This window comes from Myotis myotis, unplaced genomic scaffold, assembly GCF_014108235.1.
Source record: "Myotis myotis isolate mMyoMyo1 unplaced genomic scaffold, mMyoMyo1.p scaffold_m19_p_14, whole genome shotgun sequence".
NCBI classification, from domain to species: domain Eukaryota; kingdom Metazoa; phylum Chordata; class Mammalia; order Chiroptera; family Vespertilionidae; genus Myotis; species Myotis myotis.
Window position 1 is genome coordinate 13,132,372 of NW_023416318.1, and position 144,179 is coordinate 13,276,550.

At 44.5% G+C, this 144,179-nt stretch overlaps 3 protein-coding genes across 5 annotated transcripts; all 3 read left to right on the forward strand.

Annotated features, from left to right (window-relative positions):
- Positions 1–1,093: 1,093 nt before the first annotated feature.
- TGFA (transforming growth factor alpha) lies at positions 1,094–98,535 on the forward strand. 3 transcript variants are annotated; one of them, XM_036334203.1, is made up of 7 exons: positions 1,094–1,413; positions 31,190–31,330; positions 34,016–34,069; positions 77,222–77,342; positions 89,960–90,109; positions 92,544–92,653; positions 94,800–98,535. In XM_036334203.1, exons 1-7 carry the CDS (start codon positions 1,374–1,376, stop codon positions 94,805–94,807), a joined length of 624 nt encoding a protein of 207 aa, XP_036190096.1. In that variant the 5' UTR covers positions 1,094–1,373; the 3' UTR covers positions 94,808–98,535. The 3 variants fall into 3 exon arrangements, with proteins under 3 accessions (XP_036190096.1, XP_036190098.1, XP_036190097.1); XM_036334205.1 differs by lacking the exon at positions 31,190–31,330 and adding an exon at positions 5,181–5,265 and having other exon boundaries at positions 1,105–1,413; XM_036334204.1 differs by lacking the exon at positions 31,190–31,330 and having other exon boundaries at positions 1,113–1,413.
- A 15,906-nt stretch (positions 98,536–114,441) lies between these two features.
- LOC118668884 (40S ribosomal protein S24-like) lies at positions 114,442–114,974 on the forward strand. Its single transcript, XM_036334206.1, has one exon. The coding sequence runs from the start codon at positions 114,482–114,484 to the stop codon at positions 114,872–114,874; it is 393 nt and encodes a 130-aa protein (XP_036190099.1). The 5' UTR covers positions 114,442–114,481; the 3' UTR covers positions 114,875–114,974.
- A 13,656-nt stretch (positions 114,975–128,630) lies between these two features.
- On the forward strand, positions 128,631–130,747 carry LOC118669356 (ATPase family protein 2 homolog). The gene is given in 3 exon segments (XM_036335497.1): positions 128,631–129,076; positions 129,078–130,027; positions 130,030–130,747. Coding segments are annotated over 3 exon segments (2,076 nt in total). The 3' UTR covers positions 130,710–130,747.
- The last annotated feature ends 13,432 nt before the right edge of the window (positions 130,748–144,179 follow it).

The window sequence follows — 144,179 nt, forward strand, 5'->3', positions numbered from 1 at the left end:
CAAAAGTCAACTCTGAGAGTCTGATCCTTGGGCCAAGGAAGCAGTAGATTTCCCCTTAGTCTCCACCCTCACCCCACCAAGGAGAATGGGTCTGCCCAGAGCAGCTAGGCTGGAGGGGTTAGGAGAAAAGAATTAGTCCCGGAGCTCGGGGCATCTCAAGAATACTACCGGTCATGGCCTGTCGGGGGCATACTGTCCCCTATGGACAGACCCCATGGTCGACCCCAAGGAACCTATGAACGGTCCCAAGGAACCTATGGTTCTTCCATTCTCTGCCCAGAATGTCTTCCTTTTGTCGCCTTCACTGTCCCAAATTCTAGCATCAAGGGCCAGCTCAAGGCCATACATGCCCAAAGGGCCACCCAGGTAGCTGCACCCATACACGCCTCTCTCAGGGCCCACTTGTCAGCATGCTACCTCACACCTGGCCTCAGCGCCTGTAGCGGGGTGGGCTGGGGGTAGTGGTAGCTAATCAGGTGCCCCATAAACAGAGGCCCATCGTCATTAGCCCCAGGCCAACATGTACGAAGACACACTGATCTTAACAACGCGCCTGCCTGTGAACGTGGGGTGACTGTTCCAGCGGCAAGCATCCGGAGAATCAAGTGTTCTTCCCTGGGATGGGGGCACAGGTGAGCAACCTGGATTCACAACTTCTTCGCTGGCTTCTAAGGGAGCACTTTCCTTAGGCCGAGTCTTAGCAGGCGACCTGCGAAGCTCACAGGTCAAGTCTCCTTCAGGGCCTCTTCCCTGGTCCCTGGCAGCTGCAGTGGGCACAGGTGACCCCCACCTGCGGCTCTGCTCCGCCGCCTAGAGCCTAGAAGCTGCCACTGCGCCTGGGGACACTCGGGCTCCGCAGCAGGCACCGACCCTGGCGCTGGGGCCGGACTGCACTGAGCTGCTACTACTCGTCTGAGGGTGGTGTCTGAAGTCGGGCGCTTCCTGCCTTTTGCTGGTCCTGGGTGCCAAGCTCCCGCGGTGGGGCTCCGAGTCCCAGATCGCCCCGCCCCACCGCCCGCGCCCTGCACGGTGCGTGCAACGTCCCCGCCCCCGGCCCCAAACCTCCACCTCCTATGCCCTTAGGGGGGCACCCCCATCGGGGCGGGAGAGTGGGCCGCTGTGCCCGGTCCGAGGGGCAGAGAGGTGACGGTAACCGCCTTCCCATTTCCGCCCAGGCGTGCAGGCGAGTGCGGGCCAGCCGAGGCACTCGGGTAGCCGAGGCGCTGGGTCCTCCCTCCGCCCGCCCGCGCGGGGGGCCGGCCTTGCCTCGCCGGCGCCTTTTTCCCCGGCCCCGCAGCGCCGCTCCGCCACTCGGGCACCGCAGGTAGGGCAGGAGGCTGGAGCGCCTGCTGCCCGCCGCTGCCGCCCGTAAAATGGTCACCTCGGCTGGACAGCTCGCCCTGCTCGCGCTGGGTACGTATGCCGCCGGCCGCGCGCCCCCTCCCTGCGTCCCTTCGGCGACACCCGCTCTCCCCTGTCCCCTGCATTTCTTTTTCCCGAGGGCTTTTCTCTGCCCGCCTAGAAGAGTGGAGCCAGGTTAGTGCTTTTCAAGGATTGGAAGGGGAGTCCATCGGGCTTCCTGGGGATGGGGGGGAGCCCGTTCCAAAGAGGGGGGCCGTCGAACACCCAGGCTTTCCCCGCGAAGTGGCCACCTGGACTGTGCGCGAGAACACCGGCCCGGGAAGGGAAGCGCAGTGTGCTCGGGCTGGGACTTCCATCCGCCGCTGCGTGTTCGTACACTTGCCCTCACCTCCCTGCTTGCCTGGCTGCCTCCAAGCCCTTCTTCACCCTGCGCGTCGGAGTGTGCAGACTCCCAGAGGGTGGCGAGCCCCGACCCTCCCGCCTACCTTGCCCGCTCCCTTTGGGACCCCTTCCCATCCCTGAGCCCGAGCAGATGTTCACGGTCCCGAGAGGTGCCTTCGCTCTTCTGACTTACAGAGCTCTTGAGCCTTGGAGTAGATTTTGGATTTTTGTGCGGATTAATTGTTTTTTTAATTAACTTCCCTGGGAGACGTGGTTTAAGAGTCAGCCAAGGCAGGAGTGAAACCCTGAGAGTTGTCTATTTCCTTTGAGTTTGTTCTCGGAAGGGAACAAGGGATGGGGGAAGGGAAGGAAAGTTAAACCCACAAACCCGGGTCAGGTCTGCGGAGCGGGTGCGTTCACAGGTCGGTCTGTAAGTGATGAGGGTGCTGCGCCGCGCACCGCCTGGCGGGCTCCGGGCTCCCGGGAGCCGGGTCTGTCCCGTGTGGAGATAGCAGATCAGCAGCCCAGGTGTCCTGGTTATTGCCGCAGCTTCTGTGAAATGAATTGTTCCGTGAATATCCCGAGTTTAACCCTGTAAAGCAAGTTGCTCGCTATATCTGAGTCTGAGAGAAGCTATGGAACTCCTCCCCTCAAATGCCCTGAGCTGCAGCCTTACCCAGTTCCGGGTACAGTTTCAGGGGGTTCGCGGACCCCTCTGTAATCCTGCCCATGCTGGTTAGGAACCCCATTATCCCGGGGAATTAAGCGCAGAGGGGAACGGATGTACCCAGCGAGGTCCTCACCTGAAACTCACCATTAGGTGGCATGTTTATGGATCACTCCCCCTACACACCCCTTTTCCTAAGACCTTTTTGTTTATTTTTTTGTATTGATTATTGTTCTGATTTTAGATGTTTTCAAAGCAATAAAACATTACCAATACACTAGAAGCCTCCTATATGCAGCTCCCTGTTGTAATTTTCTCCGCAAATTCTAGTAGTAGCAATAAGAGCTTGAGCGTTTACTCTGAGTCAGGCACTGTGCTAAGTGCTTGCCATGTATCAACTCATTTAATTTAACACCAACCTAATGAAGAAGGAATTACCACCCCCATGTATAGAGGAGGAAAGTGAAGCTCACAGGGCCCTCCGTGAGTAAGTCGTTGGTCCCCAATTATTAGAGTGTGGAAGGAGTGTGGTTATGAAGAGTCACCTAACTGTGGTCTCTGTGGGCCCATCTCCCAGGTTTGGGACTTGGCCTTGAGGAGAGATTATGGGAAATACTCTGGAACTTGCTGTGAAATGTTGTTGAATTCCTAGGATCTCAAGGTGGGCTTAAGTTCTTTAGTGACAATTAGGGGCAGGACATGATAAAGGGAAACAAATGTGAGGACCCTTTTTGAAAGTTGTCTCCCCCACTGCATCACAGTATAATTGCCCATGAAGACTGCATTCATTCATCTAATCTTTCTCTTTTGCACTGATGAGTATTTGGTAATCTAGTGGAAAGTGAGTTCAACTTGATCTTTGTTTCCTTCTTTCAGAAAAAGATGTATGACTAGAAGGGGTCAATGGGGGGGGGGAATTGGGACATTTGTAATACTTTCAACAATAAAAAATTTTTTAAAAAAGAAAACGATGTGCCCTAACCGGTTTGGCTCAGTGGATAGAGCATCAGCCTGCGGACTGAAAGGTCCCAGGTTCGATTCCGGTCAAGGGCATGTACCTTGGTTGGGGGCACATCCCCAGTGGGGAGTATGCAGGAAGCAGCTCATCAATGTTTCTTTCTCATTAATGTTTCTAACTCTCTATCCCTCTTCCCTTCCTCTCTGTAAAAAATCAATAAAATATATTTTAAAAAAGAAAAAGGAAATGATGTATAAACCTAAAAGATTGATTAATATGTAAAAGCTGACTCATACAATTCCAAAATGTGACAAGTTGGGGGGGGGGGAAGTCAAGGAAAAAGAAGGCAGGAGTAATTTATACCAGTGAGGATTCCTTTTTATTTCTATTTCTTAAACAAAACAAAACAAAACAAAAAAAATCCCACAGACCAAAGGGTCTCAGGTTCGATTCCTGTCAAGGGCACATACCTGGGTTGCAGGTCCAACCCTCGTATGTGGGAGGCAACCAATCGATTAAATAAATAAATAAATGAACGAATGAATAAAAGTATTTACTAGGACTTCTGCCTTCCATCTCACTTTCTAGATTACTAAATACAGTGGGGCCTTGACTTACGAGTCTCCGACTAAGGAGTTTTTTGAGATACCAGCTGTCTCTCGGCTGATTTTTTGCATTGAGTTGATAGAGTAATTTGACTTAAGGAGCTCCTTAACGAGCTCGTTAGGAGCTTACCGAATTAAACTCGTAAGTCAAGGCCCCACTGTACTCATCAGGGCCACATGCATCTTTCATTTGTCCGTTTCCTCCAGAGTTTCTTTTCTCTCTGATTTTCTTCATGTCGTTGAAGGCAGTCCCAGGCAAATCAGGCAGTGTGCCACTGCTCACCCAGATCTAGAAAACCAGTATCTCTCCTCTCCTCCCCATTTTCATGGGGACACTCTGAGAAAGAATCAGTTAATACTCCTGATTACTTAGAACCTGAGCACTGATTGATGTTCTGGCAGAGAGTGTGGAGACTGATGATTAATGGCAACCCTGGAAAAGTAATCCAGATTCCTGTGGTGGCTGCCCTCCCATGTCAGGTTTCCATCGCTGGCAGAGCAAACCTCACAGAGGCTTGGCATCTCCAGTCCCACATCCTCCTTTGCGTCCAGGGAGCAAGATGTGTAATCTTGGGCAAGTTACTTAGCTTCTCTGTGCCTTGCTTTTCCCATCTCTGAAATGGTGATATTAATAGGGTTGTTGGATGTATGTAATGAACATAGAATAGTGCCTGGCATGTATAAGATCTTAATTAATCTTAGCACCATCAAGTTATCCTTGCTATTAAGTGAACCCCATAGAATTTCATTGCAGGTTATGTGGATTCCATAACTGGGAGAGTGTCTGTCTTACTCATCTCATCTCCCTGCTCCCCATCCTTCTTAAGCCAGAAAAATACCACCCAACTTAAAAACCTGCCTAATGATTTTTGTGAATATCATTTGGCAGATGACAAATTCACGCAAGTTTGGGAGTTCTTTTGCACATTGTGAATTCTTTAATTTTTGATGCAAAATATTTGTATTTCCTCCATCACATTTCATGGTCAGGTGTTTACTGATTTCAGCACTAAGTTCCAGTTTTCTCAACTGTAAAGTGGAAATAAAACTGCCCACCTCACAGGTTATTATGAGAATCAAATGAGATGGAAACGTGGAAGCTCTTTATAAACTATACAAAGAAAGGGTTATACACAAATCAAAGTGATATTGTGATACAGAAGTAGGTTTTGTAATCTAGAAATAAACATTATTATTTTTCTGGCAGCTCCCAGAAGGAGGACTGGATGTAGACCTAAAGAAGGACATCCTAGGACGCCAAGTGTCACTAAGGATGTGTAGAGATGAAACAGGTCAGCTTCCCTGTGGGTTTGGGACTGAGGCCAGTAGGAGGCATGAAGTAAGATGTTTCTCCATTGCATGGAAATTTTGTCTTTCAGTGTAGACAGTGGGGGTTGGCCCAGAACACAGGTTTTCCTTCCTGGGCAGCCATAATTAGGGAAAGTTCACTGAGAACATGGCTGTAAAGGTGTACCTGGAGCCTTAGAAGCTGAGTTTCCCATATTTGCTTTTCCAAAATTTGGTTTCCTCAGAATTTTTCTGTAATACGCCACATCCCCTGCGAAGGGAACCTTTCTTGTACGAATAAATGATACTTCGTGCCGTTGTGTTGCTATGGTAACATACAAAAACTAGGTGACTTTTTCCATTAGCCCTATCTCTGAGAGCCTTTTGAACAGGGTCCTACTCTTTGGGCTGCCCACGAAAGGGATGGGCAATGGGAAGTGGAGGTTGGGTCAACCAAAAAAGGGAATAGCCTGACACGCTGAGTTGGGCATTGTGTGCTGGGTTTCACAAGCACAACCTCTGTAGCATCTTCCACAGCAGTGCCCTCAAATCACAACCACCTGGAGGGTTTGGGCAACCGGATTGCCAGGTAGGAAACAGGAGCATTTGCATGGCTAACAAGTTCCCTGGTGTGGCTTAGGCTGCTGCTGGGGAGACAGGGGAGGAACACAGGCTGGGGGGGGGGGGGCGGGCGGGGGGGGGGGGACCACTGCTCTTCAGTCAGTTGCTGTTAGGGAAGCTTCTGGCTTAACCAATTGCGTTTTATCTACAAGTACATTCTGACATTTATAAATGCCACTGTGGATTTATGAGCAACTATTAAAGGTGCTTGCCTCATTGACCAGGGCAGAGTGAGAACTCTTGCTGAAATCTCTTCGTTGTTCTAAGTGCTCTTGTACTTTACCCGGGGGAAATGTGAGGATCCAACGGTATTAGACTTAAGCTAGCCCATGCTAATCATGTCACTCCTTCTTTCTCTTTTTGGATTGCCAAAATTGACTGCTGTTCTGCTACCATTTCAAATATGTATATTTTTTACCCTCACCCGATGATATATTTTATTGATTTGAGAAAGAGAGGAAGGGAGAGAGAGAGAAACACTGATAGGTTGCCTCCCATACATACCCTAACCAGAGATCAAACCCTGTAGCCTTTTGGTGTACGGGACAATACTCCAATCAACTGAGCTACCCCACCAAGGCCATTTCAAATATTTTTAATGACCTCATTTTTACGTATAAACTTCAAGTATAAACTAAACGCTAATATGTTTAAAATTGCATCTAGAGATTTGGGTACTTTTGCTTTTGTTTTGCCTCCCTCCCCTCCCCCGACCATGAAATATCAAGTATAAAAAAGCCTGAAATAGGAAAGCCTGTAATCTGGGCTACCGGAACCATCTCTTAGGAACTCTTCATTTCCAATGCAAGGCACATTCCCTTTAGACCAGTGGTCCCCCACCTTTTCTTGGCGATGCCTCACCTAAGCATCTCTAAAATCCTCATGCCCCCCTGTGACATACAATTCTTATTATTCAAAGAGTGAACTCCTATTCACGTGGAGGAAGCCTAAAGGGCCATTAACTTGGTCTAAACAAGCTTCCAAAGAACATGGCATCCATGAAAGAGAAAAATAAAAGAACAAAAGGACAGTTGAAGTACTGAGGAAGAAATCACTAAGAAATTGTTTAAAAAAATAATAATATGAAGTGATATGAAAAAATAGCAAATAAAGTTTCAAAACATATAATAGAGAACTTAATGCATAAATATGTCCCAATATATATTTATGTACTATATATGAGGCCCCTAGAACCATAAGAAATGCAAAAAATTCACTGTTAGCAGCTCACTCTCTAATTGTCCCCTTTAAAAATCAAATTACCCCCTGTGGGGCGTGTGCCCTATGTTGGGAACCACTGCTTTATACCAAATCTAAAAATCTGGGTAAATTCTTTTGAAATATTATGGATTGGCTGTATTGAATATGATTTAAATAAATCATTACCTCGGCTTAAAGAACAAGTTGGAAGTTTATTGAAATGGAATATCATGTATTTGCTAGTGCTTTCTATTAAGTCGTAGGAAACCATTTTCTTTCATGTAGAGTCTCTCCCCTTGTCAAGTGAAATCTCAGTACCTTTGCTTTTAATTTTTCATTGTTCCCCTTACCTTGCAAAGCTTTCCATTTTCCCCACCTTCTCCTTCTTCTTTCTTGTACTTCTCAGGTACTCGTAGATGCTTAGGGCTTCCTCAAGAAGGCATGTACACATAACTGCGATGTGTAACAAGCTTGTACATACAACTTAGTGGAATTCCAGCCTGCTATTGCCTTGCTTTTTTGTTTTGTTTTAATCTTTGAATATGTTAACATTTCTGGTTAGGAACCTCATCAGCAGAGTTCGGCCCCTCCATGTCCTGCCTTGGATTAACTTTGGTTGGTACTTGCCCTCTCTTTTCTACTTGTTTGAGGGCAAAGACTCAGTCTTCATCTCTGCTCTTGGCCTCTGTGAGCACAGCTGGAGCCTCAGAAGTGACGACTAGATGCTACTATAGCATTTGAAGTCAGAGGACCCAGGCTTGTGTGGGAGGTTTGTGTTGTTGTTTGCTCATTTGCTCTTTGTCTTTTGTTTTGTTTTGAAGATCACTACTTTTAGGTCAAAATATTGGATTCTTACAAAGAGGCCATATCTCCAGCTTGAGTTTGAATGAGGTCAGTCAGTAAACAAGTCTCCTGGGCACTTAGAGGATAGATGTACCTTAACTGCTCCTCCAGCATCTCTTGCCAGGTCTGCGGCATTCTCTGTGTAATTAATGTACTTCCAAGAGGTACCGGAGATTAACTGGCTAAATGGTACACGTAATTTGGTGACACAAAAGCAGCCAACGCTGATAAATGAGAGGTTTGCAATTACACACTCTGCTCCCTCCCTCCGCAGGCCTTGGCAACCAACTGGGAAAACACAAACTTAGGATCCTTTTCTTAGTTGAAGGAAACAGAGGGGGTGGGGGAGAGGCAGAAGAGAGTATAGGGGGAATAAATGGTGATGGAAGGAGACTTGACTTGAAGTGGTGAACACACAATACAATATACATGTATTATAGAATTGTACACCTGAAGCCTGTATAATTTTATTAACCAATATTACCCCAATATTTTTTTTGATTTAATTAAAAAAAAAAATAAGACATGGACACGGACAATAGTGTAGTGAAGGCCTAGAGTGGGGTGGAAGGGGGCAAAGGGTGAGGGGTGATGGGGGACATACTGTTAACAATTAAAAAAAGAAGAAATAGCTCAAGGCCTCTAACTTTTGCCATGGCAGTGGCTCTGAGGAATTGGCATATGAACTATGAAGTGACATAAACTGTTCTCCTTGCTTAGCACCCAGCTCAGATGGAAACTCTGGGCTTGAGCACTTCTCACCTTGGATGGCTCCTGGGTTATTATTTTGCATTGGAGGAGCATGTCATTGGGCCAGTTCGCATGCTGTCCACACCCCCTGCCAACAAATTGAAACAATGACAGATGTTTTTTTGCACATAGCAGACCTTGGGTGTTATAATTAGGGTTTCAGGGATGAATCATAGGTCCCTGAACTAGAATGAAGAAAGCAAGCCTGGGGCCTGAGCATTTTTTTAGGGAGGTGAGGTCAACTCGGACACTACCCAGGTGGGGAATCCTCCTGGATCTGGACTCTTTCTGAACCTCATCAACCACAACACTGCCCCCTCCAAAAAACACACAAAACAAACACACTTATGCTGGCCACTTCGTGCTCACAGATGCACACCCTCTGGTTGCCACCTCTCCATGCAGGCATTTCAGAGCACACTCCTTCTCTGCCAGCCTCAGTTATATCCTACTTATTCTTTTCCCAACATGAAACGGATATCAGCATCTACAAACAAAAGAATCTAAAAAATATGCCCAGCCCTAGCCAGGTTGGCTCAGCAGATAGAGCCTTGGCCTGCAGACCAAAGGGAACTGGGTTCAGTTCCGGTCAAGGGCACATGCCTTGGTTGCAAACTCCTCCCCAGCCTGGTCAGGGCTCGTGCAGGAGGCAACCAATAGATTTGTTTCTCTCACATTGATGTTTCTCTCTCTCTTTCCCTCTCTCTTCCACTAAAAAAAATAAAAATAAAAATAAAAAAATAAAAAAATAAAAAAAAAGAAAGAAAGAAAGAAAAAAAGCCCAAATTTGACTCACCAGAGGCATCCTCTTACTAGGTTTAACCAGCAGGTAGGTATCCTACCAGATCTCATTATGGGTATGGATACAGATATTTGTATATTCACTTTTTTTCCTTCAAAATGCCATTGAGTAGATTATGTTTCTAAATCTGACTTTTATTTACAGTACATAGGGAAACTATTTCTGTGGCAAACAATATAAATATATCTTATCAACCTATGATTTTTTAATGACTATGACACATTCCATTATAGAATTATCATTGTTTCCCTTATTGATTGGGATGTAGGTTGTTTCAAACTTTTAAATACCCAAACCTGAAATGAAAATTCTTGCAGCTAAATTATTACTAGCGTCTTTCAATTATCTTCTATGGACTAATCCCCAGAGCTGGAATACTAAGGTCAAAAGTACACACTTTTCACCTTTTAACATGTTTTGACAATCTGCCCTCCAGAACAGCTGTACAAATTGATACTTGTACCACCTATGTGCCGGGAGCTGGTCCATGCTTGCTGTTTCAAGGGACCTGGCATATATGGCATACTGTTCTTAATATGTTTGCTCACCTTCTTGGCACTATGTGTTTTAACCAAGGTCTCTGAAAAAGGTTGTTTCCCCAGGTAGGGATTTTGCCCTGAAGTTAGGGAGGGAATAAAACCTCTTAGCTAAGTGCCAGGCGGGTAATTAATCACTTTAACTACGAACAATCATGCTTAAGCTACATAATCTTTACTCCCTGGAATGGAGATAAGAAACGCCCTAACCTTTGAAATAGAGATTGATAGGATTGGAATCAACTGGTATAAATACAGATGTAAGAAGACAGAACACACAGAACTAGAGACAGAAGAACTTCGCTGGAGAGAACATGGCAAAAGATCCTGGACTGAACCTGACTACAGAAATGGGCAAGAGAACCTGACTAGAACCTGGTGACTGAACCTGGCTGGAGAACCTGGACTGAACCTGGCTGGAGAACCTAGCAAGAGAACATGGACACAGAACCTGGCTGGAGATCTGAAGCAGAACCTCTCTGGAGATCCAGACCAGAACTTGGCTGGAGATCCTGGAGAACCTAGCAAGAGAACATGGACACAGAACCTGGCTGGAGATCCTAGCCAGAACTTCGCTGGAGATCCAGACCAGAACTTGGCTGGAGATCCTGGCTACAGATCCTGGCTAGGCTGCTGATCAACTGAACGCTGTCTCCACGTCATTCCTTCTTCGCCGACTCCGTCCACACCTTTGGGGACCCCTGGACCTGCTGGGGTTGGACCCCGGCACCTATGTGTCAATACCTGTTTATCAGCAACCTTGCCTATGGTGAATATTATAATTTTCTAGACTTTTCTAATTATGTTGGTAAATAGTATCTAATTATTTTAATTTGTATTTCTTTGGGTTAGACCAAAGTTTGGTAGAATTTAAAGATTCTTCATGTTTGAGTATTTGAATTTACTTGCTTGTGAATTCCCTAGTTCTGTCCTTAGACCATGTTTTGAGTAGGTTGTTTTCGTGTTGATTTGTAAGCAGTTTTTAAAAAATTAAATTGAAAATATTTTCTTCATTTGGCCTTTTAAACTTAGATGTATTGTGTTTGGGTTTACAGAAGTATGATTGTGTTTTTACTTTTAAGGACTTAAAATCTGTTCATTATTCCATTGTGATTTCTACTTTTGCATAATACTTAGTCTTGGGGTAGGGAGGCATTTCAGTGACTGATCTCTCATTTTCCCTTGTACTTTTAAGTTGTGACTTTTTGGGTTTAAATTTCAATTTCTTGGGAATGTATTTCGGTGTAAGATGTGAGATAAAAGTCTAACTTGCCTTTTGTTAAATAATGATCCAGTTACTCTAAACACCATTTGTTGAATAATTTATTATCTACTCACTGAATTCAAATCCCACATTTGTCACCTGATACAGTCTTAGGAGTACTGGGTCTGTTTGTGGAATTTCTGTTCTTTCCACTAATATGAGGCTCACCCTGTAATGAATAATTCTTTTGGGTTGAGAACATGTCATTGCCCAGAAAGTTGGGACAGAAAATATTGAGAACTGGGAAAGCAGACAACGCATTATAGTAAGCATCACTTCACTTCTCCCTCTCATGGCAAGACTTCTCCTTCCCTCCCACCCAGGGCATGTTGGAAGAAGAAACACTTGTGGTGGTGGAGGAAATGAACATTAATGTGGTGACAGAGAGAAGGATCACTTACCATGTTCAATCCCTGGGGAGAAAGGATGCCTTACCTCACTCATCCTCAGCTTGGCTGAGGACTGATGAGCATTGGGTCTCTACTGAAAGGCATGAGGAACCTGCCTATGCTCTCTTCTTCTTTCTGGAATTTGTGCTTTGCAGGATTTGGGGGTCACGAGGCAGGCCTACAATCCACCATGTGATATTCTGGTTAACAGAGACTGTATATTTTCATCCCCTTTCTCAAATGGGAGTACTATGGAGTATGCATTGGCATACCTGGATCCACAGACCAAAACCAGCACATCTCCCTGGAATAAGGAATAATTAAAGAATCTAAAAGGAACTTAGCTGGCAAGTTAGAACACTTTCTATATTAAAACATACTCAGATATATTAGTGAATAGAATGGAAATTGAAATATCAAAATTAACTTTTAGAATGTAAAACCTCAGATAAATTAGGGTGTTTTTTTCCTTTGTTGTAGACTGTGCCCCCAGACTCTAACGGAATGGGTATGAGTTCCTTCTTTTTGCCATTTCAGGGATTTTAATTAAAATGTTTGAGAAATACTGTCCCATGTGGGTGACTAATTTTCTGAAATTTAGAGTAGAACAAGATGATAACTAAAATAAATAACTTTATCATATTCTCCTTACTTTGAATTTAACTTGCTTTCCTTTTTCAAACTTTTCCTAAGGTAAAAACTTAAATTATTGATCTTAGTTCTTTCTTCTTTACTAATATATTTATTCAATGTTATAAATTTTCCTCTAAGTGCTGCTTTAGCTGTATCCCACACATTTGGATGAGTTGTATTTCCATTTTTATTTAATTCAAAGTACATTTTACTTCTGAGATTTCTTCTTTGATCTATGTATTATTTAGAAGTGTGTTGCCTAATCTTTAACTCCTTTGTAGTCTAAAAGCAAACATTGAATGATTTCTGGGCTTTTAAATTTATTAGTGTGTGTTTTATAGCCCAAAATGTGATCTGTTTTGATAAATGCTCATGTGAGCTTGAGAAAGAATGTGTATTTGGACAAAATAGTCAATTATATCCAGTTGGTTGATGGTGCTGTGGAGTTCAATTATGTCCTTACTGATTTTCTGCCTGCTGGATCTGCTTATTTCTGATAGAGGAGTGTTGAAGTCTCCAACTCTGATAATGGATTTATCTGTTTTTCCTTGCAATTCAATTAATTTTTGCCTCATGTATTTTGACATTCTGTTGTTAGGTGCACACACGTTAAAGATTGTTATGTAACTTCATCATTCTTTAATGATTCAGAAGCTATTTCAGGGTCTCTCAGTGCCTGAAGGTCATCACTAGTAAACCTTGATCCCCATATGCTACCTGTAATTATTGCAGAACTTCCATTACTACCTGTGAATTACAAGTTCCAGTGAGTAGTTTTCTCCCTGACTTAGTTAAGCAAAATTCTGCTCTATTTGAAATTTCCTTTGGGGAGGAAAAAAAGTACAAAAGGCATAACTCCAAGTTCCTATATTGGGATCAAATGCTATATCAAGAGAATGGGACCTCTGATGAAGGCCATCATTTCAAGTAAATTCTTATTTTGAACCTTCTGTAGGTTGTAAAAGGTTTTGGTGAATGAACTGGTTATGCCCCAGTGAATAACTTAAAAGTTAGAGATTTACGCTTAGGAAAACAACATCAACTCACTGTATAATGTGAGCTTATTTCTTGTGAAGCGCCTCTTTCCCTTACTGTGGAAGGGAGCGGAAAACAAACAAAAGTCCTTTCAACTAAATTGGATTTATCTTTTATTTCTGATAAAAGGCAGGACTTTTTTTTTCTTTTAACAGTAATAGCAGAGGCATTCGGAGTACCTCCACTGTCATCCCACGTAGACTATCTCCAAGTGAGCAAACAGTTGTGATTTTTGTAAGCTGGGGCTAATGTAATGTGGTTCTTAATTCCCCAATGGTAGCCACTTTATTCACTTGATGCTGTACTATAGAGCTAATGGGCTGAATAACAAAAATAGGATTCATCAGCTCAAAGTGAGGGATGCTGTTTATTTGTTTGTTGAAGTTACTTATTTTATGCATGGATTGTGCAGATTCTCTGCAAGGTTTGGTGATATTGATGCAGAGGGCCATGACCTCGCTCTTGTGCCCTGCCCCTGAATTTTTCATAGCTTGTAGCAGAAGCAGACACATAGTTTTTCACAATATGATGAAATATACAGCGGGCACCTAGGGCTCAAGAAGAGGGCCCTTGGTGTGACAGGGCAAGGTACTCTTTGAGGAGATAATGGCCATCACTTAGCACAGTGCCTATATATGGTAATTTCTTTAAGTGCTTTATGTATTCACAAACTCCTTTAACCCATCTAGAAATCCTGTGAGATATGATTATCCCTATTTTTGCAGATGAGCAAACTGAGGCACAAAATGTAAAGAAACTCACCCAAGCTCCCACAGTCGGCAAGTGGCAGGATTAGGATTTGAACCCAGAATCCTGCCCGCTGATCTAGCCATCTCACCAGTGTGCTTCTCTGTGTCGGTCATGGAAGACTGGATGCTGAGGTGTCTGGAGTCACTCACATGGGAGAGTGCCCTTTTGCAGCAGACATTAGGCTCAACGTAATCAGATTTTCAGACAGCCACTCCCCTAAGTATTTACCATATTGAGAGTACTTTCCATGCATGTAAGTGTCATGCTGGCTAAAAAGAAATCTTACTGCTTTCCAACACTGTGAAATGTCATAAAGAAATGAGTGTGGTAGAGTTTTGTTTTGTTTTTTCTCTCCTTTGGTCAAGACTTCAGATGTTCAGAAGACAGAAGCTCACAAGAGTTGTGCTACCTGACATTTTTTGTTGTCACCAGGGAACCTCTAATAAGAAATTCATTAATGGAGGCCTGTTGGCATTTCTGCCATAATTTTTTTAAAATATATTTTTATTGACTTCAGAGAGGAAGAGAGAGGGAGAGAGAGAGAGAAACATCAATGATGAGAGAGAATCATTGATTGGCTGCCCCCTGCATGCCCCACACCGGATTGAGCCGAAACCCAGGCATATGCCTTGACTGGGAATCGAACCATGACCTCCTGGTTCATAGGTCGATGCTCAACCCCTGAGCCATGTTGGCTGGTCTCTGCCATAAATTTTTTAAAGGGTGTTGTTTTAAAGGATGATCTCTTCCATTTATGCCTGAAAGTCACAGCACGCGAACTGTAGTCTCTAAAGCCCTCTACTAGGGTGCTGGCTCCACCTCCTCCTCACCCTGTTTCCACACCTCCCCAGGTGACATTCCCCCAAATACTAGCGGAACATGGCAGGGTCTTTAACACTTTTACTTTAACACATGTAGCTCCTCACAGTCCCACTAAAGATAGAATCTGGGTTAGCACATTTGCTAATAGCTGGCTTACTTTCAGACTCTTCACCCCCAACTTTAGCAATGACATGTACCCAACAAAAAAGCACAGGTATTTCCATTGACTTGATGGAGTAGCTGATCAGAACAAAATAGCATTTCTGGTTTCACCTGTCTATGGGGACTTTCTTCATGCAGTTGGCAGCATTTTTTGATGACCCTTGCACCTCTGAATAGATAGTTTAATATCTGGATCCTCAGGTGTTAGATTCTACCCATGTTTATTAAAGGTGCTTCTCCCCCTTAGGTAAAGGTGAAGGTGTTGTACGCATTGGCAAACTGTATCACTAATGAACACGTGAAACAGCCAGTAGGACGGACCTCCTTTGCAATGAGTGAGCGGCTGAAAAAAAAATGTAGGTTTTAAAAATCAGTGTCTTAATTAAAGGACCTTAATTTGATAATCCTTTTCTATAGTAACCTCCCCGTAATTGGTTTGCTTAAAGTGGATCGCCTCCACTGAGGTGCCCCTCAAACCCCTCCCCCCAGTATTGACTGCTCGGTAGTTATGTAAAAGCCCGTCCTGCTGGCCCATGGGGAGGAAATGCTGATGTTTTAGAGAGCCAGGAAACTAAATTATCTTCTGAGGTTTAAATACAAAGATAGTAGCTCCTTATAGAAATTCCATTGTTCTCAGAGCTGCGTGCCTGCCTGTGTTTTCCGCGGGGCTTCTGCACGCTGCCCCACAGACTTTCTTGATCCTCACTTGCGTCACCTAATATCTAGTGGCCCACTATCAAACATTTCTTTCTTGATTGATGCTCTTAGTTGTAACATTCAGCTGGAGAAAGAAAGGTTTAACCTTTTGGAACAGAACAGTCCCTATGGGTCAAAATTCCTTCATCTTTTCAGCTTGCAACTCAGAACCCAAGGAACCAGGATTGCAAGGAGCTGTTCAGTAATGACAAGGAAAAGTCTTTGGTGAAATGAGCCTGCTCTTTCCCAGAAGAAAAGAAAATAAATGTGCTTCATCCCCCCAGGATGGGCTTCACCTACTCATCAGGGAACAACGCTTTCCGGCTGTTTGCTCTTCTCTGGGAGGAGCTGCCTGAAGCAGGGACAGGGTTCTGCTCCAGGGGTGACTGTTCCCAGGCCGAGGGTGGAGACGGTCTGTCTGAGAGGCAGTTCCCTCTGCAGAGAGCCCCACAGGCTTGCCCTGCAGATGGACAGTTTATCTGAGTTCCCAGCCTTGAGAAGTGAACTAGAGAGGAGTGTGGGGATGTTTATTATGCCAGAAAATGGGATATGATACGTGCCTTCCGTGGAATATACCATTACGCAAGGCGGGTACCAGCTGGCCTGTGATTGGGAGAGTCAACCCCTTTCTCCTATGTGCGTGGCCGTCACCCCTGAGGACGGCACAGCCCAGAGCCGGGTTCTGGCTCAGCCAGGAAGGCCCTCTGGGGGCTGTGATGTCATCTGACTCCACTGCGTGCTGAGCCGAGCAAATGTGGGTGAGCGGCCTCACTGTTTGGCCTTGAAGATAACAGTCATTAACTTTTGTGAAAAGGCATGTTTAGGCTCCCAATCGAAAGCATTAAAGAAAACTGGGTTGTCCTGAACTACCCACCTACATCTGGTCCTTGGTTTTCTCCACTTGAGCCTCTTTCATACATGGTTCAGTCATTGTTTTCCCCTGGGCTGTGTAACACCTGATGAGCTAGCTTTTCCAGAGGCTTCACAGCAGACATTTCCTGAAAATCTGGGGCTTTGTTTATATAAAAACCTTTGGCTTTGAGGAGGCGGAGAAACTGGGTAGAAATAGTATTGATATTCTTAGGTTCTACCTCCTTTATGCTGGGGGAAGGGAATCCACTTTGATTTTGTCGTCATACCAGCGGTGCTCCTGGATGGCCTCTTGCTCCATTGACAGTAATTGTGTGTGAGAGCGTGTGCGTTTCATGTAGAGGTTTCATTTCCTACTTCGTGGGCCTTTTCTTTTTCTTGCTCCTATTCTCAACTTCTGCGGTGCCTTGCTAAAAACCTAACATTGAGTGGTTGACAAATACGTCTTTATTAATGGCAAATAATTTACCCCCAGTTTCTCTCTTCACTTCTCTCTTCCTCCTCCCACCCTCATTTCCAAAACTTCACTGACGTAGCAACAGATGTTACAGGAGCAGAAATGGGAAATGGTACCACTTTCTAGGTCAACTGCGATTACTTGGAAGTGGCTGTTCAGAAGGATTTAAGGCTGCACCTGTGGGAATAGTACTGTGAACAATTAGTAATGTCTGCTTCGGGCTGAGTGTGGATGGGGTGATACATGTGCATTGTATTTGATTCTTGCTGGAGATGGTAGGACACTTTAAGAATGAGAAAAAGATGTGTGTTTTCAAGGAACTGATTGAAAATGATACATACCACTTATGTCACTTACATTTCATGCCCTTTTTAACACACTACTCTGATTTTTAAAAGGTGTTCCATAAACCTAATACCATAACCATAGAAGTGTTACGGAGTCCTGTTAGGCAGGATTAGCATCCCAGCAAGGCAAGAAGCCTCTGAGGGTGTGGACTGGTATGGCCTGTCATCATTCAGGACACGGGTGTTTGCCTCCCTTCAAAGTAAGAAGCAGAAAACCACAGCTAATGCTGGGTGACGAAGCTCTGTGGTGACTCAGGTCAGCCGGTCTGGGGCCCTTGTTGAGTTATCAGCAAGAGTGTTCAGGCTGCCTCCTGATTCACACGGAACACTGACTTCTACCTGTCCTCGAGGGAAGGACTCCTTTTCCAAGAGGATAGTGGCGTGTTGAATGCTCAGCTGAGTGGCCAACTTAGGATCATTACACTTGCGTCAGTGAGGGCCGCTGTCTGTTCAGTTCTCTCCCACAGGCATCATGGGGTGGTGGGGGGTGTGAAGGTGGGTAGGAGGGGGTGGAGGGGTGCTCTGAGGAGAGTAGAGAGCTAGGCTGTGCCCGCAGGCGCATAAGGGGTTGCTGCAGAGGCAGGGCATTTGGTGCAGAGAAACCTGGAGCAGAGAATAGCCTCTGAGTCTGTACATTTGCAACGTGCGCATGTTCTGGTCCCAGGTCAGCACAGAGCCTGTTCGCTTGGCTCCTTGTGTGTCTCCCAGGTGTGTCCGGGGTTACCTTAGACTGAGATTCTTAGGACCTGCCTGGAGCTGACCCGGGGAAGGACCTTCATTTTAGCTTGTGGCATCCCAGAGGATCTCAAGGGTAGTGGGTAAACCCTGGGCGGGATTTTAGTAAGAGCTCTTTAGAGAAGTTTGAGATCATCAGGACCAAGATAAGACTGTGTGGATTTGACCCTTGTGGGCATTCAGCCTGCTAATGGATTTCTCCAGGCCTGTGTTCTGGTATGTTTATTCATTTGTTTACTTTTTAGTTTTTTGGAAGAGATGAGTGGTCAGGAAAGGTTTTTGAAGACATTGATGTTTGAACTGGCCTTGAAAGTTAAAGAAGGCCTGGGAAGGTGAAGAGACGGAGGGGAAAGGTAGAGATGAAGATGGGGTAAAGAGAGCAGGTCCCTGAAGGAACAGGACCAAAGCGCACCTCCCATGTTCAGTCCCCCCAAGTTCAGTGAGTCCTGTCAGCTCTGACTATGTTATATTCTACATCCGACCACTTCTCACATCCTTCCCCACTGCCCCTCATCTTTCACCCGGACTTCTGCAGTAGTCTCATCTTCACTCCTTCCACTTCCAGTTTTGCCTCTGGTAAGGCCTCATCTGTTCTCAGTACCCTGACTGAGCCCTTCAAACATATCGCTCCTCTGTTCAAAACCTTCCAGTAGCTGCTCAGCCTCAAATAAAATTCAGATTCCTAGTGCTCCCCGTGAGAGAAGTCTGCTTTGGCATCTCTCCAGCCTCATTTCCCACCACTGTCCTGCTCCAGCCACACCAGCCTCCTTGTTCTTCTTTGAACAGGCTGAGTTCACTCCTACCACAGGACCTTTGCACTTGCTGTTTCTTTACCTTTGGATGCTTTCCCCCAGATATTTGCAGGACTGGTTCCCCACATTTATCCAGGTCTCTGTTAGATGTCACCAGTTCAGAAAAAAACATCCACAATGACTCTATTGATCTACACACATACACACACACACACACACACACACACACACACACACGTTTCCAGTGTCTGCATTATTTCTTGGAGATCTGTCATCACACACAAGTGTTCATAGTGTCTTATTCCAGAATAAAGAACCTAGATTCCACAAAGTCCTTGTAAAGTTTTGCTGCTCAGATATTGCCTTCTTTGGTTCACATTCCCTAGACACCTCTAGGTAGGTTTGACTCAAAACGGAACTGAATTCATTTAACAAGTCCTGTTGAGAGCTGTCTTTGTGTCAGGCACTGTTTGGGCACCGAGAATACAGCAAACCAGAAAACACCACCTCTCGCTCACCCCCCACTTGATCCCCAAAGGACAGAAAATAAACAAACAAACATACAATAAAATGTCAGGTTGTGACAGAGCTGGGGATGGGGAGTGAGCCGCTTGCTTCATTCCCTTGCTCATAGGTTTTCATAGAAGGGGGATGTGGAACACTTAAACAGCCCCAGTGCTGTTCTGTTCCTTTCCTGCCTGAAGTGTAAGAAGACGGGAGAGGAGGATGGGCAAGTTCTCTAACTGCAGCTTCATTTTGTTATGATGAAGGCTGTGCTTGACACCTGCTGGGGAGCATACCCTCAGATGCAGCTGGAAGGTCAAGCAACTGGATGAACCCATCTTTCTAGCAACTCTTATATTCTGCTCCCTCAGTCTCCGAGCTAACAATGGCTGACAACAGACTGAAAAGTGTATTCATAACTTGTCCTTCTCTGAGAGACAGCACGTCTAGGAAACGTCATCTATATTATTTTATTTTATTTTGAAATATATTTTTATTGATTTCAGAGAGGAAGGGAGAAGGGGAGAGAGAGATAGAAACATCAACGATGAGAGAGAATCATTGATTGGCTGCCTCCTGCATGATCAAGCCCACAACCCGGGCATGTGCCCTGACCTGGAATCGAACCGTGACCTGCTGGTTTATAAGTCGATGCTCAACCACTGGGAAACATCATCTATTTTACATGAGGGGCCACAGAAGCAAGGCCAGTTGCCCTGAAACCGGGTCCTGGGTTTCCTTGGTTGTTTCGGAGGCTGCTTAGACTCTTGGCTGTGCCTGTCAACCTCTCTGTTGGAAGACTTTTTTTGAAGACCCCTCACCCACTATTCCTCACTTCCCTCCCCTCCAGTCCCGTACCCTGCCTTCTCCCCAGCCTGTTTCCACAGGGAACGTGATTCTCCCCTGCTTTCTCTCATCGGACATGCTCCCTGTTTGAGAGGGAGGCGCAGGGTACACGGCAGCCCAGCCCAGTCAGATCAGCCACTGACAAAGCTGGCCATTGCCCCTCCTGGGAGCCACTGTCAGCGTTTAGTGAGCACATCCCTGCAGCACATTTCACAGCAGAGGAGAAATCAGTGTGCTCCTTGTACTTCCTAGCAAGTTTTCAGCTGGCCAGGATTCACAGTGATGGCAGAGGCTGGTCAGGAATTTAGCTCTGTTGTCTGTCTTTATACTCTGCCAAGCTGATGGGGCAGCAATGATGCCCAGAGCCGTGGGCTCCATGGAAGGCTGCACAGTGTCTCCTCTGTCTTTCCAGAAAAGTCCAACCCAAGCTGCTTGTGCCAGCTTGGCCTTCCTAGGAGAAGGACGTTGTACTTGGACTTAGGGAAACAGTAAGACTAGACAATCAGAATGTGGAGAAAATAATATGGCCTCATAGGGTTGTAATTGTTATCAGCTGGGGTTTTTAATAGACATTTTTAGAGCAATTTCAGGTTTATAGAAAAATTTAGTGGAAAGTACAGAGTTCCTATATACTTCCTCATCCACCCCCACACAATTCCCCTTATTATTAACATCTTGTATTAGTGTGGCACATTGCAACAATTGATGGGTCATTATTGGTGCATTATTATTAACTAAAAGTAATGTTTTTTAACTAGAGTTAAATGTGAACTAAAGCCCCTAGTCTACATTAGGGTCTGTTCTTTGCATTGTGTATTCTATAAGTTTTGACGAATGCAAAATGGCCTGTATCCACCATTGTAGTGTCACACAGAATAGTTTCACTGCCCTTACAACCCCCGGTGTTTCCCCTAAAGCAGTGGTTCTCAACCTTCTGGCCCTTTAAATACAGTTCCTCATGTTGTGACCCAACCATGAAATTATTTTCACTGCTACTTCATAACTGTAATGTTGCTACTGTTATGAATCGTAATGTAAATATCTGATACGCAGGATGGTCTTAGGCGACCCCTGTGAAAGGGTCGTTCAACCGCCAAAGAGGTCGCTACCCACAGGTTGAGAACTGCTGCCCTAAAGGATAACCTTTCCTCCCCCCCACCCCCCACCTCGTTCCAAGCCCCTGGAAACCACGGATCTTTTTACTGTCTTTTCCAGAATGTCATATAATTGGAATCACAGAGTCTCGGTCCATAGCTTTTTTATGAGTAGCTTCTTTCACTTAGTAATATGCATTTAAGGTTTCTCCATGTCTTTTTATGGCTTCATAGCTCACTTCTTTTCATTGCTGCCTAGTACTCCATTGTCTGGATGTACCACAGTTTATCCACTCACCTACAGAAAGATGCCTTGGTTACTTCCAAGTTTGGGCAATTATGAATAAAGCTGCTACAGATATTTGAGCGCAGGTTTTCTGTGGACATAAGTTTTCAATCATTTGAATAAATACCAAGGAGCTCAGTTGCTGGGCCACATGGTAAGACTGTGGTTAGTGTTGTAAGAAACCACCATACTGGCCTCCAAGGAGGCTGCACCATTGTATCCACCATTGTATCCACCATTGTATCCATTGTATTTGGTTCCTACCTCACTCTGAGATGAGCCTGGTTCTCCTAAACAATGCTTCAATAATATCCTGAATGGTAATAATCTAAGACCCTTTTCTCACTGCACCCCTTAAACGTGCAGGACTGCCACCCACATTCTTCTTCCTGTCATCCCCCTCTTCTTGCTAGAGCTAAACCATGCTGGCAGAAACTTCCCCTTTTCCTGCTCCTTCTGCTCTTTTGTTTCTCATCTCTACCTGTCTTCAAAGAAGCGAGTAGGTACAGGAACAGGAGCGGGGGCGGGGGGGGGGGGGGATCCACTCCCATTTTCCCTGCAAGAGCTACTGTGTCTTCCCCGGATTTTTGTCTTCCTTTCAAATGCTTTAAGGTGACACCACTAAAAGGAATCTGATGCTCCCTGCACCAAAACGGTGGGGCCTGTCCCTCACTGGTTTGTGTCAGTCCACGAGACACTCCCCGTTCAACTAAGTGCTTTGGGGGCATGCATGAACAGTTTTGCTACCAGAAGAACTTGCATTGCTCTGAGGGAAATACATCAGGGGCCTAAAATCGGGCAGGTGGCCCAAGAGAGAGTCGAATGCATCACCTCTCTGGTCAGTTCCCTCCCTCTCGGGGCTCCTGGGGGTCTCTCTGGCACCTCATGACGTAAAAGACTAGGAGTGGGTTTGTTTGTGGCTTGTCGGTCTCGTTACTTTATAGGTGGGCTTTGTATTGTGCAACCCAAATACTTTGGGTTAATACAGAGACAGACAGATGAACATAAGAAAAGAGGGAATTACTGAATGGGGAAGGGAGCATCCCAGTTAACTGAGGGCAGGCTGATCACGGTGGTTACTCTACAACAGGGGTAGGGAACGTCTGGCCCGCAGGGCCTTATGGCCCCTGAAATCATTTGGTCTGACTCTGCCAAGGCATTAGGAGTGAGTTAATCAAATGTTTGACTAAGTACAGCAGGCTAGTTTTTAAGTTGATAATTTTGTAAGGCCTGCGAATGATGGTATAAATATCCAAATGGAAGAGATTGGCTGGGAAAAGATTTCCCACCCCTGCTCTACAAGCTTCCCCGAGACCATTTGCAAGGCTCTGATGAGTGGCCCTGTCTGTTGATGTGACTGCCAGCTTCTTCCCTTTCCTGTGAGTTTGGGGTGCTTCTGCCCATTCATTTAGAGGCTGAATGGCCTGCGGTTGAAGAGACCTTCCCTGTTGGGGTCCAGAATTTCTTAACAGAGTGCACTATTAGCATCTTAGTCAGGACAAAGTCCTGTGCATTACAGCAATTTAGCATTCCAGCTCTCACCCACTAAATACCAGGAGTGCCCCTGAGTCATTGTGACAACCAAAAACTACCCTCAAAAAAAACTACCCTCACCGGTTTCCAGATGTTCCCTAGGAGGCAGTGCCAGCAGTGCCTCTCCTGTCAGGGCTCAGGGTAGCAGGGTCTCCCAGTTGAAAGGAGGCCAGTCTGAGCACCTCCTGCCCACTCCTCATCCAGGCCCTTTTAGCAGCTGGTACCTGCACTTGTCACTCAGGCCCTTTCTCACCCACGCTCTCCTCCTCTTCCTCCTTCTCGCCCTCTTCTTCCTCTTTCTCTTCCTTCTCCTCTTCCTCCTGCCCCTCACTTCCAGGGCCCAAGAAAAAGAACATAGACACTGTCCCAGTTGGCAGCATGATGTGGGTTGAGAAATGTAGGGTTATCGGAACTTCACGGTGTTTTCCCCTTAACTCTTAAAAATCTGGAGTTCTGGAAACTTGTCTCCTCTGCTTGAGCCTTGCTTCTCAATCAGTGGCCCTTATCTAGTCAAATGAGTTCTCCACAGGGGTGTTCTGTGGCCACCCCTGAAGACACAGATCACAGGGGAAACCTGACAGTGGTGATCAGCATTCAGGCATCACTGTCCCCTCTGGCCCCACCCCCCCCACCCCCGCAGGCTGGTGCCGCATTGATCTGAAATTCTGCCAAGTCACACAGGTATTTATCTTAGCCCAAACCCCAAGTTTCACAGTGCCTTCTGCAGGGTGGCTCCGGAGCTGCCCAGAGTGGAACGGGGGAAGGGGTGAGTTTGTCATTACTAAGCTATTCACATGGAGGAAGTGGGGCAGAAGTCAAAGATTGCTTATTTTTTTACCTCCTCCCTGCTCGTAGCCTACTTCCAAGCCACTTGTAGTAAGTGATGTTTACATATGGCCTTGACGGGGCTGACGGATTTGCCTGGCTTGGTTGGTTCTGCTGAGAAGCTAACTCTGCTGGTCTCAGGTCTGCACAGACAAAGCCCTGCTGACCAGAGGATGGGGATTCTGGGGCCACCACAAGGCCAGGGGAAGCTGAGATGCGCCCAATGGGCCTCCCTGGACGGGGAGGGGCTTGCACCATGCAGTGGGCTCTTCCAGAGCTGGCATTGGGTTCCTGAATTTCCTGGCAGCCAGGTCTCGGCTCACTGGTTCACATGCTGAGGGGCCTGGGCCCTGCACATAGAGCCATTGTGTCTACCGCTTTATCCTGGCCTTATCTTCAGGGCACTTCCCACCCCTTCTTTCCTCTGGGACTCTGGGAGTGCCCAGCATAGTCCCTTCCACAGACACCTTAATGCCTCCACTCTGTCAGTCAGCTGGAACAGGGTTTCGGAGCGCCTCGGCTTGGCCCAGCTTCTTGCGACCTTGGAGCTCAGCCCTGGTACAGCCTGTTGGTGATTCAGTGGCCAGGGAACTCCAGCTAGCCCGAGATACTTGCCCTGCTGCTCTGCAACCTCTGGACGGGGGCCCCCAGCCCGTCAGCGCAGGAGCAGGCCTTGCGGAAGAGGAAGTTTGACTCAGGACCCAGCCCTTGGTCCAGGTCTTTGATAAGGCGTTAACTCTGCTAGAGATATGACTGCTGCCTCCAAACAAAAAAGGGTGTAGCGTAGATGTGGGGGAATGAGATCAGTCACCAGGCCTTCCTCACCCAGAGGAGATGCCCAGTGCATCCTGGTTAACTGTTTGATTGGAAGAGATCATTTGCCCCTGTATGCTATTTGCATTATTGGCAAGGGTCCTTTCAGACCACCAGATCAGTAGACCGAATTGTTCTGTAAGGCTTTCAGGTGGGTGGGGAGTTGGGGAGAATGGCGAGGAGAGGTGTATTGTATCACCTTCTGGTCCTTAGAAACAAAGATATCTCAGTAAGGCAGCACCCACCTCCTCCTGCGAGGGTCTCGAGGCTTTTTTATTTAGTCATTTATTTTTTGCACACTTTCCTGGAAGTCAAAAGAGCACATGTCATCTTCCTTTGCAGCTGCAACACTTCTCTGATGCATGTGGTGTCGGTCCTGGGCATTAATTAGGCCCTCGACTCTACAGAACTCCAAGCATTTTATAAATATTCTCATTTGCCCCTTGAAGTGGGGAGAGAAAGATAGCAATAGGTTCTCCTGAGTTGATGGTAGGAAATAAGGTCTGGGCTGAGAGGGACAGGCAAGACCCATGTGAGTGACTGGGGTGGGCTGTGCACCTGCCCTGCTGCTGACAGGGGTCAGTAGGTGAAAGGTGAGAATGCTACCTGCTGGAGTGGTCAGCAGGGCGTGGGCCTGGAAGACTGGTTAGAAGTGAGGTCAGGGCAGCAGGAGGGTTTGGTAGGCGTGAAAACACTAGCGAGTGTATTTAGGAGACCTGAGCCAGGTACTCACATTGGGTGGATATTCACAGAACACAAGTTAGTGTGTTTGCTTCCGTTGTGTCTCCTCATCTGGATCGTAAACCTGTGGCAAGTCCTGCCTTTGCCTGAGGAGCCCCTGAAGATGTAGTGCTCAGCAACCTGCAGCCCCAAGCCATTCAATGAGCCCTACACCCCTTATCACACCCTCTGTCTTCCCCTGCTTGGGGTCCGAGGTGCAGGTCTTCCTGTTTTCTCATAAAGTTTTCAGAAGCGCCTACAAAATGAGCTAAGGATCTGAAAAGAAAAAGCGTTTCAGGGGTCATCTTATCAGTGACGAAACAACTGAGGATCATCTTGGCACGCGGCCCAGCAGCTGCACTCCCAGCTCAGAAGGACGACACTTCTCCGCACTCCCAGGGCCCTCTCCATGCTAGCGAGACTAGTTAACATCATTGTTGAAGCAGAAGGCGCATTTTAACTCACCACCCATCTGAATGGTGGTGCAGCCCAGCATTTGTAATGGAGTACAACATAAATGGTTTCCAAGAATTGGGAGGATTCGTTTCCATGGGACAAGTGCACTGCAGACATGAGAGAAGGAACTGTTTGTCCTTTGCTATCTCAGCAGACCGAGAACTGTGTGCCATGTGGTGGGTGCTCAGTGAGCACCTGTTGAATGAATGCATGCCAGGGTTCAAGTGTTCTTCATTTCCACTGAAATCAGAATGAGAACCAAGACTTAGAGCTTAGAGCTGTGGGGGTCTAGGATAGATGTGAGGAGTGAATTACCAAGGATCAGCTGGGGTTTTTTTTATTCCCCATGTGCACACTCTCAATACTCACCCCCTCCAACTCTGTGACCTCTTAGGGAAATTCAGTTCCAAAAACCTAACTAAGGTGTAGGTGTTATGCCAGGTGTGAGGGTAGCTATGAGTAAGGCACCGTTCCTGACCACACTAGAGGTCAGATGTGAAAACTTTTGAACTACAAGGCAAATCAAATAAGGACTTCTCCAAAGAAATGATTATTTCTGATGTTTGAGTAAAGCTTTGAGAGGCAAATTCGATATCCATGGGCAGAGGGAGGGGCCTGCCAACTTGAGAGATCGGCACAGTACATGTTCACGGTAACTCTCTATTCTAGCAGCTACCATTGATGTGCCACCCAACATACTGCACATTTCTCATGTGTCCCCTCATTTCTTCTCTAACCCTGTGCAGGAGCTGGATAGCTTTCTCTCTTCTTACAGTGAAGGAAACCAAGGCTCAGGCAGTGAAGCAAATAGCGCACAGCTGCAAGGACTTGTCAGGTCCCCAGTGGTGTGAACCCAAGGCACCAAGCTCTGAGAGAGGGCAAGCCATGTGCAAGGAAGGGGGACAGTGCCTGATGGGAGTGGTGGGAAGAGCAGGTGGAAATGGGGGTTAGGACACAGACATGCACCTTAAATCTCTGCTCGGGACTTGGACTGGGTTCTGTGAGCAGGGAGCCTATGGTGGGGGAGCGGGGGGTGGAGGAAAGGAGTGCTATGGTCCAGCAAGTGCTTCAGGAAGGTCTCTCTGGCAGCAGGAGCAAAGTAAAAAGGCTGTTGGCAGGAAAATCAGTTAGACAACTATTGCGATAGCGCGGGAGAGATGATGAGGCCTGAACTGGGGCAGCGGCAGCAGATGCAGGGGATGGATGAGATGGACAGTGCGGAGGCAGGTTGTGTAGGAGGCCTTGACTTGGATACCAGGTAAAGGAGAGGGAGGGAGGGATGATGTCTGTTGGGCCTCCAGCCCCGCCCGGAAGTGAAGAGGAGGAGGTGGAACAGGTCAGGGGATGAGACCAAATGAAGTTATTTTTAAACACATGGTTTGAGGGCCAGGCCTCTAGAGAGTGGTCAGGGTTGGAGATGGTGCTTGGGGCAAGGGAGCAGAGGCAGTGCCTATGGGAACGGGGGATCTCTGTGCTGCCTTTGGTACCCCATATTCATCTGCCTTCACTGTGGTACGGAAGATTCCACTTCTCCCTGACTTTGTGTACTCCATTTCACTTCATAATCCTTGCAGTAGCTGTATGAGGAGGTGTCATCCTTATGTACGTATGAGGACACCGAGTGAGCAAGATTGGATAACATAGCCAAGGTCTCACAAGAAAAGAGTGGCAGAGTCAGGATTTGAACCCAGGTCTGATGTCAAGGCACCTTTCTGCTCTGCCATAACAAACCCTGAGTCAGGATTAGAAAATGGTAGAGGGTTGCAGTGTGGACACCCACCTGTTTATGTCTTCCACCTCCCTGATGCTAATGGTTCATGCTGAAAACTTTGATTTTTCCTGGCCACAGAGATACTGAAAGGGACATGGAAAATACCTATGAGCATGCAGGTGGCACTGGCTTATTTTCCATGATGTCCTAAGGCCTTAGCCTCATCAAGTTGGACTTTGCTGCCTATGGCCACGCCATTAGGAAGGGCAGCCTCGGCCCCGAGCTCACTGGCCCAAGTGCATTCCCTCATAGATGGTGAGCTTGCAATATATCATCAAGCCAAAATCAAGACTGCACTGTGCTCGCTTCAGCAGCACATATACTAAAATTGGAAGACGGCATGGGAAATGTAGAGATGGAACCTAGTTCACTTTTAGGTTCAGATTTAGGACCTCTTCCGTCTTCCGATATTTGATGTAAAGGTCATCGTGCTAAATTGAAAGACAAAGTTACCATCAACTGAGCACACCCATCGAGACAAACACACATGACCTTCTTATTGTCTGATCCTTTTTCTAGGCAAGGGGTCCACCTTACAAAGTGTTGGAAGGAGGCCAGGGGTGGTGCTCCTTGCTGGTGCTCTGTGTGCTAGATGGTTCTGCCCCTCTCTGCCTTTCTCTCTCTCTCTCTGAAAATATAAAGAACCTGTGAGTGAGAGAGGTGAGGTGACTTGCTAAAGGCGACACCATTCATGGATGACCCTCGTCTCTGGGCTCCCCTTTAGCTATGTTCCCCATGTCACAGGAATACATGGATTATGTCCAGGAGAGAAGAGGAGGAGGTGGTCTTTTCTAGCATTTCTGTGTTCTTTGCTGTACTTCACAGGACAAGCAGAAACAAAGTAAAGCCATCTGGGCCCTGTAATATGAGCCTGCAATGTCTGTCACTTACAAGCTGGGTGACCTTGGGCCAGTCACTTCATCTCCTGTACCTCCACTTTCTTACCTCTAAAATGGGAGCATAATAGTACCTACATCTTAGGACTTGCTTAAAGTATGGAATCAGACAATGCAGGGCACATAGTAAGTAGTCAAGCAAATGTTGCTGCTATTATTATTATTAATGCCATTAGCCACAATGGCAGTCCTATGACTGAACGATGTGAGGAGGGAGCTCAGAAGACCGGTCAGGCTCTGGTGGTCTTCCCTCCACTGCCCGCCACTGGCCTAGAACGGTCTCCCTGGTGAACTTGTCCCTTGCCACAGCTGTGTTTGGGCACAGGGGTCGGGACCTCGCTTGTGTGGTTTGGAACTGAAAGCTGCCCCTCCCTGCACAGTTGGTTTCTTTGCTCCATGCGAAAGGACCTGCCACCTGAAACACAACACTAATCTTTTCAAATAATGTCTCGATAAGACTCTCTCCTTGGGTAGCAGGGTCCAACCTGTGTTTTGAAAGCAGTGATCCAGATGCTGGGATGGTGAAAGAAAGAGCCCTCTGTCCAGAGCCCGTCTGCACAAGGTGACTCATTCCTGTGTCACATGTTTCTAAACTCTCCTCGCCATCCCCAGAGTTTTCCTAATCCCGTCCGGCCAGTTCCGCCACAAATTCCTCTGCAGCTTTGCCTGACATTGTCTGAACTGAGTGTCACTCGAGTCTGTGAGCTGGGGCAAATGTGAAGTGTCACCTCCTCCAAAAGCAACCATGGCCTGTCTGAGGGCTGGCCTCCCTGTGCTGGGGCGATGGCGGATGCCCTGGCTGCTTTCTGCATTTATGGATATTGACACGAGGGCGGGCTTGTGGTCTCCTGGCCTCCCCCCTGCTCCTACAACCTTTCTTCCTAATCAGTTCTTACCCTGCAACCAGCATCTTCACCAGGCTGTCAAAACCTCTTGCATTTGAAAAGCCTGTTAAAGCCATAAAACGTTGCAGTTTCTGCTATGCAGTTAAGATCCGGGCATGTTTGCAGATAAAATTTAATGTTGGGATGTAATTCCTGAGGAAAGAGGTCTTAAAACCTGTACCAGCAGGTCCTGGGTTCCATGTGACCCATTTACACACATGTTCATGCCTACGTGGCTGCTCCAGGGGTATCCCCTGTGGACCGCATGCTGAGCTGCGGGATTCTCGCCTTCTAGGGACTACCCACCACTACCTGAGCTCCTCGCTCTGTCCCTCACAACCCCAAAGCATGGTAGGAGAGGAAGGGGGATCCTAGCTGCCCCCCAAACACCCACACTCCTTTCTGCATCTCTCTTGCCTGACTCCTCCTTCTCCTGCCTGCATTTGTTCTTTACCCATAAGCCTTTCCTCACCACCACCCTCTCTAACTCGAGGGCATCCTTCATCCAAAGGACCTGCTGCAATCTCTCTCCATCCTCCCTACATCTCCCTGACACCAAAACCTCACCTTCACCCCCTATGTAGAAAACCTGGCTTAGGGGACCCAAAAATGGATGAGATGTGGAGCTCTTGATGTTCTCGAAGGACAGCGAGCTGATCGGCACAGTGGAGTGGGTAAGAAGAGCCTGGAAGCAAACACTGGCTGTGACAGAGGCCAGAGCCGGGCATGGTCCCCTCCGCCGTGTGACCCAGCACCAGAGCTGAGTGTCCACAAGGAGACAGCCACAGGCTGATGAGTGGGAAAGGATGGAGGGTGTCCCCTGCTGAAGGCACAGCCCAGGTCCCCATCCCGTGCATGAGTGAGTGGCTGCACAGAGGGGTGGGGGTGGGCTCCCTGCTTGTGGTCCAGGGGAGATGGGGGCCCAGCACCTCTCAACAGCATTTCCCGTTGGCGCCCCTGTGTGTGGGTTTCGCGATGGCTCCATTATGTGTACTCACGAGATTAAAAGCCTCGCCTCTCCCGACATTCTTTCTGCTGGAACTTCTTATTGCCTTTCTAACAGCTGAGTTGTAAGCATTGCAGCCCTTGTCTTTCCTGGAGGGCAGTCTGGTTCCCACTCTGCGTGGGGTGGGGGTGATCAGCCTTTCAAAAGGCTTTCCTTCCGTTGTGAGTGGTTTTCCCCTCACCAATCTCCCACCTTTTTTTTTTTAAGTCCATAATCCAGGGATTCCCCTCTTTGGAACTATTTAAACAGACATGGGATGCTGGCAGGAGCCACTTAAAAGGATTCCTGCCCCAGAAGGTGGCTGTCTGGGTGGTCTGTGGCAGGAGAGGTCCAGCTTTGAAACTCAAGCGAGAGGTGCCTGCGGCTTCGGGCCACAAGCCTCTGTCTGAACTGTGCCTTGTCTCCCTGCAGTCAGTGGGCGTGGCAGCTGTCCCAGGGCCGTGCTCTCCCCACACAGGTGCTCCAGGCAAGGATCTCCTGTTCTCTGATGAGCCTCAGTGGCCACATGTTTCTGGAAGGCCTTCACAGAGCCAGGCTTTCCAAGCACAACCAGGGGTGCCGGAGGTCTGGACACCTGGGCTTACGTAGATTGGCAGTCAGGGGTCTGGACGTTCACACCCTCGCCCCTCAGGAGACCTTGCTCGCAGAGGGAGAATTGGAGGCCATCGAAATTCCCAAGAGGCAACAGATGTGGCCTGTAGAACAGAGGTTCCAGCTTCGATGCCAGACCTGCTGAATCTGTCGTTTGGACTCATTTCGGAGGCTGTAACTGGTGAATACATACCTACCAATGTGTCGTGACAGGCTGTGGTCGGAAGGACTATTGTGTGTGTGGTAATTAAATGCTGTCTTGGGCAGAGGAGTCGGACAGACTTGAGTTTGAATTGGGCTGCAGGAGCTTGGGCACATTTCTTAACCTCTCTAAGCCTCCGTTTCCTCATCTGTAAAACCACATGTTTCCACAGGCTGGACCAGAAGGCCGGGGGCGGGGAGGTGCCTGTATTGTGGGTTATTCTGAGGACCCCATAAGACAACCCATGTAAAAGTGCTGGACAGGAACTGGCACCTGCCCACTAAGTTATACCCACCCATTTGAGAAGTGAAAGATGTGACCCTACTTTTTTTGGTCTGGGACCTTCTTAGGGAGCTCACCACATAGTGAAGGGAAAGCAGAGGCCTCACCTTTCATCACAGCCTTAGCTGGGTTGTGCCTCAATCAGGTTTACAGAGAGAGAAGCCCAGCGCACTAAGAAGCTGCTCTCCATGGAACTAGCCGTCTCACATTGCTCAAATTTTGAATCAAAACCCAGCGTCTTTCATCTGTGGGACAAGGTGGGTTTGCAGACTCTGATTAGTTCCCAAAACACCTATGTCACAGCTCTCAGAGGAGGAACAGAGAGGGCAAGTAACGTGCCCCAAGGCTGAGGGGCGGCCCTTCCCCAGCCCTGGAGAGTTAGCGATGCTTCTGCTCTGTCCTGGCTGCAGTTGGACGATATTTGCTTTCTTGTCTTGGTTTTGCTTACACAGAGGTTGACATGGAGCCCAGGAACTGGACTTTCGCTAACTTACGGAATATGGGCCCAGGGAAGGAAGTGGCAGGATAATTCATCTGGTCAGGGACAGTTTGTGACTGGCCAGTGGCACTGCTTGCAGAGAGGTATGCAAAGCATCCCCGGTTGTTATGCTACTACTATAGGTCACTGGCTGGCTTTGGCCCTGAGTGGTTGGTGGCGGTGCCAGCAAAGTCAGTGTGACAGGTCCCAGCTGACAGTGTGGAACCACTAAGACTTCTGGCTCTGGCAGGAAAGCCTCCCTTCAGTGCTTGGTGTGCGGATTACAAACTGAGCCTTTTACATATGTCCAGGGAGCCTAGGAGCTGTGCTCCCAAAAGTAGTGTCTATTGAGCAGCACAAAAGAATTGCATAGGGAAGACAGGATGATTTTACTCATCTTCTCTTCTTGTTCCAGCCCAAATAGCTGGTCCAGGCCTCCGTAGGAGCCTTCGGGAAAGGCCTGAAGGAGAGCTGTGAGCATGACTGCTCTTTCTGTTCCAAACGTGTTTCTCCACTGAGTGTCAAGGCTTCTTTGTCTATCCCCCGAGTGGAAGAAGATACAGACCTCACACGCATGGTGGGGTTTGCCGTGCCCTGTGCAGTGCGGGGGTGGGGGGTGGGGGGGTCACAGTGAAGAACTGGGCTTGTTTTCGGCATGACTCGATTCATCTACCTTCCAGGCTAACCCTCGGTGGCCCGGACTCTGCGCGGCCACCGTGGCATCTTTTGCATTTCAGTTTTAGGAAGTCATTGTAGTAACTCAGTTCATGCTGATTGCATAACTCGTACGAGGTTCCTTTTTCATTGGAAACTTGCTGCAGTGTTTCCAGAAACCTCTGCTACTGTAACATCTGGGCACCCAAGGTCATCCGTTGACAGGGGTGGCTTCATGGGCATGTGACTTGTGTAGCCGCAGTCTCACGCTCAGAGGGCCCTGAGCAAGGGGTTGGTGCTGCGGCTGCAGTCCTGAAATTCTTGATAGTTTTACCTTTAAATTTGTACCTCATAAGTGAAGTCCAGTGGGACAATGGAGTGTGCACAGGGGCATGTGATCCCACCTCCTGCTTCCCCTGGTGGGATAGGGACACAAAAATGGTTGAGGTTAGGTGCATGCAGCCACGGCATCTCAGGACAGGGCTTGGTGGCAGCTGTCCTCATGATGGTCAGTGGATGACTAGAGAGGCATGAGCCTGTCCCCTGTCCCTGATTCGGGTACCTAGTACATCCTGGAGCAGAGGTTGTAATACCCTTGGGGTCACCTGTCCACCTCTGGTTGGGGCTCCTGGCTTTTAGAAAGAAGAAACAACTGACTAGACTTTCGTGCCTCTACCTGGGTCACTGCATATCCACCTAGATACTGCTGGAAGGGATACTGCCAGTCGGTGGCCGCACGTGCCCTTGCACACTCCGTCGCTGGGGCCCCTGTGCCTGTGAGGGGCTCTGCTCACCTTGCAATTATCCCCATACTTCAAAGGCAGAAGTGACATATAGCAAATAAAAGATATCATGACATGCACAACAATGTACTTAATGCCCCTGAACTCTACCCTTTAAATGGTTAAAGTAATAAATTTTATATATATACATTACCACAATAAAAATATTTATATGGTATAAACAAAAATAAGAACCATCATGACAGGTGGAAAGAGAGAGACCATGGAAGAAAGAAAAAGGCTTTCTGTTTAGTACTTTTAATGGCACAGTGTTCCTGCTCTTAGAACAAGGGTCCTGCATTTTCATTTCTCACTGAGCCCCCCAAATGATGTAGCCAAGCCTGCCTATGGCCGCCTTGTAAAACTACCCAGTCTTTACCTTTCCAGAAAGAATCCTGCCCTCAAATCCTGCAAGGCACGTGCTGCTGAGCTGACTCTTATCTCTCTCTCTCTCTTCTTCCCCCACAGGTCTTGTGTTGGCTGTGTGTCAGGCGCTGGAGAACACTACATCTGCCTTGAGTGGTGAGTCCTGTCCCCTCAGCCCCTTGGTGTGGGATGGCACATGGGGGATGGGCAGGGAGCAGACCTTGGGCAGTTTGTGGAGCCTGAGGTCTAAGCTTCCCTCTGGGGCTCCTGCTGCTGTGCTCACGCCCAGCTGTGCCCTGAGCGCTCTCTGCTTGGCCTCCCATGGGCCAAGATTGTGCTGCTGGGAGATCTGAACTGCAGACCTGAGGGAGCTATTTCCCTGCTCGCTCAGGGCTCACCCCCTCCCATCTCTCTGTTCAGACAGTCATTGTGGGCAGGGGTGCTGGAAAACAGCCTGCAGGCCCTGAGAACTTGAAACTAGCTCATCTAATAGTCCACCTAAAGAAGAGCCCAGATTCCTGAGCCCTTGTGTCTGCCTCCGCCTGGTGATCTTTGGTTAGTTATGCTCTGGTTTGTCGTTTGTAGTAACATTTCCCTTGTTTCATTTTAAAGACCCTAGAGAAACCGATTGAAAAGTTTGGGAAATGGAGGAGGCTAACCGCTCATGGTCAGAGCGCTGCAGAAGCAGCCCCGTGACATTCGCACATCACTTTTGTCTATGTGCACTAATAGTGAGGCATAGTGAGGAGACTATTTTGATTCCTGCTTTTTGAACTCAAGGTTTGGAGTTGTGTGCTTTTCCATGTTTCGAGAAGCTTCTAAATTTTATCCTTTTAAAATATCACGATGTTCCATTAAAATGGGCACGTGTAATTGAATTAAGTATTCCCCATTACATAGTTATGTTGCCTTCAGTTCAAGTTATGATGCTACATTTTTATGCCTAGAAGCTTTTCCCTTATTTTGGATACTTTCCTTAGGATATATCTTCAGGAGCAAGAATAAAAATATTTATGATCCTTGGTACAAATGGCCAAGCCACTTTCCAAGTGAATTTGAGCTGATTTTTATACCAGTAATGCACGAGTCTGTCAGCTTCACAGTTCCCTCACTGGCATGGGGGATGCTCCCGTCTGTTACTGCAGTGACCCTCTGACCTGTCTGTGTCTCCCTAGTTATTTCAGGTCAATGTCGGTGTGTGTGTGTGTGTTTCACCCTTGGCTAATTCAATATGTAAAACCATTTTTAATGTTTACTAAGGAAACATTCATACTAGAAGAGAAATGGTAGTGAAATCAATCCCCAGATACCCATCACCCAGCTTCAACAATTAGCATCACTCTGCTATTTTTCTTTCATCTATTCTCTCATCTTTCTTATTTTTCCCTTTGCTGGGATATTTTAAAGCAAAACCCACTTATGAATATTACTTTTATCTAACGGATAAGGACTTTTCAGAGCAAAGCCACAGTCCATTACACCACAAAAGCAACAATGAGTCTTTTTTTGTTAGATTCTTAAATATGGAGGGTAGATGACGATGCTTTCAATTTTGTGACCCTTCATTTAATTTGCATTTTCTTTAATGGTTTCATATTTTGCTTTCTACTTATATTACCTTTCAGGTGAACACTGTTTTTTTGTAAAACGTGCTCATTTATATACTGCGTGACTGACTTTCATGTCTGAATTCCTCCTAAACTCTTATCCTCTGGATGTTGGCGGGCTCATTTACTGAATCCCAGACTGTCCACTCAGGTGTAAAGATGGGTCTCTGCACTCTGAGCATTGACAGGAATGAGAAACAATAGCGGATATAAGAAGGGTTTGGTACATTCCCGAATGAGTGCTGGAGCAGGACTGCCGGCATACTCGGGATCAAGCTCAAACACTTCGATGGAGCAGCATGGAGAGAAAATTGCAAACTCCATGTGCCAATCAAGGTGGTACCTGAGCTTAAAGGAATAGGGGAGGATCCCATGTGGCTTTCTCGTAATTCTCGTGGGGGAAAAATTCCATGTTCTTATTACTTGACAGTTAACCTTGGCTTGTCTCACTGAGGTTTCACTGATTTCTTCCAGTCTTCCTCTCTTTTAGATCCCCAAATGTGCAGGGCAGATTAAGCCAGAGGCATAGGAAACTGACATTATTGTCATCAATAAATGCTTCTCAGACATCTGCTTTGGGTGGGAGTTGGAGGGATGCGTGCCTTGGGCTGGAGGTCAGGAATCCTGGGAGTTGGGCCCAGCTGGTCTCAGTTTTACCAAGTCCTGGAGCAAGTTATTATTCTGGCACCTATTTGGATCTTAGTTTCCTCATTTGTTGGACTTGCGTCAGGGACGGCCTGTAAGATTTTACACATGACCATTCTAATGAATTGGTGGAGACTCCTTGGAAAGCTTTGTTGAGAAGGATTATTAGGCTACCTTGGGGCTGTTAGGAAATACAGGGGTGATCCATAGGCAATTCCTGCCTTGGACCCAAGGTAGGGAAGTGATAGTGTGACTGTCATGTATTTAATTCTCTTAGAACCAGACGCTATTTTACACTCGGGTTTCAAGACTCTCTTGCTGAAACTAGACAGTCCTTCTCTGTCCTTGTCCTCAGAGGGCCCACCATACAGGTGAAAAGACAGCATGGGAACCCATGAGAGCCTCATCATGACCTAAGGCTACACAGGAGTGAAATCAGTAGTCCGGGGGTTAGGACAAAAAATTTTATCTGGTTGGTTGTCAATTTGTAAAGTATGCAGAGAAACATTAGCTGGAGGCAGGGTGAGGGTGACAGCACCTACGGCTGAGAACATCTGTCACACCCTCCCGGGGAAGGAGTTATGACCTGTCTTCAAAAAGCACCCTTTAATGTCCCTTAAAAGGGACAGAATGCACCCGGCTAAGTTGTTGGGTGGCTCCTTGCTTAACCCTCCTAAATGTTGCACAGTGCTCAGGCTGCCCATCTGGTTCTCATGTTTTCATGAGACTCGCTCTAATGACCGAGGGGTGTGGTGAGGGCCTCGCTCAGGCACCTGGGAGCCAGGCTCCAGGCTTCCCTCTGCTATCTGTCTTGCATGATCACGGTACTCAGGGCGGTTCTTTAAACCTCTGAACTACTGCTCCTTCCTCTAGCCTGTGTCTAATCCACCCCCATGGAATCGGGGAGTGTTTGAAGGCTTGCTTAATTTAGTGTCAGTGCTGATGATGAAAGAACACGGAAAATTCACAGAGGTGTCACTCATGGGGAAGGTCACCATTAGCAGCTTGCTTGAGGAGGTGGTAGTCAGATTTTGATGGTGACATTAGGCTTAACTATGTTGAGAGGGCGAGTTAGGGCTGGAGGTGCATAGGGGGAGGGCAAAGCCGATGATAGGAAAAAGTCTTGGAAGGTGTTACTTGTTGGGGAAACAGGTAGAACATGGGTCAGACGGCAAGCCAGGGATCTGTTTATTGCTCATCTTGCCAAACAAAAGCCTCTCAGAATGCAAACTGCTTCCCCATTCCATTATCTGGAGTTTTCCCATGTAGAGCTGCAGTCATTCTAAAATTAGAAGGCTCACGTGTTCTACCCAGGTACATGGTGCACTGGTCCAATGTGTCTTTAGCACAAGAGACTTGGTGTGTCTTAGTTTGGGAATAAAAGCATATATATCTGTGTGTGCCAGGACTTGCTTCCATGCTTAGAGGAATGTAGAACCTCAGAGAAGGAGGGTCGCTCCCTTCTGCTCTAGGATTTATCCTTGTCATCCAATTCCTCATTTTAGCTTCCTTTTTTTCCCCAAATATGTTTTTATTGATTTCAGAAAGAGGACGGGAGAGGGAGAGAGGGATAAGAACATCAATGATGAGCTAGAGGCTACGCAGTGATCACTGATCGGCTGCCTCCTGCACGCCCCCTACTGGGGATTGAGCCCACAATTTAGGCATGTGCTCTGGTTGGGAATCGAACCATGACCTCCTGGTTCATGGGTCGATGCTCAACCACTGAGCCACACTGGCCGGGCTACCTTCCACTTTTTGCAAAGGAAACTGTGCTGGGTCAGAAGGAAGGTTGCTCAGGGTAGTAGACAGGCCAGAGGATATGGAATCAGGGACCATAGTTCTGACTCACTAGCTGGGTGACCTTAGTGGAGCCCTCTTAAATCGCCCTGCACCTCGGTTCTCCCATCAACAAGATTAAGGAGTGGCATTAAGGCATTGTCTTTTCAAGCTGTGAGTCACGAAGTCACTTTAGTGGGTCATGACCAACTGTTTTTATGCAATTGAATAGCTTAGAATAGAAAATTTTGGAGTGCATTATATGAAGAAAGGACCAGTATTGTTCCAGGAGGCTCTTGTTTTCATTATTGATGGATTCTTATATTGACATTCAGCATCATTTTATTTGTAGGAGCTGTACCCATATTACACCTTTATAATTTCCAGATTTTATTTCTTTAGTGAAGGAACTTACACACTTGCAGAGTAAGTGCCATAATCCTTCTAGACCTGTATATTTTCACACACACACACACACACACACACACACACACATACCCACACCTGGTCTCTAGTTCTTATTTATTCCTAATTTCACAGTTATTTTCATCTACTCACCTTTATCAAGAAAGACTTCCCAAGCATTCAACTTATCATAGAAACCACAGCTCTTTCCTTATGAAAAGGCATTTCATTAGTTTACGTAATAAGTAATTAAATTACGTAAATACAATAATGAGTGCAACTGACAAACAGACTTGGAAATAAACACAAATGTCCTTTGGTAAATAGACAGCTTACCTGGTAAAAACAGAAATGGGCTAGAAAACTAGAGTAGCCAACTAACTGAGCTAAGGGTCTAGACAAGGGGTGGGCAAACTTTTTGACTCGAGGGCCACAATGGGTTCTTAAACTGGACCGGAGGGCCGGAACAAAAGCATGGATGGAGTGTTTGTGTGAACTAATATAAATTCAAAGTAAACATCATTACATAAAAGGGTACGGTCTTTTTGTTTGTTTGTTTGTTTTTTAGTTTTATTCATTTCAAACGGGCCGGATCCGGCCCGCGGGCCATAGTTTGCCCACGGCTGGGCTAGATGGTTCAGCAAAGGAAAGGAGAGGGTGGAGTGGGTGGGTCAGGCTCAGGGAAGAGAGCATCCACCATCTTTGAAAGAAGCACAAAAGTGACACAACTCCATGATTTTTTTTAAAAAAAACAATAGCAGCCTAGGCCTATTGAAGCCTTACTGTTCTCCCACCTTTTAGTGATTTTTACATTTATTTAGTGCGCAGTAATTAAGTACTACCTCATGCCAGGCGTTGTGCTAGGCTCTGGAGATACACATGAGGATTACACAAGAGGCCCACCATCACAGGGCTTAGGGTCCAATTGCCAATGTTGGTGATTTTTATATACCAGCGTCAATCATAAACATAGACAAAGTCCTGATCTACCAAGATGGATTTCTTTGACGAAAACACCTGCTTCTACTATATTCAGACTTCCCATGTTTAATCCAAGTGCCAAACTGTCTAATTTTCATTCTCTCTGTTACGTTGCATCTTACTCTGTTTGGCCCGTGGTGCTGGGCTGTGTTTCCAACTGATCCATCACTCTTCTGGTTGCCGTGGTCCATTCGGGAAGCTGGCAAAGAGGGTATCCCTGCCAGGAACCTTGCGCTGCAAGAGCAGAACCCAACCACACATCAACCTAAAAGGGGGTTGGTTTTAAGGAGTCAGCCCTTAGAGAATCCACGGCTATGCTGAGCTGCCTGCCCACGGGGAGGGCAGGAGCCAGGGTGACTGCTCAGATCTCCACTGCGGCAGTTTGTGGCCATGTACTCCACACCTACCGTAAAGATAACAGCAACTCACCTCACTTTTGTGCCTCTTAGCTCAGAGTCTGGAGGGAGAATCAGATTGGTGTGTCTTCCTTGGTTAGTGGTCACCCAGCAACTGTGGCAGGGTTGGGGGGAGAAGGCTACAGGGTAACAAGGTGCCAAAGTGCAGTGTGGGACTTGAGCAGGGCAGAGTCCCTTATCAGACCCGGAGGAGGCAAAGGCCAGCCTCCCTAATCCAGGCTGATTCTTTGATTCACTCATTCAATCACATATTTATTGAGCACTTACTATATACCAGGCTCTGATCACAATAGAAAAAGGGCCTTTTCTCAAGGACCTTCCACTCCCCTAAGAAAGATAGACATATTATGTTTTAATATATCAAATCAGCATATTTTTGAGAATGTCAATATTGAATGGTAGTGCGTGTGAGGTACGGTGGCTGCGTATATCACTAATGGGTATAGGTAGTGTTTGCTGAGAAAACAGATAAGAATATAGCCCCGAAATCTGCACTTTCCGTCCTCAACCACATTGTGCTAAGCCTGATGGGAAGAAGCTGAGGGACACATCCTTATAGGCTGAGGTGCCTTCCCCTGAAGGCAGCAGCCCTTCCCCGTCCCCGGAGCTCTCGCTCCTCCTCAGCTGGACAGTGCTGGGTTCTGGGAGTCGGTGAAATGTCTGTGTCCAGGACTGACTTTCCAGCCTTCACCCGGAGCTTGGTAAAGAGAATCACAAACCTCGGAACGTGGCCCATCCCCTTAAAGCATCCTCTTTCCTGTCAGCCTTGCTGTGATGAAAGGGAGGCTTTGGGTACAGGCATCAGCTTTGTTAGCTGAGAGCCCGAGCCAAGTTTGAGGATCACCCTGGAGTGTCTGGTTATTTACTAATGAAGGGACCTGTGGCTGTTTTAATCCAGCCAGGCTCTGGTGTCCGCCTTAGCAGGCTCGGCACCTGTTTGATTTACAGATTCATTCTTAGCTTTCCTGTCTTGGAAGTTATGGCCCAACTCCCTTTCCTGTCTTGAAAGTTATGGTCCAACTCCCTTATCAGAATGTGTAATGGAACATGACTTCACACATCTGGCCATTTTATTACCAGGTTGCATTGACTAAAATATTTCCTAAAAACCAAAACACGCTAGTGTTAAACAAGGCGGGGGGGGGGGAGTGGGAGAGGGGGGATTGAAACAGACTGGAGGCCTGTTCCATTCACATATCGGTGCCATGAGGCCTGGGTTCAGAACACTTTTCTTCCCTGTTGTCACTTGGCGACCAGGCTAGCAATCTTTTTTTTTTTTTTTTCTGAGCTTATTTTCATCCTGACTTTTGGGAGCTTGGGATAGAGTGAAATCTCTCTCTGCCTTACACAGTAGGTCTAGAAAGGTACTTTGGGAATCTTGAAAATAGAAGGTGTTAGATCCTCTATGAAATCTGCTACAAGGGAATCTTTCTGGTGCTCCGTAGCATGACAAATGGAAAAATAATCATGAATCACGTAAAACAGTCCATGGAGCCCCTATAAAATTCTGGGTCTAGCAGGCTTTCCACTTGATGTGCTGTTAAATAAATGCAGCCCAGCACAGGGAAGGGCTCTAGAAAGCTAGATGCACATCTAACCAAATGATAGGCAGATTGTAGTTGTCAGTGGAGGCCATTTTCCAAGGATTGAACCCTAGGCCAGTACTTCCCAACCTTTTTCAGAGTAAAGACCAAATTTTTTTAAACATATTTTATTGATTTTTTACAGAGAAGAAAGGAGAGGGATCGAGAGTTAAAAACATCGATGAGAGAGAAACATCGATCAGCTGCCTCCTGCACACTCCCTACTGGGGATGTACCCACAACTAAGGTACATGCCCTTGACCGGAATTGAACCTGGGACCCTTCAGTCCACAGGCGCACTCTATCCTCTGAGGCAAACCAGTTAGGGCAAGACCAAATTTGAACATCAACAGTGTTTGAGGTTTCTCAGATAGTCATTGTGCCTTTCGCATTAAATTAAATAAGTAACGTGACATAACAAAGCTGCTATGAGAACTCAGTAACACTTCAAAAGAAATTTGTATTTTATTGATCACAGTAGAATCCACATAGTAATATCTGAGCTAGAACTTATAATACTCTCACTTTATACTGGGTACTGTTCTATATATCCTCATTTAATTCCTACAACTCTAAGAAGAAGGTAATATTATTAACCTCATTTTACAGTTGACAGAACAGCAGCAGAGAAGTTAAGTAACGTGTGGCAGAGCTGGGTTTGATCCCAGATAACTACAGAGGTCTAAGCACGTCACCTCTGTGCTTTTAAAAATGCACACATATATTTCATTCCCACCACAGATATTGTTTGAGGGGACATTTACAAACACCTTGCACTATTAAGTAACTGTGATTCTCTTCTTTCCCCTTCCACAAAACAGATTGGGAACTACACTTTCTTGGGTTTTTAATCCTCCTTGCCGCTAAAAATTAGACATATATCTTAAAGCAAAGTATGGGCATGTGTGTATATGTATGCATGTACATATGTGAGCATTCCTGTGTGTACATGTGTGTATATATAATCTCTAATCTTAGGTTCTTTTTTTAAAAAATATATATATATATATTTTTTTTAATATATTTTATTGATTTTTTACAGAGAGGAAGGGAGAGAGATAGAGAGTCAGGAACATCGATGAGAGAGAAACATCGACCAGCCGCCTCCTGCACATCCCCCACCGGGGATGTGCCCGCAACCCAGGTACACGCCCCCGACCGGAATCGAACCTGGGACCCTTCAGTCCGCAGGCTGACGCTCCATCCACTGAGCCAAACCGGTTTTGGCTAAAAAATATATTTTATTTATTTTTTACAGAGAGGAAGGGAGAGAGATAGAGAGTTAGAAACATCGATGAGAGAGAAACATCGATCAGCTGCCTCCTGCACATCTCCTACTGGGGATATGCCCGCAACCCAGGTACATGCCCCTGACTGGAATCGAACCTGGGACCCCTCAGTCCGCAGGCCGACGCTCTATCCACTGAGCCAAACCGGTTTCGGCTAATCTTAGGTTCTTAAGACGAAACTGTGGAATCTTCTTTATACATTTATTCTTCCATCCATCAAAGACTGACTCGGTTCCTACAACGTGCGGAGTACCAGGGGAGCGACTAAGACATCGTTCCTGCCCTTGAAAAGCTCACCATCTCACAGCAGAACTGTCTGGCTCACAAATAATCACACCCTTGTGTGGCTTTCCTGCTGTCAGGTGCGGTGGGAGGGGCAGAGGGAACCCAAATTAGTTCCTTGGAGCGCATCAGGGAAGGCTTCTCAGATGCGGTGACTTTTCAACTGAGTTTCGGAGGCTGAGGTGAAGTTCAGCAGGCCGGCTTTGGGGGAGGGGATGTACCTGCAGGGGAATAGAGGTGAGGCTGGAAGAAAGCAGCAGCCGGCTGAGGATGCCTGTGCATGGACGTTGTTCTGAAGTGTAATCACCATTATTATTGTAAATGTTTGCCTACATCTGGTCACAGGTAGGTGCTTCCTAAAAAAATCTTTTCATAGATTTCTGTGAAACAGCTGTGTTACTAGGCTTCTGAACCACAGAGGATTAAGCCGATAGGGCTCCAAGTCACAAAATCCGTGTAGATAATTACACGGCCCTCCCACTCTTTCGCTTGATTATGTGCAGTGTTCCCCGTTTGCCAGCTGCCTTGGGTGTATATCCAGTGGGGGGTGGTTTCTAGGTTAGAAATTCTCACATTATTCTCAGAACTTCTGCTTTACTTGATTTCAACTTCTCATTAGGAGGTGAGGGAATTGTGCCCTTTTTTATCTATTTAAATTTGGTTTGATGGACAGGTGCCTAAAAATAAAACCATTAGAATCGGATAGCACAGTAGTTACAGTAGAGTTTAGAGCCAGGTGGCCTGGGTTCAAGTCTTAACTGTGCCCTTTGGGGCCTGTGACCCTGGGTGAGTTACTTAACCACTCCGTGCCTCGGTTTCCCCATCTGTGAAGTGGAGTTAACAATAGAGCCTACCTCACAGGGTCATTGTTCAGATTAAACAATATGACCTATGTAAGGTGCTTGAATAGTGTCAGGTGCACAGTAGGATCTATTTGTAAGATTTACAAAGAGAGAGAGAAAGCAGGAACACGCATATAAGAAATAGTATCTGAAATACTAAGATGGTCTGAGCCAGTTGGTGGCAAGGATATGATTGATGTATAAAGACAGAAAGGGCTGTGACAGAGTAGGCCATATACTAGGTAACTCAGTGCTCAAGGGCCTGCATGTCCTTGAAACTTAAAGAGTGGCTCAGAGGACGTCCCACTCTGCTCGTCAGGAAGTGGAGTCATGAAACGTGCTACTCTAGCCGATGCAAAAAAGTGAAGCTTGTCTTTTAGGATTACTGTACCCAAAGCAGAGCAGACACAGCCTGCCCCTTCGGTGACATGGAATGGGAAATGTGGAATGTTGTGCTCTATTCTGAGCAGTGAGATTTAGGAGGAACAGAGAGCAACCACAGTGTGGAAAGGCTGAAAGCCGGTTGAGGCCCAGAGGGCAGAAAAGGAAGAGGAGAAGCATAGAGAACCCCAAAGAAGAAGAACCCCAACAGGCCCACACCCAGACACATAATTAAAATGCCAAAAATTAAGACAAAGAGAGAATCTTAAAGGCAACAAGAGAAAAGAAAACTGTTACCTACAAAGGAGTTCCCATAAGGCTGACACCTGATTTCTCATGAGGAACTCTACAGGCCAGAAGGGAATGGCATGAAGTACTCAAGGTCATCGAAAGCAAGGATCTGAGACCAAGATTATTATATCCAGCAAAGCTATCACTCAAAATAGACAGTCAAATAAAGAGCTTCCCAGACAAAAAAAAAAAAGGCTAAAGGAATTCATCACCACCAAGCCAGCATTATAAGAAATGCTAAAGGGATTGCTGTAGTGAGAAGAAACAGAGAGAGAAACCTAGCCATACAGAATTAAAATGGCAATAAATAAGTACCTATCAATAATAACCCTAAATGTAAATGGATTAAATACTCCAATCAAAAGGCATAGGGTAGCTGAATAGATACAAAAACATGACCCAACTATATGCTGTCTACAAGAGACCCACCTCAAAACAAAAGACACACACAGGATGAAAGTGAAGGACTGGAAAAAATTTTTCCATGCAAATGGAAAAGAAAAAAATGCTAGAGTAGCAATACTCATATATGATAAAATAGACTTTAAAATGAAGACCATCACAAGAGACAACAAAGGTCACTACATTATACTAAAAGGATCGATCCAACAAGGATATAACCCTGGTAAACATATATGCCCCCAATATAGGAGCACCTAAATATATAAAAAAACCTTCTAGAGGACTTTAACGGAGAGATGAAAAGGAAGAGTGAAGTCTCGGCTCCCTGTGCCCAGGGCCCAGCTCATGTCACAGGAGCACAGAGTGAAGACAGCACCCTCACTTGCTTGAGGAATTCACGTCCCCACTTGCTACTTGAAGCCCTTTGACGCTGTTGTTTAAAATAAGGTAGAGCTGGGTTGCTCCTCCCTCATGAGAGGGTTTAGGGCAGTGGTTCTCAACCTTCCTAATGCCACGACCCTTTAATATAGTTCCTCATGTTGTGGTGACCCCCAATTTCATTGTTCCAAATTGAACATAATTAAAGCATAGTGATTAATCACAAAAACAATATGTAATTATATGTGTTTTCCAATGGTCTTAGGCAACCCCTGTGAAAGGGTCGTTCGACCCCCAAAGGGGTCTCGACCCACAGGTTGAGAACCGCTGGTATAGGGAGAGGTTGATAATTACATGTGGGGACTATTTATAGCAATTTCTATGAGAAGAGTTCACTCCTGTTTCCCCTTTTGATTCTAATGAGTTAGAAATGTATAAAGATGGGGAAATAATTAGATAGTTAAACGAGGAATATTCCTAATTGAGAAACTGAAGCTGTTGAGATTAAATGGCTCTTAGGATTAACCATCAGATGACAACATGGAAGAAATTCCATTTTTTCTAAAAGAGAATGAAAGTTCTCTGGGACCCTGGAGAAAGAGGATGATATACTAAAGGGACCATTGGCCCAATTTGAGTTGACTTACTTTTCTGGTGTTTTTATTCTCATAATTCAGTGTGAAGGCTGATTGCAGAGGGCTGTGCTGGGCATCATAGATGGACAGGATCACTCCCTGCCCTCATGGTCCTTCAAGTGATGGGAGTGAGGAACAGAACTACAGACCTTTAGAAGAGAATGCAAACCATTCAAACCTTGAATGAAATGACTGCGCCCCAGAATTATAAGTCAGTCAGCGTCAGGAAGGGCCTGGCCGACTGTCCTCTGCCTGAGGACCCTGAAGGAGGCACCGTGGGGAGGGCATGTTTAACTGTGTTCCACCCTGGACGGCCTTCCTAGCTTGGGAATCAGCTTCAGCAACGACAGGACGCTTGAAAATGTGTGTTGGCATGATCTCACTCATTCATGGATAATAGAGACCATTATAAACTTTTGAACAATAATAGATACAGAGGCAGAGCTGCCTCAAACTGATTGTCAAACTGCAGCGGGAAGGCCGGGGAGGGTTGGGGGGCAGGAGGGAGGGAGGTAAGAGATCAACCAAAGGACTTGTATGCATGCATACTTGTATGTAAGCATAACCAATGGACATAAGACACTGGGGGATAGGGGAGGCTAGGGGACTGTCAAGGGTTGGGGGGGGGGGGGAAGGACACATATGTAATACCCTTTGTAATACTTTAAGCAATAAAAAAAAAAAAAGAAAGAAAGAAAATGTGTGTTGGGAGGATCCTAGGTGTTCAGGAACCAGGAGCTCTCGTCCGTGAACCAAGGTAAAGCAATAGGAGCCAAAGTAGGAGATATGTGACCTGGATCTTAAAGAGCAGGTTCCCTAAGCAGAACCTTTCACAGGTGCAGATGACATGTGAAACCACTGGGCCGCTGGGCTGCAGCAAAATAATGGGATGAGAGATGACCCCAAATCTTATTGCCTTAACAGCAAACGTGTAATTCTTACTCACTTGAAGTCCACCTTGGGCCCTGGGCGGCTCTCCAGGGAAGCTGATGGTGCTGGTTGAACCTCAGTATCAGCAAGTGGGATGCAAGGTCTAGTGACGGCAGCTAACCGCTCTCACCCACATATGTGTCACTTCTTAGTGCTCACATTTCATTGCCTGAAGCAACTCGTGTGACCATAGCCGAACTTCAAGGGGCTGGGGATGACCAAGCCTTCTGTGTGCCCATTAGAGGCGTGCATATACTGGTACACAGGCCACATACAGATCTCTGAGCAGGGCCTCAGAATCTAGTTTTAACGTTGGTGTTCCATATCCACACTAACATTTGAAGACCACAGGGTAAGACAGGAGTTCTGAACTTTGGCTGCACATTGGAATCACCTAGGAGTTTTTAAAATGGATGTACTAGACTTTTCCCCAGAGACCCCAATTCATGGGTGCTGCGCTGAGGTCTAGGCATCCACATTTTTTTTTTCAGTCTCCCAAGGGGAGTCTAATATGGGGCCAGGGTAGAGACCACAGGTGTGGGGAAAGCGCAAGCAAGGCCTGTGGAATCCCAACCCTAACGCTGCCCGAGATTCAGTTTGCATATCTGTCGATGGCAGTGGAGATCAAACCTGTGAAAGTACAAGACTGAACAAATACGGGCTATTATGAGCTGGCAGGTGTGGACTTCTTTATAAACTGGATCTGCGTACACTCTTATACACGTATGACATTTACCTCCCCCCCACAGAGCCCGGAGAGCAAGGAAGGTGCCCTCCACACCTTTGCATCTGTCTCCTTATATTATAGTCCGTAAGTGGGCAGTCCCTGCTCCCTCCTGTCTGCTTATCTTGGGGATAAAGGTGAAAAAAAGGACAGGGGGAAAAAACTCCTTCCCTGACTCTGTTTTCCTTTCCCTTTTCCAAAACCCTTAGCCTTTATTCTGCCATTGCCTTTCCCAGACCCCTTTCTCTTCACTCTCCATTCAACCTGAGACCTATAATCCCCTACAAACCTTTCTCCAACCTCTTCCTGTAGCTCATTCCCCACTGACACCCTGGTCCCGTGCCAGGACAGACAGCAAGCACCTGGCCTGGGCAAGGCCCCTTCCTACTTTCTGGTGGTTGAGCAGCATAGAAAATCCATATTTTCAGATAATTCTTACCCAAGGCATGTCCCATAGCGGTATTGTTAGGACTGGCAGGTTCGGCGGCACTCCAGGAGGTGAAGGATGCAACAAGTGAGGTCCGCTTTTGTGAGCTGGTCTGGCACTGTTACCTGCTTTTTATTTTGTGTCAGGTCACATCCTGAGATCTAGCCACTGATTTGCAAACAACCTCTTCAAACGCTACCATTCTATAACCTGGAAATTGCCTCAGAAGTCAGTTTTCTTTAGTTATAAAAATGCCGCATGGGCTTTCTTTCATTGACAGCGTTAAGAGTTAATGGTGGAATAAGCTGTTTTTAATTACTTTTCCTCTCGTGTCTAAAAATGTTCAAGGCAGAACAATGCAAGAGTACCTCATAAGAAATAAATGCAGCACTACTTATGAAAACACAGATTTGTGCATTTGATATGAATCGTTGACTTTATGAAAGGATCAAGAGACTCCCCACCCTAGACAGCTATGATATAGGTCCTTATTGGTAATGCTTATACGGCTGAGGTCCTTGGCAGTGGAGGTTTCATGTCACGCATCCTGTTATAAACCCAAAAGCTGGAGCCCACTAATTTCCTACCCATCAGCCTGACCCTCCCCTACACCGTCAGGCCTTAATCAGAAGTCGGCAGGGCTGGAATGCGGTGTTTCCAAAGGAAAAGAGGCTCAAGAAGCTGCCCCCCTCCTTGTCAGCAGGGGTCACTGGCGCAGCTTTTCCATATCTTCAGTGCCTCACACATAGTAGGTGCGTTTGGTGTTTAACATTGATATGTGCATGGTGTTGGGTCTAATCTAGACATTAGAGGTTTATTGAATTAAATAGAAATGCTTAGCAATCCTAAAACGAGCCTCCTTAGAGAAGATCTCTGTGGTACACGTTCTTGCAAATGAAATAGTTGAACATGTTTTTGAACTTCTGGTTTAAGTTGCACCCAATGCAACGTCTACCACTTAACCATCAATTATGAAAACCACAGTATCAACATGCTGTCAGAACCAGACCCAAGCACACTCCTGCCCTGCGAGGTCCTGCTGTATGCAGCCCCGCCTCCCTCTCCCGCTGTAGCTCACACTTCTTTCCTTTTTACTTTCTGCTGCAACTCTCTGGCCTCCTTTTTCTCAGATGTGTCAGACTTTTGTCTGTCTCTAGGCTTTTGCACTTGCTGTTCCTGGGATTCTCTTTCCCCAGTTTTCTTCATGACTCACTCATTTGTGTCCTTCAGATCTCAGATCTGCTTCCCCTTCTCAGAGCGACCTTCCTTGAATGGCGGCCTCCTACACCTGCTCTCCATCACACCTCTGTTCACTTCCTTCATAGCACTCACTGCTGTCTGTAATGATTTCATTTGGTTATTTACTCATCATGAGCCTGCCTCCCCCAGTAGACCTAAGAGTGGGATCTTGTCTGTCTAGTCCATTCACGTATCCCCAGGGCCCAGCGCAGTGCTTGACAATAGAAGGCACTTGATATTTTGGTGAGTGAGTGAATGAAGGAATGAAGGAATACTAAGTGCCATCCAAGTGCTTTACATCACCATTGCATCTTTACAACATTCACTATTGATACATGGGGAAACTGAGGCCCAGAATCAGTAACCAAGAGGCGAGATTTGATCTCAGTCTACCTGTCTGCAAAAGTCTGTGCCAGAATCAGTTATGAGGTTATGGTTCGATCTTAAGTTTTTGCCTTATTCTGACCTTCATCGATTTAGTAGTAGGAAGTATTGTGTTTATTCCCATAACTTTAAACTTTTTGTCCATGGCCTTGAAATAGGTCATTACCCACAGTGTTCTGCAAAAAAAGTAACAAGCAAGTGATCCGGTAGACGCCTATTTTGGGGGGAGTTGTAGATATCTGCTTGAGCATGAGGATTATAGATGATTCTTATTTGAGAAGTCATACACATATTAAAGTCTAGCTTTTGGAAAAGAAAACCAATAAAAATAAGGATGGCATCACATGGAAAGCAGGGCCAAGCTCCAGACAGCATTGATGATGCTCTGGTAACAACACCCTTCCCCCGAGGCAGGAGCTCAGAGGTTGAGCGAGTGGGTGTAGCGGCAGCTCTGCAGCGTTGCTGAGATCTGGGCAGCATCCAGACTTCTTAGGCTAGAACACTGTCACAGAGTGCTCAGTGAGCTAAACTCTGGCTGGAAAGGCGATTAAATCACTGTTTTTACAAAGTATATACTTATATACCTGGAAAACACACACAAACCACCTGTTAGAAATATTAAGAGTATCTAATAAGGTGCAAGTAAGGAAATAAATAATCAGTGGTTTTCCTATAAGCCATCAATAACCAATTATAAATATACGAGGCAGGATCACCTGCAAATAGTTATAAAACCAACTATAACCTAAATAGGAACTATAAAAACAACAAAAAAGATGTGTTTGAGATCTATTTGAAAAATACCATAAAACTTTCCTTTTGAGGTAATTTATTTGACTAAATAAAGAGGCCTGTGCCGCAATAGGAAAATATAATGTTATAGAATTGTTAGTTCCTCCCATTACTACTTCAGAAACTTAAGGCAGTTCTAGTTAGCCTTAGGATCAGAATGGGTAAGGGAGAATTTGAACAAATGATTGTAAAGTTTACCTTTAAGAATAAGACACAAGAAAATGTTGATTTAAAAGGTGGAGGGCTCTGTGCTATCCAATATTAATAAATAATATAAGCTGCACTAATTAAAACACTGTGAACTGGCACAAGAATTCGTGGAGCTCCAGTAGAGAGCCAGTTACACATAACAGGTTGACATGATAAAAAGTGGCATCTTGCATCCCTAAGGAAAAGGGGATGATGTCACAAATGACTCTGGGGTCCCAGGTTAGACATTGAATTAGAGATAATGTTAGACATGAAAACCTAATGACATATTAGCTGATTGGGATATTTTTTTAAATGGAAGCATAAATTTTCTCTAAGAAAATATATTTATATAACTTACCAAAAAAAAACAGGCCAGCTAATCAGAACATCAAAGACAGAAACCATAAATGGAAATAGATACATTAAAATCCTAATTTTCTGAACATCACAAAAAAAACCACTATAAGAAAACCCATACGCAATATTTGCCAATATTTGAATCTTAAAGTAGATTCATATCTTTAATACATAAATTGCTCATACAAATCAGTAACAAAAAAATTTAACACCCCAGTAAGAGAATAAGAAAATTATTTGAATAGATAAGTCATAAAACAACTACCTGTGACCAACAAGCATAGAAAAGATGTCCTACCTTGTTAGTCATCAAAAATATGCAAATTAATTTGAGATATTTTCATTGGTCAGATTAGCAAAGATAGAAATAAGTGTTGGAGTACAATGTAGATAAGGTTGGAGACTGGTATTTTTGGGTGTGCAAGTTGTTACAACTTTTGTGAGAGCCATTTGTTAACACTTATAAGGCTTTAGAATGTCCTGCTTACTCACTGACCCAGAAATACCACTTCTAAGAATTTATCCTAAGGAAATAAGCATGGGTAGATTTGTGTAAAGACAACTACAGTGATGTTCATTGCAGCAAGATATTGATCAGGACAACGCCAAGCATTGATATGGTAAGAAGTGCTGGGGAAGTTTACAATTGCTTTGAAACTACACGGAATGTTTAATGCTCAGGTCACACATGTAAATGGCAACGATGCATTTGACGATCTATTGTCTGGGGAATTTTTTCCCCCATTTTTATGGAAGTTTATCAGTTTTGTATCCTGCAAGTTACTGTGAATTTGGGGCCACATTTCTCATTTACACTTTTGCTATTGAACACCTGCTTAGGTTTGGATAGTACTAGTGGACATAGTCATTTCCTTGAATTTCTGATTTGTGTTGGCCCTTGGATTATAGGTGTACAATTAATGTGGATTTCCGCTTCCCTTTTCAGTTGGTGAGGTAGACTGAATAATAGTCTCCCAAAAGATGTGTACATCCTAAGCTCCAGAACTAGTGACTTGGTTACCTTACACAGCAAAAAGGAACTGTTAAATTAAAGACCTTGAAATGAGGTGATTATCCTGAATTGGAAGTTGAAGGATTAGAGTCAGAGTTGGAGAGGAGGTAAGAGAAGCAAAGATTGGATAGATGCTGCCATGAGTCAAAAAATTCTAGCAGATTCAGAAGCTGGAAAAGTCAAGGAAACAGAGTCTCCTCTAGAGTATGTCAAAGGAAGCTTCCCTGATGACACCTTGAATATAACTCTATAGATTCATTTCAGACCTCTGACCTCCAGAACAATAATTTGTGTTGCTTGGAGTCACTAAGTTTGTGGTAATTTGTTATAGCAGCAATAGAAAACTAATACATTTGAAAAAGGTGAAAAAAGCAAACTTATACTTGAGCTGTAGTTATATGTTAGCTGGTCCCAGATGAGACTTTCAGAGACTTGGATTCTGGTCACAGCCTGGAGAAGCCACCTCTCTAGATCTCAGTTTCTTCATCCCTAAGGTTCCCTTCTTACCCTACAGTTCTTTTCCTCCTTAAGCATGTGTTTACCATCATTAGCTACGTCATTTTTTTGACACTGATGTGTATGGGTGAGGCTGGTGAGTAGATTTGAGTTTGTTTTGGAAGCTGGCTACACTATTGTTAGCATTTTCCTTTTTGGGGTGTGTGCCTGGGTGTGTGCTGTGTTCTCGTGTGGAGGATCCTGGAGCAGTACAGTGAGCCCTATAGAGGCAAGTGAGGACATACACAGGTTAGAAGCTATTAGAACCATGACAAATGGATGGCAAGGTGCACCTGAGATTGGGCATGCAAACCTCAGAGAGTCTCTGTAGTGATCAGAGATCATTCTAGAAGGATGTTCTAGAAGATCCTTCCTACTCAGACCCCTACTCCAAATCAATGCAAAGTGTTACACATACAGAATGGGAAGTTTGAGGTTATACTGTCACATCAAGGCCCTGTAGTGGAGCAACCCAGGTGTCCACATTCATTTGCCCAGTAGACCCACAGGACCTGCCCAGAAGTGAAATCGGGCCTCACATGGGTCTGCTTTCTGACCCACAGAAGGGACACAGTAAATGTTGCTGAGAAAACTGTTTGAAACATTAATAGTGGCAATTTTCACTTAATACCGCAGTGTATGCATATTTAATAACTTGGTACGTGGGCGTTTTGGAGTTTTATCACGTACATTCTTCTACAAATAAGCACAAGAACCATAGTAAATAGCCATTACTGTTTGAGTTTGAATAGATAAAAAATAAATGTATACATGTAGTTTTCAAAATGGTGTTTGTGCCTATAAGGGATCAGAGCTAAGTTTTAAAATGAGAATGAATTAATCTTATCACCTTTAGAAACAAACTCCTGTGAAATTCAGCATTCACACCCAAAGGAAAGCTGTTTTTATCAGGGAATGGTATGAAAGACACCTTTGTTTTTCGGAGTACATTTGAAGCACAAGTGATGATTGAGACACATGTGAGGCGTTCATAGTTATAACTTGTTATCCCAACATGTGGAAAGGTTGTAAAATGGAACTGAGGTTTTGAAGTTAAATGTGGGAATATGGAAAACCCCTACTTTACCCAGATTCAGTTCAATAATCAAAAAGGATATCAAAGAGCAGCAGGTGAACAAAACCGCCTAGGACAGTGAAAAAGGAAAAAACAATCCCAGACACTCTTGGGTTCCTGCCATGTACTAATCAGCAGAGTGACCTTGGGCAAGTCACTTAACCTCATGAGTCTGTTTCCTTGCCTATTAAATGGGGAAAATAATATATACTTGTCTGGTGGTCCTGAAAAATAGGGGTCATGGCTGACACATTTAGCCACTCATCTTGTCCACACCTGGCCTCAAGGGATGCAAAATCCAGCTGAGAAGATGCCAGGGCCATGCTCAACTGACCATGATCAAAGACAGAGCTCATTAATTCGTGCTCTAGAATCTTCTCCCTTCAGCCCCACCTTGGCCAGGTGTGAAGAAGGAAGTACCACACAGGAGTACCTGTCCAGGCCCATGGTAGGCTGTGGAAGGCTCCCCTAAGTATTAGATAGGCTCTATCGCTCTTCTTCCCCATCTCAATCCCTTATTGCATTGAGGCCCAAGGTTTCATCTACAGTCTTGCCTTCTTTCCTCTCAGCCTTCTTGGTATCTTTGTTTTTCTCTCCTTTGTATCACCATAAAAGGGGTATTAACTTCACCCAGGTATGCGATCCTGGGAAGGTAGGGCATGACTTGCTCATGGTTTCTCTCTTCTACAGCAAGTTTTCTCTTCTATTGTAAGTTTCCCTACCTAGATAAAGAGCTCAGTTAAGATTTGGTGAAAATTTTTATAGAATTGAAGGGCTCACCTACAAAACACTGGAGATATACCTTTGTGCAATTTAATTCCTGAGCTTCATGAACTCTAAATCCATGCCATGTGGACTGGTGCTCTGGGCATGTCCAAGGGATGAGAGTAGGGAACCGACCAAGCTGTGGTATCTTTGACATGGCACGGAAGCTGTACGGGAGCCTTTTCTTAGGGGGTTGGAGGATAACAAAGAGGACCTTGCACTCACCAGAGTAGAGCCCTCCCAAGAAGGAACACTGTTATGCTACTGTCCCCAGGAAGGGGGCCTGGCTAGCTGGGGACAGGGTGAGAGGGAGACTTCTGTGTACACTTGTGTTCCTTTTGAAAATCAAGAAGGTAAAGTGAATGGATATTTTTTAAAACCAAGTTTCCTTTAGCCAGTTTACAATCCAAGGAAGATCACAGAAGCACAGGTGGGCATTGGTTGCTCCATCTTGAGTAGAGTAGGTCTCTTTGCACACACGTGGTGGGGTGACTTCTGGATCGTGCCAAGCTGGAAAGTTTGGTTTAGGTCTGGAGGATTGTTGGTCCCCGCACACCACAAAACTGAATGCCGCTTGCCCTAGCCAACCTCCTGACACTTCAGTGTTGCCTGCGTCAATGTGGGTATATCCAGAGGGGGTTCCATTCCAACCCCATTCCTGACCCGGTCTAGCTGGGGGCCAAATAGCTTGAGAAAAGCATCACCCAGCAGTTCCGCTCCTTGTCCTCAGCCCCACTGTCAGAGAACTCGCTGGTGGGACCATGGGAGCTGGCAGTGCTTTCTGTAGGAGTTAAATTAAAAGCGGGTGGGCGGGTGGATTTACTCACAGGTATTGAAAGTATCCACAACAGGTATGCAAACCTAGAGACCCTGGCAGTCTTTTCCTATGAATTAAAGAAGGAGAGTTGCTCTCTCCCCCCACAGTATTTGGGCCTGCATAAAATGAGCCGCACATTTCAGGGAGATTTGACACTGGATCCTGAAACAGCCCATGTCCATTATCTTAAGAGATAAGAAAAAGTGTGACATATAGGACCTAGCTGTCCTATGTTCTGAGGATTTGATTCTGGCAGGCATTTTTTGGAGGTAGAAATAGGAGGCACAGGTGCGTGTTCCTTAAGTGTGTGTAAGGAATCTTGCCCCAGAAATGCTCTATGTCACCATCTCCAAGAAACGGCTGCTGGCAGCTTCAGCTCTGGACTCATCCGTTTGCCACATGGGATTCGGTAAACGCGAACCGATTGGCATTTTTCTGCACTACGAGTTGGGGGAAGTTTCATTTTATAATTTGAAAAATAGATTACATTTGTATACTTTCAGTGAAAGTTTTGCAGAAAAACTTATGCCCTAGTTCTCCATCAGACCTTCTTCAAAATCACCATTTGTGTAGTCAAAGATGAATGATGAACCACCTTGCAATCTATTCCATGTGTTCTACTTTCTTCCTGTGTTAATAGAGAGTAACTGTAATAAAACACCCAAGTACATTAAAAAAAAAAAAAAAAAGTGGGTGGGTGAGTAAGTAAACTCCGTGCTGCCTCTGGGCTTGGAATACTGAATACTGGCCATTTTTTCCACTCTCAGTTCCCAATGAATATGATCATGTCATATGTAAAACCTGATATGACTGGGGAAACCTGAGCCAGGAGTCACTTTAATGAATGGCTTGAATTGAAAGGAAAGGCGCTAACTGCTACCCAGACATGTCCACGCATTGTGTTGGCATGCTCCAGGACCAGATAAACGCTCGAAAACCCAGGAAGCCCCGGAAGCTCAGACTTGGCTTTGGGCTGACATGCTGCCTAGGTGGCTGAAACGTTAGGGCAGATGTCTTTTCAGAGCTCACCTATGAGTTTAAAGGAAAATAAGGCAGGAAGTCAGAGAGAGACCCATTCATACCCCCTTGATTATTTACTCAACATGATGCAGAAAGACATTTGTGTTTTTTGGAAGTTCTATTCCCTGGCAGGGAAATAAAACCTCCTTTCTAGGCTAGAAAGATTGATGTCCAACTACATTAAAGGACTATGTGAGTAAAAGGAAACTCTGTATTCCCAAATGAACACAAGAACTTCCACTGTTCTCATGTAAGCGTAGTGCGAAGTGCATTATCAAACCCAAAATTCGCAATGCAAAAATAAAATTGTTCGGATAAGACTGAAGCACAAAAATATCCCCACTTGTGATGTTTTGAAAATTATTGTAAGAGGAGAGTGTTTTTATTTTAGTCACAAGACGGGAAGAAGATGGGAGAGGGGAAGTGTTATCTTCTAATTTCACTGAAGACTAGAATTCAACCTTGTTTTAATTTTTTTTCTTTCTAACTACATCATTTTTTGAGCTAGATGGTAAAAGTACATCAAACTAGTGATTATATGTTGAGCTTCTTCTCAATGAATTTTGTCTACTTGTTTGCAAAACTTTCTATGATTCCATTTATAGAAAGGAAGGAATTTCTTAATTTTGTTCTTTTAATCTATTTCTATGTATACTAGACCAGTGGTTCTCAAACTTTGCTGCATATCAGAATCACCTGGGGAGTCTTTAAAAATCCCATTGTCCCAGCTGCACACCAGACAATTAAATCAATCTCTGGGGGTGCACCAGGCATGGATGCTTTTCCAAGGTGGTCCCCATGTGTAGCCAAGGTTGAGAAGCAGGAAACCAGAGCAGCACTTGTCAAACTGTGATGTGGACACAACCCTGGGGGGCGGAGGCTGGTTAAAATGCAGATTCTAACTCAGCAGCTCTGGGGTGGGGTCGGATATTCTGCCTTCCCGATGAGGTTTGGGCAGTGCCACCGCTGCCGGTCTGTGGACCATACTTTAAGCAGCAAGATCTTAGACTAGAGAAGACAACTTAGAGCTGAACACTAGACTGTAGACACTGATTACAAAGTGCTGCACAGGTTCTCACTTGTCCCTTGACTGCTGTCCCCAGCTTTGTAAACAGCAAAGCTGCTGGAGTTCTTTATCTTCCTTTTCCTATAAGGTTTTATTATTGTTGTTGTTATTTGCAAACCCCAATGAAAAAGCCCCTCTTTCTCAGACACTGCCTGATGGTCTTCTTTACCTTGAGAACATCCATCCCCCCTGAGGTGGAGATTGGGGTCCTCCCCCCCTGAGTGGGTGGCACCCATGTTCTCTGGTCTGGCAGCTCGCCCGGTTGTGGGAACATTCCCCAGGAGTCCATGGAGCCCTGGTCTCCTGCTCCGTCTGATGGGGAAGAGAGATTTTAGTAAACACTGCGTGGGAAGAGGAATGAAATGGGCAGAGAATGAGGTTAAGGAATGGGTGTGTGAACCGCCAGGTTGAGGGAGGCCAGGGTGCCTGGGAGCAGCATTCCAACACCCACGTCTCTAACAGCTGGTGGGAGAAGGCGCTCACCTGCAGGGGAGGCAGGCTGTGCAGGGCACCAGGACACATGTGCCCGCGAGGGTAACAGGGCCCTGGCCACTCAGGCATAGCTCTGGGTGCACGGCCCGTCAGAGCCTCACTCTGGGCCTGGGTGTGGAAAGATCATCTTGCTCCCCACGCCCTCTCAGCTCCTGGAAAGGTCTGATTCAAGGCCAAGACCCTGAGTTAATTTACCTGGATTCTCTGACCATCTTTGGAGCAAGGAAATCTTGGGATTGGGCCGCACGTTCTGCACTAGGCTCTCTGTGTGCAGAGTGGGTGGATTCTATAGAACTGCCACTCAAGACAGAGCTAAAGGAAACATACATAAAAACTGGCTCAAACTCTGTTGTCCTGCATCGTTGCTCTCTAGTCAGGAGTCTACCATGGTTCCTGCTCTCCAGTTGAATCACATCTAATCTGCCTTCTCCCACCTCCACCCCCTGTACCTTTACACATACGTTCCACATTAAGGGCACTGATTTTACATATTTACTGTGCCTTTAAACATCCCATGTTGAAGCTCACCTTCTCCAACAAGTGTTCTCAGATTAAACCAGCCACATTTCAACAATCACTCCTTTATTCTGTACTCCTTCCGCATCTAAGCATACCAGTAATAATAGACGTTACATGTGGATCTCTGTGTGATTCCATCCCCCTCTAAGGGCTCTCCCATCTGCCATCTCACTTTTGATAGAATGAGAATTTTAATAGGAAAGGAACCTTGGCTGTATAGGGGGAACCCATTTTAGAGAGGAGCAAACTGAGACCCAAGGAAGGGAGTGACTTGGCCAGAGTCATCAGAGTGGATGTCCCAGCCACTACTAGGGCCCAGGCTGCCAAGTCAGAGTGTCTTGTGTTGCCATCCTTCCAGCCCTGGCACACCCTTGCAGCCTCCAGCGCATGCTAATGCAGCAGGCCAGTGTGGCTAGAGGCCTTTGCAGATCCAATCAGGGATGTTTAACACGAAGCCGAGGGCATTACAAGAAACAGTAAGTCCAGCAACTGTGTGCACAGGAGTTCCATGGAACTTGACTGCCCAATGCACAAAGGAGATTTCGATAAATGGGAAAGCATAGCATGTTTGTGACTAGGAAAACTTTATGTGCAAATGGGCCAGTTACCTGTAGGTTAATTTATAATGTCACACTCTTCAAAAGATTTGGATATTGGGAGGGAACTTATAAATGATTCTCAAGTTCATCTGGAAAAAATAAACAAATGAGAGTATTCTGTTTTTTAAAAACGAAGGGTGGGGCAAGGGTGAATGACAAATTTGTGCAACCAGACATTAAGTCAAATGACAAGGTTATAGTAAATAAAATGGTTTTGTACTGATCTAGAAATAGGAAGAACCTAAATGGAACTAAACAGAAAAACTACAAATTAAGTACTTAGTGTATGACAGAGATATCATTATTTCAAATAAATAGGGACATGATGAACTATTCAATAAATGATATTGGGATCATTGGTTGTCTGTTTAGAAAGTAATAAAGTAAAATATACACTAAATTTTAGTGTATACACTATACACTAAAATAAATTATAGATGGCTTAGGGTGAAATGTAAACAACAAAGCAGTAGAAGGGAACCTAGGTAAATATTTATATAATCTTAAGGAAGGGAAGGCCTCTAACCATAACGCTGAGGTGTGACTTCTGCATAAACAAAATGAAGACATAAACCACAGATTTTTTTTATATATAGTTATTATTTGTTATTATTTAGCTCTTATTGTTTTAAATATCTCTTACAAATAAACAAGAAAGAACATATCAATAGAAAAATGGGCAAAAGATATAAGCAGCTAATTAACCAAAGTTGCAATACCAGTGCTAATAATCAGGAGAAAACATTTGGCATCATAAGCATTCAAGAAAATACAAATTAATACCTCCATGAGATTGGCAAAGAGGGAAAGAAAAGATAATATCCAGTGTTGGGAAGGATATGAAGACACACTCATCTCCTCCTCACGGGAGTATAAATTGTTACGAATGTCCCAGCATGCAGCTTGACATTATGTCTCAGAAGCCTTAGCATGAGCATTCCTCTGTCACCCTAATTCTGCTCCCAGAAAAATAATCATAAGTGTGCATGAACAGAGATCTATGTAGAAAGATATTCCGTTCTATATCATTTACAAAAGTGAGATGTTGGGAAGCTATCACAATGTCCAACCAGAGAAAACCGGAGAAAGAAAATGTCTCAATAGCAATGCAGCCAGTGAAGATGACCTTGTCCTGTAACACTTCCTGAGTTGGGGACGGGTTCATGGTAGTGTCATTTATTCCTGTTGGGGACAGAACGGGGGCACAGCATAAAGGCTATCTGCCAAAGTGCTAAGGGTAGTTGTCAATGAGTGGTGGACTTACAGGCAACTTGGGATTTTTTTCTTTCTTTGCGCTTTTCTCTTCTCTCAAGTTTTCTGCCTTGAACATATGCTGCTTTTGCAATTTCAAAAATTATTAAAGTGAAAAGAAAAAGGTGTGACATGCAGTTGTAAGAATCTGGGTGGGATTTACTCAGGTGATTTTGAGAAACCTCTTAGGCACTTCCAATTGGGGTCTGGTGCCACTAGGAGAGGGGCATCCTAGAGGTGCCCAAACAATGATCAAAGGAGGTAAAGTGTCCTGCCCTTACTCCTGAGCCCTCCTTCCTATAAGGGCTTCAGTGGAATACATCTGAATGTTATTGTTTCACCATCTATTCTAGGTCTACAGAGGGCATTATTTTTGCTATGTTGTCTGAGGGCAAAATATAGACCTCCATTTGCAGGAAATATCTCAAAGATGGGTACACACAAAAAAGATCTACTTCAGGGGGGCAGTAAAAAGTAATGGCTTCCTGACTTTGCAGGCTAGGAAATACAGGCTCAGGACACATTAATTAGGAGACTTTGCAATGTGAGCTTTTGCCTTTCAGATACTATCTCCTTGACACCTGGGAGAGTAGACGATCCAATTCCAGGAGGAGGCAGTGTGGTTGTGAATTGTGACTTCTTGTTGAAGGGTACGATGTTGGCCGTCTTTCTGAGACATGATGGAGAATGGCCATGGCAGCCACCCAAATCGGGTTGTTGCCTATGTTAACATTATATACAGAAAACTATGAGTATGGTCTATAAAGATTCCAGCAAGAGACAGACTATAGCATGTAAAGACAGGGAAGTAAGTACATGTTTGGCAAGAGAGCCACCCAGCTGATCAGTTGTCCTTAAACAGAAATGTGCTGGAGAGAAAGAGAAAGACAAAAAATTATAAAGCCGGGTGCTATGGAGAGAGTGGCCAGTGCAGTTTGAAAACGAAGCAGCATTCGGCCCTTTTGGATTGACTCTCAATTCTGTTACAATCCTGAATCTATTTTTAAATTTCACAAACCATTAAAGAAGGCCATGGAGTTATGTTTATCAACTTAGGAAAGGAGAGCTTGGATTCAGAAAAAACAGTAATAATGTAAAACACAGCATTACTATAAATAATTCTTAAGACACTGGATAACTATAGATTTTGAGTTCACATTGGGAGCAGTGAGTAGATTAAACTTGAAATTTTTAATCCAGTGTATGCCTTGTGGACTTGCTAAGGAAATGTTTTTGAAAAACTGAAATACATGGGTGAGTCCAGTGAGCTGAATGGCCAATTCCAAGACTCTGTGGGCATTGGAGACTTGGTGGGAAGGAGTATCATTGAGATAAGTCACTGGGAGAATATGCCTTGTTCTGGAGTACATTGATTGTAGCTGTCTTACTTACATAAAAGCAACTTTGTTGGAAGCCCACAAAATCAGCAAGAAGGCTGGAGAATGGAACTTGGAAATGAATAGTAACCAAGGTGGCTCCGGGGAGCGAGGAAATGGGAATTAGAGAACCCACTTCAGAACAGGAACTGTGCTCAGCATGCCACAGTGGCCATGCATGAACTCCACCCGCATCATCTCTTTGTCTTCTCAAGATTCACATTTTAGGGAGAGAGGAGGTAAGGGAGGGTGAGGCATCTTATTGTGGCTGTAAACCCATGGTGGAAAGGTAATGTTTTAAAAAATCTGGGAGCTCTTAGGAGGGGGAAATGTTTGCCAGGCAGCCCTAAATTGTTGAGCACAAGCTAAACAAGGATGTGGATGTTTGGTTCAAGAGGAAAAAGAGGAACTATCAAAAGTAATATTATCCTGGATCCATTCTGTGGATAGATGGCTTATCCAAGTAATTAATACTGTCGGGATCCTGATTGCAAAGTAGTCATAAGGATAGAATGTGGTTTGACAGCAAATGTCAGATTGGTACCTTTTCTGGAAACCTTAGCATGCCACAAATTGAGCACCTAAAAAATTCCTTACATACCTGTTGGCTGAGGTAGAGAGGGCAACAAGGACACCTGCTTTTTCGAATGCAGCCTTGCTAATAAGGTGGTATCTGTATATATCACTTTAAAGTTTGTAACAGCAAAAGAAAGAAACACCAGGTATAGTTAGTTCAACTTCAGAAAAGCACTGTCTACAAAAATTCAGAGAAAAAAAACAGATGTGATCCCATGAGTAGAATTCTAAAAAGGAATATGTCTTGGGGAGGTCAGAAGGCTATGAGTTTGGTTCCCTATTGGTAGTCAGAGGGTGCATGAGAAAGACAAAGAATAAACATTTAGAGACTCAATTGCATTTGTAGAGGGGGATCTCTGGTGTACCATTTAAGGAGTAATGCAGAGAAGATCAGAAGAAAGACATGTCCCAAGAGGTAGAACAGCCCTACTGAATAGCACTTTGTTGAGTGAACAAGCAGGTTGGTGCCTCCCTGGGAGCAGGTGTTGCTCTGCAGGCTGGCAGATGTTTAGAGAATGTCAGGAAAACCAAAGGACGGGAGAAACTGAGGGATGACCACTTGGCTGTTGACCACACACACACACACACACACACACACACACACACAAAGCTTTTTAAAGCTATATTTGGGAACAAACACATAAAAAAGGAAGGAATAAGTTTATTCCTTGGAACAGATGGAACAATGTTAGTGCAGAACCAGGAAAAGATTAGGACTATGATTTTGTTTTTATATTTTCTGTCAAGAAGGAGCTTCAAACAAGAGGAAATAAAACATAGTAAATAAGAAATAGAAGGTCTTCTAGTAAAGGACCACCTAATGCCATAAATTAATTTTCAAGGGTACAAATGAATTATAACTCAGTATTCTAAGGAAGCTTGTAGCAAAAAAAAAAAAAAAAAAAAAAAATCTTTCTATCCTTGCTGGTAATTTTTTTTTTTTTTTTTTTTTTTACTTTTCTTTTTTCTATTCTTTATTGTTTAAAGTATTACATATAGTATTGCTGGTAATTCTTAAGAAATAATAACAAATAAAAAATGCTCAGAGAGTGGAAAAAGACAAATATGTTTCTGACTTTAAATAAGGAAAAAAAAACCTGAAGATTCTTTAGACTATAGATAAAACTTAATGACACTCCCAGGAGAACTCTAGACCAAATTATTACAGCAGATAGAGAATGAATACTTGGGCCCCTGAGTGAGTCATAACTTTATTTCTTTTTAAGTGTTACAGGACTGGTGAGGGAAATGCTGCCAGGGTAATGCTATCACGACAAGACAATAAGATTTCAGGAAGGAACATGACAAAAATCAAAGTAGTCAGTAAAACAAAATGGAGAAATAGGAGTTAAAAAGGGTGACTCGTTAGTGAGATGGAACAACAGTGACCTTGAATGAACGACCCCCAGGTATACCCTATACAGATTCACCTGTTAGCTTTGGGTAAGGGCAGGATGTTTTTAACCAGGGCATCCTCAGAAAATGTTCACCGATGTATCCATTGTATTCATGTTGACCTGGGAGGGGGTCTGTCGGGTGTACCAGTGGGATTGTTCTCCTTTCCTATGAGAATTTTATGAGCAAATTGAAGAAAGATATAGAAGACAGATTTATGAAATGTAGAAGTGACAAAGCCCAGAATGATAGCTGAAGTGTTGTTGAATGGTAGAATATGCAAAAGTATTGAACTAGAGTGATAGATTGAAGCCAACCAACCAGATTAAATTGAACAATGACACATTTAACAGTATTTAGGTTAAGAATAATGATTTCATTAGGAAGGATATGAGGCCAAGTTTGACAGTTTATGTGAAGAAAAGTTAGAGGCTGCAGTTGACCACAAGCTTACATAATCCAACCACATTCCAGAACTGCTAGAAAAATTTATGGAGAATTAAGTTACAATAGTGTAGAAATCAACTCATAGGAGGTGAGTTTTAGTGTGAGCTCAGAGGTCACACTGCCTGTTTTCGGATTTCCTCTCTGCCTCTTTCTAGGGCTGTGCCTTTGGGCAAGGCCCTAAACCTCTCTGAACCTGTACTTCTCATCTGTAAAATGGGTAGAATAATAGAATTATGTCATAGGGATTTTAAAATTAATTTTATAATTTTTATAATTAATTTTATAAATAATTTGGATGGTCTGTGTAAAACTCTCAGCACAGAGGCCAACACCTAAAGCATTTGGTCAATGTTTTTATTATTGGCGCTGTCATTGTAACATTCTAGTTACTGTTTTAAGAAGGTCAGAATCTGCCCGGCTCAGTGGTTGAGTGTCAACCTATGAACCAGGAGGTCATGGTTCGATTCCTGTTCAGGGTACATGCCCAGGTTGTGGGCTCGATCCCCAGTAGGGGGCGTGCAGGAGGCAGTTGATCAACAATTCTTATCATTGATGTTTCTATCTCTCTCTCCCTCTCCCTTCCTCTCTGAAACCAATAAAAATATATTTTTTTAAAAGTCAGATCTATCCTGAAGTATAAAGTTTATAGACTCTCTTGCTTAAAGAGGTTGTATAGGAACTTGGAGCACATAGTTGTTATGTATTGCTGTATAACAAATTACTCCAAAATGTAACAGCTTAAATTAATAAGCATTTATCTCATATATTCTGAGAGTCGGGAATTCAGAAGCAGCTAATCTGGGAGGTCTGGTCCAGGATCTCTCATAGCAGCTGCTGTCAATATGCCAACTGGGGCTGCAGTGTCATCTCAAGCCTTTACTGGGGGCCAGATAATGGCTCACTCACACAACTTTTGGCTGAAGGCCTGTGTTTTGCCACATGGACCTCTCCACTGAGTATCTTCATGACCTGGCAACTAGCTTCCCCCAGCGTGAGTGATCAAGAGAGAGAGCAAGTAAGGCAGAAGGTGCAGTGCCTTTTGTGACCTAGCCAGAGTCACATACTATCCATATTCTATCCGTCACAGAGACCAACCCTGAGACAGTGTGGAAAGGGACTTCACAAGGCCATGGATACCTGGAAGCAGGGATCACTGGGAGCCATCGTGGAAGCTGGCTATTACAGGGAGGATATCACCACAGAGACTCAGATTTGGTGGCTGACAGCAGATACATGTAAGGACCATTGTACAGACGAGGAAGACTTACTCTGTGTGGCTTCCAAAAACAGAATTCAAGCCAATTGCCAGAGATTTCTTTAGAGCTTCATTTATATTATTTTACTTTGGATGGAAAAGAAATGTTTCAGCAAAATATAAGGTCTCTGTTCCTGAACCAGTATGGCTTAGAGAAACTATTGACCTTGATTTTTTTTTTTTTTTTTGGCGGGGGGCGGGGGGGGAGGTCCTGTAATATTTCTCCTTTTAAGAACAAAGTTCTGATGTGGTGGGTTTACACTTAGGCCATGGGGTTTAAACCAGGAACTCCCAACTTTTCATGAGGCAAAGCCCTCAGATCATGGAAGGAGCAGGAACGCGGGCACTGAGTTTTCTCTTTGGGAATCCCAGCAGGCCTTGGAGAGAGGGATGAGGATGCAGCTCTGGGGGATGTCGGCCAGGTCGGGCTCACATCCACCAGGGGAAGCCAGCCTACAATGTGAACATGTGCAAAGGACTGCTGACACTGGGCTGGGGATTCCCGTGTAGAGAACTGAGGATGCACTCATGTTTAAAACAGCCAAGGAGGAAGTTTTTAAATGGTTGGTGGATGTGGTGAGGTGCTGTTACATTGGTCACCCTGTATACATATAATGTAGGAAATGCCTAGAAGAGAATGAAGTTCTTCCGGGAACATGAAGGGAGACCGTAGCATACCACTTTTACTCTTCCTTTCTCCCATCTGCCCTTGGACGCCCATTGATATGAGTGACCACTGCAATATGAAACTTTTTCTAATCTTATATCAGTACTTGAAGCTCTGAGGAATTTCTGCCACTGGATGTACAGATGCAATTCATCCTGCCCCAATGCAGCGACCACACACTCCTCTAGGAGGTGAAGGGATTGTCAAGAGCCCAACCTTGGAAGGCCAGGGTATGGGAGTGAGGGCAGGCCATGTGGCAGTGGAACTGGGGGAGGTATATCTGGAGCCTATTAGTGCCCCAGGAAAAGACACCGGTCAGGGCTACACTGAGTAATGAACTAAGCTCTTATTCCTGACGTGGCATGGGTGCTGGGCAAACAAAGGAAGGAAAGAAAAAAAAAACAAAACACCTTCTGACCCAAAGATACAACCCTCTGTGTATTTGCTTAGTCTCCTGCTTCTACCAAACAGATTCTTTACCTACTGAAAGTCAGTATATTTAAACTTTCTTTTTTATCTCTATTAGGGCCTAAAATATTGAACAGGATCCCACAGTCTCCGATGGAACCTCCCTAACTCCCAATCATACTTGACCCAGTAGATTACCCTAGGACTCCCATCACGGACTCCCGCCTTGTGGTTAAAGAAAAACCTACAGCTAGTTTTATTATACTCCTTTGTAAATAATCTGTTTTTATTTTCACCTCGATGCTTGTGAGACTTTTTCTTTGTAGTGAAAACTTGTCTAGTTACATGGGAAGTTAATGTTTTCAGTCTTAAGGAAAGTCTTGTTCAGCTTAAGAAAGTTCTTTTTAATTTCTTTGATAACGATGTGAACCTTAGTTTGCTTTGTTTTCTTCTTTTGGCCTTATTATTGTCTGTATATTGGATCATTTCGTTCTGTTTTTCAGATTTCTTTATTCTCCTCATGATTTTTGTCTTTGTGTCCTTCTGCGTTTGGGGAGAAATTTCCCAAGTCATTTTTTTTTTTCATTTCACTGATTTGATTTACTGTAATAACCAATCGGTTGCTCATAGGTCCATTGTGAATTCAAAACTGGTTGCCATATTTTTTCATTTCCTTGCAGCTGCTTCTTACTTATAGCTCCATGCTGTCATTTCACAGATGCAATGTCAACTTCTGTCTTGAAGACACAAATTAGGGATTATCCAACATCTCCCATTTCTTAGGAGTAGAGAAAGTTATGGAAATGCCTCAAGAATGTTCTTATATAATGAATCTTTTCATGTGGTCTGTAACTTCTTGCATCATCATTACAAAGACAAAGCAGTAACATGATTTATCTTACGTAGATTTAAATCTAGATTCCTAAAAGACCACTCTTTTATAAAACTACAGATAGATCTGTGAGTAAAACAATAAGAAGAAAAAGTAGTTTAAACAGTCAAGTTTATAATGTGAGGTTTTAATATTAATGATGTTTATTTTCAAGCTCTAAAATGTTCATTTTATAACGTTTGGAAAATTATGAAAGAAAAAATAATTGCCCATAATCCCACCACACTCTACATCTCAGTGTTTTTCCTCTGGAAGATAATCTTAACTAAAGGGCTTTTACCTTAGGGCAGCCAAAAGTCATCAATATAAAACTCAAATGAAAAAGGAAGAGTCATATTTTTGTCATGGGACAAAGTCCCAGTCACAAACTCACAGCAATGTTTTTAAGGGTACTGAGCTTTGCCAGAAATTTACTTCTGGATACCTCAGTTTCCTTGCTTCAAATGAAGAGTATCCTTCATCCATGCAGACTACAACCGCAGACTATAAATGAAAAAGGCATCTGTCAAAAGTTCTGAGAGCATAGATTGTTCTAGAAAAACAATTGTCCCGGTAGTGCTTACATGTATTTAGTGTAGAGTGTTTGAAGGGATTATGGTTCAAAGACTCAACAAGAGGAAGAATTTTTTCCTAAGGGTAAATTAAGGGTTTCCTGCCAAAAACTTCGCCTAACAATTTTTATATTAATAAAAAAGAAGAACAGAGACACTCAGATTCTGCAAAGCCAGGTAGCCCTGGGCTCCAACGGGGTTCTTCCTCCAACAAAGCCAAACCAGAATTCCCCGTCCAGCAGGGCTTGGCTCCAGTTCCCAGAGCCATTCACGTTCTGGTTCAACACTGGCTGATGAAAGCCAAACATAGATATCCTTGTTTACTTTGTAAATGGAAATTTGAAGTGAATTATTTTCAAAATGCCGGTTGACACCCAAGAGGATGTAATTAGAATAAGGGACTTTCTGGTTTGAAGATACGAAAGAAAGAAATGATCTGTCTCTTTGAAATGAAATTATTAAATAGTAAAAGAGAGAAAGGAGGTTTGGTTTTCAGTCTTCAAAGCAAAATCATGACCTGCAATTTTCTTAATTGTTTTTGGGGGGTTGGGGGAGTCTTAAAATTACTAAGGCCAAGGCAGGGATAGAAGGAGCAACCTGGGAGCTAGAGAGTGGGTTCATGAGGAGGAAGAGGAGCTTAGTAGGGAGGAAGCAGTCATCTGTGTCTGGTTCATTTCCCTTCTATTTCCATCCCATTTTAACCTATGATGGATCTAGAATGCAGTTTGGGGGTTACCTGGGGTATTTCACATGTGCCTCTCCCTTCCTCATGCCCCTTGAGGGAGGAAGTAGTGTTATTGGTTGAGAGCTGGGTGCAGGTAAGAAGCCAAGTTGAAAGCCATGTCTGCTTTGCATCTTTAGATGAATTATGCCCGGATTCTGGTTTTATCCCATACAGCACATGATTTCACTGAGATTTTAGATTCCTAAAGACTCTACTAATTAAAGCCATTTTGCCTTGGGACTTTTCGCTCTTAATTCTAAAATAGCCCTGAGAATTTCCTGGTAATTTCTAATTTTTTTATGGTCTCCATAAGGATTTCTTAACCCTCAACTCATTCATTCATATTCTCTCTCTCTCTCTCTCTCTCTCTCTCTCTCTCTCTCTCTCTCTCTCTCTCTCTCACACACACACACACACACACACACACACACATATCCTCTGAGGTGACAAGGTGATGTATTAGAAAGAGCAAGATCTTTAGAGACAGGCAACCATGAGCTCTGGTTTCGGTTCTGCCATTTACTAACTTAGCAGCACTGACAGCCTCACCTCCCTGGGCTTCACTTCCACCATTAAGACAGGGATAGCACTGGCTACCTCACAGGATTGTTGTGAGGATTAAGTGGAATTCTCTATATACCAGTCAAATGCTAGGCATAGTGCTTGCAGTTAGTAGACAATTTATTAATAGTAACTATTATTCATAATAATAATAATCAGCAGCAGCAGCAGCAGCAGAGTTCAGAAACTCAGAAAATCCACATTGGGTTAAAAGCTCTTAAATTCTTTAGATAGAATATGAACCTAGCCAAGTATATCTATGTTCGTGTTACCTGATTATCTCCTCCCTGTAGGACTAGTAAAAAGTACCAAAGGTGATGCAAATGCTGCCTTTGCTTTCAAACTAAGCACATGCAGGATGAACCCCATTGCGGTCAAATACCACTGGTGACTTTCTCTCTAAATGTGTACCTGTTTCCCCATCACACGCACATGCTGTGTCACTAACAACCATACCTTTGTAGGAGAGGAGAAAATATGTTGTCTGCTTCTTTACCAATCAATACCTTTCTTTCAATATGGTTCCCTACCATCCTATACCCCTTGGGTCTTTATCCAAGGAGAAATGACCAGAGGGAATTAAATTAACTCAGATGTGGCTTTTTGTTTAATGCTGCAAAAGCAATTCAAGAGTCTGTTTGAGCACTGCTGTGAGCCAGAAGCCCCCAGTCTCTTGGGCATGAGTACCATGTAGCCCAGAGGTTAGGGGCTCTCCAGGCCAGACTTTGTGGGAACCACCCTACTTGCAGCTACTCCTCAATTAACCATCATCCATAGACGTATAGAAATCTCTTTGTCATCTGTTTATGTTTTGCAGCCGCTGCTCCCTTGTGGGAATGATAAGTTCCATATGTACAGTTCCCCACTCCTTCCCCAGATAAAGCAATACTTCCTGTTTCTCCTAAAAGTGCCCCTTTCTGATGACCAGAAGCTGCCTAACAAGTGTTCTTCTTCCTCTGCCACATAATTTGTAGATTTTGATTACATGCCTTCCCATCATTTGTCTTCCTAGACTTGAATAGCATCCTGATTTTCTACAGCTCTTTATTCTCTTAAAATCAGAGAGAACTGAGATAAGATTCCAATTCTAGTACTTTCTAGCTACGTGTCTGTTGGCAAGGTTATCCAAACTGTAGTTTTGTTTTCTCATCTGAAAAATAGAGACTGGTAATGCTTGCCCCATAGGTTGGTTAGAGGTTTAATCTATTAGTACAGTATTCATGCCTGTAAGTGGAGGTAGAGGGGCCTAAAGCCAGTTTAAGATCAGGGTAAGGTTAAGGTCAAATAGGATCAGAATTAGCCAGTGTTTGAAAAGATTGCTGAAGAAATTAGTTACTCTGTGTTCAGGGATCAGGTTATAGAAAAAATATGTATTTTATAAGTATAGGAGTTACTCAGGAAATTGAGAATCTTGGGCTGAAGAATGGTAGTAACAAAATTGGCACTACCCTCCCCACCCCCATCAGGTGGGTGGCAGGAGGAATTGCAGCACTACGAGTTACTTTTCTCTTTCATTGCTTAACTAAAATGAATGTCCCTTCTCTCTTAAATGTTGGTGCTGTGAAGCCAAACTGTTGTCAAATTGCTTTATATCTATTCTTTTTTAAGTACTCACTGTTCTTGATTTTAAGAGGGTATGAGTTGAGTGATTATATTTATCTCATTCTACCACTGCACACATCTCCAAAACAGTGAAATCGAGTTCTCCTTGTTGGTCGGTAGTCCTTGAGACTGAGATGAGTTTCCCTCTCCTGCTATAAATGTAACTGGCATGACTTTTCTGCACTCTGCTGACTTCCACTGGTCATTTGAAAACTGCCCCCCTTGCTCTCTGCCCTCTCACACAGCCTCGGGAAATGCCCTTATTGATTAGCTTTCTTGACAGGCATTCCCCTCTGTGCTAAAGGTCAGCATGTTGCCACACTTGGTACTGACAACGCTCTTCCTCTTTGGGATCATTTGTAAAACTTCTCAGAGTTTTTATTGATAACCCTCCTCCCCCAAATGCCCGGGGATCAGGGTGCCTGCTCACCAGTTACTATCTGGAGAGGATCCTGTACCATTGGCTTAGCACTTCCACCACCCCAGGTGGTAGCCCCTCTCTACCAGCCTTTTCTTCACACACTGGCCAGCTGTGAAGGTTTGTGTGTTGTCTCCTGTGAGCTTGGAGTTCCATCCCTGTAGAATGGGCCACTGGTGGCCTGAAGTGAGCCTTCCCCGTCCCAGAACTGAGCCTAGAACTGTGTGTGATTCTAGCCTGGCCCTGCGGTAGAATGGAGGCCTTGGTACCTGGGAGCTTCAAAGAGTAGATGTCAGCTGTGTACACTCCCCTACTGTCACCAGGGGCTGCTTGCTGACTCCCATCTTTGTTAAGTTACTCTACTGCCTTTTCTCCTAGACATTCCAGAAACCTTCATTGGCTTTGCCTTTGTAGTGTCTAAGAGAGAAATTATTTAGTCCAAGGTCAAAAACCTTGGCTGAGAGTTCCTACTACAAAGCCAGGCGTCGTTATTAAATTGTCAGAAAATTATGAGAAACTTAGTCATGACATTTGAGGAAGTAATGAAATGGCTATAAATGATGTAAGCTTCCTAACGGACTAACATGTTTGCAACTTCTGACATCTAGAGAAGAGAGTGAGGAGCCGCGGCCTCAGCTGGCCGCCATCCACCAGCCCAGCAGAAAGTCCAATTAGGGCTGGTTTGAAAAGGAGGTGACTGTACTTGGTGGTGTGGATGCAGTTTCCTGGGGAGCAAGGCTATCAGAAGGAGCTGTCCAGATGGCTGCCTCCCCAGCCCTTCTGAACTGCAGAGACCCCCTCCTATGAATTGATTCCATGGTTTCCCTGCCCTTTGATTGCTATTCCAGGCCCTTTTTCCCATGAGTGAAGCTGGGCCCCAGCCCTATTAGTGGGTCCATGGTCTCCGGCCATAGATTTTCACAGCTTCCCCAGAAAACGGTGGTGTCTACAAAACATGCGTTTGGTTAACATGTTCGAGGCCTCTTGTAAATTTCAAAACAACAGGAACTGAGCAGCTTTGAAAAACTCTCGCTGCCGATGGGCTCAGTATGAGGACTTTTCTGAAAACCGGAACATTTGAGTTTCCAATACGCCCCGAGTGCTAATCAGACTTGGTGCCTGGAGCAGCCGAGTGCAGGGGCCAGAGCCCTGGGGTGTGGAGCCAGCTCTTCCCTCTGTCTGGACTTCCTGGGGGCCTCCTTGGAGCTTCCCCATTGACTTTCACTGCCTTCCTTTTCTAAGTCAGGGTTTTTCCCCTTTTAGGTGTCTAGGCTTTTCCTTGCTTCACTTGATATTTCCTGGAGTTTTGAGAAAGAAAAATTAAGAAGGAGAGAGGAAAAGAGTGGAGGAAGGTAGAGAAAATATAGGGAGAGGGAGGAAAAAAGAGACAGAGAGGCTGAAAGAGTCATTCTCTGGGAAGATGCTGGGAATCTGGGGATTTCCTTGTAAAGGTCATTGTTACCTAAGTTACTGAGCAAATCCTCAGTGACCACCTACCCTGCCTGGGTTCATGAGACACTGTAAGGACAGCACCTGGCACTCAAAGTGATAATTCCTCTCCTCCCCTCCTCAACTTCCCCAGAGACTCATTCCTCCTGGACTTCCTGAAGTTTCTGGGAACATCAGTAGGATGGTTTTGTCTGCCTGGCCTGACCATGCTGCGGTGTGCATTTCCTTTGCCTATTCTGGTGGTATCTGAGACAAACCCCTTTAAAAGCCCCAAAACAAGAACAGTCACTCCCCCCTCATGGTGACGTGGTCTGCACTTTGCACAGAGCTTTTAGGTGCATTAGTCCCCGAGGCTATCCAGGAGCGCCCCGATGCCACCCCTTGTCTCACCCTGAGGCAGCAGTCAGAGCAGAGGCCAGAATGTGGCTCACTCTTGGAACGGCTGTCGGTCCTCTCCTCCCTGTCCACATCCCCCAAAGCTGCAGAATGTGCTGTTGGAAACAGGACCCGCCCTTCACATCACACACATTAAACTTCTCCGGGTTAGAGGCCAGGACCGCACCCTTTGCGGAGTCTTGAACTAAACGGTCACTTTTAAGATGTTTGTGGTTATAGCAGGGGAGAGAAAGACATGTAGCAGAATAGGACCAGTTAAGTTGCCATGAGTGTGTGCGTTGTGTACTTACACATTTCTAGGTGGTAGATTAGAGATGAAATGTCTCCTCTGAGATGTTGGGTGTTTTTGTTTTTTTATTCCACATTGCCATTTACAAAAGGTTTTCTACAGCGATTCCTTTGTAATCAGGAAAAAGATTTTAAAAATCAAGTGAGCATGCTCATCGGCTAGCATCGAGCTCCCTCGGTCCCTCAGCACCTTTGGTTGCGTCAGACAGATGAGGTTGTAGAGGACTAGGAGCTCCCGTCCTCGCCTGGTCTGTGACTGCAGAGAGCAAAATCAGCACGTTAGCTGCTGTCGCTGTGATGGTGGCGTGGAGTGTCCTCGTCCGCTGGCCTCTTTGGCTTCTTAGTGAGCTGTGTGAAGGACAGAGATGGCTTCCATTGGCGGATGCTTCTGCATTGTCTTTGGGAGATGGTGAAGGATGTCATTCACCACAGCACATGAAGTCCCCTTCCGAAGCAGCCACAGAAGAGATAGTTGCTCTCTGTCCATAGACTTGGGAAAGCTGAGCCCGTCGTGCCCATGCAATATGGATACGTTTCTATCTAAAGCGCTGTATGCGTCCTTGCTTAGACTGCGAGGGGCCACAGAGCTGGATCCACCACTCAGCTTCGGCACACGCATGTGATTTTCTGATGCTTGTCTTTGTGCATGGCCCATTTATCTTCATTCCTTTCTCACTACCTATGCCTGTCTCTGTTTCTTCCTCTTCCCCCTCCCTCCCCTTCTCTGCCTCTTTCTCTGTCTCTCTCCCTCTGTTGTCTCTGTGTCTATCTCCCTCCTTCCCTCCTTCCTTCCTTTTTCACTTCCTATGTGTGTCTCTCCTCTCTGTCTTCCTCTCTCTCTCCCCCTCTCATACACGCATTCATGCACACACACATGCACACACTCATACACCTTTCCCATCTGCATCCTCTTTTTATGGTAGCATTTTTATAAAGCCTCCTCAAATCATTAATGAGAAGAGGCAAAATATCCATCTATATATATAAGAAGCTAATATGCAAAGTGTCCCCATGGGAGTTCGACCAGGAGACCGGGAGTTCTACAGCTTGCTATTACGTGTGCTGACCACCAGGGGACGGCGCGGAATGAAGAAAGACGCCTGTTGGCAGCCAGAAGCCAGGGAAGGGAGGCCCCGGCCAGCAGCCAGAAGGCCCCAATTGGCCCTAATTGCCCAGCCCTAGGGACCCTACCTGTGCACGAATTACATGCACCGGGCCTCTAGTAAATACATAAGACAGTGACAATGAGCCTACTCCTCACCAGTTTGGAGAGCAGTACTCCCAAAAGATGGATCCAGAAGTTTTCTTTCAGTATATTCTATTGAGCTGACACTTGACCACAAAAGAACTTGAGCAGGTTCAGGCTTTCGTGCTACAGGAGTTTGAATTACTGGAAGATGATCAGCTCCTAAAAGGATGCCTTTAGGAACCCCTGTCATTTTTGTCTCTAAGAGGCCTTTGTCTCCACCTTTTCTTTTCTTTTTTGTTACTGTTGTTTCCTGTGTAACACAAGCCTGTGTCTCAAACAATAATGAATTTCCCGGAGGGCAAACGGTACTGTATATGAAATCTATCTCAAACCTGACTTTTAAAAAAGCATCTGGAGAGCATGCCTCACAGACTCCTGGGCCCCGCCCGAAGATCCCAATTCAGTAGGTCTGGTGTGGGGCTCAGGAACTTGGCTTCCTAACAAGCTTTGGAAGGTGAAGCTGCTGGTCGACAGAGTCCAGCTCCAAGTCCTGGCAAGGGACTCCCTCCAGCCACACAGAGGTGGTTGTCTAAATGGCCTTTTGTAGAGCTTATCAAAAGCCTTTTTTAAGGTCTAAATCGAATCAGATTCGCTAGTCTCTAGCCCCTTCATCTTGCCACGTTCACTCCATGACAAGTTTAGTAAGCACAGAGGAGCCAGTTATGTGAATTTCAGCAGACCTTTCCAGTGTCTACTCTCAGCGAGTGCCCAGCCTTTTATCAACCACCCAAGGCTGGGACTTGCAGGTAACTGATCAGCCAAGGCAGTTGGCCCTCGTGTCCTGCAGGCTGCTGCTGGACAGGGATGTGCTGCTGCCAGGAGGAGCAAGGCCGGACGGCAGCCCTGGGTGGACATCTCCACCTGGCTCTGGGCTTCCTGTTTTGTCTTCACATGTGAAAGTAGCTATCCTTAAGGGCTAAAGGGGACATTTGGACTTTTAGTCACACTATACTGAATTTAAGGAGGGAGAGGGAGATTATGTACTAGAGTGGGGGGGGGGTTATCACATATAGGACTTCATTAGCATCTTGGGTTGTCAGCGATGGTAACAGCAACACTAACAGGTGAGTGATGTGTAACAGGCAGTCGAGTACAGTATGGATCAAGCTTTGTCTCATTCAGCCTCAGAGCCGCCCATAAGGCAGGTGGAGTCCCCATCTTGTAGAGTCCCAAGCAGGCTGAAAAGATCAAGTACTTCCTCCAGGTCGCAGAGCCAGGATTCAAACTTGTGCCTCTCTTTCTCCAAAGCCCGTGCTCATAACCACTAAGTCTCTCTCATCTTCTGCATCAAGGATTCTGTTGTAGTTTGAGCCTCTGCTTTTTCCACTGGAATTATGAGATTTCCAAAATTGATACTTCTAGAAGCCATTCATGAATAGAAAGGCAGCAATGTGAGGTTGATACTCAGTGGTGGTCTAGAATCCCACAATATGAAATGGTCTGCCTTTTCTCAAAGAGCAAGAGCTCCAAGAACATTTTTTCCAAAAAATGAGTGGGAAAGACCCACTCCCCAAGTACCCAGAACACAAGCCTAAGAGGACCTTTTGAAAGAAGCAACAGAAACTATCTACCATGTCATCTTGAAAGAGCTACCTATCTCACAGGTTATGTGGACAAAACGAGGCTATTGGCGTCTAATTCGATAAATCCAAAGTGATGCCCTTTGGGGTGGTCCATTGATATGTTCATGTATTTTTCCTTACAGTGCCCCTGGCTGGCTATTTTTATTCCTTCCTGAAAGCCAAGGAAGGAAAACCCTGAAAGGTTTGGTAATGCCCCTGGCTCTTTAAGTCTTTTTTTTTTTAATTGATTTCAGAGAGGAAGGGAGAGGGATAGAGAGATAGAAACATCAGTGAAAGAGAATCATTGATTGGCTGCCTCCCATACGCCCCCCACTGAGGGGGATGGAGCTCGCAACCCAGGCATGTGCCCTTGGCCGGAATCCAGAATCGAACCTGGGACCCTTCAGTCCGCAGGCCAACACTCTATCCACTGAGCCAAACCAACTAGGGCTGCCCCTGGCCCTTGAGAGTTATGCGTGTCAGGGCTGTGAGTAGGACCGGTCTTTCCCCCGACTCTGTTCTCTTTCCCTCCCCACCCCCCTCAAAGCTTTCCCATTACTGTCTGTGCTGCTCCCAGGTGGACTTCTGTGCCTAAGTCATCTTCATGGCATAATCACCCATGCCCACCACCCGAGAAGCCCTGCTACCATTTGCATGTATATCCTTTCTAGCCTTTATGTTTGTTTCAGCACAATCATACTATACAGACCATCTTGAAAATGCACCTAATTTCCAATAATGTATCATGAACATCTTTTTATATCAGTAATGCAAAAGCATCGGTTTAATGGTTATCTAGTACTCTTTTGTACCTCTCTTCTGGTTTCTTGTGTTCAAAACAAATTTTTATGAAGGCTATCTTTAAAATTTGGTCACTGTTGCCCGGCCAGTGTGACTCGGTAGTTGAGCATTGACCTATGAACCAGGAGGTCATGGTTGGATTCCTGGTCAGGGCACATGCCTGCATGGCAGGCTTGATTCCTAGTAGGGGGGCGTGCAGGAGGCAGCCAATCAGTGATTCTCTCTCAGCACTGATATTTCTATCTCTCTCTCCCTCTCTCTTCCTCCCTGAAATCAATATTTTTAATTGTAAAAATAAAATTAAAAATGGTCACTGTCACTTTGCAAAGCAAAATTAGGGTAGTAGGCTTTAAATAGTAAAATGGCTCTGGTGTCTCTGACTCACACAGAATCTGGTGGGGAGGTTGTTTTATTTTCTACAAAGGTAAATAAATAAAGCCCTGCTGGCAAGCACACGATGTAGAAGGCACTAGCCCTGGACTGGCTGGGAGAGAAGTGAGAGCTGTGGAGGGCATGCCGGTACAGACCAGAAATCCCAGCCGGCCCCTCCTACCAGTGGGACCAGCAGATATGTCTTTCTGTACTCTGGATCTGAGCCAAATGTCTTTTCTCTCCCCAGCAAATCCACCTATGGCTGCAGCTGTCGTGTCCTACTTTAATGATTGCCCGGATTCCCACAGTCAGTTCTGCTTCCATGGAACCTGCAGGTTTTTGGTGCAGGAGGACAAGCCAGCATGTGTGTAAGTGTCCCCTGGTGTCCTGGGGTTCTGGGGCGGGGGGCAGCCCGGCAAACAATTCAAAGAACATTTCCCTCCACGAGACTCCTGGAGCCTGACATGTTGGCGGGTCAAAACCCAGCTGGTGTAAAAGCCCAGTCCAGAGTTACTGAGGCAGAACCTCCTGGGAGCCTGGAGCCTGGTAATCTGCATTTTAATAAGCATCTCAAATAACTACTACTCGGTTCAGCAAAGTCTGAAAATTCCTGGGTTCAAGTTTAATTCACAACTTAGAAATGTTGGACGGCAAGGCACTGGGTTGGATCTTTAGAGTAGCCAGAGTCTCTAAGATGAGGTCTCTGCCCTGTAGCATCTTTACATGCAGCTAATAAGCAGAAGTACATGCAAAGGGTTAGTGCATATAAGTGGCAACAGAACAAGGAAGAGCCTGGAAATAAAGACGCACGCCAGGGCCCGGCGGTTTCCACACTAGGCTGAGCCCCCTGCAGCGGCTTCGTAAAGAATACCTGAGCCCCGCCCCAACCTCCTGAATCAGAATCTGTAGGAATGCGACCCGGGAGTCACATTAGTTAAGAGCCACCAGCCATGGTTAGCCGGACTGGGGAAGAAAGGCTCTGAGGAAAGCTTCCCAGAGCAGGTTTGGGGCTGTGCTGGTGGGGAAAACAGAGGTTACTCCAGGCTTGAGTGTCAGGGACCTGCTTTAACAGGTCAGAGCGGCTACAGCAGGGAGGAGATGAGGCTGAAGATGAAGGGGAGGCCAGGGCCTGTTGGAGATGAGCCTTTATTCTGTAGGCAGTGAGAGCCGTCGGTTTTGGAAAGGGATATTTTAAGAAAATTGATCTGTCCATACTAGAAAACTGTTAGGTGGCCTTACGCCCAACATGGCACTGTTGATATTTGGGGCTGGATACTCCTTTGTTGCAGGGGCTGATCTGAGCATTGAAGGATGTTAGCAACATCCCTGGCCTCTACCGACCAGATGCCAGCCAGTAGCACCACCACTTCACAGTCATGACCATCAAAAATGTCTCCAGATATTGCCAAATGTCCCGATGCAGACGGCAAAACCACCCTTTCCCCCCTTAAGAGCCACCCATATGGGTAACTTCACCCATATGAAGTTACCATTCTAAAGGTTGAAAATGGTTGAAAGTCAGCAAATTCAACGTAATAGTTCCAGTAAATAATACTAAATGTTAATAAAAGCTAGCATTTGTTGAGCTTTTGTTCATGCCAATCACCATTCTAAGCACAATCTGTGTGTTAACTCATGCAATCCTCATAATGATCTCGTGACGTAAGCACAGTCAGGCTGAGTCCATAACCATGGTGCTTAAGGATGTCAGATGTGCCCCAGACTCCTTCGCCCTCATTAGGGAAGCCCCGCTCACCTTACTTGACCCCCTGGAGTGAAGAGAGGCCCCAGTTTTGAGTGTTGTATGACAGTGACAGTGTTGTGTCGCTGTGGTCATGTTGATTAGTTGAAGAGAATAAAGGGAGTAAGATTTTTTTTAAAAAAAAAGAAATATCAAGTGCATTAGCCAGGAGAGCTGTGGCAGTAAGTGGTAGTTGGTAGGGCTTTCTGCTTCCTGAGGTGTGGCTGTGTGAACTGAGCAGGCCCCTTGGGGTGCCTCCGAGTCTCACCTGGAGAGGCACACTGGCCACCTTCCTCCAGGAGGAAGGACTGTGTGAGGCTCCCAGGTCATGTCTATAGAGCTAGGAGCCCTTCCCACCCCATAAATACAAAGCACAATGATGATAATAGTCACAGTCATTATTCATTATTATCATTCTCATTAAGGTACACAGAGGGGCCCCTGGGGGACTGATGGGGTTGTTTTTGTTAGCAGCCTGGTCATTGTGGAAAAACACTGGCCCTGGAGGAAGTGTTGCCTCTTGGCCCAGATATCAGGAAAGCTCCCAGGACAGCAGGTAGAAGGCATTCTCCCCTCCAGGTACCCAGTGCAGGACCTCAGGAGGCTGCCCCTGGCTGTGCATTGAGAAGATCATCTTCAGAAAGAGAGGGCAAGTCTTTGCTGAGTTCTGATCAATTGTGTCCAAAGCTCAGTTTTTTCCTTCCCACTAGATAGGGGGGCGGGGGGCTGGTGTAAACTTTCTGAGAGCTGGCAGGCTCCAGCCTGGGTCAGCAGTTAAGCCAAAGCGATAACCTCATGTGTAGCTAAGACCCCTAGCGCTGGAGGAAGCCTTCTCTTGTTCTCCTCAGTCTGGATCCCAAGCCCCGCTCTTGGCCCAGGGAGATACTTGTCCCTCACATTTACACACCATTACATTGCTCTCTCTTCTCCATTCACATTATAAATATTACTATGTAGTAATCTCTCAATAAAGGCCATAGCTAGTGCCAGGCATGGCCACAGTACACCACATACAGTGGCTCATGGAGTCCTGACAGCTTCCCTTTCAAGTAGGGATTCTGGCTTTTATTTTATAAATGAGAAAACCGAGCCAGCCCAGGGATTTTAAGCAACTTGCCCCAAGTCCCAGGGCTTGTAAGTGGTAGAGCTGGGAACCAGGTGGTCAATTCCACCCCAAAACCCATGTTTTCAGCCACTGCCCCGGAGGGCAGGCTGCCTCAGCCTCACAAAGTTCACCTGAGATCACGGAGCTCTTTGGTTTCCAGGAAAGGTGTTGGCACCTTCTCCCTGCAGGTAAACCTTCCTCCAGAGAAAGGCCAGAGTCACTTCCAAGCTGGTTGCCGTGATCACAGACTCCTAAGGAGTCCTTCCTGTGGGCCCAGTGTGGGGTCTATGGAAACAGCCAAGACAGTTTTGCAGTTTGGGAAAGCTGGCCTTCTGTGGGGAGGCACAGCCGTGCAAGCAATGACCAGTTTCCCCACTGGATCTTGGTGGCAGTCAGCCCACAGACATGGTTTATGTGGCAGTAAATGACAACCCACGTTGTTCTTTGGTGGTTTTACTTAGTTGTCAGCATTTTGGAAGTCAGGTTTTACATCTCCATGCACAGGCCCAGCTTCTCTAAGTAAACACAGGGCTTGCCCTCTCCAGCTCTCCAGTTTCCACTTCTGTGCAACAGGTGCTTGTAAGCTCGGTGAGGACAGGACCACACCTTATACCTGTTGTATTTATAGTACCTAGAAGATGTTCTCATTAATCAATTCCCACTAGACCAGAATCTCAGCCCATACAGAGAAAGCAGAACATTCTGTCCCTGATCCTACGACCTGCCCCAGCTTTGGGGCGCTGACAAACACATTCTGGTCAATAAAACTGACTTACCTGAAGTAAGGCCTCATCTTTCATGGCCTTATAAAGAAAACCCACAGCGACCCAAGATCATGGTCTCAAAAGAGGGAGCTCTTTCTATAGTACTGTCATCCTTAAGCTTTGGATTCCATAAGACCAATAAATAGTCTTTAGGTTTCCAGAGAATCTCAAATGACACCTCACACTAAACTATGAGGTCAAACAAAGCAGAGATAGCCAAAGGTAGTGAAAGCTGGCCTTAAACATTTATGCTTCAGATGAACCCTAAATTTCTATTGTATGTCTCCCTTTAATAAAACTCTGCTGGTACCCAACCACATCAGGAAACAAGTGGGAAAAGAATTCCCAAGACAGTAAAGCCATAGAAATGCGAGCTCAGGACTCGCACATTATTTTCCCTGAGGCAGATTCCATACTGTTGGTCTGCTGCCTGCAGAAGCTTTCAAACAAAGGAAAACAGTTGAAGGAAGCCACCCAAGCGACACATTTTAAGGGTTCTCGTGTCAGCAGCCAGTGGCAACTAGTTTGAAGGTTAAAGTTTCTCACCTGTTCAAAACAGCTCCTCCTTCCTCCGTGACTGAATTCCCTGACAGCTTTCCCACAGCAAAGTGTGAAAACAGAGCCCTCTCGGCCAAGGAAAACATTCCATATGACCCGGCCACAGCACATTCCGGTGGGACCTGAACAGAGTCAAACACCAGAGAAAAGTGATTGCCCCGTGTGACCAGGAACACACCTCCCAAGAGACCAGGGTTGAGAGGTTTACTTGGTGCTTGAGCCACTTTATGTAGATCAATTCTCACTTCAACAGCCAGCAGGTGGTGGGCCCCTGGGTGAAGAAGTTATGACATCACTACCATCCACATGTCTGGAGAAAGTGTATGTCCTCATTCTCTGTCTACTCCGCCAGAAGCAGATACTGAGGGTCACACCCCAGGTGGGATAGCACAGCAGTTAAAGGCACAGATTTGAAGGTCAGACAGACCTGAGTCTCAAGTGACTTACCCCCATTAAGCCTCAGTTTCTTTGTGTATAAAATGGGGACATTAGTACTCCACAGGATTGTGATGAGGACCCAGTGGCCATAATGCAGATAGAGCTATTGCTGTTCAAGACAAGAGACATTAACAAAACAGCCAAGGCTATTTAAAGTGATTTGTTTCTCAGTCTCTCTAGCCACGTTTCCCTTTAAAATATTTTTATTGATTTCAAGAGGAAGGGAGAAGGAGAGATAGAAACATCAATGATGAGAGAGAATCACTCATTGGCTGCCTTCTGCACACCCCCTACTGAGGATTGAGCCTGTAACCCAGGCATGCACCCTTAACCAGAATGAAACCTGGGACCCTTCAGTCTGCAGGCTGATGCTCTATCCACTGAGCCAAACTGACTAGGGCTCAAGCCACATTTCAAGCACCCAATACCTCTAGAGGCTGATGTGCTAGACATCATAGATAGAGACTGTTGCCATCATCTCAGAAAGTTCTATGACACAGCGCTGGAGAACATTCAAGCCCAGTTCCCAGCAGAGCATAAGAGCAGTTGGCAACAGGACTAACTCCACTGTGATCAGGTTAGTGTTGCCATTACCACAGCTGAAGGACATTGAAAGATTCTGCTGAAAGAAGCAGTGAAAATCAGGTAGACCATGGTACCAGGTCTATCCCATGAGGCCTGTAAATCAGAGCTGCAAAGGAAGTCTTTACTCCATCCAGCCCACTCCTCCCGAGCCCCAGAAGCAGAGAGGCTATAGAACATGGCAAATCCAGTTCTAAAGAGGCCAAGAATGGGTGAGGCCAATACAGATGTCCTTGGGCTCAGGGGCCTCACTCCCACCCCTGCCCTGTGGATTTTCTCCATATTAAAGGCAAGTTGGTGTAAACATATTTCTGAAATCAAGGTCCTTGGCCCTTAGTCAACTTGGTCCTTGGCCCCCATATTAAAGACTGTCTTGGGACCTGTGCCAAAAGGCTTGGCTAAAAATCAAAGCATTAACCTCCTGCCAGAAAGGACATCATTGTTTATGAAGACAGTGTCTCTCGGGAGCCTTAAAAAACGCTCCCATCCTTTATTTACATCTTTAGCACTTAGACAGCACTTCCTTTGTGCCAGGCACTTCACAAGACATTCACTCATTTAGTGCTCATAACTACTCTGTGAGGTGAGTACTGTGACGATCATATTGTAAAGAGGCGGAATCGATGGCACAGAGTGATTCAGTAATTTGCTCAAGGTCACACAGGCATTAAGTGGGAAATGGGATTTGAACTCATGATAATTTGGCTCCAAAGTCTGTACTGTGTTGTACCAACTTGTAGGGCTCTATCCTGAGGAAGTAATACCAAATGCAAACAGAGACGGGCACACAAAGATAATCACCTGGCTTTATGCATGATCTCAAAATTGGATCAGCCTAAATGGTAAGGATTCGGTGAAGCAAACCGGGCACATAAATTACTATACAATCATTTTAAATGACTTTTGCAGAGTTTCAAATGATGTAGTAAAATTATGAAGAGATGTTAAATGAGGAGCTGATACAAAAGTATAAAAAAATCCAAACTATTTAAAAAACTATGTAGAAATAGTCTGAAAGGGAACATGTTCATTGGACTGCCATTTGAAGAGATGGGTATATACCAATGTTGGCTTTCTTATTTTTCTTTCCGCTTTATTATCATTTATATACCTTACAATTTGCTTAGAAACATTCCTTTTCTAGTTGGGGAAATTTTTTCTTAAGAAAAAAATTCAAGAGCACAGCTCGACATGCTTTATCGTATTTCTTTAAAGTTTAAAAAGGGTGCTCGCTGTGAACCACGTACAAAAACGTACAAAAGGGACTTGAGGGGGAAACTGAGCAACTTGATGGGACTGGAGGACTCTAAAGCCCTCGAACAGAGGAGGATGAAAGACATATCATAGTTACTTTCACTCTTCTTGTTAAAACAGAGACCTACAGCCACAAAATGTGCTTCTAGGAAAAGCACCAAAGTAACCTCCAGACTTAAACAGGAACAAAAATACAAAGGCCTCAGGGACTCCCCTGGCTGGAACATGTTGCCTTTTATCTCCAGCTACACTTGCTCCATTTGCAGCTCAGACAACCTTCTTGCCCTCCTGGGCTACACACTTCCTTTTTTTATGCACTTCTTTCTTTTTGGTTCTTTTGGGGAAAGAGCCTGAATGTAATGCCAGAGCCTCATTTTCAGCATTATGAAGACAAAACAGCATCCTAGAACCTTATTTTTGGCAAAACCCACTCTAGACAGATGAAATTGAACGGTCAAATGATATTTTTAAAAAGTTCAGTCCTACACATTTCCCATTCCCCTTTGATAGACAAAATAACTCCTATTTTGTTCAGATTCCTGTTGTAAATAGGGGTGCAACATCTGTTTCTCCTGTACTTGATATGAAGTGGCCCATTTTATAGCCACCACCCTGGGGAAATGCCCTGGGGGGAGGGGGCCTGGGGGTAGAGGAGAGAATGGGGGAGGGAGGAGAAGTAGCAGATTTTGAATTGTTGGTCCTTGATTCTCTGTACTTAAATGATAGTTCTACCTCAGTGGTTCTTAGGCCTGACTACACACTAGAATTGCCTGGGTACACAGAGCAATGGGATGGTCATCTCCTGGGGTATGACCTTGGCCCTGGCATTTCCCAGAGCTTCCCAGGCGATTCTTGCGTACAGTCGGGTGGGAACCAGTGCCTACCTGAGGGAAAGGAGAGGATAGCAGCTGAGTCAAGTGTCATTCATTTGTGATCAGGTGAAGTGACTCTTTCCTTCCTTGTGTAACTTGTATCTAAAATAATCAGCATAATTAAGTCTAATATTAGTAGAAGCTTGGGATGTTTAAAAAAATACCAAAAAAATAGTCACCAAACCTTTTCTTTTTTCCCCCAACTAGGAAGCATCCCCATTATTAGAAATGATTGGGAAGGAGAAAGGACCTCCTCTCCACCCCAAGGCCAGAAAGTCTAAATTATGGTTCTTAACGTTGGCTGCCCAGTAGAATCATCTGGGGGCTTTAAAAATAGGGATGCTCAGGCCTTATTCCCAGAGATTCAGAGTTGGTCTAGGATGTGGCCTGGACATCATGATTTTTTTCTTTCTTTTTTTTACATTTTATTTATTTTTTATTTTTTTTATTTTTTGGTTTATTTATTTTTTTATTATTAGTTAAGGTATTACAAATGTGTCCTCATCCCCCCCCATTAACCCCCAACCTCCCCTTTCCAGGCAATTCCAACGGGCAACTAGAGTTGATGTCATTGGTAAAACCTTCATGGTGGCTGTCAACTCAGCCTTCATCAGAATTTCCTTTGGCCTTTTTTTTTTTAAAAAAAAAACAAAAACCATTTTTAGAGTGATTTTGACCTGGGATGTCCTGGGGAAGCCCAAGCATCTAGAACACAGGCTATTCTGCCTCTCAGCTACATTTGGGCTGCTTGGGGCTAAGTCTTGCTATTCTCAGCTCCCTTAGGCCATGACCTTGAGTCTCACACATTAGGCAGTCACCCAGGTGCTTCCTTTCCTCACTGGGTAAGTTTTCATTGAGAAGCACGTTGGGCTTCCTAACCCAATGAGACTGAGATTTGAGTACACTAGACCCTTGAATGACACTCACCCTCCACAAAGTACAAAATCCACATATTAACTTTTGACTCCCCCAAAATTTAGGTATCCCTGGGTATCCATAGGAGATTAATTTCCCACCAACATTATAATCTGCAGATGTTCAAGTCCCCTAGATAAAGGCTGTAGATGAGTGCACATAGTCAGCCCTATATATCGGCGAACTCCCAACAGGGATCACAAACAATACAGGTATTTATTGAGAAAATTCCACATATAAATGAACCACATAGTTCAAACCTGTGATGTTCAAGGCTCAGCTGTATTTGCAGCTGTAACACTAAGGTGACAGGCAATAGTGTTGGCATGAAGACATTCTTGATGTGCTAGGGCCATTGCTCGGGTTGTTTTGAGGCAGGCAGAGCTGATTGTGAAGGACCCAGAACACACAAAAGTTTCTCTGGTGGGAAGAACGCGGAAAGTCAACACAATGTGGCCTGGCCCAGGTCGTTATCCTTCTCCGGGGCATCTTTGCAATTTTCCATACTTGATGGGCAGTCAGCAGCCCATATTTCTTTTTGTTATGAGGTTTGTGAGTTTGTCATTAAATCACTATCCCAGAGTATCATCCAAACTAATTTGCATTACCCCAGAAAGACAGCCTTCATAGTTGAGAGTATTAGTTTTTAAACCTCTAGAACAGTGGTTCTCAACCTTGGCTGCACATTAGAATCACCTGGGAATCTTTTTAAAATCCTGATTTCTGGGCCTCATCCTCCGGAAATTCTGTTTCTTTGTGATGGGGTGGGGCCACAACATTAGTTACAAATGGGTGTCATCCTGTGCACCTAAAGGTCACCAGTTCAATTCCTGGTCGGGGCACATGCCTGGGTTGCTGGCTAGATTCCCAGTAGGAGGTGTGCAGGAGGCAGCAGATAGATGTTTCTCATCTCTCATCAATGTTTCTCTCTTTCCCTCCCTCTCTAAAAATAATAATAATAATAATAATAATAATAATAATAAGAGGTAATTCACATAGGAGTTGTAATTCATATAGGAGTTTAGCCTACTGCCTTGATAAATGAGTGATAGGTGCTGTAATTAGCACCTGGCTGCCACTCTTATTTAAATGGGATTTCTTAGAATTCCCAGCATTCATTTGTTAATTCATAGGGTTTTCAGAATCAAGTGGTTGAGGAGGTGGTAGGACCAGTCTCTCCCACAGCCTGAAGATTAAAGGAGGAACATTTCAAGTCACATGAAATTGCCTCATAGGTGTTCACCCACCTATAACCTAGACCCTTCACAAATATTTATGCTAATCCTCATCACTACTCTTCTCTAGGAGGAAGCTGCACTAATACTGTCTACAGAGAAGTCCCATTGGCTTGGCTGCAACTCCTGGTTAGAAATCTAACAATTCGCCACAAAGCCCAGGCTCCCCAGCCCATTCTGTTCAGTAGTTCACCAGTTTTTGTAGAGCTAGGTCTTGCCCACAAGAGCATGGAGTCTGCCCTACAGTGAGGCTAGTGGAAGGGCAGTCAGAGAGGTGGGCATAGTCCTGAAGGCATTCAGAGGAGGAGGAGAGGTTAAGGGAGAGCCGTGGAAAGAGCTATGAAAAATGAATGGATGGGTGACTGGGTCTGTAAGTTACATCTTTTTAGAGACTGTAGTATTTGAGATGGAATCTGAGGAGGAGAGTGAATAATAATTGTCCAGGCAAAGAAGGTAATAGGAGTTGAAACAGGCAAGTGGGAGGGTTGTATTCACTCATTAGGCAAGTGTGTCCTAAGTGCCTATGTGCTGGACATGCGTTTATTTGACACTAGACTAGTGAGGAGGGTGGGACAACTTGGATTAGCTGGAACCTTGGTGATGGGTAATAAAGTAGAGAGGGTAGATTCTGGCCCTGCAGAAATAGGGTGTCAGATACCAAATGGAGGAAGCCCAAAACTCAGGTGGGAGCCATCTGGGTGTGGGCCGGAGAAGGGACCCTTTGCAGGGTTCTCTTTAGACACTGACAGCTTAGCTTATGCATCGCCAACATCTGCTGCTCATCGCCTTTCAGCCCCCAATCCAGTCTGTTGTTAGCTTCCCCCTAGTGAGAAGGGGCCAGTGACTTTGTTTTCACAACTGATAGGGTGAGCCGTTTCTTGACTTTTGCCTTCACATAATTGTTATTGATACCAAACAAACAAACAAAAAATCTGCCCCGTCCCCTAGCCCCTCGGTCTTCTCCTTCCCAGCCCAAGTGTGTGAGAGCCAGGGTTCTCATTCAGAATTCTGTGGTCCAGATCCTTTTCAAGAAGAGTCGTCTTCCTAGAGATCCCCCCTCCTCCACTTTGTTCAGAGGCCTGCTCTCTTCTTCCCGGGTCTATAGCGATCCCTGTGCGTCCCGGGTCTATAGCGATCCCTGTGCGGCATTATCCATCCTAGTTGGCCCACCTCAGCTTCCTTAATTACCAAACAATGAAAACCCTCTGCAACCTTGTGGAACCTCAGATCTTTTACCCTATCATGATTGGAGGCTAAGCCAAAAGCCAGGTTTGATCAAGAGCTTAATCTGTGGCATTCTCTTCCCAACCTGTTTAGTATGCAGGGGAAGCAGCCTCGTAAGTGAGCAAGAACCCAGCCTCTAGGGTCAGCAGACCTGGGTATGAATTTCTCTCTCTTCCCCAGCAGGGTGGGCACAACCAAATGACTTGACTTTTCTGTGAAGGATTAAATGAGAAAGGGCGTGCTACATGTAAAATAACCCTTAACAGAAAAGCAAGTGCCTGAATTCAAACTAAAAACATACCTTTTTAGATAGGTAACAGTTGGGCTTTGGGAGAAAGAGGGCCAGTGTTAAGACTTCCATTAAGCAGTGTTACAGACAGAAGCTTTTATGCCATGGTATCCCAGGTTGTAGCCTTAATCAGCAATTTTTGCAGCATCTACTTAACCCCATAGAGCAGTGGTCAGCAAACTGCGGCTCGCGAGCCACATGCAGCTTTCTGGCCCCTTGAGTGTGGTTCTTCCACAAAATACCGACTTCTTTGCATGGGCCACGAAGTTTCAATCGCACCGTACGTGCGCGTCCGCACGTGGTATCTTGTGGAAGAGCCACACTCAAGGAGCCAAAGAGCCGCATGTGGCTCGCGAGCCACAGTTTGCTGACCACTGCGTAGAGTATCTGTTTCTTTAACATTAAAATGATTTTTTGTTAACATTGAGCAAAACCTACGCTCCTGGAAAATGTACTGTACAGTAAGTTCTCACTTAATGTCATCTAAGACTTTACACGAAATGATGTATAATGAAACCAATGTTGCCAAAGGCTAACTGGTATAAATAAGAGTTAAGTTCATTAACATCATAATGAAATAGTTATAATGAAATAGGTTATAATGAAAAAGCATTATATTCCCAAAACGAGGGTTCTCATTATCCAAGGACCTAACTCCAAGGGCCCTTCTGCCATGTGGGGTCTGGCAGCCAGGAGCACAGGTTTAGGGGACTCACAAATGGAATGCCTCTGAGGCTAGCGCTGGCACAATAGGCTGGCACACCACGACCCTTCACCGCCTTTTCATTTTTCCTTGTTCCTCAGATGTCTTTTAATCTAAAAGTGAAGGTGGCAGGCTATCTACTTCATCAAAAAGCACTCTTAAAAAATGAAAGTTTAGCTATCATTACCATGTCTGAGGGGGGAAAAAACATTAAAACCAGGGTGTGATGTTTGGTGCAAGGCTGCTCCTGGGAAGTTCCCTGTGGGAAGGAAGGCTGCCCACCTGAGAAGGTGATCAAACATTTTCATCACAATTTGAAAGTCACCCCAGACACAGAGACCAATGTGTCAGCTAAGTATCTTCTATTGAAAAGAATAATATGCTTTGAAGAGGGGAAATGCCTGCATCAGAAAATGGCCATCTCTTCCTATGGGTAGACATGTCCTAAGGAATCATCACGTGAGAAGCACTTGTGGCTGCCCCAGAATCGGGCTGGGGGATGGAGGTGGGTAGGACAGACCAGAGCGAGCTGGAAGAAGCAGCATTCGCCTTTAGCATATAGGAGGAGGAGGAGGCTGTTACTGAGATGAATGATGCCAAAGAGCCTTGAATAGTAGCCATGCCCGTAATAACAGTGGCTTGTGTTGATGTTGCCCTTAAAGATTACACGCAGCTCACGAACTTGACCTCTTTTGTGCCCTTACTAATCCTCTAGTGGAGAAACCAGCTGTTGTTGGAAATGAGGACCAGGGTTCACCGGAGATCAGTGGCTTCGAAGGTCCTACAATTACTAGTTAGTAGTGCTGGCTCTAATGTCAGTACGTGCCTCATGTGCTGGGCCACCAGGTAAATGCTTGCAGAGCTAATTAAACTTAAAGAAGATAAGCAAACCACAGCCTGTGTCTTCTGCTGGTTTAGTGTGTTTTCTTAAGCTCATCATCAGAAATTCTGAATACACACATTTGGTTTAAAAATAACCTGAATTTTTATGAACTGCCAAAATGAACTCCGTGTCATAAACACATTTGCTGCCTCCTTCATTCCCCCAAGAGCTGGCTTGGTGACAATAATAATAAAGTGCTTCAGCAGCACCTTTCATCCCCACGCGATAAAGCTGGTTCCTTACCCCTCACTCTCCAAGCAAGAGGTGCCTGTGCAGAGAAGCGGGGGTGACTTTACTGACACCTGGAGGGGTCCCTTTGGGCTTTTCCTGGGGCTTTGAGTCCCTTCAGCGCTGCCTTCCCTGAGGACTTGGGGAAACAAGCCTTCTACCGGAGAGCGTGCTAATGTCCCTTTCTTCCCCAGCTGCCACTCTGGGTATGTCGGAGCACGCTGTGAGCATGCAGACCTCCTGGCCGTGGTGGCCGCCAGCCAGAAGAAGCAGGCCATCACCGCCTTAGTGGTGGTTTCCGTCGTGGCCCTGGCTGGCCTCATCATCACGTGTGTGCTGATACAGTGAGTATTTGCTGCCCTAAGGTTAGGTCTCCCGCCCTCCCAGGGACATCTGCAGCATGCCCTGATAACAGGGTCACCTCAGCAGTTTGTTGCTGTGATGTCTGATTGGTATCAGCTAAGCCAAGAGGAACTTTGGTGACAGCCAAGCTGTCAAAGGGCACATGTCCTGGGAGGGTCCCAGCAGTGGGCCTGTGCACTGCTGGAAGCCGCGCAGAACAAAGGCACCCCACCCCACCCCAATCCCCACCCCCCGCCTCATTGTTCGCTTGGAGCCTTCACTCTTTCGTGAAGGAACATCCAGGTGCCCCAGAGTGAACTGGAAACAGCTCCCAGCCTCATTTGGACAGGAGCTCTTTGCAAATCCTAAAGCCATGTCTAAGGCCACTGTTACTATTATGACAAGTTAATGACAGCCCTTCCTCGTTTTTGCACTTCTCTGCCCTTCTCATCCTTCAAAACTCAGTTTCCACCTTGCATCTTCCAGGAAGCCTTCCTGAGCCCAGACCATTACAGATTGTTTTCCGATGTTTCTTGCCCCCTTTTGCTTGCCCATATCGTCCCTGGTTCTGGCAATGAATAAAATGGCCTTTAGAGCCTCAGCTCGTTGACAGTAGCCACAACCTGCTCACATCCTTCTCCTGGAATAAGCCAGCATTAAGTGGTGAGAGATGAGGTCTGAACTGGGCTGGCCTTTCCTTCCTCTCCTAGCAGTATCTGTTCCATTCCCGTCTGTCTTGGAAAAACATGTTTGTAGGTAGTGGACAAGCAGCCCTGGTCCAAGCTGGGGCAGAGCTCAGGTTCTGCCACTCATGAAGACCCTCCCTGGGGGAGCAGTAGCAACTTAATGGACTACTGGCATCAATTCTCATGGCTGGCTAGCTACCTGCGCTCACCCATCACGTTCACAGTCCTATTTCTGTGGCAAGGAGGGTCCTAGAGCCTTAGAATAAGACTGAGTGCCCATGTGGGCCTCTCTAGAGGGACTTAAAAGTTCATTTTCACCAGATTTTTTGAGACAAGAATAAACCAGGATACTGGACAGCCTCTCATTCCCAGGGAGGCAGCCAGTCCCACTTCTCTGTCCTTTGCCAGCCCGTCCTTGCCAAATACCAACTTTAGAATCTCTGAGCCAGAGACTGAGCCCTCATGCTTGCCAGGCTGCTAGATGCCTGGGCAGGGGGCCATCCTGAGTTGCAGAGCTGGTTGGGACCAACTCATCCCCTGCCAGAGAGATAAAGAGACTTGGCTCTCACTGCCCTGGGACACTCCTGGCTGGGGCGTGACTGGGGCAAGCCCGCCTGGCTAGCTGACTGCAAGACAGCAATCAATGACGGATCTGGAATCAAGGCCTTCAGCGTGGGATGAGCTGGTCCCAGCCTGGACTGTGTAACTCAGGAGGGACCCGTCCAGGCAGACTGCTGGCCACCGTGCCAGAACAGGTTGGGCAGAAGTATTGCAGGGCCCCTTCTCAGTCTGCTGCCCAGAGATTCAGGGGTCCCAGGAGCCTTCCCAGGGCTGAGGATTGTGAATTGCTACCAGGCACCAAGAGGGAAGGAAACACAGCAACAGGCTTGCTTCCTTGTCTGTTCTCAGGCTCATGTCAGCCAAGAGATCTCTCCCAGCCCTGGTCAGTGGATTCATAGATTATATATACATTAAGGTTAGGAAATGAAGTCTTCTATGGGGCTTCCATGGAAAACAGCCATCCGTGTCTCTAGGTAATGTATGACTTAGTGCTTCTCCTCTGACCTTCTGTGAGTTCTCGGATTCTTTTTTCACGCTAACTCTACAAACTGTTCTTTCCTGCCCACCCAAGGAGGCAGGAGCGGTCATAGCCAGAATGCTTCAGGACTCTGGGTAGCACAGGTTCACAAGGAAGTTGGGTTTGTCCCAACTACAGGATGTTAGTCCTCAGAGAAGGATTCAAAGCCACTGAGATCCATGCCTCATTCTCGTTCTTTCCATGAGTCAGTTCAGCCCATCCACATTCCCTGCTTTGCTGCTGGAAATACCTGATGGAGGGCTGCCCCCTTCCCAAGCCCTCACAGCCCTGCCAGCCTGAAGCAGCTGCTTTGTCCCAGTCCTACTCACGGAATTAACCTTCTGCTGCTTTATGGGGAGGGCAGATGGGTGGGTGACTGGGCCTCTCTGACAGTCGGGCAAGCTGGAGCCCAGTTGCCCTGAGCAGAGCTGCACAAACAGAGCTGGGGCCTTGGGGGGGTCAATGGGTATCTTTGTTGTTGGCCAGCATCTGCCCTAAAGGCCACCGCCCAGCCGGGCCCTCAGTCCCTTGCTGTGTCTGTCCCTCTAGAGGCCCCCACGGGAGGCTGGTTGAAAGCCCAGAGCTGCCCAGAAGGCTCCTCAGGCAGACATTGCACCAGCTGGGCACTCCTGCCAGGCTCCTGCCTCGACCGTATTCTCTGTGTCTTTGCAGCTGCTGCCAGGTCCGAAAATACTGTGAGTGGTGCCGGGCCCTCATCTGCCGGCACGAGAAGCCCAGTGCCCTCCTGAAAGGAAGGCCTGCTTGCTGCCACTCAGAAACAGGTAAGGGGCTGCATCGAGGAGGGGCCTTTTCCCCTTTGGGGGAGAAAATGACACCTTCTCCAGGTCAGGGCAGAAGTTCTTGGAGGATGAAGCCGGAAGAGGGAGAAAAGATGATATTTATCTACCAAGTCAGGTTTAGTTTAGCCTAATGCAGTGATGGCGAACCTTTTGAGCTTGGTGTGTCAGCATTTTGAAAAACCCTAACTTAACTCTGGTGCCGTGTCACATATAGAAATTTTTTGATATTTGCAACCATAGTAAAACAGATTTATATTTTTGATATTTATTTTATGTATTTAAATGCCATTTAACAAAGAAAAATCAACCCAAAAAAATGATTTCTCGTGTCACCTCTGACACGCGTGTCATAGGTTCGCCATCACTGGCCTAATGTGTGTTTTACTCAAAGGGGAGCTCTTTTCTCCTTACTGGTGACTGTGTGACTTTTAACAAGTTACATAACATCTCTAACCCTCAGTTTTCTTATTTTAAAATGTTGTGCAAGTTGAATAAGTACAGACATTAAGCATCTAGTATCGTGTATCCCCAACTGTGGATATGCAATAGATGTTCATTTCTTTTAAAAAAAACAAACAAAAATCACTTCCCTTTTCTCATCTGTGGAGTGAGCGATTCTCCTATTGAAAGTCTCTAAGGACTCTTCAAACTCTTAGATCCTGTGACCATCATTACGTTTTTCATTGTTTCATGCATGTTTTTCAACATCCTTAAAGTGGACTGGTCATCTAGACGTGAGCCAACACACATCTCAGGAGCCCGCATCTGAGCATCACTAGCTTGGGGCTCATGGAGCCAAATTGCTCCTTTATCCAGACAAACTCTGAGAAATCTCACATCAGCCATTTTTCTGCAATGCTATTTAGACCAATAGAGCCCATCATAAAAGTTTCTTTAGAGGAAGTAGTGGGTCAGGAGGCAATTGCCCCAGGCTGATCCACCCAAGGTGTCCTTCTCTGATAAACAGTTGACATTCCAGAAGCTCAAGGTTGCATGGAGAGCGTAGGGAGAAAAGCAACTGATGTGTTTGTTAAATCTCATGGTATCTGACCTGGAGGGAACAGAAGGCCCAGGAGCACCGTATATTTGTTTTTCATTTCAAGAACCACAGTAATTGTGCCAGGGCAGTTCTTTTGATCTGGGAGAATGCTAATCCGTTCATCCCCAAAATAGCCTTAACGAAGAGGAGGATTTGTGGGTGATATAGGTAAACTGAGTCTGCCAAAGGCCTTCTTGGGTCCCACCATGAGACCGTGGGAGGAGAGGGCAGTAGGATGAGAACCAAGGCCCCTGAAGGCCTCACTCACATCTCTCTTCCACAACTTCTGGGGCCATCCATTGAGCTAATGGAGGTAAATTTTATTTTGTCTTTTAGCACCAATAAAAAAGTTATTTACACCTTTTAAGAAAATTCATAGTAAATTTTGTACCATTTGTCCACACCTCAGCAGAGTCATTCGGAGCAGAGTTAGGTTTCTTCTTATTACTTCTTCTCTACCACATTTGAGAGAACATTAGCCTTGAGCCTGGGGATAGATCTGGCCACTGAGACTGAAGCCCGTCTCCGAGATGAGGCATACCTCCCCATCTCCGCAGGGACCTTGAGAGGGACCAGGGTAGGAAGTTGTTCAGGCCGACTGGGGAGCTGCTGGGAATGAGGTCCATGCTGCCTCACCACTACAGCCACAGAGGATGCCCTCAGGGCCCCCCACCCATTGAGAAACAAATGGGTCCTTTCTTGTATGGCCATAGAGGAAGTGATCCTACCACCAGAACCCTACACCAGCTCATGAATTGCCCACTAAACCATACTTTATGAGGGAGCTAGCCACATGCTGGGTCAAATCACTTCCAGTTGAATTGAGGCCCACAAAACAGGGTGCATCCCCATTTCTCTTCTGCCACAACTCATTTCACTTTTGGTCAGCCTTTTCTTTGGCACTGAAAACACAGTTTCAGAAGCTGCTTCCCCTGAGGTTGAACCTGCAGAATTTGGACTTGGGTCTGAGTGCCCAAGAGAACTTGGTGACCTTGGCTGATGCATCTCTAAGTTTCTGTCTCAAGCCTGTTTGGCCAGCGTGGCTGGGGTCTGGCCCACTGAACTGAACCTGTTTTTTCTTCCTCGCAGTGGTCTGAAGAGCCCAGAGGAGGAATTTGGCCAAGTGACTGGGGCAGCCCTAATGAAGAATGGACTTCTTCTGGACAGCCCAGCAAGGGATGCCTGGGACGTGCTGACAGACCTTCCTACTCTGCCGGCAATCACCTGTGCAGCCTTTTGTCTTGTGTGGGCCTTCCTTCAAAACTCTGTCAAGAACCTGTCTGCTTGGGGTTATTCAGTGTGACCTAGAAAAGAATTCAGTGGATCACAGTTTAAAGGCTGGTCAAAAAAGAACTGCAAGGGGTGGACTTCCCGTTTACCTATACAAGATGTGTGTGTCAGTCAGCCTCTGAGTCCAGGAGTTGTTGTCTTCTACCATTCATGGATGCCAGGCTGTGTTTCAATGGACCCACAACAGCATGCATCCTGCCCAACACCGGAGATTCCTATAGTTGTTACAGTTTTTTCTCATCCATTTATTGGGGAAGAAGGTGGAGAAAGGGTAACTGCTTATTGTTATGGGAGGATGCCAAGTTTAAGAAGAGCTGCGTCTGTCCTCTGTCCAGTAGACCCTCAACCAGCCCAACGTCCTCCACAGACACAGGATATTGAGGACCTTCCCAAGTCACCACCACCCTTGGAGATAACTTCTTATTTATTAGCTGGATGATGTTTTTATTTTTAATCTCTCAAGTCAATGTAAAAAGCATAAAAACTTTTAGACTTCTACATTAATGATGGATGTCTTGCTGGCTGCAGAGTTATACCAATTAAAAATGTCAGGCCTCTTTGGGACAGCTAAGGCTTAGGAAAAGCTACCCAGAAGGTACAGAGATGGAAGCAGAGGTTGATTTGCTGATGGGGTTCAGACATTGTGCCATTTAAGACACAAAGCCGGTAAATGCCCCTGGGTACATTCTGTGGAAAGGTTAGCCAATCCAGCAGCGTAGATGTGTCATCTCAGTCAGGGAGAGAGGAAGAATGCTCCTGTGTGTGGGTCTGCACGGGTTAAACACAAGACTTGCTACACTGCTCAAAGACTAACATGAGCCCTCCGAGAGCCACGGGCATTTGGGGCCACATTCATGAAAGGGGGACTGGGCATTTATTTTCCATTTTGTCACTTGGTTGATTTGTTACTTCATTTTTAAAAGGAAAAATTTAACTTTTCTATTGTTAAGCATGAGGAGAAATATTTCAATGATTTGTTTTCATCCGGAATGCTGGTTTTATTAACAAAAACTCTAACAAGCCATGTCTACTGTGAGAGTCTCACTTTCCCCTCAGAAAAGGGCGGAATAGTTCTCCTGGGCATTAGGGTACATTCTGACCCACTGGCCTGCCTGTGGGAAGCACTGCTTCCCTCCTGCCAATTAGTGGGGGGGGGGTTCATCCCTAGGAATTTTCATTAGAATTCGGGAACTGAATAACAATGAAATAACGTACAAACTCCTTACATGAAGAAAGTCTTCTTCACTAATATTCAGAAAAATGAAAGATTTCTACCAATTAACCCTTCAGCGCGTTGAGCTCCTCACATCCTGAAAGTGACCAGTTGATTTTGTCTTCCCCTAATTCTTCTTCCCCAGTCTGTCTATTTCAATGAATCTTCTCTTCCTTTCTTACAGTTGAGACAATTATATGACCCATGTCTTAACTTCGGCACTTTCATTGAATCATGGTACACCCAAAGCACTGAGAGCAGAAATAGGATCTGTTTACCAGTTGGCCCCTAACCATGTAATTGACACAGCTCACAGGTTTTAATTATAAAAGAAAATAAGTCTAAGTTTGCATTCCTTGGGCCAGTCCTACAGATATGTGGGCTGAAGCTGGTATATGTAGCATCTCGCTCAGAGACCAATCCAGTTGATTCCAGCTTATAGACCCCAGTGTGCACTCACTTTTCCCCTCAGCCTCTGACAGTTTGAATGATCTAAAGAGACTAATGGAAGTGGAGTAGTGTTACTTGTTAACTTGAGGTCACATTTTTTTCTGTAGGATGATCTTTCCCCAGTCTTTTAGAGACTCTTTGAGGTCTGGTTGCCTTTAAAAGGTTTGGATTGACGTGAAAATGTTTGTGAGGCTTTCTTCGCTAGTGAATGGAAGGATTGGTATCTGGTCTTTAGGCTTCCAAGAGCTTTTGCAGAGGTGTGAGAAGACACGGATGGAAGTGGAGGGAACCTTCTTGCTCCCCTGTAGGGTCTTTGAGTTTAGTGTCTGTGAATGTCCTGGTCCTCAGATCCAAGAAGTCACAGCTGCCAGCGCCCCTTCCTTGTGCCTGTACAAGCATGCAATGAACAGGCTCGAATGGGCGCTTCCCTAGACATGCCTCTGGGGTCAGTCCTCTGCAAACCAGGCCTAAAAAGAGTTGGAGCCGAGTTCAGGGTCAATGCAGGCCTGGTTGGACCTTTGTCCACTTCCCAGGATATGACACAGCCTTACTTCTTTAGGTAATTTCTAGAAATCAGATGGCCAACAAGCTTTGGATCCCTGAGCCATTTTATGGCATTGATACCTCTTTGGTTAACTGTAAAATGCCCCCATTTCAGGATAAAAATGTATCTTCTAATCCATCTCTGCGGGTTCCTTGTGTTTCCTTGCTTTTTAGAAAGCCAAGTGTTCATAATGATCAGAGAATCATTCCCAAGACCTGACCTGATAGGTAGCCACACTCCTGGGAGTGGGAAGCACAGCTGTTTCCATGTCTCCCTCAGGAAAAATGAGGAGACTCCATTTTTAAAAGGGGAGGAGATGCTTCCATATCTTTTATGGAACCTGCTCTACAAGCCATAACTTCAAGCATATTAGCAGAAAACATTGTCCTCTAGATTGAAGACATACAGCAGCCAATCCTGATCTGGAAAACATGTCCAGACACATGTGGAAAAAACAAGCTATGAGCTTGCCATTGTGTTCCAGCAGAGGAGGTGGGCAGAATGCCCCCCAAGTCTATTTTCCTGAGAAAGGAGGAGGAGGTAGGATTGACACACCCCCACCCACTTTGGTGAGGGAAGGGAGAGTGTGGTTCTAGAGCTTCTTGGGAGACTATTCTCTACAAGTAGAAGTGTCTGGCATCTCCAACCAGGTCTTCCAGGGCCAGGTTGTCTCTGCACATGGGCTACTGGTGTTTTTCCAGGCAATTTTGGCAAGAATGGGTCAACCAGACTCCGACACTGCTCAGGGGACCCTGACCCTTTTAGTAGGATCTTGGCTTTGGTTTTTCCCAACCTGCTCAGTAAAGAGGGGTAGGGGGGATGATTCAAAAGCCCAGGACCATGGGGGACATCACAGAAACAGATAAACACCTATGTTTGCTCTTAATGTTCTAACATAAGACCTATATTCTGTAGCCACTGATTTTTACCAGACTCTCTGAAAGATCCCGTGGTAAGCACACACACAGTACTGAAAAGCGACCCCTCTTTCTTATGTAATAACTGACTGAAGTGTTCAACTTTTCATTCTCTTTATTATACAAACCTGATGCTTTTTTTTTTTTTAGAACTTGTTACTCAGACTTCTGTATATGTTGCACTGAAAAGGTTAATATTTAATGTTTTAATTTATTTTGTGTGGTAAGTTAATTTTGATTTCTGTAATGCATTAATGTGATTAGCCATCTTTTCCTTAATACCTGAATTATTTAAAGAGTAGTGAGCAATAGAAAATGCAGTTGCATTTTTTCATTGATGTGCATTGTTCCGTTGTACTGTACCTTGTTTGAAAAAAAATGAAGGAATGAACTTTTGTTTTCCTAAATCAAGACTGGAACTTTTCTTTCATGAGCATTTTTTTAATTTTTTCAATTACAGTTGACGTATTATTTGTTTCAGGTATACAACATAGTGATTAGACATTTATATACCTTACAAAATGATCACCACAGTAATTCTAGGACCCATCTGGTACCATACATCATTATCACAGTATTATTCACTATATTCCCCATGTTGTACTTTACTATTTTTATAACCTTGGGCATTATTTTCAATCTCTCCCAGTGATTTAATCCAATCCCTATTACCCTTTGGAATATACCAGGCCCCAGGGAGCAGATGGCATAGGAGAGGTTTGATGCCTGGGGCTGCAAGTACCTCATACCCACCCAGGGCATCCCACCTTGGCCCATATTTGGGTATCCTTAATGTCCAACAGATGTTAGCCCCTGAGCACTCTGGAAAGCTTGGGCCTCCTTTCAAGTGGGATCATCAGAGGCAGGGAAGTGAGAAGACACCTGTGGCAACAAGGGCCATGAGGAATACCATATGGCTAAAGCTTGAGGTCATACACAAGTGGGCGGTGGCTTTTCCGGGAGCCAAATTTTGAAAATGGGAATTAAAACATAGCGACATTTATGCTGAATGGGAAATAGGAGAGAGGGGAAAAGTCCTCTTTCAGTACATTTGCTCCAATGGAAGCTTCAGGCTCTGATGTGCAGCTGCACAGCTAACCTAGGATGAGAGGAGCCCCTGCTGCCATGAAGTCTTTGTGGCAAGTTCAAGTCCTTTGAGAGAGGCCCTCTCAGGAAGTCAGAAAGATGGAATTGAGAGCTGGGCAAGGGGACAGCTCCACTAATCTGGGGGATGGGTACGTGATGCTGTGTGCAGATGATGTTTCACTGAGTTTTTCACTTGAAACCTGCATCATTTTACAAACCAATGTCACCCCAATAAATTCAGGTTTTAAAAAGAACAGGTTTACACCTCACTCTCTGTGAAGCCTACCGGGAACCCCATGGAGAACCTTCCCAACTCACCCAAAGCACATCCCAAGTCCATAGATTGGAGACTTCACATTATTAAGATGGCAATACTCCCCAGATTGGTCCACAGACCCAAAGCAATCTCTGACTTTGTAGAAACTAATGCACTGATTCTAAAATTCATACGGAATTACAGGTTATCTGGACCAAGCAAAACAAAGGAGAACATAGTAGGAGGACTCACAGTTACTGATTTCAAAGCTAACTACAAAGGAATGGTAATTAAAGCAGTATGGCACTGGCACAAGGATAGCTTAAATTGCTTTAAAGCATAGATCAGTGGAATAGAATTGAAAGTCCAAAAATAAGCCATATACCTATGGCTAACTGATCTTTGATAAGGGTGCCAGGACAATACAATGGGAAAAGAGTCGTCTTTTCAACAAATAGTGTTAAAACAACTGGATGTCTACCTGCAAACTAAGGAAGTTGAACCCCTATCTCATACCATATGTAACAATCAACTCAAAATAGATCATAAACCTAAATAAGAACTAAAGCCATAAAAATTCTTAGAGAAAACATAGGAGTAAATCTTCTGAACTTAGGCTAGAAAATGGTTCTTAGCCAGGACACCAAAAGCACAAGCAACAACAGAAAAAATAGATCAATTGGAATCCAAAATAATTAAAATCTTTTGTGTATAAAAGAACACCATCAAGAAAATAAAAAGATAGAATGGGAGAAAATATTTTTAAATCATATATATAATAACAGTCAAGTACCTGAAATATATGAAGAATTCATAATTCAACAATAAAAAGACAAATTAATTGAAAATTGGCAAAGGGCCTGGCCAGTGTGACTTGGTGGTTGAGCATCAACCTTTGAACCAGGAGGTCATGGTTCAATTCCTGGTCAGGGCACATGCCTAGGTTGTGGGCTCAGTTCCCAGTGGGGGTCTTGCAGGAGGTAACCAATTAATGGTTCTCTCTCATCTTTGATGTTTCTGTCTGTCTCTCCCTCTCCCTTCCTCTCTGAAATCAATAAAAATATATTTTAAAATGATAAAAATAAATAAATAAAAGGGAAAAGGATTTAGATAAACATCTCTCCAAAGACATATAAATGGCCAATGTGCACGTGAAAAGGTGCTCAGCATTATTACTCATCAGAGAAATGCAAACAAACCACAGTGAGATACCACTTCACGCCCACTAGGATGATTAGAATTAAAAAATCAGATACTAGTAAGCGATGGCAAGGAAATGGAGAAATTAAACCCTCATATATTGCTGGTATGATGCAAAACGATGTAACCACTTTGGAAAAAGTCCCTCAAATTATTAATCATAGAGTCACTATCTGACTCAGAAATTTTGCTCCTAGGCATAGACACAAGAGAAATTAAAATGTTCACACAAAACCTTATGCATGATGTTCATAGCAACATTATTTGTTATAGCTTAAAAAGCAGGGGGGAAACAAATGTCCACCAACGGTTAATGGGGTTTCTTAAATGTGGTTCTATTTTCATGAAATGTCTAATATATAAAATAGGCAAATCCATACATTAGTTATTGTCTGGGGCCAGGAGAGAGCAGGAAAGAGTGTCTGCTATTGAGTATAGCATTTTGGGGGGGAGGACATTAAAAGTGTTCTAAAATTAAGTAGTGGTGATGGTTGCACAACTTTGTAAGTACACTAAATACTGCTTAATTGTATACCTAAAGAGGATGAATTTTATGGTATATCAAATACATCTCAATAAAGCTATTACTAAAACAAAAAAGACAACTAAAGACCCCATTACACAGAAAAGGAAAAAACAAATCATTTGAAAAAGTCATTGAACTAAAGAAATGGACTGAAATTTTGATTGTTTTTGTCTCAACACAAATATACATTTGCCGAAAATACTGTTGCTCAGCATGATGCAATCAGGTTCAAAACATTCAGGACAAGTTAGTTGAAAACAAATAATTTTTCTTATAACTGATGAGAGCATAAATCTGAATAATATCATATGGTTAGCTATGCTTATTCATGGAACCCAGTAGGTGTTAATGGTTTTGGCTTTGCAGTTTTTAACATAAGAATTTTGGGACATGTGCTCACGTTAGACAACATTGGGAAATAAATTATTTTGCATTGAGAACATTCTTGAAAAGTTTAATGTAGACAGGTCATAATTAGTCAGCATAATTGCTGTGATGTTGATGTTAACATGGGACTATCTTATGAAACTTACTTCCACGGCGGCATTACTCAGCAAGGAAGCGGAATTTAAATTCGTTGTGTCATTCCCCAGGAATGTCTTTGTTGCTAAAAGAGTAAGAAGAGAACACAAGATGGATGTAATAATTAACTCTATGTACTAGATTCCCACTCCAGCTTGACCCAGACAGTTCAATGCACAATGAATTGGCTGTACAATATGGCTGGGTGCTGCACTACACAGAGGTTATGTGGCTAACTAGTGTCTTGATGTAAATGCAATTTTAACTATGGGGAGAGAAATTACATCGTTCATGCATCTGAGGAAAGGTCTCCACCTCAAACTCATCGATTAAAATGGAATCAATTCTTGGTATTTTTCTTTGTCAAGAAAATACCTTCAGAATGACTTTGAAGAGCATTCGCAAGTAGTTCCTCAAATGTATGATTTGCCTTGATTGTTCTAGAGAAACTATGACTTTGGAAAACTTATGTGACAAGAAATAACCTGGCTCACTTTCCTCCACATTAAAAGAAAATGAAACATATCTTTGAATCGATATGGGGAGAATTATAATTGGAATTCATGTTCTACAAAGAAGGAATGAGAAAACAAAAATATTTCTACTATTTAATTTGATATTTAAAACATAATTGTCAATATCATTTATATCATAGATGGTTTTCTTCATAGATCAACAAAAATAAAGTTTAATAATAGAGTAGCTTATTTTTTCTATTAGGCTTGTTTTACTCAATTATGTAACTTCCCTCATTCCTGCAGGCAATTTTACCCTTTTGTGTAGACTTATACAAACATTTATACACATATCAGAATTTTTTCACTAATAAATGGATTATATTATAAATTTTAACTATTCAATTTGCTATTTTTTACGTAATAATAATACATCATGAACATCCCTCAACGTCAATAGACATCAGTCTAAATCAGCTATTTTCAATCTTTTTCACTCATGCTATACATAAACTAATTACTAAATTTCTGCAGTGCACACAAACATATATTATTTTTGGCTGATCTGACCAAAAATAGGTGTGATTTTGATTCATTCACACTAGACGGCTATTGTTACGTTGGCTGTTGTCATTTTTTTATTTGATAATCTAAGGGAAATGAGATCAGTGCCCCTAAGTAAGTAGCCAGGTAATGAATGTTTTAAAAATTCTTGCAGCACACCAGTTGAAAATTACTGGTCTAAATTATTCTCTCATAGTTATGTAACATTTAATTGTGTGTATACACTCCATTTTATTCAGCCATATGACTATTGATAGACATTCAATTTGTTCTTAGTTCTTTGCATCCCAAAACGATATTATATATACATCTCTAAATACAGGTACTTTCATTTCTTTAGGATGGAGTCACACATAGGAATGGCTAGGTCAAAAGACATATATGTATCTGATTAGCAGTATACAGGATGGGGCAAACGTAGGTTTACAGTTGTGAGTACACAAAGCAGAGTTTACTCTTGTATTATTACTTATTAATTGTTGTGTTGTTTTCCATATGAACAACTGTGAACCTACTTTTGCCCAATCCTGTATTTGGTGACCAGTGTCAGCACTGTTCCTATATTATTACCAGTACTAACAGAGGCTTAAACAAATAAGGATTTGGTTTTCACACATAACAAGGATCTGGAGGTAAATAGTAATGGGTTTTGGTTGAGGCCCCCAAGCTCTTATGTTTTTCTGCTCTACTATCCTTAGCATGTTGGCATTTTGCTCCATGCTTGTATCTTCATGGTTACAAGATGGCTGTAACGACACCCACAGTTGTACCTTCCCACAGACCCTGCAGCAGTCTTTGCCTTATATTTTATTGACCAGAACTGGGTTATATGACCACCACTAGTTGCAAGGGAGACTGGGACATTGAGTAACTGGAAAACAGGATTGTCATTACTTAAATTAATTACAATTTATCACCTTGCTTCTAGCAACAAAATTAGAATTCTAATGGCCAGGAAGAAAAAAAAGCTGTGGATAATGGCTAGATAACTAACAGTGTCTGCCATCCTGTGTACTTTGTCTTTTTAATTAAATTTATGGGAGTAACTGTTTAATAGCATTATATAAGTTTCAGGCGTACAATTTTATGATGTCATCTGTATATTCCATTGTGAGCTCACACCTAAAGTCTAATCTCTTTCTGTCGCCGTATAATTGACCCACTTCACCTTTATCTTCTCTCCACTTCCTTTCCCTTTGGTAACCACCACGCTGTTGTCTGTGTCTGTGAGTTTCTTTTTGTTTTGTTTTGTTTTCATTTGTTGCTTTTTGTTCTATATCCCACATGGGAAAATATTTATGGTTTAATGTGAGGGAAAAGTTAAGGTGCAGAACTGCATGTATAGTGTGATGATTATGTTAAAACAACTAAATTCTGTCATTTAAAGAAAAACACAAACCAAGTAATAGTGACTGACTAGGTCACTATTTAGATGATGTTATGAATAATTTACTGTTATTTTCTATATTTTATTAACAATTATAATGGGAAAATAAACATTTTTACAATAACTGATACTTGAGAGACTGTGCTTAAGTGTTTTCTTTAGTTTATAGTTAATTCCCATGAACATGTTTTCATGGTCAAGTACATAGGCTGATTAAGTCCTGCCTCCACCACTGAACTTTGGGCAGGTTACTTAATTTCTCTGCACCTCATTTCCTCATTATTAAAATGAGAGTATTAATTGTACCTAAACTCAGGGAGGTTTTGTGAGGCTTAAATGAATTAATACATAAAAGCTTTTAGTCCAAAGATTGGCACATGGCAAATGCTCAGTAATAACTATTGTATTCATTATTATTAACAATACAAACAATTTGCATTACATTTCTATTTGCTTTATTGTTTTCACCCTGATTAATCCCTGGGAATCATGTTATATACACACAAAGCAAGATCTCACTCATCACAGGTGTGCTGTGAATGATCTTTGAAGCGGGTTCCCACTACCATGTCAAGTGCATGTTAAGAGAACACAGTAAAGATGAGGGGAGCCAAGTGTTTGAAGAAAGCTGGGCCAGCCAGGTGTCATCGCGCCAGCTGCCTGGGAAATGCATTCAGACCTGTGCCCAGCGACTCAGCAGTCATTGCACAAGGCACAGGGAACACGCCCTCGGGGATGTGCACGGAGTCACAAAGCAGGTATAGTGTGTCTGCCAGGGCCCCCACCCCTAAACCAGGGGGCAGTGAGAGGTGACAGACACAAAGATGAGACTCGGAGGCCATGTGACAATGTCGTTCCTGAGGGACTCAGCAGGCCCTACACACACACACACACACACACACACACACACACACACACCCCTTTTGGTTGCCCTGGAGGCACCTGCCCTGGAGAGGACAGCCAGAGGGCCTTGAAAGGCTGACTAACCACCGGAAATTATGGTTCGGTGAGTACTTTGCAGCAACTTTCCAGAACTGGGCATAGACGTACCTGGATCCTTTCTTCCATTCCTAGCCTGGCCACCTGAGTTCAACATTTGCAAGAGTGTAGAAGCTTCCTACCCACTCCCAGAACCCCTAAGGCAGTGGTTCTCAACCTGTGGGTCGCGACCCCTTTGGGGGTTGAACGACCCTTTCACAGGGGTCACCTAAGACCATCAGAATTATAACACATATATAATTACATATTGTTTTTGTGATTAATCACTATGCTTTAATTATGTTCAATTTGTAACAATGAAAATACATCCTACATATCAGATATTTACGTTATGATTCATAACAGTAGCAAAATTACAGTTATGAAGTAGCAATGAAAATAATTTTATGGTTGGGGGTCACCACAACATGACGAACTGTATTAAAGGGTCGCGGCATTAGGAAGGTTGAGAACCACTGCCCTAAGGAGTCCAGGAGCTTTTGTGGATTAATATTTATTTAATTAAACTTTCCTCAAAGGACTCAAGCTCAGGGCACGGCTTAAGTTTTATTTTAGTTCCACCTAAAGATCTGCAGTGACTTAGCCTTGGCGGTCTCCCTAGATTTCTCGCTCTGCTGGTTTTTCTTTTCCTATCACCCCCCACCCTGCTCCCAAGGGTGGGATGCAGGCATTCAACCACTATAGTAGGATAGGAGACAAAGGAGCCCAATGTATAGGAACAAACACAGCAACCAGCCAAGACTCAGGAAGGACTTTTATTCTGACAGAATTAGAATATTTAAGGTGACACAAGACAAGGCCCTCACACTGAACCTAGACATCACCATTTGAAAGTAACTTTGCAGAGAGCTTTTAATGATGAGGGGGGATGCTCACATTCTAACATCAGGGTTGCAGGCTTGATCCCCAGTAGGGGGAGTGCAGGAAGCAGCCGATCAATGATTCTCATCGTTGATGTTTCTCTCTCTCTCTCCCTCTCCCTTCCTCTCTGAAATCAATAAAAATATTTTTTTTAAATGGTACAGATATACAATGGAATTCTATGTAGCCATTAAAAAGAATGATCTAATCTACAGAGTTGGGAGATGTCTAAGAGATGTTGTTAAATGAAAACAAATAAGTAAAGCATGGCTTCATTTTTAATAATCTTTTGTACGTGCAGAGCTATACAAATATACATGTTTTGTATACACAGAAAAAGACACTAAACCAGTGATTCTTTTTTAAATGTTATTTTTCAATTACAGTTTGCTCAATATTATTCTGTATTAGTTCCAGGTGTACAGCATAGTGGTTAGGCAATTTCATACTTCAAAGTTTTCCCTGATTATTTCCAGTACCCACCTGGTACCATAGTTATTACAATATTATTTACTATATTCCTTATGCTGTACTTTACATTCCTGTGACTATTTTGTAACTACCAGTTTGTAATTCCTAATTCCTTTAAGTTTTTCACCAAGTCCCCCAACGCCTCTCCCCTCTGACACCCATCAGTCTGTTCTTTGTATCTATGAGTCTTAAGACGGTAGTTCTTAAAGTGAGGTCCACATACCAACAGCATCAGCATCCCTAGGAAATGTATTAAAAATGCAAATTCTCAGGCCCCGCCCCAGACCAACTGAATCAATCTCCAGGGGTGAGGCCCGGCAACCTGATTTATAATCCCTCCAGGTGATTCATCTGCTCACTAAAATTTGAGGATCACTGCTCCAGAAAAAAAGCATTTTTCTGGAAGTGGCAGAGACATAGCTTAGGGGAAATTTTCTACTCATTTATTCACTTCTGTCCTGTTGGGGGAAAAAAAAAAATAATTATATTAGTGAGGGATGTTTCTCAAAGTCATGTACACATCTTATTAGGTTGTACTAACTTATCAGCTGAGTCAACTTCTGCTTGTGGAAAATCCAATATGGAAAAATTCCTATTTGTGAAGCCAATAATGTAAGAAGATAGCTATATTACTAGTTTCTGACATCACTGGAATAAAATAAAATGAACACATGGGTCAGGAATTGAACTTGGCTCTGCTGTGTAAGCTGAGGGAAGAGAACTCAGACTCAGAGTCTTGATTGCCTCATCTATCACTGAGGGTGACAGCAGCCGCCTTGTCTCCTCACAGGTCATGGGGAGGAGCAGTTGACACACAGACAGCATACTACTTATTGCCATATTATTAGTACCAACGTTTCCTGAAACACCAAAATGCCTCCAACAACTTAGTCAACTCACTCCGTTTTACAGAAACATCATCATTGCACAAAAATTGTCCCCGAATGATCCTCCTAAGGGCTCTTCCAGAGAGCCTTGGCACATGCCTGTCCTGACCACTTTTACTACTAAGACACGAGAAACTTGATGAGCTGGAGAATCAGTGCAAGTGATTTCTTTCCACCCATTCCCAGCCCTCCCGCCCATCCACCTCGAGCCTGCTTTGTGCGGTGTGTCTCTTTTATGGTCTGTGAAAGGCCTTCTTCTCGTCTCTCACCTCTCTGTCCTCAGACAACAAAGCAGCCTTTTCTAGTTGCACAAAGTGCTCATTGCTTTCTTGACCCATGAGAAGACGTGGAGCAGAACAATAATGTGCTGCTTCTTTCTGCTCCAATAAAAAAAGTTATGAAACAGGAGCCTGGGGCCAAAGCAGGCTCCCTGTTGTGTGTTTTGACAAAGAAATCATTTCTGTACGCACAGTCGCTGGGCAAATGGCAGTGAGTCCATGTGGCACAGATCACGGAGCACCTGCCCTGTTGATGGGGCCCAGCTAGGTGCTCAGAGTAGCAGGCAGGACTCTGGCCTTCCATTCAGAAAACCCCTAAACCCACCCCCATAGAAGAGGGTGCAAAGGTCTGCCTGTAGCTGCATGGGATTGGAGGCCCCTGAGGCCGGCCTCAGCTCCCAGCCCTGTCCCACCAGGCCTGCAAGGGTCTCCATCTACCTACAGGGAAGCTATTGGGACAAATTCTCAGACCCCCTTCCCCTCCCCCTGAAATACTGATTTAGTAGATCTGAGGAGAAATCCTGGAATTGGCCTTTAAAAAAAACAAAAAACTTCTTGATTAATTCTGATGGTCAGCAACACTTAGGAACCAGTCTTACAGCCATCTAAAATGTTTCCATCTCTGAAACCTTGACTCTCCCAGGCACAACTGGTGTCACCATCCACCTGTTCTTCACAAGGGCCCTCTAAGGGAGCCCGTGCCAATACACACCTTCTCTCATTCCCCCAAATGTGAGTAGGGGTCAGGTCAACTGCATCCAACTCCAGGTTGGCTACTTACTAACTAGCCCATGTACTTGGGAAGCTGCCTTAAGCATTTGAGCACCAGTGTCCTCAGCTATAAAATGGTTGCTCTTCTCTCCTAGCCTCCATTCCTTTCCATTTTTCTTTCCTCCACTCTGCTTCCCACACCTCTCCCCTCCTTTTGCCAGAAACAGCGCTGGACTGAGGGCAGGTGTCCTTATGTTCTAATCCTGGCTGTATAACCAACCAGGGGTGTGACCTCAGGGCCGTTATTCAGGATTCTGGACCTCATTTTCCTCATCTGTAAAATGAAGGGATCAGAATAGACTTTGTCATTGTCTCTAACCTCTCGTCAATCTCTTCTTCACTATGGACATTCATAGTAGCCTTTGCTCTGAAAGTCTAAGTATGACTTCACCACACCTACCTATCTTAGAACAGAGAAGGGAGACCAGGCCAAAGTGCCTGCATCTTCCCTGCAGGTGATTTTTTAATGTATTTTTTGTTGATAGTATTACAGATATCTCCCATTTTGTGATGACTTTTTTTTAAAGAAAAAGAAATAGCTTGAAGAAATTTCATTCAGAACCTTCAATGTTAGTGTGAATTGGTAGTGAACCCTTTTGAAGTTTCCAATTATAATTGTGGATTTATTTCTTCTTTCCATTCCATCAGTATTTGCTTTATGTATTCTGAAGATCTTTCATTAGGTACATATATACTTAGAATCATGTCCTCTTAATAAATTGATCCCTTTCTTATTATGTAACATCCTTCTTTTTTTAAAATATATTTTTATTTATTTCAAAGAGAAAGGGAGAGGGAAAAAGAGATAGAAACAACAATGATGAGAGAGAATCATTGATCAGCTGCCTCCTGCACGCCCCCACTGGGGATTAAGCCTACAACACAGGCATGTGCCCTGATTGGGAATTGAACCATGACCTCCTGGTTCACAGGCCGAGCTCAACCACTGAGCTACACTGGCCGAGAAGTATCCCTCTTTATATCCAGTAATAGTTCTTCCTGTTCATCCTTTGTGCTACTTTTGTCTAGTATTTTCCTTCTGCATAGGTTATAAACCCCCAAGCAGGTTTCCTTCCCTACCTCTAATATCAGATGGCTTTTACTTCTACCCCTAGCCCAGTGGTAGCAGCTCTTTGCCTAGGACCAGGGAATAGGAGAGTTTCCTTCCTCTCCTCACCCCCTATGTCAGAAGCATGTGGCTTTTGCTTCATATGATAAGATCTGGGAAGAATTGGATTCCATGCCTGTGCAATACAGTGGGGAGAACACTCCCAAGTCTCCTACTTCACCCCCAGTCTTCTCTTGGTAGAAGCTCATACAAAGGAGCTGACAAGTATGGACTCCCCTTGGGTCTGGAGTTTCCAGGGATTCTAAATTTTCATTCTAGAACCACAGTTGGCCCTCAAGAATTCATTAAGATTTCAGCTCTTGTCTTCTTATTTGTTGTTTTGGCAGCTCCTTTCCACCATACTGTACCAAAGGTGAAACAGTTCACCTCTCCTGTTTCTCCTCAGGAGACCTTCCCATCCCCTGGAATTTAGTTCAATTGACCAGGTTGAGACCTCAGCTTTCTAATAGGTTCAAAATATTTAATGACCTTTTTTTAATATTTGTCCAACTTTTTCTCATTACTAGTATGTATACAATAACCCCTTGTGGCTTCTTTGCAGTCTATAAAGAAGTGATGTTTTATTATATTTCTTTATTGAAATGTGTTAGATACAACTCTACTTTCATCTAAATATGTAGAAAAGCTCTCACACTGAGCAATCTAATACTTTGTACTTGCTTCAAATCTTCATAAATGTTTTCTAAGCATCATTCAACAATTTTAAATATCATTTTCTGACAGATGAAATATCATTTTTTTGTCATTGTTTTCTGTGTATTTAAGCCAGAAATTAGGATGTATTTTTCCAATACTATATGGCTTTTTGTCTTTTTCTATTGTGCAAAAAACCAAGAGATTTTAAACAGATATTAAGTTTATTAAAATTTCTTAACAGGACTGATTTTTTATGACTAAATGTTTCTGAAAAACTGTAAAGACATGCCTTCATGTTTTGAGAGCTTGGTTTTTAAATATGTTGCTAAATGTGATGGTTTTATATACCCATTAAGTATTATCTCAAAGCACGGTAGTAAACTTAGGAGGGTCACCTTACAGATGATGGGTGTAAACTCATATTTCAAACAGTCTTTACCAATTTTCTGCTTTTACCAACTTCTCATCAGATCTGATTGTATGGCCACTGTTTTCCTTTATAACATGTCTGGCTGATACAACTCACTCCAGGAAGGGAAGTATTCCCTACTACCTTTTGTTTACTTATACTTAAATTTCAGTATTATTTTCAACACATGGCTTCTTTGAGGCCACTTGTTTGCTTTGTGAGGATTATTTTAAAATCTATAAATTCTTTTGTGTCCATCATGGTTTATCTTAATATACTAAAAATGAACAAATGAAAGCCTGAAGGTGCCACTTCTTTGTGGTCCTAACCTCCATTCTACCCTCAATATACCGCAGATTCTATGTATGAAGGTGCTAGTCTCCGTCAAATGCTTAATTTCTTATTTATTGGATTAGAAAATAAATACAAATTGAAGTCCTAGTTATGTTTTCCTGCTCTGCCAGATCCTTGGGGATCTTTTTTTTTTTTTTTTTAATTGATTTTTTACAGAGAGGAAGGGAGAGAGATAGTTAGAAACATCAATGAGTGAGAGAGAAACATCGATCAGCTGCCTCCTGCACATCTCCTACAGGGGATGTGCCCGCAACCCAGATACATGCCCTTGACCGGAATTGAACCTGGGACCTTTCAGTCTGCAGGCCAATGCTCTATCCACTGAGCCAAACCGGTTTCGGCAGATCCTTGGGGATCTTGCACCCCACTTTGGAGAGTATTGGCGTAAAACACATAGTGGGTGCCTCACACATAATGGGTGTTTAATTAATGCAAATGTTTCCTCCTGCTCTTCCCTGAGGGACCAGGCTGGAAAAAAGATACTTGGGCTGCCATCCAGTCCTCATATCTCTCTGGTGAATCTTGGGGGTTTATCTGTATAGGTAGGGAGCTGAAGGAAGGAAAAGGAAGGGGTCCAAGTGAGGGGGACACTCGAGGACTCTTGAGCCTGGATGAAGCTTGCATGAAACCAGAGTCTGAGGACAAAGGATGAGAGCCACTGAGTCACCGCATTGGGGTCCTCACCTAGGCCCTGAGCATGGGGATGGCCGTCCTCAGGAGCAGCTCACTCCGATGTCCTTCAGGCCTTGGAAAAGAAGTGCAGACTCCGATGAAAGAGCTCAGGTCCCCACCCAGGCAGTCTGACCTCCTGGACCGCCTTCATCTGACAGGAGCCATGAAGGTCCCATGGACAGGAGCCTCCATCAGATTCCCAAAAACATACACTGTCCCTGACTCAAAAATGTTCTCTTTGAAACAAAGCAGATGAAGACACAGCCTGGGGCTTCTGCATCTCTAGATGTGACCATGAGTATTGCTCGTCTTGCCTGCTGTTTCTGGGATTTGGACAAACCCCATTGGCTTCCTTCTCCTCCTTCATCCTCCTCCCTACAGAGGGGATGGAAAACCCTGTGGCTCCTCTGAGGGGCAGCCTGACAAGGAGTCTCTGTGCCCACACAGGAACAGCTCTGTGTGTCTGGCTGCAGGCCATGGCCTTTGATAAAGCCACAGGGGGGAAACCTCATTCAGGCAACCAGCATCGCTAGCAGAGCATTTATTGGCCCGTGGAAGCCCGGGGATGGTAAGTCATTGCCTCCTCCCTCCAACCCACTTCAGAGGCACAACTTAAATAACGGCTTTCATGTTAGGCTCTGAAGTGAGCCAAGATTTGGGAAGCTCCTGGCTTTTAAGATGTGGCCTTTCTCCTGTTTTGAATGGTCTCCTTTGACTAACCCTTAACCAGGCTATCAATCAACAAAAAATTATTGAGCACTTCCTATATTTCATTTGACTGCAACAAACATTTTTTTAACACGCTCACTGGTACCCAGCTACAAGCAAAAGCTTCACATAAAAGAGAGACAAGTAGAAAATAGAGGCATGAGACTCAAGAGCTAGAAGAAATATAACTTAACTTCTGTTTTAAAAATATATTTTATTAATTTTTTTACAGAGAGGGATAGAGCGTTAGAAACATCGATGGGAGAGAAACATCGATCAGCTGCTTTCTGCACACCTCCTATTGGGGATGTGCCCGCAACCAAGGTACATGCCCTTGACTGGAATCAAACCTGGGACCTTCTAGTCTGTAGGCCCACGCTCTATCCACTGAGCCAAACCAGTTAGGGTTTAACTTCTATTTTAAAGGTGACAAAACAGAGGCCCAAAAGGCTAATGTGCCTAAGGGCTTCCTGCTAGTCCCAGTTAATAAGCAGCATTAGAACTTGAGTCATGGACTCTTAGAATGGGGAGGAAGTTCCTAGTGTGTTTTATTCAGCAGGACTTGAGTATAAGTTTGCAGATTCTCCCCCAAGATATGTTGATGCAGGAGGTCTGGGTCAGGCCCAGAGATCTGCATTTCTAGCAGCTGATTCTGTTGCAGATGGCACTCCTTGAGAAACAGTCTGGTCCAAATTTCTAGTAAATGCCAAATTTCCAGGAAGACAGGTCACTTGAGTTAAAGCAAGTGTGTAAGACGATACACACTTCCTGAGAGGCCAGCATATTCCCCTGCTGGATGGCTCTTACCATGAGAAAGTTCTCCCTTTAGATAACAGTGTCCAGGGGAGACAGGTGCTCAGGTGGCCCTAGGTGATGAGGGGGTGGTGTAGGCCATATGCAGAAGGCGGGATTTCAGGATAGGACCCTGAGCCTGGATTGCAAGGGTCCCTCATGAGGAACTGAAACAAGGGCCAATTGTCATTCAGGTCCAATAAGCTCTCCCAGGGACCCAGTGGGTTGTCTATTCTCAGAAGCTGGCATTTGTTCTTCCCAAGAGAGAAAATTGGGTCACTTTGTCATTATCCATGGTTAATATGCATATAGTTTGTAAAGAAGAATCCATTTAATGGAAGAGTACTGAAAATATTTTACTGATATGGGTGAGCTTTTAAAGTTTGGGAAGTAGAGCCTTAAAGCAACAAGGAATAAAACTAATCCCTTTTTCACATAATACTTCTTAAAATTAGAAGACAATAGTCTGTCCCTCCTAAATAATCTTTTCCTTGGGAGAAGCACCCTCAGGTTTCTCCATCAAACCAGCTACCAAGACCCTTCACCAGCCCTCACTATGTTTGTTAATTTCCGTGAGATGATATTTGGCTAAGACCCAGAGCCACTCACCTCCATCACAAGTTCTTAAAGAAACTATGTAGAGCAAGCATGTCAAACTCGCGGCTGTCAGGCCGCAGGCCTCATTTATTTGGCCCATGTTAGCCTTTTGAGTTTGACATGCTTGATGTAGAGCAGCAGTTCTCAGCCTGTGGGTCACAACTCTTTGGCGGTCGAACGACCTTTTCACAGGGGTCGCCTAAGACCATCCTGCATATCAGATATTTACATTATGATTCATAACAGTAGCAACATTATAGTTATGAAGTAGCAACGAAAATAATTTTATGGTTGGGTCACAACATGAGGAACTGTATTTAAAAGGCCAGAAGGTTGAGAACCACTGATGTAGAGGAACATGCCAGGAACAATCATTCTCTTTAATTCAAATATTCATTCATGATATGTCTATTGAGTACCTACATGTACACAGTTTTAGCTCTGGATATGTAATGACAAAGACAAAAAAAGTGCTTGCTCTCATGAGCTTACATTCCAGTAGAGGCAATAAATATATAATAATGTTACATATGGTGTAAGTGCTATGAGAAGAAAATAAAGCAAGGTCAGAGGATAGAGAGCCATGATATGGGCGGCTATCTTAGATAGGGTAATCAGGGAAAGAAGCACTGATAATTCTTAAGATCTGAATGAAGTGAGGGAGTGAGACATGAGCATGTGGGGCAAGTGTATTCTTGGTAGAAAAGAAACAGCCGATGCAAAGAACCTGAGGAAGGAGTTGAAAAGAATGAGGCCAGCTCTTTTCCTCCCTGGCTGCTTGAAGACCAACCTTCATCATGAATGACACAGTAACCATCCGGACCAGGAAGTTCATGACCAACAGACTACTTCAGCGGAAGCAAATGGTCATTGATGTCCTTCACCCTGGGAAGGCAACAGTACCCAAGACAGAAATCTGGGAAAAACTAGCCAAAATGTATAAGACCACACCGGATGTCATCTTTGTGTTTGGATTCAGAACCCACTTTGGTGGTGGCAAGACCACTGGCTTTGGCATGATTTATGATTCCTTGGACTACGCAAAGAAAAATGAACCCAAACACAGACTTGCAAGACATGGCCTATATGAGAAGAAGAAGACCTCAAGAAAACAGAGAAAGGAACGCAAGAACAGAATGAAGAAAGTTAGGGGGACTGCAAAGGCCAACGTTGGTGCTGGCAAAAAGTGAGCTGGAGATTGAACTACAGAAGGAGTAAAGATTCTTCGGTGACTTTATCTGTGATGGTTGTGCAGATTTTTCATGAGAGATTTAATAAACTATAAACTTTAAAAAAAAAAAGAAAAGAAAAGAATGAGGCCAGTTAGTTAGGAGAGGAAGGAAATGATGTCAGAGAGGCTGGTGGGGTTGGATCAACTAAGCCAGTGAAATGTGGTGACGAGTTTGGATTTTATTCCAATGTGATGAAAAGTCATTAGAGAGTTTTGCACAGAGGAATGTTGTATATTTTAAAGTAGGATTTGCATTTTAAAAGATAATTCTAAGTTAATATGTGAATAATTGAGGAGCAAAAATAGAAGAAAAGAAACAAGGCTATTACAATTGTCTAAGCAAGAATTGTGGTGTCTTGGGCCAAGCTGGTATTGGTGGAAGTAGTGGGAAGGGGTCAAGATGGAGATGAATGTTTTAAAGTGAGAGTCAGAACTTACCAATGGTTTGGAAGTGTGTTGTGAGGAAAAGAGAGGAATCAAGATGGTTAACTGGCCTGAGCCCATGAATGGTAAACTAGTGAATAGTAGAGCCATTTCCTGAGATGGGGATGACTGACAAAGGAATGGGTTGGAGCTACAGTTTTAGACATGCTACATTTGAGGTGACTTTAGCCGACTCCTGGGCCCTTTTTCCCAAGGCCCACATCTTAAACTCAGTCCTTTCCAAAAAGATAGACGAGCTCTTTTTCCAGCAGTTTGATCATTTATTTATTGCATCCTTATTACTGATCTTGAAATAATTTGTGGGGTTTTTTATTTATTCGTTTCAGGTGTACAGCATAGTGGTAGATAATTATACTTCACAAAGTGATCCCCCCAATATTTCAAGTACCCACTGGTACCATATACAGTTATTACAATATTATTGACTATATTCCCTATGCGTACTTTGCATCCTCATGACTATTTTGTGACTACCAACTTGTTCTTCCTAATCCCTTCACCTTCTTCTCTCTTAAGGTCAAAGTAGAACTGAGCCACCTCATGCTTTCCCAGTTTCTCACACAGACCACTCAGGAAAAGGACAGGCTTTATCCAAAGAGAGGCCAAGGCCCCATCAGGAAGGCTCTGTAAGTGTCCCTGCACAGGATCCACATCCCAGGGTGTCTGAGATGAGAGAAGGGAGCTTGGATGTGCCCTAGAGGATGAGAACATTCCTATTTGCTTGCATACTGGAAAGCCAGGCCCCTGGAACACAATAGAGAACAGAGAAGAGAAGAGAACAGTGCAATGCAAAGGACAGTGGGTTACATCATAGCTACACTGCTGCTGTCCGTTCAGCCTAAGATTATGAGCTGTAGGTTTCTCAGTTGCTAACTTTGAGTGTGTGCAAGAAATATTTTATATAACTCTGTTTCTGATTCCCTGCCCCTTCCCAACAGAATGGCAGAAAATTTGACCTGGTTATCCTTGGCATCGTCTCCCCTGGGTGACACAAGTTTCAGGATTTTATGCAGTCAGTACCAGGCTATCAACTGGGGTAGGAGTGAAGGGACCCATTGGTCATCCATCTGTCCCCACAGGTTTCCCCTGAAAAGCTCACTGTTCCCTGTTCCCACTGGCCTGTGGGTCCAAGGACTCCCTGCTAAGACTATGCCACACACAGGGCAAGGGATCCTTATTTAAGGCCACCTAAGGCTCATGTGCATAGAGTCCTCACACGGCCATTCTCTGGGGTCTCGACATTTCCTGGCTAATTGCCATGAAGAGAGGACCCCAGATCCAACTGCTATCTCCCTTTCTCTTCTGCCCACGGTCAGTTTGGAAAACTCTGTAGCCTGGGGGAGGATACCAATCTCCCCTGACTCTGCCCTTCTCCCTTTGAGCTCCTTGGACCTGTTCCCTAAAAGATTAGGTTTTCTGAAAACTACTTGCCTAATGTAGGGAAGGGAAAGAGGAATATACAGGGTGAAAAAAATTAAAGTCTGGAAATATTCAGCTATTATCCACTACATTATATATCTCACATTGAACTTGATGTCATCAAAATCCCTCAAATCTTGTTCAAGTCTACAATTGCTAAGCGTTAGCCCTCACATATTACTGATTTTATTTACATACAGTGCATGACAACATTTTTCCCTCTTAAATTGCATCTTATTAATTTCAGTTAATTGCTATCAGGATGGACTTGAAGTTTGATTCTGTGACCCAACGTAGTATATAAACCACCATTCTATTTTGCCTCTATTCTAAGATACTGGATTTTTCAAATTTTAATGTTGTGGAAATCGAGATATATCTTACTAACAACATAAAAAGAAATTTCACCAGAGAACTAAGTTAAAATGTTATTAGCCATACATGTCGGAAATGATCCATCCATAAAAGTTATTTGTTCATCTCATCTCAGTTGAATATTTACATTTTAGTGCCATTCACTCTTGAATTTGTATCCCTAATTACCAATTAAAATACCTTTGAAAAGAGATTACATTATATGAAGCACTGAAGCATAAACCTGTTATATAGAACTTTTCCTGCTACACACAAAGTACCTCAATTACATAGTCCCTCAGAATAGACTCTAGAATTTAACACTAGGACAGATTGGATGATCAAGTCATGCCTGTTACGAGGAATTATCCATGAGGTGCTAAACATCCATCTGTTTAAAGCTCCCAGTTGACTTCCAGAAGACATTTTTAATTTCCAATATTAACTCAAAATAGTTTAACTAAACTAGGCCATTTAATTTCATTACGTGCTATCTTTGTTGCCCCTCCCATTTCTCTTCTTAGTCCCCAGGGTCCAAGATTTCCAATTATGAATAACCACCACCACCACCCATCCAGGGTACATTCTATTTGGCTTTAGATAATTATGCTGGTCCCCATCCCCCTACAGAGACTGGTTTCAGAGTGGGCTAGTCACCCCATCCTTGAAATGAGAAAGAAGACAGAGCCAGGAATTCTAGGAAGAATCCTCCGTCCTAAGAAATAATGTCCCCTTTGTATCTGGACATTGTGCCAGAACTGCTCCAGCCCCCACCTGCCAGCAGCCTCAAGGAGAAGCCAGTATAGTCAGGGAGGCAGAGTCGAAAAATGGACACAAGCTGGAACCTTGATGACACTGTTAAGTAGCTGAATCAACCAGCCCTGAAGCATGTTTGACCTCAAAACTTCCAAACATGTAAGATAAATAAATTTCCTCACTGCTTAAGCTGGGAAGTAAGGAGAGGACAGGACCTGCCACTCTGATTGCTATCAATGGATCAAAGGGATTTAGAAGAACAATTACGTTCTGAATATAACATTTTGTTTTATTTTTTGCATATCAAATTAATGATGTGGCTCATTAAGTGGTGGTGTCTTAGAATCAAGGAAATACAGCATACTAGACGTGCTGCTCAGAAGGAGAAGATGCGTGTTGGAAGGATATCAATTCCTGCAAAATAATTTGTAAATTTGTTTTGACACCAATTGAAATACAATGGAATTTTCTTGAAACTTGACATCATGATTTGGAAGTACAGCTGGAAAATAACAGATAAAATAGCAAAGAAATATGTGCAAGTGAGATTCATTTAGTACTCACCCCATCAGATATTAAAATAGACTACAAAACTAAGAGATGAAGAACAGTGTGATCTGGTAGAGAACTTGATCAACAAATCAGCAAAACAGAAAAGTCCAGAAACAGATCCCAGTGCATACAAAATTAGATATGATAGTGAATCAGCTCAAATAAATGGTCTGAAGCCCCTGGATAAACCACTGGGGGGAAAGGGAACAACTATACCACACCTTTTACCATATATAAACGTATGTCACAGAAAGACTGACGTGTATAAGATGAACTTATGAAATAAGTGAATACACATTTATGCAAGTGTGGTGAATTTTATTAACATGATAAAGAAAGCAGAACCCATAAAGAGAAAATGATTGACTACATTAACATTTAAAATATCTTAAGGGGGGGAAAAACACCTTAATTAAGTTGAAAGTTACATAACAAACTGGGGAAAACATTTTCAATATATATGGCAGTCAATATATAAAAAGTCTATAAGAAAAAAAAATAGAAAGGGGACAAAGAAAATGAACATGTTACTAACAAAAGAAAAATATCCAAATGGTCAAAGACATTCAACCTCATAAATAATGAGAGACACTTCAGAGCTGTGACTAGGAATGACATGTAGCAGGTGTTGCCTGTAAAGCCATACTCTCGATTCAAGTAGCAGGCTACCTCAGACTGGCCAGTAAAGAGCTCCTGCCCAGAGGACCCCTGTCCCCCCACTCCATCACCTGCCCTGGCACCCCACCATCCAGCAAGTACAGGGTTGATGTATGACTAGCAGAGAATCTCCAGGACTCCAAAACCCCGTTATGGCTGGCATCTGTTCCCTGATATTTCTACCTCTGGTTATGACATAGTGCATAACTGAATTTGAAAAAATAACAGAAACAATACTTGTGTTGGTTAGGGAAAAATGAGAATTATCCTACTCTACCAGAGGAAGTGTAATTTGGCACAATGTTCTTGGAGGGCAATTTGGCACCGTTAAAGCCATAAAAAATAAGTACTTCCTTTGACTCAGCAATTTCACTTCTAGGAATTTATCCTGAGGAAATAAGATGTACGTGAAAATATAAGACAGCCCAAGTGAAGATCAACCTCTTCAAAAACTGAAGAACTGTATATTAATATAACAGGGAGACACTAATTTTCCACCGTTGAATTGATGATTTAGGCAGAAGGCCACCCCTGGTGAAAGAATGGGGAGTGCTAGGGCCTCTCACTACTAGTGGAAATGTGAATAGACACAACTTGCCTGAAGAGCATATGACATTGCTTTTAAATACATATTCAGCTGTTCCACTGCTAGAAAGTTATCCTGAGAAAATCATCATGAATATGAGAGAAATTTTAGCCTTAAGGCTGCTCATCAAAATGTTTATAGTAGCTTGGACGGCGTGGCTCAGTTGATTGAGTGTTGTCCCATGCACCAGAAGGTCACCTGTTTGATTCCCAGTCAGGGCACATGCCTGCATTGTGGGTCCCACCCCGGTGGGGAGTGTGCAGGAAGCAGCAGATGGATGTTTCTATCACTCTCTCCCTCTGCCTCCCTCTTTAAAATCAATAAACATTTTTCAAAAAATGTTTATAGTAGATGAAAGCTGGAAACTACACATATATCCATCAAAAGGGAAAGGGTTGCATTATAATACATCAGTATTATGCCATTATGTGAAGTCATTAAAAATGAGAGATAAGGATATTTAATGACAAATTGTGTCCCAGTTGTTTTATTAAATGAAAAAGTGGATTACAAAGTAGTATATATTGTACAATTCTGCTTTCATTAAATAAACATTCATTGACACAAACGTAAACATTCGTTGACACATTTTTTTAAGTGAGATCACCCATGTAAAGTATTTAGAATAACTGTCATGTGCTAAGAATTCAATAAATAGTAGCCATTATTTTTTAATCCTCACATCTACCCTATAAGGGAGATACTTTACTATCCCCATTTTACAGATGTGGAAAGAGGCAGAAGGAGATGAACTTGCTCAAGTTCACACAGCTTATAGGTAGTGGAGCATCAACATGTGATGCACTGAGAAAATGACTGCAAGATATTAAGCACTCCATTACTTTATAAATATTGCTGGGATCTTGTAAAAGAAATTACAACTGAATATTATCTTTTCATGGGAATTTGTGAAAATGTGTTCTTTTCATCTCGACACTTCACCGTGGAGAAACCTACTGATAACTCCTTTGTGTATTCCTGAGCCCTATATTCTCTCTCTAATCTTTCCTCAGTGCCACGGTGACCTTTATTTTTCACAGCCTTCATAAATATCATCTTTGAGGGCCCAGAGCCAGGCACAGGCTGACTCCATAGGTAGGGCATCTTCTGTACCTGGCATCTGGCCCAGAGTACAGGGATGGTTTCTAGGAACAATTAACTTCTCCTGCTGGATTTTAAAACTCGACATTGCTTTCAGAACTTCAAACTACTTAAATGAATGTAAGTGCAGACACGAATTATCTTGTGATGGGTCAGTAAGGTGTTAATACCTTCTAGCACAATGCCATCACTTTTGGGCCAGAAACTGGTTCCCATAGCCTCCTGGACATGGCTTACTCTCCACTGACCTAGAGAGTATTATGCTAAGTGAAATAAGTCAAAATAACAAATACCATGATTTCACTTATATGTGGAACCTAAAGAGCAAAATAAATGAACAAAATTGAACTAGACTCATAGATACAGATAAACTAGGAATCCATTATCTACCTAGAATTGAATGCTGTGGAGGATGTGTGTTTCCAGACCTCTTTATGCATGTTAATGTTTCCAGCTATAAAAACAAAACCCAATTAAAAATAAATTTAAACAATAGGAAATTTAACTTTTATAACAAGTCATCCAACCAGAGTAGGGCAGCTCCAGCGGTTCATTCAGTAGCTAAACAATGTCATCAAGGATTCGGATTGCTTCCTCCCACCTTTCCTTCCTACCATGCTCAGTGGGTCCTGCCCAGACTAACTCCCCTCCTGGTTCCAACAGAGCTGCCACAGGTGCAGGCATCAACAGGCATCCAGGACAGTAACTGGAAGGAAAAATGGGACTATTTCTTCTGTATCTACTTCTTGACTTGGACTATTCATGATTTACTCTATTGAGCCGAACAAGGGGCCCCTCTGAAGACATGGAAAGTAGACAGCAGAAATTAGGGACATAGCATCATCCAACTGTGTCTGCTCTAAATACTCGCACTTGCTGCTTCCCCTTCCTCATTCTGAGGACCCATAAGGAACAGTGTCTGTTCACAGTTCATGCTACACTGTCCTCAGCTCCTAGGAGGAAATATGTGACTCTAAGCGTTAAAAACCAAAGGCTTATCTTGTCTAACAATCACAGGTACAAAGTGTACACTTAAGTACCTTTTGTTCAGGGTGAAGTGCACAGGTAAATCAAATAGAATTCTATCTTGATTGACACCCCTTGCGGTGAGAGCTGATTTGCAGGTCATTGCCAATGGAGAAATGGGAAAGCTCAAGGAGGGAAGTGGGGATAGCATTTACCATTTATCAAACTGAAGAGTGGCTGCCACTCATCTCTTGGAGCAGAGAGCTGGCAGGCCAAACCCAGCCCACCACCTTTTTGTGTATGGCACAAGCTAAGAATGGTTTTTATAGTTTAAATGGCTGAAGAAGACACTTCCATGACAATTGTATGAAATTCAAATTTCAATATCTATAAGTGAAGTTTCCTGGCACACACCTATGGTCATTTACTTACACACTGCCTGTGACTGCTTTCCCACAAGAGCAAAAAGTAGCTATTGGCACAGACGGGGCTCGCCCTTCCTTCCCACCTAAGCATTAGAATCACCTGAGAGCTTTTCTGAAAAAATAGCAATCTTGGTCCCCATCCAGAAACAATTAAAGCAAACTCTCTGGGGATGGGCCCAGGCATCTGTGTCTTTCAAAAGCTCCCACATGATTGCAAAGTGCAGGTAAGTTTGAGCACTAATGCTAGAGGCTTGTTTGCCAGTCAGGCCTGGTTTCTGGAGCTTTTTCTAAGCAAACACCATCACCCACCCTCAGGCAGGTGCTTTTGGAACAGTGAACACCACGCTGGGATGGAGTGGGGCAAGAAGACATGGAGAAGCACCCTGTGGTTAACCCCTACCTTTTAGCATTTTTCCAGGTGTACAACTAAATGACCTCACCCGGGTGCAAGTGAGTTCCTGAGGTTTCCCAGGATGGGGAGTCTCTGCCACCAGAGCTCTCCCCATATCTCATGCCAACTCTTGGCAGAGAAGCCACAATGTCTCACCCTAATTGCCACTCACTGGTTTATTTTCTTTCATTTAAGAGAGGTGCAAATAAAAGCCTGGTCTCTGCCCCACCCAGAGACAATGTAGATGCACATCTTTTTCCATGGCACCAGAGACCTCCCTTCCACTTGATGTGTAGTTGGAGAAGATTATAACCGAAGAACTAGCTCAAAATAGTCCTATCCTGTTTGATGAGATACTGGGTTGCTTTTCAAAGACAATAAACCAAGACCACAAGTTATGCAGCCAGGGTAGGCATAGAGGAGAGAAATTTTACCTCCAGCTGCACCCAGAACCAAAGTCTCACCCACCCATGGAACCAGAGGCCCTGGACACAACTGGAACTTAAATACCATAACCCTTTCAGAAACCAAGGATCCACTGTCCAGTTGTGTTGACACACCTTTACCATGAATGTCCAACTTCCACGGGCCTCCAATTAACACTTGTCCCACCAGCACTTTTGCATACCTGTTTCCCCAGCCCCTTAAGAACCTTAACCTAGTACAGCAAGCAAGATGGATTTGAGGCACCATTAGGTCTCTCATCTTCTCTGTTGGTGCCTTCTCAATCAATAAACCTTTCCTTGCTCCAAACTGACATTGAGTTTTGGTCTTTTGAAGCTGATACCACATGGACTTTGGTTCAGTAGCAAGACAAGCCACATGCCTTCTTCACTCACTCAGCAGCACCAACAACTTACCACACACTGGATTTAAGAATACAATGATAAGTGGTCAAGTCATAAAACTTCTGTCAATCTCATCTGTTGGGGTCCAGCCCCAGCAGGTCCAGGAGTTCCCAAAGGTGTGGATGGAGTCAGCGAAGAAGGAATGACACGGGAACAGAGTTCAGTTGATCAGCATAGCCAGGTTCTTTTTCTATTCTCCTGTTACATCTGTATTTATACCATTTGATCCTATAAGCATGCCTCTATAGTCACATCATGATATGTTTTTGGTCCTCCCTTGACCTCCTACAGTTCCTTGTTTCAAGTCCACAGTTTCTTATCTGACCTTTGCCAAAAATCCTGTCTCTATCTAGTTCTGTTGATTTTAATCTTGTCTAGGTTAATCTCTGTGTTCCATTATAAGGGCTATTCCAAGGTCACTATTCTACTGCTCTACTGATAAACTACAAGGAAGTGACTGAAGGAGATTATCCTACCCAGTAAAGGTTATGTCCTCCCAGCCCTACTGCTTGCCTTCTCTGGGACTGCCCTGTGTCGGTGGGTCTCCAGGGGTATAGGCATTGGTGCTTTCCCTGGTGGGCAGACCCCTGGGGATGTGGGCCCAACAAGTCCCAAATTTATTGCCAACAGTCTCTTAGTCCAAGTAGTACATGGTATTTCTGTAACACTAGGGGGTTTTACTGATTCATTCCCCTCCCCAGTCCCGTCAATCCCCAACCCCAGTCCCATCAATCCCCAACATCCCCACCTGGGGAAACAACCTTTCTCAGAGAGGTGGCCCTGGTTAGAACACATAGCGCTAAGAAGGGGAGCAAATATATTAAGAACAGTATGCCAGGTCCCTTGAAACATATGCTGTGCAGACGTTTCTTCCCTGCAGCGACTGTGTCAAGCAACAAGGATGGACCGGCTTCCAGCACTCATCTGTCAAATTAATATGACAACACTACCTGCCTCAAGAGGGTATAATAATGATTAAATGAGTAAGCTAAACAGCACAAAGCCTCACATATAGAACAGATTGATAGATTTGAGTTGATATTATCATTTTCTACCTTTTTTTTTTTTTTTTCATTTTCTACCTTTGAGGTCTCAATGCATATTCATTTATTCACTCACTCAAATGAATTGTAATGAATACTTATTGAGGGCCTTCCATGTTTCCGTCATAGTTCTGGACATTGGAAATACAGAAGTGAGCAAGAAAGTCAAGATCTCTGCCCACTTGGAGCATCTATATTTAAGGAAAAGAAATAAGCTTTAATTTAAGGGAAAGAAATAACTATAAAACATATAAAGCAATAAATACAGATTGAGAAAGGTGAAAAGTAAATAGCAAGACATAAGCAATGTGATGAGCCAAAGACAGAGACTGACATGGTAACAGACAGAATTAAAAAGCTCAAGGCCGACAGCAGGAAAGGATTTTCCTGGGAGGCTTACTGCTAGAATCTCCTCGAGTTCCCGAAGAACCTCCAGTAGAATTCCAAATCGAAGTAACAAGAGTGGCCATCCAATCACATTCTTGATTTTAAGAGGTCCCACATGGATTTAGTGTTAGGGGCAAAGCTTGGTGCACTTTATTACTTAGAAACCCTACTCTTTTTGATTTTTGTGGCTGTCTGCCATCTCCACAAGGCCTTAAAATTCTCTTTGGCAGAAGAAAAAAGAATGAATCGAGAGCTATGTAGCTGCCTCTAGAGAGGGAGAGCCGCCCTCTGAGCACCGCAGGTGCCGGAAAGCTGGGACGCGGGGGTTCATGCGCTGACCCCACAGCCATGGTGAAACGGAAGTCCTTTAGCGAGCCAGAAGTCCCCGCGGAAGCAGGGTCCTTTCCAGAACGGTGGCCCCGAGGCTGCTGCCTGGGCAGCGGCGGGAGCATCCTCACTTACATATTAAAATGGCTGTACCTGAAGATGCCATCCCTTCCTTGTCGAAATGCCAATGCGGGATCTGCATGGAAATCTTCATGGAGCCGGTAACACTGCCTTGTAACCACACGCTCTGTGATGCATGCTTCCACTCGACTGTGGAGAAGGGGAACCTATGCTGTCCCTTCTGTCGGCGTCTGGTCTCTTCATGGACCCGGTATCATACTCGAAGAAATTCTCTCATCAATAAGGAACTGTGGGTGAAGTTGTTAATATTAATGCTTAGCTTTCTTGCCAGTTCTTCATCACTTTTTAGCTGTTCTTCCATCTCTCTTCTCCTTTTTTCTGCCTGTCTCTTTTCTTCTTCCTCCTCCTCTGCCAATAAATTCTGTATGTACTCTTCACTGGCTTTGTTTCTTCTTCCTCACTGGCTCGTCGCTCTGCCTCCACCTTGCTTATCTCCTCTTCATATTCTCTTCTCAATTCTCCAGGTTTACTTAACAGATGAACTGGCTGATAGTCATCAACGGTGTCATCTAATTCTTGCCCAGAGGCTCTAAGCTTGCATTCCTTTGGGTAGTGTTTCTGAATTATCTCCCACAGTTCCTTATTGATGAGAGAATTTCTTCGACTATAGTACCGGGTCCACGAAGAGACCCGACGCCGACAGAAGGGACAGCTTAGGTTCCCCTTCTCCGATTGGGAGAAGTTGGAATGGAAGTTCTCTATGCCTTTCGAGCAGAATATGTCCGAGGACATGTAAAGAAACGTGCGATGTGGCCTCCTGTAACCTTGACCAGTAGGTGCAGCGAGTCTATTAAGCAAGCCCGGTTAGCAGGTGAATGGCCTAAACAAGGTCACTGGAAATACACTGATTTCTCTGAGGTCTGTCTTGAACTTGCAAGAAAGGGGCTTGAATTTGAGCCAGACTTAAGTGATATTGTCACAGATAAAGCCATAATTGAGAACCGCAACAAGTGGACCTTTGAGTACAATACAGAAGCGTATTTTAATAAATATCACCAAAGACTTCATCATATAGACAAGTCCCAGGGGTTACAGTGACTGATCCTCGCTCTGTTAAGTGGAGAATTAGATGATATCAAGAAAAGAGTAGAACCTTGCATGACAGGGACATTGTGTACACATGACCTTATTACTGTACTGATGTCAAAAGAGAAAGATTTAAAGGTTAAAGGAAGATATTTCTCGAAACAGTCTTACAGTATTAGATTATATCAAGTTCTTGCAGAATTGAACTTAGAGAAGTTTGTTATGCCTTACTTATGGATGCACTCGATGACTACCTCATCAACTCAATTATCTCATATTCTTGACAAAATATCAGCATACATCACTAGAAAGAACTCGTTCGTGGTGAATCTAGACTACGAATCCTGGTGTAATGCATTTCGTCCTGAGCTACAAGGTCCTCTTTGTGAAGAACTTGATCGGCTTCTTGGGTCTGGATGTTTCAGGTTGGTTCATGGATGCCAGTTCTACTCTCATTATCCAAGACAGATTTAATCCTCCAGCACAAAGGGATAATGGATTACCAAAGGAAGATAATGAAACCTGCTTTCAAGGTGCCCTAACTATGGGAAAAGGAATGCGACAAAAATTGTGGACCATTTTTACATCCAGTCTGGAATTACTTGTACTCGAGGATTTGCACCTTACGGATGAAATAATGGGGCAAGGAGATAACCAGACCATCATTGTATCTACACCTCCGTATAGTTCAAAAAACGCAACCAGAGATTCTCTCTTGGAAAAGCTGAGAGCTAAAGGCAAAGAAGCAGGACTAACCCTTAAGCTGGATGAATGTTGGTCAAGTGATGTACTACACGAATATGGCAAGAAGCTATACTTTAAAGGAGTGCCTGTTCCAAATTTCTTAAAGATCTTTTCAAGACTAGCAGACAGCACTGGGGAAGTATATCCAAACATATATTCAAGGGTAGCATGTTTAAGCTCAAGTTGCCTATCTGCATCTCAAGCTGATTATACCCAGTGGACCTCTGTTATTGCTGGAATCATGGTCTATGTTATAGAAGTATTCATTTTGTTTCCTAGAGAAATAAGTCATGACCCCCAAACAGTTGCAGCTCTTGCCGTGATTGGTTCAATATTAGGGGGGCTTCGGTCACCTGCAGCCTTGTCATCTGTTATGTTTCGAGGGCTAGCAGACTCGCTGACCTTCTAGTTGACATTACTTAAAAACTCAATACCCACTGGTATTTCACCCCAACATCAGGTCACGAAGTTGACAGTACCCTTGTATCCAAGTGCACTTGCACTATGTGCTGATCCAACGTGCCTCAATATTGTCCCGCTTCTCAGGCCTGAGGTTGTACTCAAAACGTGGATAGAAGAATCATTATTTGATATGACTGGATCTTCCAGGATTTTAAAACTTATGCAAATGGATAAAGGTTTCGAAAGGTGAAACACTTGCAAATCACCTGTTTACTATGGAGCCCAAATACCCAAGGTTGATGAGCTACCTGTTTACAAAAAGTAACGTAGCATATGGGCTCTCAATGCTGGATAAGTTTCAGATATCAAGTACTGTCATTGGCATAAGCCAAACCATGTCAATGAAATCTATCACAGAAGAGAATAAAAGGTTCAGGGACCAGCTTGTCAGAAGCATTCTGGCTCCAAACACAAGGGGTGAAGCAGGGGGTCCCTCGGGGGTGAGGACGACGGAGCCCCACCGTGCTAGGGCGTCTGCATGCACGACTCCGGGGACCAGGTTCATTGACACAGATCCATTTTATTGTGGAACTACAGGGGTATATATAGCATGAGGGGACCAATCAGAGGGAGACACGTTGCTATAGGCGACCAATCAGAGGGAGACACGTTGCTATAGGCGACCAATGGCTGAAAGGCTGGGGTACTATGCATGTGGCTCTAGGAGTTAGTTCAGGCGGGCATTGGTACTTCCTGGTGTGCCGAGGAAGCATGTCATGGTGGAGTGTGCTCACACCATTGCAACAGCCACAGCACTGAGACATACTTCCTGAGCTCTACTACAAAGGGGGATAAATATAATGGATTATTGAACTCCTTGCAGTGTGGAAGGAGCAAACAAATTAAGGACTGCAACACGGGGCGCAGAGCTTCATGGGATTACCATGCCATTTGTTGCTGAACAATTCATCATGCAAGAAATTGTGTCTGAAGGAGATGTGTCCAAATCAATTATATTTAGGCGTGACGAAGAATTGTTCCCAAGGCTATGGATGATTAGGGGCTAGAGGCCTCTGTATATAGGGTCAAGAACATTTGTAAAGATTCATAGAGGAGCGGCTTCAGCTTCCAGGCTGCCTGTGGGGCATGTCTTCGAAGAACAGAAAACGGTCCAACCGGAACTCCGACCGGGGTTCGCCCTCGCCCTCCATGGCTCACTCTCGGGCAGGGGCCTCGGCTGCTTGTCCCGAAGCCGGCTTCGCAGCGGCAACAGGGACTCTGGCGGTGATCAACTTCCTAGAAAAGGATGACAAAGTTCCTAAAAAGTTCCAGAATTCCCTTGTTCAGCTCGGAGTTGGCACTATGAAGTCTGCAAATATAACTATTGGCCGACCAGTGCTGCTTACCCGTTTACATGGAAAACGAGAGGTCTGTGTGTCCTGGCCTGTATCAGGATTTCCCGGAGGCAAGGTTGGCCTGAGTGACACAGCACAGAAGAATGCGGGTGTCCAAGTTGGTGATGCCATCCATGTCCAGCCTCTTTTGGGTGCTGTGCTACAGGCTGAGGAAATGGACGTGGCACTCAGTGACAAATGTGGATGTTAATGAAGAACAATCGGCTGGTTGTCTTCTGAGAAAACTAGATGACAAGATTGTTTAACCAGGCAACTTTCTATACATTACATTCTATGGACGACCATGCAGGTTGCAAATATTGCGAGTAAAAGGTGCAGATGGCATGATACTGAGAAGGCTTCAGAGTGACTCTGATACTGCTGCTCAGGGAATGGCCTCAAAACGGTCCAGCATAGAAGCCAGTACCCTCGATATGTCCTTACAGTTAAGCCAGTTGGATCTGGAAGAGCCTCGGGTCCCACCATCAAGCAGTACTCCCTGCAAACCAGTAGATGACAGAAAGATAAATAAAACTGGTGACAGTTTGTCAAATGTCACACAGAGTCCTGGTGGCAGCAGTGGGCTTGGGCCAGAGGAAGTTACAGGTCTTGAATGTAGCTTTGCGTCTGCCAGAGGAGGAAATGAGTACCTTATCAATGAAGAGAGATTCCTAAAGCCAGCCAATCTGGGAGCAAAGTGCAGCACTGATACTTTCTACTTCATTTCTTCAACAACGAGAGTCAATTTTACAAAAATTGGTACAAATTCAAAAGAGCAAGACAACCAGTTCAAAGTAACTTACGATGTGATAGGAGGCTTAAATGGTCAGCTGAAAGCAATTAGAGAAATAATTGAACTTCCTCTCAAGCAGCTTGAACTATTCAAGAGTTACGGAATTCCTCCCCCTAGAGGAGTGTTACTGTATGGCCCTCCAGGTACTGGAAAGACAATGATTGCCAGGGCTATTGCTAATGAAGTTGGAGCCTATGTCTCTGTAATAAATGGTCCTGAAATTATAAGCAAATTCTATGGGGAAACTGAAGCAAGGTTACGTCAGATATTTGTTGAAGCCACTCTGCGGCATCCATCAATTATTTTTATTGATGAGCTGGATGCACTTTGCCCAAAAAGAAGGGGCTCAGAATGAAGTAGAAAAGAGTTGTAGCTTCACTGCTAACACTGATGGATGGTATTGGTTCAGAAGGAAGTGAAGGACAGGTATTAGTTATTGGGGCCACAAATCGTCCTCATGCTTTGGATGCTGCACTCCGCCGACCTGGACGATTTGCTAAAGAGGTTGAGATTGGAGTCCCTAATGCTCAGGGCCGGCTAGATGTACTTCGGAAACTGCTTCGAAAGGCACCGCATGTACTCACGGAAGCCGAGCTGCTACAGTTAGCAAACAATGCACATGGATACGTTGGAGCAGACTTGAAAGCCTTGTGTAGTGAATCAGGTCTCAGTGCCTTCCGGAGAGTCCTGAAGAAACAGCCCAACCTCCCTGACCGCAAGGTGGCTGCGTTGGTGAAGATTACTCTGAATGATTTCTTGCAGGGAATGAATGACGCCCGGCCCAGTGCCACGAGGGAGGTTGCAGTTGATGTCCCAAGTGTATCCTGGTCAGATGTAGGAGGACTGGAAAATATCAAACTGAAATTGAAACAGGCTGTGGAATGGCCCTTGAAACATCCGGAGTCTTTCACCCGAATGGGGATGCAGCCACCTAAAGGAGTTCTTCTGTATGGGCCACCTGGCTGCTCTAAAACGATGATTGCAAAGGCTTTGGCCAATGAAAGTGGACTGAATTTTCTAGCAATAAAGGGGCCTTAATTAATGAATAAATATGTTGGTGAATCTGAAAGAGCCATTAGATCTTCCGTAAAGCGAGAGCGGTGGCTCCTTCATTATTTTCTTTGATGAACTGGATGCCTTAGCAGTTGAAAGGGGCAGTTCTTCAGAGAATGTAGCTGACCGTGTTTTGGCTCAGCTCCTTACGGAAACGGATGGCATTGAACAGTTAAAGGATGTGACTGTTTTGGCAGCTACTAACCGCCCAGATAGGATAGACAAGGCTTTGATGCGTCCTGGAAGAATCGATAGAATCGTGTATGTGCCGTTACCAGATGCAGCAACAAGGAAGGAAATATTTAACCTGCAGTTTCACTCGATGCCCGTCAGTCAGGATGTTGATCTGAATGAACTCATCCTCCAAAGGGACACATATTCTGGAGCAGAGGTCATCGCCGTCTGTAAAGAGGCCGCCCTTCTGGCACTAGAAGAAGGCATTAAAGCCAAATGCATCAGGAAAAAACATTTCACTCAAGCCTTGAGCACTGTCACGCCCAGAATTCCCGAGTCACTGAGACGTTTCCATGAAGATTTTCAAGAGAAGAGTGGGCTTCATACACTCTGAAAAAAACGTACCCCTTCGTTATGCTAAAAATGCTTTCTAGAGAAAATTTGTTTCATTTTAAAATTTTGTGTTGAGAATGTTAAAAAAAGAAATTCTTAAACAAAATGTCTGAAATTTGTTGACTGGAATTAAGGGGCTTCAGTTCTTGTAGACATCTTAAATCATATGTATAAAATGAAAGTCTCAGGACAGAGGTTTAAATCAGTTTTACCTGGAAATGTGTGCTGAGTTTTAAAATGTAAACTTCTAGCTTTTTCACTTTTGACCTGGTTCCTTCATCCCATGAAATGCTTTTCTTACTTCAGAGCCCATTTCAATGCATTCCTAAATGCCAAACCTAGGCATCAGTTTTATACAAGAACAGAGAGAATGCATGTGGATGATGCATGGTGGGAAATATTTACAAATCTTTATTTTTGAAGGCCAAACAATTAAATGGCTAGAAGCACCTGCCAAGCTTATGTGGCCTTGTTTCCAAATACATACTGGTTCTCATTATATTCACACCTGCATTTTTGCTTCAGCCACATTAATCTATACTTATGGCAGTTAAAGAACAAAGAAATAAGAGTCACTTCATATACTGTAATGCCCTTTAAAAATTTAAAAAATTGAAAATATAAGCCCAGTCCAGTCCTAGAGCAGTACGTGGTATTGTTTTTTCATCAAATGCTAGAAATGAATCATATAAAGTGTTCATGTTTTAACTTGTACACATTTTCAGTCACCAATAAAGTTTTCAGTTAAAAGATGGAAGAAAAAAAAAGAATAAAGGAGCAATAACAGGGCTACCAGAAGGCCTCATTGGGAAAATGGCAGAAGATCTCATATCTACCTGCGATTGGATTAAGATTAAAGGTGCTGTTGGCCAACACCTAACAACGCTATTGTCTATACTACTACGTGAAAAGGGAGTTCATGCACCGGAACTCCCAGTTATTATGGGAGGAACACTAACGCACAGGCTTCCCACTGCTTCTGATGACAGAGCAGGCCTTGTGGGAAGCCTAATGTTATTTCTACACATATTGGCTTTACAACTAATTACATGACTGGCTTTGCTAGGTCACAAAAAGACTATACAATTCGCTTCCAGGCGGCCTTCTTACATGGCTTGCATTTACTATCCTCTCAACTCCACGTTGGTGCTCTTGCCAACAAAACTTATTACCTTACTATCAACTGTCCGGGATGCACGAAAGAGATTTTAAAAAAAACTCATTTTCACTATCGAAATCCCCAATTTACAAGGGTATACCACTTGAACATTTTCCAGCTCAAGCAAAGCCAGAACCAATTAGCTGGTACGGTGATCCCGCTGTGGCTGCAGGATTCAAACTCGAGATTGAAATATTCACGTCACTTTATCAAGAAACTTGATTCTCTACTGGGCTCAGGGCAGTCACGCCACCTTGAGAGATTTTCATTGAGTCACCTTGCACCTCTACCAGGACACCTAATAATGATTTCCATAATGATTTCCTTTTGGTATGCTGGTAATCTTCGAAAAAGCCTTGTCAAGCCAGTATCATCGTGCATAAAAGCAGTTTCTCACATACCTACATCGTCTCCAGCGCTTAGATGGGTATGTGATGTTATGTTCTCCTTATCAGAGGGAAACCAAATTTTCAACTTAGCTTCAAAAGTGGGAATACTGGACAAATTGCTACCAGCCGTAGTCCCTATTTAGGCTTGTAGTGGAAGGTGCATTGGACTGCTGAGAAGCAATTGAGGAGTTTCCTTTACACAGCCGAAGATCAAGGCGAGGAGAGACTGAATGGTCAAGGGAGACTGAAGGAAATAGCAGATTAACAGCTCCAGTACAACACCTTCATCAATACCTTGAGTTAATTCGCCAATCTTTGAATATGACTTGTAAACCACGATGGTCCTACAGCATATTAGAGAACAGGGAACGCTTTATAATATCATTGTATGGGTTTGGTTTGCGAATCCCTGTTGTGTCTAATATTTTGTCTATTATTTTGATCCCTGATAACCTCGTAGATTTGTCCTCTTGAATACGCTTGTTGTAAGTATCCTTTGCTGTATTTAAGAAAAAAAAAAGGTATCAATGGAAAGTATTGCCTCAAGGCATGGCTAATAGCCCTACCTTATGCCAGGATTTTGTGACTGCTGCCATACATCCTATAAGGGAAAAATATCCTGTGGCCTATATTATTCATTATATGGATGACATTCTCTTAGCTCATAAAAATGAGATGCTTTTAAATACTATTTATATAGATTTGCAGGATTCCCTGCACTGTGCTGGATTATGCATAGCACCTGAAAAGGTTCAAAGAACATTTCCCTTTTCTTACCTTGGTAGCATTATTGAAGGCCAAAAAATAAGACCTCAGAAAATTCAAATTCGGACTGATACTTTACTTACATTAAATGCCTTCCAAAAATTATCAGGGGACATTAACTGGGTTCGACCCATTTTAAAACTACTGCCGACGTAAGCCCTCTATTTCATGTACTCAGGGGAGCTCCATCTCAGACATCCCCACGCTGTTTGACAGGGGAAGCCAGGACAGCCCTACATAAAGTCGAGGATGCCTTAAATTCAGCACAGCTTACTAGGACTGATTACTCCCTTCCTTTACAGGTTTTAATTTTTCCCACTACACATACAGACCAAATATTATATCAAGTTGATATAAAATCCAGCCAATACTTGATAACCTCTATCTCTCTCCCTTCCTCTCTAGCCACTGGGGTTATTTGGCAAGCTGCTGGAGTCATTGAATGGCTACCCCTGGCTCATTCTCCGACTAAGGTATGAACTCCCTTTCATGATTCAGTGTCGCAGTTGATCGCTCGAGGCCGTCTTCGATTAGGCCAGTTAGTGGGCCAAGACCCTGACCTTATTGTAGTATCGTTTGCACTCAGTGTAAACTTTACAGCCATACAGCAAGACTGGCTCTGGCAACGATCAACAAGTTGGCAAGTTGCACTAATTACTGTGGACAGATTGATAGCCACTATCCAGCAAATAAAGTTTTACAATTTCTTTCAGTTACTACCTTTATTTTCCCAAAGATGACCAAAATTATTGAAACGCTACTATAGGGCATACTAGTTCAGAGGAACTTTTTCATTTATTTTTCAGCCTTCAAAAAAATCATTAGAGAACGACAGTATCCCTGCTTTATTGGTTATATTTGATCCCATTCAAATCTCCCTGGTCCGTTAGCTATAGGCAATGAAACTATTGACCACCTCCTTGCTGTGGTGCAGGAGAATACCCCATTTTCTCTTGACCAGTTCTCCTGCTGCCCTGCGTAAACAATTCCATATTTCTCAGGAGCAAGCTCGTCACATTGTTAAGTAGTGGGATCTGTGTGTAATTCATTGCCCTGTACAATCATTAGGGGTTAATCCTAGGGGTCTTAAACCTAATCAAATCTGGCAAATGGATGTCACCCATGTTCCAGAAGTTGGAAAGCAGAGATGGGTACATGTTACCATAGATACCTGCTCTCGCTTTATTTTTGCGACTTCCCAAACAGGGGAAAGCGCCAAGCACGTAATCAATCATTGCTTGGCAGCCTTTGCTGTACTAGGTTCTCCCTTAGAGCTAGAAACAGACAATGGACCCGCATATGCTAGTTCCACTTTTCAGAAATTTTGTCAACAATATCAAATTTATCATAAAACTGGTATTCCTTATAACCCTCAAGGGCAAGCAATAGTGGAAAGAGCCAATCGTACTCCTAAAATGCAATTACTAAAACAAAAAGGGGGAGACGGATGTTACGTGTCACCTCAAAATAAACTCAGTCATGCTCTATATGTTTTAAACTTTCTGAATTGCGATGCAGAGGGCCGTACAGCAGCTGAAAGGCATCAGGCCTCCAGCACATAGCCTCCGCCGGGTTAGCCCGGTGGAAAGACTTACAAACTGGGCGATGGTTCGGACCAGATCCAGTAATGATGTGGGGAAGAGGCTGTGTGTGTCTTTCCAGAAGGAGCAGTGCAGCCAATTTGGGTGCCAGAACGGTACGTGCGACACCACAATGGACCCAGAGAAGCTCCTTGTCCCTCCGTTCAAGAGACTGAGAGTTGCCCCGATGACAGCAAAGAAGAAGCAAAAGAAAACAGAGGCTACACTAGGGGCCGAGGTGCCAACATGGGGTCAGCCGAAGAAGCTAACAACTGAGGCCCAGCAAATGGCAGAAAAGCAAGGAGTGGAAGCTACTCCTTCAGCCCTGTTCATGGCTGTTAGCATTAGTTAGCTGCCAGTCTTCTATAAAGTCTTGTGCAGCCACAACCGAGGACTCGGAGTAGATAAAAATCAGCAGCAAAAGAAACTTATTTTGAAGAAAATGTTAATGTGTCTGAAGTTTGGTTTCTCTCTTGTTGCTGTATTAGCATTGCTGTGTTTATTGGTTTAAGAAAATAAGCTGTAGAAACAGAGAAATAAGCAGAAATAAGCGGTAGAAATAGCAATAAGCGGTAGAAATAGTGGTATAAACAGAAATAAGCAGTAGGAAATAAGTGATAGAAATAGGAGGTAGAGTGTAGAAAATAGGAGATACAAAATAAGGTAGAAATCTCCTAGGTTTTAAGCCTCTGTGAAACAGAAAATGGCTGTGGTTGACGTTGTTTGAGGAAGTAACTTATTTCTGACCTAGATTGTAAGCTCTTGCGGCAGTTGCATTGTTTCTGGGCTTTGGTTATCTTTGCTTGTGATCTGATAGCTCCCTGGGACTTTGGATCTGTGTGACACGCCAGATTCAGAGTTGGAGGTCTCCAGCTCTGCAGGACCGAGGGCTGCTCGTTTCCATGCAGCCGTGGCTAAAGAAAGAGGCGGAGAAGGGACCAGACTTTCACCTGTGCGGACGGGGCTGATTTGGTCAAGGCCAACCGTCCAAGCAGCCTGATCCAGGGGACTAGTTTTGCATCAACGACATCTTTGCATCGACGGCATATGGAGTCAGCTGAAGAAGATGGAGACTGAGGCCAAGCAGATGTTAGAAAAGCAAGTGGAAGCTATGCTAGCGTTGGTGAACTGGCAATTTTCTGTAAGATCTTGCGGAGCTAAATCTTATCTCTAAGTAAGATATCCTGAAAATGTTAACATGTTTGAAGTTTGATTTTGCATTGATTTTGCTTTATTAATAGCCAGAGTTTTGTTTTCTCTTGTTGCTGTATTAATGTTGCCAAGTTGAATGTTTTGTTAATAACCAGAAGTTTGTTTTGATGTTCTGATTATGCTGAATAATTTGTTTAGAGTTTTTGGATAATGTAAATAGACATGTTTAAAAACAAAAGTAAAGGGGGATATGTGGGGCGCCGCCATTGTTTTGGACAGGTTCAAGCCTTGGACTGATGAGCACACAGTCCTCTCATGGCCACGGGCAAGTCCCAGCTTGGATGGCAGGGCCCTCCCAGCACAATTATAGCCAACAGCTGTAGTTGTAAGCATGAGCCTGTGAGCCGAACACGTGGCCCCATGTGCCTGAGTGATAGAATTTGGATGCATGTAGTTGAGTGGGACTGAAACCCACGAGAATGTTGTAAACAACTTGATCACACCGTTACTTTGCCTCGTGGCACCTGCTAGAAAATAAAGACACGGCTTGTGGGCGCTGTCGCCGTCTCTCAGAAGCAGTGTCCCACCAAGACCCAGCTTTCATTCTCTTTTCTAAGCCTCTCATCACCCCCACTCGGGTTCACCCTTGGCCGTGCCAGCGCGGCACACTTTATATTGTTATTTCACTGAGAATTAGCTGTCACCCACCAACAAAGGCCTTTATATAGTTGTTGCAATGACTATCTTGATTGGCAGCAAGGACAAAAGGGAATGGCCACTTGCAGACACTAGAGCAGAGAGCCAGGCTGGTGACCAATACAGGGTGATTTTTGGTGGCTTCCTCCAAGCACATAAGAGTTGGACTGTGGTCTTCCTGCAGCATACGGGGGCTTAAAGATGTATCCGTATTTATAGCAGGATCACAATACTCCGTTGTTAATGTGATCTGCAGGATGCACGCTTAGAGGCACTTTCTAAGTTCCACAAGGAACACTGACTTCCCCTGCATTTAAGATCACCTGCACCTGCTGCTGTTTGTGGTCGTGCTTGGGGGCTGCCTCAAACAATCCAATTAGCATCTCACTTGCAGCTGGATGTCAGCTCCTGCACCCACAGGAATGGTTTAGCTGGTGTACCCTAACTTCAGGAAAACTCCATGCTGAAGTGGGGTCCATGAAACCCTCAGAAGCTATCACTTACTTCCTTGTTTTACAAGTTAGGACAGCAGCGTCCAAGCAGCCAAGAAAGACCAAGTTTATAGGAGTCAGAAGGAGTCAGGCCACAATGGAATTCACATGGTTCCCAGCATCCGGGAATAAAGGTCAGCTAACTGAACAGAAGGCCTAAATCTCTCCTTCACTGGTAAGTAGTTATATTGCTTTGAAAAGCCCCATTTGACAAGACATTTCCTCCTTTCTGCAGTAGAGATAACATGGTCTGTAGGGGAGAATAAGACAAGAGTGTGGAAATATATCACCATGAAATGCTGGGACTGGTGACATGTTTCCTCTTGGTGACATGTTTCACAGAAGCATGGCTGATCACAGAAGCCATTGGAATTGGCAAGGAATGTTGAACCCCTGCCCAGTTAAGGGGAAAAGTAGTTGTTTTGGTTCAACTGAAATTTTTTAAATCCTCACCTGAGGATATTTTTTCCATTGATTTTTAGAGAAAAGTGAAAGGGAGGGAGGAGGGGGAGAGAGAGAGAGAAATATCAACTTGAGAGAGACACATTGATTGATTGCACCCCTACCTGGGCTGGGGAACCTGCAACCAAGGTATGTGCCCTTGACCAGGAATCAAACCCAAGACCCTTTGGTGTGTGGGCCAACGCACTAACCACTGAGAAAACCGGCCAGGGCTGGGTTCAATTAAATTTAGTTCATGCCATGCTGAGTCTTAGCAGAATGATCTTTAAGCTTACAAGAATACTCAAGTTTTCCGCTCATATTTGCTAACAGTCTGGTACCCAGGTAGCACTTCAGTGACCGGAGGCAGCATTCCCCAGGCTTCATTATTAGGGAGATGTGGTCCTAAGGGTTCTCTAGGACCCAGCTGCAGCCAGTAATGGCCTCTTAATCCTCAGCTTTCATGCCAGGGATATTTGGTCTGATCTAATTATTAGATGTTTAATTACAAGAGCCTCCATTTTAGTCACCTACTTCCCAGAAAAGGAACCAACACTCTGAACCTCAGGCAAAGATCTGTGCCAACCTCAGTTCTGCTGAGCCGCTTCCTTTTTTTCCTTTTTTCTTTTTCTTTTTAATAGTTTTATCCTCTTATTGAAGCTTACAGTTTTACTGAACTTTTAGTCCCGAATGAAAAGGTCACTGGCAGTGGGAGGTGGCAACTGTCCCCTGGGGACTGAAGCTAGGCAGAGTGGTGGGCAAATGAGGGGCCTGAGCTGAGTGCAGCAGCCTGGCCCAACATGCCCAGAGAGTAGACTGCCCAAACTCTGAGCAGGGAAAGCCCCCAGGCAGCTAGAAGTTGACGCACACGGACAGTGGGCATGGGGGTGGTGGAATGCAAGCTCCTGGTCCCTTGGGCACATCTCTTTCATGCTTGGTCAGATTCCAATTTGGAGAAACTGGCTTCATCTGACAGGACAACATGGGTGAGGGACACAGGTGCTCATAGTAAGAGGCCGAAGAACACTTCCCACTGGCATAGGGGCACAGAAGGGAAAGCGAGAGGCTGGAGCCCAGCCAATTCAAACTCCATTACAATGACTGGCTTTTCCTGCTCCTGCTGCAAGGCTGTGCCACTTAAATGCTCAGGGCTGAAAGGACATGTAACTTCCAGTCCTCTCCTATGTGGCCTTGGCCCAGGACCCCACTGCATCAGGAGGAGCAGGAAAAGGTGAGCGCCCACATGCTTCTCTCACTCCGAAGAGCCAGGAGAGGTCCCCTGGTGAATGCCACTCTCTATAGATGGGCTGGGTCAGAGCATCCAGAAGCTGCCATGGTGAGGAAGTCCTCGAAGCTGAGCCAAATGTTGGCCTGCCCGTAGGGATAGCTGGCCATGTTTTGAGCACCTTCTTAATCTAAAGCTATCTAGAGCCTTAAGAGCTGGCTCAGAGGAGGACTGGGGTAGAGTTCTAGATCTTCATCAGTTCAGCGTCCAAGGCACTGAGGCATCTACAATCCCAAGAGCAGTTAATGCAATGGCATCTGGAAGGCACTGCCTGGTGCTCAGAGGCACCGCAATAGCAGCTGCTGGCCCCATTGTTCAGGGGAGGAACAGTCTGAACTTAAGGAATGCCTGCAGCTCACGGTTTAGGTCTCAGGTGCCTCTCTTTAATGCCCCATGTTGCTTTCTCTTTGGTCTGATTGTTCTAATAGAGTTAGGCTGGCCTGAGTCTTAGAGAAGGTAAACAATGGTAGCTAAGAAACAGCTGTACCACAGACCCCAGTCCCCAAGTTCCCCAGCTTCTGATTCCCAACCCTTAGAGGACCTACCTGCAGCTCTCTTCCACAGCTGATGTGGAGCCTGTCCTATTATTCCCTCTGAGGTTGGGACATAAGGGGCCCAGCCAACTGCCCCCTGTCTTGTTCATAACCGAAGCTTCCTAGTATCCCTTTCTGAGGAGGAAAAAAAGGCCTAAAGTAGAGGAGGGTTCTTTGTGCCAAGAGGCCTTAAATGGTGCCAGTGGAGACGCACCAAAATAGGTTTTTGTTGGCTGCAGTCTCCTTAGGCTTCAGCAGGAAAAAGAGAGACCGTAGCACCTTTAAGAAAGGACCCAGAGGATTGTCAAGGGCGGGGGGGAAAAAAAGGAGACGTATGTAATACTCTTTGTAATACTTTAAGCAATAAAAAAAAGAAAGAAAGAAAGGACCCAGAAAAAGAGCCAAAGTTGCAAGCTTGAAAACAACCCCACAGCAACCCCACTGCTCCACCCACCAGAGAGCCTCGGCAGCCAGTCCAGAGCCAGAGCCAGAGCCTAACCACCTTGGGGACCACGTGCACAAGTCACCCAAGGACACGGAGCCCCCAGGTAGCTCACGCCAGCCAGACCCAGTCAAAGAGAGGGGCCGCCCCAACCTGCCTCTTTATACTCCTGCTTTTGCCCCTCCCTCCCAATTAACTGGAACTACAACTACCTGGGCCTCTGGCCCCTTACCTGCCCTGTCCCTATCAGCCTCCTTCTTGTTTGTTGGGTTTTCTGGATTGAGGAGGGGCAGCTGGGGCCTTCAGGGCTGAGGCTGTGGACCTTGCTAGGCAGGGTAGAGGGGAGGGGCTTGGAAACAGTTCTCTGTGGCTCAGCAGCTTGCCTTGCACAAGAAAACCACTCCCACGAGGTCCTCACTGGCCTTGGGGACGGCCATGTGGGAGGGATCTTTCTTGGAGCGAAGCCTGGGATTCCGGTGGGATGACCAACTTGTCCCTGTCTGCCTGGGACTGTCCTTGTTTTTGCACTGAAAGTTCTGCATCCAAGGAGCCCCCTCAGACCTGGGCAAACCGGGATATCGGTCACCCTAGCAGAGGAGAAGGTACGACATCTTCCCAGGGGTTAGGGGCAAAAACTCCATGATGCAGAGGCGCCTGGACTGGTCTCCCACAATTGGTAAGTGTTGGATGGGGAGCTGTAAGGAAACATTCTACATTAACTGAACACTCCTGAGTCTTTCTAACCCACTTAGCTTTGAAAAATACCTTAGGCATATCCCAACTCTGCCTATTGAAAGGCAGGAAGCACTGTCTATGATTCCCAATTCTAATTGTTTTAATTTTTGATAGGAAGGCTAAGATTTTTTTATTGTTTTATTGCTTAAAGTATTACAAAGGGTATTACATATGTGTCCTTTTTTTCCCCCCGCCCTTGACAATCCCCTGGCCTCCCCTACCCCCGTGTCTTATGTCCATTGGTTATGCTTATATGCATGCATACAAGTCCTTCAGTTGATCTCTTACCCCCCTCCCTCCTGCCCCCCAACCCTCCCTGGCCTTCCCGCTGCAGTTTGACAATCAGTTTGAGGCAGCTCTGCCTCTGTATGATTTTAAGAGATTTGTTAAATGTGTACCTCTGTGCATTAGTTATAAACTCACCAATTTATCAAAAATAAAAAACAGTATTACAATTGATTGTAGGGCCCCCTTAATTGAATATAGGGGCCTGATTTAGAAGTAAGGCCAAAATGGTTTCCCATTCCATAAGAAAGGGGGGGCGGGGGTGTGCCCTGGTACCAGGTTCAAGACAAAAGCCTCAGGGGAGGACTAGTTGTGAAGATAACACAGGCTGTGTTAGCATCCTTACCCAGCCAATCTGGCACTGAGGGCATGCGTATGGATGGGTGTGTATGGTCTGGGTGCGCAGTGCCACTAACAAGCAGAAATAGCTGGAGCCTGGCCCACTGAGGCTGAGAATAGCCCTGAGATACAGGGCACCTTTCCCTCTCATGATGCGGAGATCACAGTCACACTAGGGTTGTCAGTGCCAAAATGACCCCCACTGATGTGACTTACCATGTGTATCATAAATGAAAAGTGAATGTATAGTAAACCCCCTCAATTTTAGGGACCTGGATTCAACAGACTGGATTTAATGGACAAAATTTCCGGCCCATATGTCATATGTGAAAATTGACACCCTGTTAATTTAATTTTTTTTTCTTTTTTTTTTTTTTTATTGCTTAAAGTATTACAAAGGGTATTACATATGTGTCCATTTTATCCCCCCGCCCTAGACAGTCCCCTAGCCTCCCCTATCCCCCAATGTCTTATGTCCACTGGTTATGTTTATATGCATGCATACAAGTCCTTTAGTTGATCTCTTACCCCCCTACCTCCTGCCCCCCAACCCTCCCCGGCCTTCCCGCTGCAGTTTGACAATCTGTTTGAGGCAGCTCTGCCTCTGTATCTATTATTGTTCAAAAGTTTATAATGGTCTCTATTATCCATGAATGAGTGAGATCATGTGACACCCTGTTAATTTTAAAATGCTTTTAACCAAGATATGATTATAATTAACAGGTGTGTTTTTTTTGTTATTAATTTACTGTTATTTTTAACAAATTTTATTGACTAGGCCATCTGTTGGAAAAAACACTGTAGTAATTCCACCGACATAAACAAATATTACATATCTACAACTGTAGTCCACACATTTAAATCCAGAACCACTGCTCATAAACAATGTTCGGGGAATGATGAACACCTGGTCGCACCGCGTGGCCCTCAGTAACTGGTTGTGGTATCACGTGGCATGACTTTCTGCAGCCGTTTCACGCATGCTGGCCCATATCCCCACGTGCATTAAGCCACACCTCAGCCGTGTGCATTTGTTGACTCTCAGTGACTGGTTAATGCACGCATTTACCAGACCTATTCAGTATAAATTTAACATTACTGTAATATAAATAGAAAACTTTTTTTCATACATACTTTTCTTCCAAATAAACTTTATTGTTTAGGTTTTGGGTTTACAGAACATTGAAAAGATAGTACAGAGTTCCCACATGCCTGGCACCCAGCTTCCCCTATAGCAGCCATGGGCAAACTACAGCCCCGTGGGCCAGATCCGGCCCGTTTGAAATGAATAAAACTAAAAAAAAAAAAAAAAGACCGTACCCTTTTATGTAATGATGTTTACTTTGAATTTATATTAGTTCACACAAACACTCCATCCATGCTTTTGTTCCGGCCCTCCGGTCCAGTTTAAGAACCCATTGTGGCCCTCGAGTCAAAAAGTTTGCCCACCCCTGCCCTATAGTTAACATTGTTACAATTAAAGAGCCAATATTGCTATATTATGAATAACAGAGTCCACACTTGATTTAAATGTCCTTAGTATTTACCAAACATATTTTTTTCTGCTCCACCCAGGATTCCACATTATATTCATTAGCCCTGCCTTCTCAAGCTGCCCTTGACTGTGACAGTTTCTCAGAGTTTCCTCGCTTTCTGTAATCTTGACAGTTTTGAGGAGTACTCGTCAGGTGTTTTGTAGAACGTGCCCCAATGAGGATTTTCTGATGTTTTTCTCATGATTAGACTGGGGTTATGTGGTTTCGGGAGGAACATCACGGAGGTGAAGTGCTATTCTGGTCACATCATGTGAAGGGTATTTACTAACGTGACTTATCGCTGATGATGTTAACCTTGACCACCTGGTTGAGGTGTGTTTGTCAGGTGTCTCCACTGTAAAGTTACTCTTTCCCCCACCCCTTTTCGTGCTGTCCTCTTTGGATGAAAGTTCCTATGCACATTTCCCATGTAAGGAATGAGGAGTGTGGCAGACTGAATAATGGCCCCCAAATACGTTCACATCCTCGTCCCCAAAACCTGTTACCTTGTTGGGCAAAAATTAATCCGCAATTGTGATTAAATTAAGGGTCTTGTCATGCAGAGACTGCTCTGGATGAGACTCTAGTTGCAATCACAGGTGTCCATATCAGAGGCAGACAGAGAGGATTGGCACAGAGGAGGAGAAAGTAACGTGACCACAGAAGCCGGGATTGGGGGATGGGGCCAGCAGTCACCAGCAGCTGGAGAGGCCAGGAATGGATGACCCCTTAGCCTCCGAGGAGCACAGAGCTGCCAACACCTTGATTTCAGTTTGGATTTCTGGACTCCACATGGTAAAGGAATAGATTTCTGTTGTGGGTTGTTGTTGTTGTTGTTGTTGTTGTTGTTGTTGTTGTTTTGAAAGTAGAGCCTAACCACCTTTAAGCAATAAAAGTTGCCCAATGTCACCCCAACAAATTCAATAACAACATATAGGTTTCAGGTGTGGGGTTTTATGTTACAAGATCTGTATATTGTATCGTGTGTCCACCACCCAAAGTCAAATCGTCTCCTGTCACCATATATTAGGACCCCCTTTTCCTCCCACCCCCTTCCTCTG

Bases quoted from the DNA above. Each gene is read 5' to 3' on its own strand.
- TGFA (XM_036334203.1), top strand. From the start codon at position 1,374: ATGGTCACCTCGGCTGGACAGCTCGCCCTGCTCGCGCTGG. The intron at 77,343-89,959 runs GTAAGTGTCCCC...TTTCTTCCCCAG, and splicing joins GAGGACAAGCCAGCATGTGT to CTGCCACTCTGGGTATGTCG. The intron at 90,110-92,543 runs GTGAGTATTTGC...GTGTCTTTGCAG, and splicing joins ATCACGTGTGTGCTGATACA to CTGCTGCCAGGTCCGAAAAT.
- LOC118668884 (XM_036334206.1), top strand. From the start codon at position 114,482: ATGAATGACACAGTAACCATCCGGACCAGGAAGTTCATGACCAACAGA.